Source organism: Podarcis filfolensis (assembly GCF_964270895.1).
Source record: "Podarcis filfolensis genome assembly, chromosome: 8".
NCBI classification, from domain to species: Eukaryota; Metazoa; Chordata; class Lepidosauria; order Squamata; family Lacertidae; genus Podarcis; species Podarcis filfolensis.
This window is the reverse complement of record NC_139611.1, coordinates 82,791,544-82,933,801: the sequence shown is the minus strand read 5'-3', so window position 1 is coordinate 82,933,801 and position 142,258 is coordinate 82,791,544. Positions and strand designations below refer to the sequence as shown.

The window sequence follows — 142,258 nt, the reverse complement described above, 5'->3', positions numbered from 1 at the left end:
CCATACAAGCAGAAATAGTATTCACGTCTCTCTCTTGAAGAACATTGGCTATTCTATAGTTCTCCACAAACAGGGATTTTTAACTCCGACAAATATGAAAGATTAGAAAAGAAAAAAGGCTTATTTGTGTGGATGAGATGAGAGTTTATCTGTCTCAAAACAGACCTAATATAAATGAGATTACCTGGCAAAAGCAATCTCACACCTCTCATATGTACCTAAGGTACATATATAAGAGGCTTGTTTATAATTATATTTTGGGAATGATTCATGTTCTGACATCCCTGCGTTATTTTATACTTTATGGGTGTCCCATGATCATATTATAAATTAGGTGTGTTCTAGGTTAAAAACCAAGCACTGCTAGTCGCTTCTTTTTGCTTTCCAGTGTATTTCTTATCAATCAAAAATTCAGTGTGGCAGAAGCAAATTTTTATTCTGAAAGTGTGGCAAAAAAGGAAAAAAGCTTGAGAACCACTGTCTTAGACTATTTAATCATCCAAGCTTGGTATAGTAAACTTTGGTCAATCACTGCATTTGGGGGGGCGGGGGGTGGGAATCATTCGTAATATACTCCTAGTAATTTTTGTGATATACAGTACAAATGACAAGAGAAGACTTGGTCTATTTATTTGTATCAAGTTATTATTCCTATGCTCCTTGTTTATAAAACCCAAGTTATTCAAAACTATATATACTCCTAGTACAAGGCAGCAAGAAGCCACTAGAGTTCACTGCCGTATGGTAGAGCTTTATTTTATCTACTGCTACACCGGACATACAATCTTACATGTCAGCAGCTGAAAGAGTTGGGATTCAGTTTGTGTTCTTTATTTTATTTTGTTGTGCACATGTTGTTTTTCTCCTTTCTACATTAAAACACATTAAAAAGCAATGACTTCTCAGGGTTTATGTGAAGGTGACTGCATTTTATACTCTGAGGTTATAAAGATTTTTGATTTCTGTTTTATGCTGCCTTTACGTTTCAGCTAGTGGGATACATAAAGCTCCTCTAAACGGTCACTGTTTCTGAGGAGGGGATTCAAGCACACACCAAAAAATGTAGGCTTGTGCAATCCAAGTGGGTTAAAGCGCTTTGTTGCTCCAGTGTAACAAATCCACTTTTAAAAACCCCACGTAAACTTGTCGTGGTTAAGAGGATGCTCCCCTGGAAAGTGTGAGGTGAACAATTGATTAATGGGAAGATGTATAAACATCCCACAAGCAAAGTGAAATGAGTGCTCATTGCCCCGCAAACGGATCAGAATGAATGTTCAATAAATTGTTCCTGTTGTTTATTTCCTGCCTTCTTCCCAGACTGGGACTCGAGGACAGCTTAAACAAATTAAAGGTAAAAGTCCAGAAATCTAAAAGAAACATATAAAAGATAATGGTTTAAACATCTCCAACTGTCAGACTTTTAGAAGACACCTGAAGGCAGCCCTCTATAGGGAAGGTTTTAATGTTTGATGTTTTATTATGTTTTTATATCTGTTGGAAGACGCCCAGAGTGGCTGGGGCAACCTAATCAGATGGGAAGGACTTAAAAACAGCAACAACATATAGACATAAACCTATTAAAGACCAGATATAATCTAACCTCTCTGTAAACCTTGTGCAAGCAAGTCAGGATTAATGCTCAATAAACAAGTTCCTTCCAGTAGCACCTTAGAGACCAACTAAGTTTGTCATTGGTCTCTAAGGCGCTACTGGAAGGAATTTTTTTAAATTTTGTTTCGACTGCGGCAGACCAACACGGCTACCTACCTGTAACTAGAAATATGGAAGGCTCAATAAACAGGTCATCTGTTATTCAAATAGATCCATTTGTGTATAAAATAATGAACTGCGCAGTTTTGTGAGGCCGGTCAGTCTTAAGAACGTAAGAAGACCCTGCAGAAGCAGGCCAGTGACCCATCTGGCCAAGCATCCTGTTTTCACAGTGGCGAACCAGATGCCCATGGAAAACTCACAAACAGGATCCGAGCGTGAGAGCCTTCTCCTCTCTGCCGCGGTTTCCAGCAACTGACATTCAAAAGCATCACTGCCTCCAAATGTGAAGGGAAAATATAGCCATCGTGGCTAGTAGCCATCAGTAGCCCTATGCTCCACGAATTTGTCTAATACTCTATTTAAAGCCACCCATCCCTGTCTCCTGTGGCAGGGAGTTCCATGGGCTGTGTGAAGAAGGGCTTCATTTTATCTGTCCCAAATCTTCCAGCAATCAGCTTTACTGAATGCCCATGAGCTCTAGTATTATGAAAGAGGGAGAAAAACTTTTCTCTGTCCACTTTTAATAATAATAATAATTTTAAAAATACACAGTATTCCAAATGTGGTTGCAGCACAGATTTGTATAATGGCGCGATTACATTGGCAGCTTATTAAATCTTGATCATTAAAATATAACCTAAAACTGTCATTTAAAACCTTAATCATTTGGTAGTACAGCTTGTTCCCTAAGATTTAATATATATTTTTAACTGCCGCTATATCTGAATTGTCTCTGTTATACCCAATTGCAATTCAATGTATTCCAGTTGTGTTTTATGATTTTCCTGATATTGTAAGTGTGCCGGAACTGGTCTGTGACCCTAATAATAAAATTAATTCATTCATTCGCATTGGCAGTTTGATTTTGGGTTCCTTTCCTAATGATCCCTGCATCTCGATTCCTTGATCTTTGTACTGACCAAAATGAAACAACACAAAAGTTCACAATCAAACACGGCCGTCGGGTTTGGGAAACAAATGGATCAGTATGTATCTTTATTGTGGGGTTGATTCACAGGTAAAACTCACTTGTGGTTCGCGATATCGGACGTTCTAAGGTGCATTCCACTGAGTTTCTCTCTCCCATGCAAACACAATTAATTTCAACAAAATTACAGGTCTACTGATCACACAGTTGTGCATATCACATGTTTATCGGCTTTATGGACATAAGACATGCTTGATGGATTTCATCCTCTCTCTCCCTCCCACCCCAATTCAAACTAGCGCACAGTTTGGAAATAATGTAGATAAGCAAGCAAAGCACCCTAAAAATTAGCCTCAGTCTGCACATTTGAGCTTTTCCATTAAAAATAGCCATGAAGAGGAAGATTTATTATGTCCTAAAACATTAATTGTATTCTCTTTTGAGCATATAATCTGTCGCTTCTCAGCCAAATCTTAAACAGACATGCACATGAAAGTAAAAATCAGAATAGCTGAATGATATAAATTGCTCTTGGCTCCCTCAGGGTGTGATGTTTCCAAACTAAAGTTCTTGCCGCACATTAAGAGTTTGTGTTTTCTCTGAATGAAGAGTCGTAAAACACACAAACACACATTAATAAAGGATAATTACACACACACTGTAGGAACTAATTAATAATAGTACTATTACAATCACTGCAAAAACTTTGGAATAAATATACTATAGAAATTGATTGTCTCTAAATTCACTTCCAAACCCACAGAGCCTAAAACCACAACCCTTAAATCAATGGGACTTGATTGTTTCGATCCCTTGTGTAAATGTGTTCAGGGCCGGGGTATCAATTATCAAGTGGCAATTAAAAGCACAATTAATTACTTAGAATTAAGTCCAGCAGAAATCTGGGGATACTGGAGCCCGATTCACAAAGCAATTTAATCCAGAAGGGAATTTGCACATTCTGACACACTCTTTTGTGCAAATCCTACTGAGCACATTTATAGCAGGATTTTCCGTCAAACGCTTAGAACTACAACCTTACTGCATTTTCTCCAGTACCTCAAATTCTAAGGATTGGATGTGCTGCTCAGAGAGAGCAAGCAAGCATCAAGCAATTACCCTCCATCTCTGTCAAAACGGCAGATTTTTAGCCTTTCCCAATTAAGCTGATTGGCAGGTTATGCATAAATTAAATGCTTCACATAATTAACTTTAGCAATTTGTTGACGCGAGCTGTGGTGATGGCCAGACAGTGAATTTGCTAGTTTTTTTGGGTTTTTAAAGTTACATTTACAAAGAATGCAAGTCTATGAATGTCCACCAGCCATTGATAATTATAAATTACATGTCCATGTTTAAAAGCAGTGTGCCACTGATTCCAAGATGCTATAGGAACAAATCCACAGAGGGTGCATATTGCCCTCGTACACTGGCGTGTGAGCTTTCTTTCCCGTTTCTGCTGGAGACACGACGATAGACTAGATGGGCCTTTGGGCCCGATTCATCAAGGCATTATTGCACTGGTAATCTCCCAAGTCCAGAAACATGGGGCACTTTGCCCTGTGATGATTCCAGTGCGTTGTGTGAACCACTGCAAGTTGTATATTCTACCTGTTGGCTCCCTGCACTGCCTGCAGAGGTGGAAGGGACGACGACATACCTGCCTTGCCCTGGGATTCTTCTTTCTTCCAGACCACGCGCTACAGCTGCAGATGAGAAGGCTTGACACTAAGCACAACCGAACTGTGTTATCTCCTCTATCTTCCATTCCCACCCTCTGCTATTAGCTTACTGCACTGATGAAATTTATAGTCTAAGCTCCTTGGGGGATAGGGATTTGGTGGTTCCACACACACACACCCCTCAGAAAATGCCATGCACGTTGATGCTGCTTATGAATTATCAATAAAAAAGCAACCCCCAAACCTGCCACACAAAGATGTCCGAGACCCATGGGCTCTTCAGCCTTAAATATATTTAGCACAACACAAGTCTTGCTGATTGCGACGGCTCCTAAACCAATGTGCCCTGTAGGATCACACAGCTCAAAGGCTGTAATCGCAGGAGAGGCTGAATGGCTGAATCACAGCAGCCCAGCTAAGTTAGAACTTTGCTGGGTGAAGGATCAGGCATGCCTTATTTCATGCTCTGCAAAGAAGGAGGCAGCTACCGCTGTTCATTTGTGCCTGTTCAAAAGTCCGTTCTATTATTCAGTACGTTGATCAAAGGCATTGGGAGGGTAGAAGTGGAGTCAAGGCAAGGGGAAATGTGCAGAATTTATGGGCATCAAAACCAAATGGCACCCGCTGGGGCAATTCTGTCTCGAGTGCCAGTCTTGAGGCCAAATGTCGTCAGCAAAGCAGAGCTCGGATCTACACGGGAAGCTTGCTGACTTTTCTTAGCCCTCAAAGATTTTCTCATAGTTCAGGTTAGTGTGAGGCATTCGAAGAAATTAGTTCACGTTGGTAAACGTTGATAGATGCCCTCGCTTTCACCAGAAAAGTGAAGGGTCAAAAGGAAACACGTGGGGTGAAAAGTCAACATTTCTCCAGAGTTTTTCATGGACCACGGGTGGAAAACCAATGCAGCGCATAGCACAACAGGAGGCTGACTGGGTTCAAATATTAGCAGGCAGGAATTAAAAATAATAATGTTTCTTTCAGGGAAGAAGAGGCTTGTGGGGTATACAGTCAAGGCAGGCTTGGATGAAAAAGAACGCCCTGATTCTGAAAAGCAAAGTAGCTTGGGAGCTCTGGAGAAAGCCGCCCGGGGAAAGCTGGAGGTCCTCTTCCGAGGAGATCTCTGGTGGCTTTGGACGGGAGCACAGCCTGAGGGCTCATTGGCAGGGTGTGATGTCTCTGAGAGAAGATGTAATTCGCCTGTCCGGCCAGGAAGTTGACAGAGCAGGAGTCCAGGCAGTCGGGTGAGGAGAGGCTGCAAGGGATGGCTGAAGCCAACATCGCTGTGGCGATCTGCTGGTGGTTGCTGTAGGAGGCATCTACTTCCACCTGTCTGTGCCCTGCTGGAGGAGAAATAGCCTGGTGGGAGAAAATGGAAGAGAAACCAGGGGGATGGCTCAGGTAGGCTGAGGAGGCACCATAAAGAGGAGGCAGAGGCCAGTAGAGAGACCCAGCCAGGGTCACCCCGGCCGAAGCCAGCCGAGCTCCTCTCCTGAAGGCCAGCTTGGTCCGGGAAGTGGACGGCCTCCTGCGCAGCTTTCCGGTGGCCCCTCCGATGAAGACGTCCTCGCTGGAAGGGTCCAGCATCCAGTAGTTGCCCTTGCCAGGGTCGTCGTAGTGCCGGGGCACCTTGACAAAGCATTTGTTGAGGCTGAGGTTGTGGCGGATGGAGTTCTGCCAGCCTTGTTTGTTCTCCTTGTAGTACGGGAAGCTGCCCATGATGAACTCGTAGATGCCATTGAGAGTGAGGCGCTTTTCTGGGCTCTGACGGATGGCCATCATGATCAGGGCGTTGTAGCTGAAAGGTGGCTTCTCATGTTTTCCTCTCCTTTCGCCAGAAATATCTTCTTTTCTCAACCTCTGCCGTTCCTCACCAGCGGCTGCTGATGCTGCTACGACGTTCTCGTCTTCCCTCAACAACGGTGATGACAGTGGTCCCTTGGGAGCGCCGCTTGAGGCCACATCTTGGAGTAGGTTAGTGATGCTGAATGGAGATTTCAGGACCCAGCTGTTTGTGTTTAACCCTTCCATCGCTCATCAGAGAAGGTGGACGTTGCTGGGGCCTTCCCAGGTCCGGCCAACAGCCCCAGCCAACCTGGCCAGCAAACCAACTGGATGTTTTGCTTAACGCCGGAGGCAAAGGAGCCACTCCCATCTCATCCCCTGCCATCGACACCACCAAATTCCCTCTTTTTTTGAGCCAGTCAAAGTGGCCTGGCCTCTTGCTCTCTAGCCAATCCCACCTTTGTGACGCTGATGGCCAAACCCTCTCCAAATCCTCATTCATTTGCGGGCGGCAGCGGAAACAAGATTGCAGTTCTCCGGCTTTGATTACCAAGGCAGCCACTGACACACACTCTGCTGAAATGTGCACTTTGTTAAGTTCATCAGGAAGAAAAGTACTGATTTGGTCCAGAGGCCAAGCGGAAATTAGCGTTTAATAGTCCATCACTGAAATCTCAAAATCATACTGCTGTCAACTGTCATCTCTAACACACTGTTGATTTAGCCGTGATGATGACATTTCCTTTCTCGCCTCCCAAAGAAGTGCAAGTATACTATGCTGCCCAGATTAACATAAATATGATGACGGCATTCACTGCTCCCCCATCTTTCCTTCAAGGAATCCAGAAGTGTACACACAGACACAGAGACACACCGAAATTCACTGCCTATGGAATGCACTGCTGCAGGACTATGGGTTTCAACGCCACGAGATGTTGTAATGGCCTCCAACCCTGGAAGGTTTTAAAAGGGGATTGGCAAATTCACAGATGAAAAGGCTGGCCGTGATGGGTGCTCCCTACCTCCCATATCGGAGACGACGGGTCTCTGGATGCCAGATGCTGGGAATCGCAGCTGGGGATAATGTTGTTGTCAGGTGTGCGTGCAGGAGCCAGGCCCTGTGACCAATAGGACTTTGCAGGACTGGGGCCTTCCTAAGTTTGTTCTGAAGAGGCAAGACGCGGCCCCACAGGTGAGGCCGATTGGTAACTCACAGCACCTGGTGGCAAGAGCCGAGAAGGGATATAAGGTCAGCATTTCCCTTCGGCTCTTTGCCACAGCAACGCACTCCCTGCCTTGTTGCATTTGGCTTCTTGCTTCCTGATCCTAGAACCTCGGCTTCCTTGCTTCTTGATCCTCAGACCCCTGACTTCGTGACTCCTTGCTTCTCGATCCTTGGACCCCTGACTCCTTGTTCTTGATCCTCGGACCCTTGACTTCATGGCTCTTTGCTTCTTGACCCTCGGACCCCTGACTTTGTGGCTCCTTGCTTCTTGATCCTTGGACCCCTGACTTTGTGACTCCTTGCTTCCTGACCCTCGGACTTTTGGCTTCTGGACCGCCATTCCTGCTCCCACCCCGCCATCTTGCCCCCGGTCCTGACGTCCCCTGCCGGGACTTCGATCGCCTGTGAGCCGGACCATGACAGTTGTTTTGCTCAGGATCTTCTTGCAAGCTTCTCATCAGGGCAGTTATTTGGCCACTGTGAGAACAGGATGTTGGTTAAGATGGGCCTTTGCCCTGATCTTATATCTATCCACAAAGTCATGGAGCTCACTGGGTGGCTTAGACCAGTCACTTTCTCTCAGCCTGACCTACCTCACAGGGTTGTTGTGATAATAAAATGGAGGGGGGACAGAATAGGCTGCCTTCAACTAAATTATACTTGGAGTAGACTCACTGAAGTTAGTAAATGCCCATTAATTTAAACAGAACTGCTCTAACTAATGTGGAGTACAACACTTGATTCACGGGTAGGCAAACTAAGGCCCGGGGGCCGGATCCGGCCCAATCGCCTTCTAAATCCGGCCAGCAGACAGTCCAGGAATCAGCATGTTTTTACATGAGTGGAATGTGTCCTTTTATTTAAAATGCATCTCCGGGTTACTTGTGGGGCTTGCCTGGTGTTATTACATGAGTAGAATGTGTGCTTTTATTTAAAATGCATCTCTGGGTTATTTGTGGGGCATAGGAATTCGTTCAGTTCCCCCCCTCAAAATATAGTCCGGCCCCCCACAAGGTCTGAGGGACAGCGGACCGGCCCCCTGCTGAAAAAGTTTGCTGACCCCTGACTTGATTCTATGAAATATCCATGATACTGTCATCTTTCCCAGACTGAATGTCTTGTATTTTAAAGAGCAATAGAAGCAGCAACTGATTATTGTTTGGCATACGTATTTGCTATTGTTAATTGCTTATTGATTGATCAAACAGCGATGTGGCAAATTCCTGCCCCATTTTCTACGTTGACATAGCACAGTTCCTTTGCCTGAATCTTAAATGCATTGCTTGATATAAAACCCAGCATACAGAACACTACTAGTGTTTTATAAGATACTTTGGGGAGGGGGGTGGGGAGACAGAATAATAATTTCCCCATTGTTAAAAAATATCTACAAACAAGACAGTGTCTGACAGTATTTGCTTTCCAGCTCCCAGGGGACAGATTGAGTCCATTTTGCAAAATAATCCCTCCCCGTCCTGGGCTTAAACCATAGTGAATAATTAATTGCCTGAAATTCGACGATTATACTTTCTCAAGAAATATGAACCTGTATATTTTAAATTATGCCTTTTGAAATACGATAATGTTGCATATCCGTGTATTTATTTTCACACTTTTAGTCTGCCTTTTCTGCCACATGAGACATAGCACCCGCCGTTCCACGAAGTGGTTGGTAACTATGAAAATAGATAAAAGAATATGTAGCTAAAACAGCACATCAAACAACATTGGAAGAACACATTTAGAGCTGCAGAGCCAACTAGAAAATTATTTGAAAATGCACAGGAGCGTCTGCAATAGTAATTGCCAATCATTCAGTGATGCAGGAATAATTGTACTCACTCTTTATCGAGCATTTGTTACAGTTTGTTTGTGGGGTGGTTATATGACAACAAGCATTTATCCTGCAATAACCTCTATTTGCTTTCAGGGGTTGCATGTCTTCTGTTAATAATTTGTTCATCCCACTTTCAATGCGTTTCTCTTTCAGTTTCCAGACCACAAAAAGTGCATATGTTACAGAGAGTCAACAGAGCATTTACTCCAGTTGCACAAGTCTGAATTCATGGAAAGCCCTTTAATCCCTCCCAAAAATAGTGACACTCAGAGGCACCCACTGTCCTCTGTTTTCCCGGGTCGTGTGAGATTTTCCATATTACATTATAATTAAACAAACAAAACCAGGTCTCTGTGCAGCTGTTTTGTTTTACACTGTTTTTAATGTTGTATTTTAATTTGTTGTAGTCCACCCTTATGTTGAAGGGTGGGTAAATAGCAACAAAAAAAATAGCTATAAATTATTTTTCCAAAGCATTTTAAAAAACAATAGTTATGATTAATTTCCCAAAGCATTCTGATTTTATATGCACTTTAGAATTAGAACATTTCTGTGAAAAGCCAACTATTTAATTGCATTCAGAGTTTTTTGTTTAAATGCTACTCAGTGGATTTTTAATGTGTTTTAAATAATTCCATCAAATATTTGGGATGAGAACATTTTCCTAAGGTGCTTTCTGATGGAGACTTAATTCTGTGAATGGGTCGTTGTGATATCACAAATGGACTGTTGGAAAGATTTATTTGTTGCAAAAGATTTATTTTAAAAAAAGGGTATATCCAGATATAATTTGGGGACTGATACTATGACAGGCTGATATCTTGATGACACCAATGTCGTATGGACACTGGAAAAAATTCCCCCTTTTAATATCTTAAAACAATGTATGAAAATGTGAATTACATGCAATCAAAATTCCACTGCACAGACAGTAAGCCATAATTCATTTCATTAAACCCTGTCCAATGAAAGAAACATTTATTTTATTTTATTTTATTTAAATCTAGATTTTTTTAAAAAATCTTGATAATTCACCCTACTTCAAAATAAATTTTGAACTTTTAAAAATCTTGATAATTTCCCCCCAAATTAATGAGCAACCCTCATGTTTTCCCATTTTTTGCCTGGTTTTTCTCCTGTTAACATTACGATGGTTTTCCTTTAACAGCTTTAACAACATCCTCAATCTTTAATGTCTCAAATAGTAATTTTTGCATCACTATGAACTCATAGTCACCATTCTTACTACAACAAATTATTAATTTATTTCATAATATTTATACACCACTCATTTGTAAATAAAACAAACAAAAAACACAAAAACCCTCAGAGCGGTTTACAAAAAGATAAGACAATAAAATCAAGAACAGACACAAAAATAAGGTGGCAGGCAATTTATTACGGACCAAAACTCCTACAAATAACCAGGCGAAAGGTCTTCAACGAATTCTGCTCCGATTATTTTTTACAGATAAAATCATTCCCAGTATCTCCACATACCTGGACACGATCAGCAGTTAAATAACTACCCTGTTCTGTTGGGCTAAAGGAGACGTCTGGATCCTGTGTCCTCCGAACCATGATCCTGCAAGCCGGATTGGTGAAACCCGTGAAAAATGTGTTTTAAAAGCAGTTTACAGCATGGGAGTTTGTTCAACATAAACATGTTAAAGGTTTGGGCTTGAATCACATCACTCTTCAGCTCCTAGTCATGCCATGTCATCCACTGTCAATCAAAGTGAACCAAAAGGTAGGGTTTGGACACAATCTAAGAGAACTGGAGGGGAGGGGAGCACTATGGAATTAACACCAAAACCTGCAAATAATTGCATAAATAGCTCTTGTAAAATCATTATTAAAAGGTTTGATCAGGGAACGAAACAGCAGGGATAACCAAATATCCAAATCCCGTAAAATTGTTTCCACATTGTTTTTAATAAAAGTAACCGTTTGAATATTTGCTTGAAACTTTTTTTTCCTTTTTAAATGACAGTTATTCTTCGAAGAGGACAAAAGTATATTATTTAAATTAAATAACGGTTTGCAATTAGCTCTTTCCTGTGTTGAAAAAGAAGAGGAAGGGATTGTAAGTGCTGGATGGAGCTGTGTCTCTTGAAAGGGAAACAAATAATTTTATTTAAACAAACAAATTTTGGCAAATGAATAAGGAAATAAAATAATAATAATAATAATAATAATAATAATAATAATAATAATAATAAATAATAATAATAATACCTTTATTGTCATTGTACAACCTGTGTACAATGAAATTAAAAAGCAGATCGTTCTGAATAAAGAATTGGAATGAATTTTGCATAGCTGGCCACATATACTATGGATCTAGCTTTAATACAATATTTACAACACTTTAAATTGTATTGCAGAGCACCGTTTGAATGGTCCCGAGAACAAAATTCTCAGCTGCTTCTTGTGAGATTCACAAGACAAGTCTTTATTGCGGTCTTTGTGAAACTAGTCAACTTGGGAACCTAAGAACAGAGAAATAAGAGATAAGAAACTTTTCTTTCCCCAAGGCAAGGGGTCTGTTCTGTTATTATCAACATTTTCACATCCCTAACAAGCACTTACAAAAAATTATCATTTCTATCTAGGGCAAGAAAAAAAGCTTGATGCTTTTGAAAGCAGCTTTGTTCCAGGACTTAATATGTTTCCTGTCCCCCTTCCCTAAAGATCTGTTTTTGAGTGTGTATCATTTTCTGTTGTCATGTGTATAACCAGGAGGTTATAACTGTCTCAGGCTTAGGGCATCTACCGTATTTTTCACTCTATAAGACGCACCAGACCACAAGACGCACCTAGTTTCTGGAGGAGGAAAACAAGAAAAAAAAATTTCTGAATTTCAGAAGCCAGGACAGCAAGAGGGATTGCTGCGCAATGAAAGCAGCAATCCCTCTTGCTGTTCTGGCTTCTGGGATAGCTGCGCAGCCTGCATTCGCTCCATAAGACACGCACACATTTCCCCTTACTTCTTAGGAGGGAAAAAGTGAGTCTTATAGAGCAAAAAATACGGTACTTTGTTTTTTTAGCAGCACCAAAAGATCTGCCAACTTGTGTCCAAACAGGAAAAAACCCAAAAACCCTTAGTGCAATTCCTGCTGACCAAACACTGGGCATTCATTATGATTTGATTGCAAGGAAATGATTGTTTAAATGAGCATTTACTCTGATTTGTTTGTGGGGAGGTTAGATGACATTGTGTCAAAGCAAGAGTTATCACACAGTTTGCATTCCACCGTCAGTTTGCTTCACTGCAAAAAGCAAATCTGAGCGAAGCAGCTTTGTTGCACTAGACAACTATAATTGTGTGATCTGAATTTGCCGGCATGTGATGGGATCTCTGCTGTATATAGCGATATACTCTGGACATGCCCTTAAGAGTGAACAAATCCTGTGTCCGGGCATTATTTCCAAATACCAGAACTGAACTGGAGTTTACAATCTTTCCACACAAAAACCAATTCCTGTATCTTCATTTCAACAGTATGGTTTTGCAGAGAAGGGAGTTGTTTTGTTATCGCTGTTGTTAAAAAAGCTGGGACCCGGAAATCCTCGCCAGTCGACTTCAGATCGATTCAGATCACTCTACCAAGTAGATCCCACCCCAATAGGAACCTCATCTATGTCTTGCTGTTTCATGTGAATGGCAAAACTTCCTTTACCTCCACTAATTTTCCATCGTCTTTATGACGCTCTGCTCCAAATCCCTCACACCTTCTCCTCCCACAATTCGGATTTTCTCATACCAGGGATGCTCCGAAAATGAGACACTGTGAGAAAATCTGGAGTGAGGGAAGTGTGGAAAGGCTGTGGGAAGACGGTTTCTTTGTTTTGTACTTGTCTTTCTTATTTTTTTCCTTGTGTGCTTTTATCTTGCATTTTTATATTTTGAACCACGGATGGAGGATGGTATACAAATAATAAATAATGTATATGTTATGTACTGAGTTGAATAGGATCCAAAATGAGCAGTCTGATTGGTCCTAGAACAATAGGATTCAGAATTCCGGAATTAGCCAATCACGTTGGGCCCATTGTGTAAATAATGTATTTAAAGCCGACATTCTGGGGGAACTCCCATTCCTCCTCACCACTATGAGTTGAATAAAGAGCATGAAATCCACTCTCGACTCCGGGTATATTTCAGTATAATAAATAATAAAATTTGGAAGGGAATGCCACATGGCCAGCAGAGAAATAATGGAGGCACAGGAAGTTCCCTGTCCACAACAAACAACAGTGTGGATGAATGCCTAGACTACGCAGAAGAGGATCCACAAACATGAATGTGCCTTAAATTCAACAACAACTCCACATGAATTGGTGTGAGCGGCAGCAGGCGCCATTTTGATTTGTCACCACCTCAGGCCCCCAAATGGCTTTCACAGGCCTTGAGTTGAACGACGTGCCATTCCAGCCCCTGAGTTTCTTCACTGGCCATCTTTCCCCCACTGTTGTTGTGGTTGTCACCATCAGATCCTTTCACGTCCATTAAAAGCGCCGCTTTGTCAAGTCCTGCCAGCCCATCGGCTTCTTTCAGCTCCTGTCAGGCCCCGGCCATCTTTCCGCACTTGGCGGCCCTCCTGCTCCCGTCTCTCAGCATCTGGGCAGCTGAGGAGGCATGGCCGGGCTCCCATCAGCCGGGATCAGATTCCTGTCAGAATTGGCGAAGGTTTCGGGCCTCTTCACCTGACGCCCGCCTCCCAAAGCCCTATATCTTCGCTACTACTGGCACAAAATGGAGGGCAGCGATTCCGCCACAGCGCCTAATGCTGTCTTATTGTGCGTCGAGTCTCTCTCTCACGTGTCGTGTGGGAGCCATTTGGCAAACAAGGCAGAACCCGCTGGGGCTACGATAGGGTTGCCATATTTCCAAAAGTGAAAATCCAGACACAAAAGTTGTTGAGCTAATAAAAATTCGATTCTGAGGTATTTTTGAGGAAATTCGCAAACAAACAAACCCTGATATGGGGCTTTCCCCCCCCAAAAAAAAATCGCCAAAAAATAATATATAGAGAGATTTTGAGTTATATTTTTAAGGAAATTTGCAAAAAAACAAAAAACCCCAACACTTTTGATATGTGCTACCATACACCCGGATTTTTCTGGACATTTTAACCGATTTCTGAAAATTCTGCCCGGATGTTATTTTTGGCGGACAAATCCCGGATACGTCCAGGAAATTAAGGATGTATGGCAGGCTTATCGTTCAAGTGCCATGTTAACGATGGCCCTTTTGTGGAGCAAATCATTTTTATTTCCAACTTATTCTAGGAGGCCTCAACAGGACATTCAGTAACTGGGTGTCAGCTCTTGGGCTTAAAGGCCTCATAAGTTATTCTTATTTTATTCTTATTTATTCAATCTGTATACTGCCCTATACCTGTAGATCTCAGGCCGGTTCATAAAAGCACACAGGGTTGTGTTTTTCCCTCTTTTTCTTTCCTTTTGCCTTGTTTCAGAGTAAAAGCATCTTGCCTGCACTTCAACATGGGGGACAAAAAACCCCAACAAACGTCCCCTAAGTCTGGCCAGGAACTACCATAATTTGACATCAGTTTCTCATGACACAACATGAAATATACTCAGAGTCGCAAAGTGATTTCGTGCTCTTTATTCAGCTCATATTGGTGAGGAGGAATGAATGAATGTCCCCTCAAAGTATCTGCTTTATATACATTATTTACACAATGGGCTGCACATGATTGGCTAATTCCGGAATTCTACTGTAAGCCAATCAGGCTGTGGATTCACTTCTATCTGGAGCATGATTGGGTGGTTCCTGCCAACCAATCATACTGCTGCATTGTTCTAGGACCAATCAGACTGCTGCATTCTGAATCCTATTGTTCTAGGACCAATCAGACTGCTGCCTTTTGGATCCTATTGTTCTAGGACCAATCAGACTGCTGCAGTTTGGATCCTATTCAACTCAGTACATAACACAACAGCTTCCATGTTTTGCCGCCTCAAGCAGCTTGTGCTGGCAGGTTTGCTTCTCCCCCCCCCCCCGTCACCCTAAACTCTTTTCTTTCACTTTGGTGCCTTGGGCCACAGAAAACGCCATACATTCAAAGCACAGTAGGTAAGGTAAAGGGACCCCTGACCATTAGGTCCAGTCGCGGACGACTCTGGGGTTGCGGCGCTCATCTCGCTTTACTGGCCGAGGGAGCCGGCGTACAGCTTCTGGGTCATGTGGCCAGCATGACTAAGCTGCTTCTGGCGAACCAGAGCAGCGCACGGAAACGCCGTTTACCTTCCCGCCGGAGTGGTACCTATTTATCTACTTGCACTAGTGTGCTTTCGAACTGCTAGGCTGGCAGAAGCAGGGACCGAGCAACAGGAGCTCACCCCATCGTGGGGATTTGAACCGCCGACCTTCTAATCGGCAAGTCCTAGGCTCTGTGGTTTAACCCACAGTGGTACCATTTTAAATCAGTGGTGGCTTCACCCAAATATTTATGGGAACTGTGGTTCTTCATGCTGACAGTTGATAGGACACACACACACACATATTCCCCTCACGGCGCTACAGTTCCCAGAATGGTTTAACACCCACAGGGAACTCTGGGAGTTGTAGCTCTGTGAGGGGAACATGGCTACTGAGCCTGGTAGCCACATATTGTGACTAATTCTTCAGTTATCTTCTGAGCCCTCTTAAGTTTCAGAGTCAATTTCTTTGCAAGAGCCAGATACCAGACTAATGTGGCACTCGAGTCCTTCCTATCTTTCTGGCGCATAGCACATTTTCAGTTTAATATAGACCGAGCTCTGGAAACGTCAGAGCTTTATTATTATTATTATTTTGCATCACCCACGGTTGAAACTCCACACAAAGGAATGAAATATGTGGAAGGATCAAAGGCAGCTGAGGAGGGCGGCATTTACGCCTCAAATGCCTGTCTCTATTCTTTTTTGAGAGATTGGCATCAGTGCAAGGGAATGATCATGCGGGAGGAATCGCCAATGTGGTGCCTTCGTCCGTGCAAGCGGCTCCTATGGCGCCCATCAAAGTTCTCAGTACATTTCCTCTGAAAAACAATGGTCGCCTCTTCCTCCTCGGTCCTCTGACAACACATCCCGTTGAACAGGTCCACGTTTCACCGAACACCAGGGTTGGAAACTGAATACCAGGGTCGTGGCGGCCATTTTGTGCAATGCCCGAGGCAGCCATTTTGTTGCTGGCGCCCACAACGCTTTCTCAAAACCCCACAGGGTTGGTGTACGCATGAGAACAGAGGCTTCCGAATGAGCAAGGGACCCTTTGCACTGCCATGCACAAATGCAAGCTACTTCTGGGAGTTCAGTGCGGCGCCAATGCTGCCATCCTAAACACATTTACCTGGAACAAAACCTTTTTTTCTGGTTCGAGGGCCGCATTGCCCTGTTGGGAACCTTCCGGGGGCCGCATGACAAATTAAGGCCTCGGACGTTCTCTGAATCAATCCCTAGAGCAGAGGTCAGCAAACGTTTTCAGCAGGGGTCCACTGTCCCTCGGAACTTCTGGGGGGCCGGACTAGATTTGGGGGGCGGGAAATGAACGGATTTCTATGCCCCACAAATAACCCAGAGATGCATTTTAAAAAGGGCACACATTCTACTCATGTCAAAACACCAGGCAGGCCCCACAAATCACCCAGAGGTGCATTTTAAATAAAAGGACACATTCTACTCATGTCAAAACACGCTGATTCCCGGACCGTCCACAGACCAGATTGAAAAGGCGATTGGGCTGGATCCGGACCCCGGGCCTTAGTTTGCCTACACATGCCGTAGAGCATCTCTAAGAAGTGCTGGGAAATATTGCTCTGCCTGAAACCCTGGAGAGGCACTGCCGGTCAGAGTTGGCAACACTGAACTAGATGGACTTAGTACGGCAGCTTCCTATGTTCTTAGGAACTTGGGGAGATTTATTTTGCCTCAACGTGTCGACCTGGCTCCACATTTCTCTAGCCATGTCTGTTATATCAAGGTTGCTGCACTACAACTCCCATCACCACTGATCGCTTGCTATGCTGCCTGCAGCTGATGGGACTTGGAGTCCAGCAACCGCAAGCTCCCCATCCTATTCCTGGGTGCTGCAGGAGGGGAAATGAAAGGCTGCGCCTTGGTTTCTGTTATGTACTGAGTTGAATAGGATCCAAACTGCAGCAGTCTGATTGGTCCTAGAACAATAGGATCCAAAAGGCAGCAGTCTGATTGGTACTAGAACAATAGGATTCAGAATGCAACAGTCTGATTGGTCCTAGAACAATGCAGCAGTATGATTGGTTGGCAGGAACCACCCAATCATGCTCCAGATAGAAGTGAATCCACAACCTGATTGGCTTACAGTAGAATTCCGGAATTAGCCAATCATGTGCAGCCCATTGTGTAAATAATGTATATAAAGCAGATACTTTGAGGGGACTTTCATTCATTCCTCCTCACCACTATGAGCTGAATAAAGAGCATGAAATCACTTTGTGACTCTGAGTATATTTCAGTTTCCCCTCCCCAAACTCCACTCTGGTAACAAAAGGCAGAGAGGAAGGTAACCCTATATCCCATTAGGAGAGAGGGGCAGCTGCCAGGCTTGGGGTTGGAGGAAGAAGCTAAGGTTTCTCTTCCTCCCGTCCCTGTATGAGGGTCTGGAGCCAACTGTGGGGTGGGGAAAGCCCACCAAGGATTTTGAGGCTCAGAGAAAAGGCTTGCAAATGGATTGAATTTTTTTTGGGGGGGGGAGATGTCCTGAGTACAATGGCAGTCACAGGGATGGGAAGGAATTGGGTTCAGTTAGCATTGAGAGATTAATCTGGCTAATTTGCACCTTCTGAAACGGCAGGGGAGCCGGAAATCTGCACCTCTCCAGATTTTGCAATGAAGTTATCCAGCTGAGTGCACAAAAAATCCCAGCAAAGTATGCACACAGATGTATATGTTAGTGAACATAATGTACAAAAATGGCGTCGCTTTGCAGTGCAGTCCCCCCCACAAAAATTGCGTGCCAAAATTTGCACACCATTAAAGAGCACATCGAATGCACATTGAATGTATCTGTGAGAACAGCATATGAAAATGCATTATACTGAGGGAAAAAATTGCTTGCAGAAAAGAGGCAAAAAAAAAAAGGAGTCATACAAATTCCACACAGAAGCACATTATTGTTTACCTCAACTCGCCTGTGGAAACAACTCAGAGGCCACGAAAGAAGGAAGGATAACAACAGGAAGATTTAAAGAAGGAACTATTGGAAACTCAAGGCAGTAGAAACATAAGATGATTAGAGTCCCACTGAACTTGAAGCATGGGAAGCCCCAACAAAAATTTATAATTTGGCAGAGTATTTGGACTATATGATATGTATTTTTATAATTTGGAATATTTAATGGGATTTGATTGGATTGTTAAAATGGAAAATTTAATAAAAATTATTTTAAAAAAGGACAGAGGCACATCCAGAAATATTGCAGACAGTACAGAAATTCATACTAAAATGCTGACAAATTTTCATGAGGACTTTTTTTAAAAGTTGCAAACTGAGTAGGGTGGACGGCAGTTGTGGTCCAAAACTCCTGAAGGGCATCTCTCCAACGTTGTCTCATCCAGAGGTAGAGCTCCTGTGGAACTCCACACCACTTGAGGAAACGCTGAGGGTAAGAAACCTCTTCTCTCCCACAGGTTCTCCATCTTTGTCACAGATCATGGAAAGGTGTATATATATATTTTTCTCACCGCCCCAATTGCCTCTCATCCCGCTACACCCCAAGGAGCAATTGTTTAGCCTTACACTCTCCTGCTTGCGTCTGCCTGCTGAATTCTGCTAAAGGGCTTTCTTTCAACAACCTCATTAGTCAAGTGATGAAGTTAAGAGGGGACTCGTCTGCCTCGCTGCCCTCTGGTGAGGACGGACGGGATTTATCCATCAGCAAGACATTCCCATAAAGCCGGCACTTCTATTGTGGCTTCCACAGATGAAGAAAAATGGAAAATGCAATGTAGCTGAGGGGCAGATTAAGACGATGGTTTCAGCACGGGATTAATTCTTCAAGGCGAGAGCTTGGGAGGGTTTCTCACCAGGACCATCCTCTGATCTTCTAGCAAAGTTTTGTATTTTTTGACAGACTAGCTTATTTTCACTTTAGAGATTTTACTTTCTTGGGCTCCATCACTGCAGATGGTGACAGCAGCCACGAAATTAAAAGATGCCTGCTTCTTGGGAGAAAAGCAATGACAAACCTAGACAGCATCTTAAAAAGTAGAGACATCACCTTGCCAACAAAGGTCTGTATAGTTAAAGCTATGGTTTTCCCAGTAGTGATGTATGGAAGTGAGAGCTGGACCATAAAGAAGGCTGATCACTGAAGAATTGATGCTTTTGAATTCTGGTGCTGGAGGAGACTCTTGAGAGTCCCATGGACTGCAAGAAGATCAAACCTCTCCATTCTGAAGGAAATCAGCCCTGAGTGCTCACTGGAAGGACAGATCCTGAAGCTGAGGCGCCAATACTTTGGCCACCTCATGAGAAGAGAAGACTCCCTGGAGAAGACCCTGATGTTGGGAAACATGGAGGGCACAAGGAGAAGGGGACGACAGAGGACGAGATGGTTGGACAGTGTTCTCGAAGCTACCAGCATGAGTTTGACCAAACTGCGGGAGGCAGTGGAAGACAGGAGTGCCTGGCGTGCTCTGGTCCAGGGGGTCAAGAAGAGTCGGACACGACTAAACGACTAAACAATAACAAAACTTATTTTCACAAGTTGATTGTGGGTCTGAGTTTTCGGCAGCAATCACAACTCAGGGATGGTGGTACCTGGTCAGATTCACACCTGTTTTGCTACAACAAGGTGCAACATTCGGCTGTTCACTGAGAGCGCTTACTCAGGATCACAACGTAGAGGAATTGTGCCTTAACACTTAAAATGAACAAACACAAACCCCTGTGTTGCAAAATGTAACAACCTATAAAAATGCGAACGCAACACGCTGGCTAATAACTGTTAGTGAATGTATATATATTCGGTTGTGATGTCATTCAGAATATACGAACAAGCCACTCCAAAATTATGTCTACAGTGGTACCTCGGGTTAAGAACTTAACTCGTTCTGGAGGTCTGTTCTTAACCTGAAACTGTTCTTAACCTGAAGCATCACTTTAGCTAATGGGGCTTCCTGCTACCGCTGCACCACAGCTGCGCGATTTCTGTTCTCATCCTGAAGCAAAGTTCTTAACCTGAGGTACTATTTCTGGGTTAGCGGAGTCTGTAACCTGAAGCGTCTGTAACCAGAAGCGTATGTAACCCAAGGTACCACTGTATATCATACAACACATCTCTCAAAATATACAAGGAAGACGTGTCTCCGAAGTCTCAAAAGGACAGTATATCCGGAATAGTTCAACTGTTTCGGAATACAGTAGTACCTTGGGTTACATACGCTTCAGGTTACAGACTCCGCTAACTCAAAAATGGTGCTTCAGGTTAAGAACTTTGCTTCAGGATGAGAACAGAAATTGTGCTCCGGCGGTGCAGCGGCAGCAGGAGGCCCCATTAGCTAAAGTGGTGCTTCAGGTTAAGAACAGTTTCAGGTTAAGTACGGACCTCCGGAACGAATTAAGTACTTAACCTGAGGTACTACTGTAAAGTCTTCATCAGCGAATAATTATCAATGAAAAATTCATACTAGTGGGGATCATGGTAGTGGATCAGTGCTCACTTCGGAGAGACTTTGGAGAGACTTCTTCCTTCGAGAGATGGCCTGGCGTTCCTCGCTATTCATTGATTTGTTTGATTCTTTGTTTGGCTCTGATACATATAACAACTTGTTGTTACTTGTATATTTTGTGAGATGTGTTGTATGATATATACATCATTTTGAGGTGGCTTGTTGGTATATTTTGAATGACATCACAACCGATTGTATATTCACTAACAGTTATTAGCCAGCGCATTGCCTTTGCATTTTTGTTAATAGCTAAAACGGCAAGGGAAGCCACAGGTCCGGGGTCCCACATCTAGCTGGGGTCCCTCCAACCAACGCTATCTGGACCCAGACTGGCCCGGTTTTGCACCCTTTTGAGTGTTTTCCCCCTGGCTGGCGTAGAACCCCGATAGTGTAATTTGTTTGTCTGGATGGGGGATAAAGGTAAAGGTAAAGGGACCCCTGACCATTAGGTCCAGTCGTGGCCGACTCCGGGGTTGCAGCGCTCATCTCGCTTTATTGGCCGAGGGACCTGGCGTACAGCTTCCGGGTCATGTGGCCAGCATGACTAAGCCGCTTCTGGCGAACCAGCAGCGCATGGAAATGCCGTTTACCTTCCCGCTGGAGTGGTACCTATTTATCTACTTGCACTTTGATGTGCTTTCAAACTGCTAGGTGGGCAGGAGCAGGGACCGAGCAACGGAAGCGCACCCCGTCGCGGGGATTCGAACCTCTGACCTTCTGATCGGCAAGCCCTAGGCTCTGTGGTTTAACCCACAGCGCCACCTGCGTCCCGGATGGGGGATAGAGAGGGGTTATTGGCATCCATCTGTCTTGGCCATAGAGAGGGGTTTGTGTGTAGAAGCCAGCCTACTTTGCAAAGGTACAATTTATAATCCTTGCTCCACTCACTTTCTCCTTTGGCTCTGCCCACCCCTGGGATGTGGCCCTCGACAGGTCTTCCTGAAGGGAATGTGGCCCCCGGGATGAAAAAGATTCCCCAGTCCTGGTCAGAGGTATCCACGTTTCAAGGGTAAAAAATCAGTCAACCCCTGGGATGAGAAGTATACTGCAGAAAATGACTGGCACGTGAAGGCATCCATGAAGGTAAGAACTGAGAATTATTTTGCTGGGTGACATTCAAAAATGTGTTAGAGAAGATTGTACCCGTGAATAATATTTATTTGTAGCTGCAATGATATGCCTTGGGGAAAAAATGAAAGCAACCCCCCCTACTTCTCCCTGTAACATCTCTGGAAAACGGCCGAGGGGGACTGGGCTAATAGATTAATTAGGTTTTAAAACAATATTTTAGCATTTTTTAAAAAAAAGACTCCAAACTTACAATAAGTCTCTGGTGATGATCATCTGCCAGCAGGCAAAAACATTTCAGTTTAGTCAGGTCTCTGGCCTTTAAGTTGATCTGTACATATGGTGCTGCTTATTATATAACCAGTGGTGGTTTAAAATATTTCTTTAACAAACAATGTTTAAAACAAGAGTACATTGTGCTTTCAGATTTGACGTAGGTGGTTAAAAATAATGTCCTTATAAAGCTTTTTTTTCTTCTCCACTGTAACAATAACTGGATGTATAAATTGGATGTTTACATGCCTTGTTGTGTTTTTTTTTACTTTGCATATTGTTGATGTTCTTAACTGAATTTCATTATACTGGGTTGTATTTGCAAAAGTTGCTCTTAGCTACCCCGAACGTTTGGTGAAAAGGCAACTTGAACAAATTAATATAATACACTGCTAAAATATATGACTGTAATACATATTCACATAAAATGTCCATCTGTTACGGTACTTAGTTTGGATGTATAAAGAAAATCAAGTAGAAAAGATTTTTACAAAAGGAACTTTTAGAGAAAGGGGACGTTTTATCAATTCTGTTTTTACAGAGGCAATCTCTGTGAGTCCACATTTCCATACAAACTGCTTCTCCTGCAATACTGTACTGGATAAATTTTCCCCAGTTTTCTATGGCTCAATAGTTTTGCCATCTTTCCCTAATTTTATCACGGCCATTAATCTGAATGTACTAAATGAGCATTGCAACATGATAACTGCGTGCCAGTTTTGATCTCACTGACATTTGTGGTTTTACAAAATCCCTCTTTCAGTTGTGTGCTAGAAACATTTATTGTTTCCTGCAAAGAGGTAATCATTCAAATGTTAAGAGGAATGTTAAATTCAGATACTTTAATGGCAGCCTTTTATTACATTATTCAAAAAACGGTGTGCAAGAACGTGATTGTGCAAATATTAACACACAGCTCAATAGAGAGTTGTGTGGATTAATGTGATCTGACAAAAGTTGCTGTGTTAGAGCAAAAGCTTATACTGTACCGGCTTCTTAAGAAAATATATTGAGAAGGACTGAAAAATATTATTTTGAAGATGGGAAAACACTGTGACTTAATCCCTGCTTGGTTCCGGGCAAAAATCAAATGTGTGGATGACAAAACTGCAGCCGCCTTTGTCAACATGACGGCCTGCAGATGTTTTTTGGGTTACAGCTTCCATCACCCACATCTGGAGGGCATCAGGTTAGCAAAGGCTGAACTTCAGTACTGGTACATTTCTTCCTGTTGTGGAAAAGGGAATCATTACAATGGAATTTCAGCTACACTGTTGGATCAGGTCCCTTTGCTCTGGTTTTAATAACCAATAAGGCAACCAACTGGCTTTCCCCAAGGAACCTTGATTGTGAGCCAACAGTGCCCTCTGGTGGACAATGGGAAAATGTTGTTTATTGGCAGTTCTTTCCCTTCTCTGAAATATATACAGTACTATATACATCAGAGGAAGATGTTTGCGCCGCTCCTTACTCAAAAGTGCTGCTCAAAAGTCTTTTATTGAGTATTCCAATAATTTCTGGATAAGGTACAAATTGGGGGGTGATCCTGGGTTACTGGAAGGATATTAATTTTTTAAGAAAAACGTGATTTAAAATGACCTCATCTAGAGATCATTTGGAGGCAATTAATAGGGGGAATTGAAGGGAGAAGCAATTTATTTGGTGCAGGAATTTGTGGGATAAAAGAACCAAAGAGGAGGAATTGCTTTGGGTGATCTGCAGCGGAGTCAGTGAATCATTTATTTGAGGGTTATTTGGATGGGAAATGAGCCTTCTGCGACACTTTAATTCTGAATTTGCATCTTATGTGTATAACCGGGCACATGAAAATCACATGCAAATTTCTGCCTGTGGCCCCGTGTTCCGAATCTTTTAAGTACTTTTGGTGGTATTCAACGAATTTTGCTCAGAGTGGACTTGCTGGAATTAATAGCCTGAAGCTAGCCACGCTCATTAATTTAAGTGGGTGCATTCGGATGGGAAACGTAGCAATGCCCCTGTCTGTATTCCAGAATGAAACATCTGCAGCGTCTGGACTCTGATGCTGTGGGGTTGGGAAAGTCATTTATATATCTGGAGCCATTAAAACACCCGGAATATCTCTTCCACAAACAATCCTTCACAACCTTTTCAGGCATCTTGTACATATATTTATTGATAAATTCTTATTTCAACTAGCACGCTCCTCTTTCATATAAATAAGCCCACAGGAGCTGGAAAGAGGGCAGGGAAGGTACCTGCCTATTATGAATAAATAGACAGGGAGTTCCAGTGTTTAGGCCCAGGGGTCAGCAAACTTTTACAGCGGGCGGCCAGTGCACTGTCCCTCAGACCTTGTGGAGGGCCGGATGATATTTTGAAGGGGAAAAAAATGAATGAATTCCTATGCCCCACAAATAACCCAGAGATGCATTTTAAATAAAAGGACACATTCTATTCATGTAAAAACACACTGATTCCCAGACCGTCCACGGGCCGGATTTTGAAGGCGATTGGGCCAGATCTGGCCCCCGGACCTTAGTTTGTCTACCCGCAGTTTAGGCCCTGCCGCACAAAAAACTCAAAAAGGACAAATACAGCTGCATTGCAGGGGGTTGGACAAGATCAGGCATGGCCAAACTTGGCCCTCCAGATTTTTTGGGACTACAATCCCCATCATCCCTGACCACTGGTCCTGTTAGCTAGGGATGATGGGAGTTGTAGTCCCAAAACATCTGGAGGGCCAAGTTTGGCCATGCCTGGACTAGATGATCCTCAGGGTCTTTTCCAACTCTACAATTCTATGATTTTAAACAAGACAAACATCCTGACGAGTGGACACATGTGGTAAAGAGCCATTTACAGCATTCATCTGGGAAGGCTACACCCTCGCTTAACTTCAGGCGTGTTTTTTAAGGGAGGGGGGCAGGAATTGATGGAGAAGAATGTATAGTGGTACCTCGGGTTAAGTACTTAATTCGTTTCGGAGGTCTGTTCTTAACCTGAAACTGTTCTTAACCTGAAGCACCACTTTAGCTAATGGGGCCTCCTGCTGCCGCCGTGCCACCGGAGCACGATTTCTGTTCTTATCCTGAAGCAAAGTTCTTAACCCGAGGTACTATTTCTGGGTTAGTGGAGTCTGTAACCTGAAGCGTATGTAACCTGAAGCGTATGTAACCTGAAGCGTATGTAACGCGAGGTACCACTGTATTTCGTGTTCTCACCTGGGTCTGTGGATTTATTCTGGGTGAAGCCAGTGGGGAAAGGGTTGATCTGGGATTTGGAGAGCCTGAATTCTGTCTGTCAAGGAACCATGCCTTGGGCAAGTCCCTTCCTCTCAGATTTAATTTACCCGTGCATTAAATAGAGGGGGTCTATTAAAACAAAACAAAACAAGTAGACCTCAATTAAGATTCCCCCCAAAGAAGCATGAAGTCTGCGCACACACAGAAACCTTTTATAGAGATTTTATCACCCTATTGTATTGTATTGTATTGTATTGTATTGTAAGCCACTTGGAGATCTTTGGCTGAAGAGGAGCAAATAAGTGCTTCAAATCAAGCAAATATATAAATGCATTAAAAATTACATCATAACATTGCATACTATGCATCCCTAGGGTGTAGAAACAGCACATTCCAGACGCTGGATATGCTTAAATGCAAAGAAAAGGCTGCTGGAGCTTTCTCTCACCACACGGGGGCGCATTTATACAACCGTTTTAACATCTCCAGGCAACTGTTTTAAAGGCTGCGATCCTAATATCTGGATCCACTATGTCTGGGTGTGGAGTCGCTGAATTGGAGGGGGCTTCGCGGGCCAAACCCGTTCAATTCCGGGCTCCATGCAGGGAGCCACACTGAATTCAATTGGGAGGGATTTCTGAGCAGACATATTTAGAAAGCGTTGCACCGCTTACATCGACTCGAAATGAGCCTGTAAACTGGATTTGAAAGCCAAAAAGCAAGGTGATCCGGTGAGAGATTTATTACATGGACACACGAGTGTAAACTCATCTCCATCACTGAATACCGAGCGGAGAGGGAACGAACGGCGTCGCGCTGCATTTTCTAAATCCGAATTGACTCCCAGAATCAGAGTCACTCCCTTTCCCACACAAGACCCTTGGAGGGGTTGGGGCGGGGGACTCGCACCATTCTTCTGCATTGAGCTGAAGGCTTGCTTCCGAATCAAAAGCCCCCCCCCCGAGCTTCAGTGGAGTCTACTACCAATTAAGCGTGCACACAGTCCTGCAGCTTTAATCCGGAGTCACTTCCCTTTGTGCCGAGCACACAGGTAGGACGCCCAGCTGATTTGCACGTCCCGGGTAAAGACGCTGCGATGGCCACCTTCGGAACGAATCCGGATCCGATGCACGGAACAGAAGCAGTGTGACTCTGGATTAACGCTAGCCCGGAGGAGCGCTCCGCCGGCCGGAGCACCCTGCGCGCTGCGATCCCTGCCCCTCCGCAGCCGCAGCGGAGCCCCCTCGCGCCTGCCAGCTGCCAACACAGAAAGTGGGGTGGGGGGGGGGTTGGGTAGGTGGGGAAGACCCCCCCCTTGGGTCTCGGACTGGCATCCCCGGCGCCCAATCGGCGCGCGCACCAGCAGCAGAAGGAGGCGTGCCAAAAGCGCCTTGGATCTGCAAGGCTGCGAGGGCGCGCGCGCGCGCGCCGGGCGTAGGGGGGGCACCTTGGGGTGGGAGGGGGAGCCAATGGCACGGATGGGGGAGGGGCGGTGGGTGTAGCCTGAAGGGGAGTGGGCTTCGAGGAGGGGGAGAAGGGGGGCGAGAGAGGCAAAGGAGCGCAGGCGGAGAGGCAGGAGGGGAGAGCGGAGCGCGCGGAGCAAGGCGAGGCGGCTGGACCCGGGCAGGAGGCGCAGGAAAGCCAGCCAGCCATGGAGAATGGATTGCAGTGTCCAAGGTAAAAGCAAGGAAAGGTGGGTGGGGGTGCACGAAGCCCCCCTCCCCAGATTTTTTTTTGGGGGGGGTGTTGCACCGCGATCCAACTCTTCCCGGGTGCGCGAGAAATCTGCAACCCAGTTCCCCGATTTGGAGAGGGGGTTGCGCAAACGCAGGGGGAGGCATGCGCCCCTGATCTATAGATACTTTGCAATGGTTTGCGCGCGCCACCCCTCTCCCCTTGGGCGATTTATCTATATGTGGGGCGGTGGGGGGGGGGAGAGGAAATCTGCGGACTCATCAGATTCCAAACTGGGGCTGTGTGTATTTTAAAACACACAACCTATGTGCGTGCCTGAGTTTTGGGGTTCCATGGAAAGGGCTGGTTGGAGCCCTCCATTCCTTTCCTTCCTCGCGCAGTCCTGAGAACGTCCCACTCCCTTCCCACCCCCCAAAAAAACTTCTAGATCTAGGTCTTCAGTAGTATGTTAAAGGATGCCATTCTTGTGGGCAGCTTTTTCTGGCGCCATGGGGTGTGTGTGTGTGTGTGGAGGGAGGGGATTGTGTGTGACCTTGTTATTCTCATTATTATTATTTTTTAATGAGTGAACCGGCCAGCTTGTTTTATTTTCATTTTATTTGCATCTTGCTGGTCAATGTCACCCGACGGCTGCAGGAGGACGACATGGGGAGCTTGAGATGTGCAGTAATCCTGCAGAGCTGGAAAGAGGGAAGGGGGGGTGTTCTCTTGGCCGCAAGGAGATCTAGTAGATTACAGTGGAGATATGTGCCAAATGTAAACCAGCAAGGAGGGAGCGCAGGGTTCTGTAGCCAACCACAAGTCTGGTCACCAACCCTAGCCAGCGAGCTGAATATCATGGAACAGGCCCAAGAAAGCGACAACACAGGCTGTGTGATGTCTCTCTCCTCCTGCTTGTGGATCTGCTGCTTAATCTCCCCGCATACCTTGTTTACAGTGCTGCAATCTTTTTATCATGGCCTCTCTCTCCCTCTCTCACTCTGCTGGCTGCCTTTAGACCCCAGTTGAGAAATGCAAGCATATGCCATCGGACGGTTTTTGCATATGGAACAGGGTGAGGAAAAGGGGTGTTGTTTTTTTTTGTTGCTTTCCTGACAAATATTCCGGGAAACTCCTCCACTTCTATTACTTTTGCACCATTCCCCGATTTTGATTACCCGTTTAAATGGACGCTTTTAAAAAACGAAGCAGGCGAAAGCTGCAAGGTGCATCTTCGCAAAGCTTTGCCTGTAAATCTGGCAGCCTTTGCCAGAAGTCAGTTGGCAGGAATCTTCGTACAGTAGCGGAGGAGAGCAGTCCCTGAAAGGGAACGTGCCTGGACCGTGAAATCCACACCCGGTCGCTTAATAATATTTGCCATTGTTGTTATTTACGATTATTCATAAGGACCTTTGTAACTCGGAAAACTTGGCTTTCAAAAACATGTCTTGGATTTGGGAGATTTTGGACGCTTTTGGTACTGTGGTGGAGAGAGGTTGTTCGCCTAGGCTGTTTAAATCGCCCACGAAGTTTTGAGGGGGAGAGAGAGAAAGGGGCAAGGGAAGGCGGCAGCTGTTGGTTGGCCAGGAAAATGCATGAAGTTTTGGTGTTCCAAAGGGGCATTTAAAATTAGGCAGTGGCTGCTGGATTGGTACAGGTATGCCAGCCAGCCAGCCACAGCGTCATTTCAGATGTAGGTCAATTCTGTGGAGATCATCTCAGAATTGGGTTAAGGCAAGAATGAACAGGGTGACAGAGAGAGAGGTGCATATATTATATGGGGGGGCACAGGTGTGTGACGTGTGCTTTTCAGCTTCGTGAAAAGTACTTCTTCGGAAGTTGGCAGCCAGCGCGGGTATCTGGGTCTGGATGTGGGCTCTGTTGGGCGAATTCGACCGGAGCGAGCAAGGGCGTGTGGCCATGGCAGCGCCAACGTGCCCGGGTGGGTGTGTCGTGACTGTCCGCTCCGCTTGGTTTCTGGGCTGCGCGACTAGCTTCGCTAGACGTCCCGTGGACGATCTTGGAGCCTGTTGCTGGGTAGGACACAAACTGGCACTGTGCCACCGAGGGCAGGAAGCCAACGGGGACTTAATTGTGTGTGTGTTTTTATCCTTTTAAAAAACCAAAAAACAAACAACCCCCCCTTTTTTTTTTGCCTCGCAGGCTGCAGGTCTCTCGTTAACTGTTGGTAAACCAGGGGTGGAGAGGGAGCTTGCCAGGGTGCAGATGTACCCCCCCCCCCAATTTCCCCCGAATGAGGTCCTGTCAAAGTAAGGGAGAAAATAAGATCTCTCCCTTGAATTTCTCCAGGACAGTTTCCTGGAATAGCCTTTTAAAAGAAGTCACTGGTCGCCACTCCTTTGGGAGAGCTGGACCGAGGGCCCTGGTCTGTCAAGCCCCAGCACTTAACCCCCCCCCAGCCCTATTAAAAGCCAGAGCGCACCTCTTTGCAATTCCCAGCTCCTGCTCAGTTGGTTTGTCTTTCCTGCCCACCAAGGCATTCCTGCCCCCTGCTGGCTGGGGTAGGGGCTGCCGCTGATGATTTTACTTTTTTAAAGACTTTCTCCTTTAAGGCAGAGGTCCTGCAAAGCTGGCGCTGCGGGCCCTGAACTTTTGATAAGGAAAATCCACCTGCGGAATCTGGTTTTGAGTGCTTATCTGTCCTGTATCTCTGTGCCGGGTTTGTGACACCAGCCCACCATGACCTTGCCTTTGGGAACATAGGAATCTGCCTGATACATTGGTCCGTTTCACCCAGTGTTGTCTATTTCAGCAACCGACAGCACTGGCTCTCCAGCGATTCAGGCAGGAGTCTCTCCCAGCCCTGCCGGCAATTGAACCCTTTGCGTTCCAAGAAGCTCTCTGCTGAATTGGATCTCCTTCCACCTCCATGTGATTCCCCTGGCACAGATCCGGCCTGATTTCCCCCCTGCCCTCCTCCGGCGCCCCCTTGTGGCATCCCCGGAACTCGCTCACTCTCTGCTTTTCCCTCCGGAGTTTGCAGGCGGAACGGACTGGCACCCGTCCCAACCCAGCCTCCTCCTCCTCCTCCTCCTCACACATGTCCTTCCTCTGCAGCCTCGGCTGCTGGCTGTTCTCCTCCGGGCAGGGAAAGCCGGTGGACCTCGTGTGCCGGACGGCGGGCGCATGACGGCTCTTGTGTACATCACGTGCTCCCGGCCCCGTGCCAGGCTGTGACGCGGGGGGCGGAGGTAGGGGGCAGTTCCTATTTGGGGATAGCAGTGCTCTCGGCTTGGGGCTGGCAGCGGCGCTCAGTGGGCGATGGGGGACGGCGGGGCAACAGGGCAGGAAGAGGGCCCTGGAGGCACGTCGCCCGCGGGCAGGGCTCCTTCGGAGGGTGAGTGTGGCACTGCCAGGGGCAAAAGGCAGCGGCAGCAGATGTGCGCCTGGCTTGGCTCCTCTCCCTGTTCTCTCTTCTCTCTTTTCACTTTTCCTTCGGGCTATCTCTTCCTGCTCCCCGTTCTGCGCCCCTTTCATCTTGACACAACCTCTCTCCTCTGTCCCTTGACTTTCTTGTGCCCTCCTTCCCCAGCCGTCCTCTTGTCTGTTCTGTTACTTTCCCATTCACGTGGATTTTTTTCTCCTCCTCCTCTCCTGTCCTTTGTGTTTTCTCATTCACACAGACCCCTTCTTTCCTTCTTTTGAGCTACTGAATTTTCTCCTTTCCTCCGTTTTCTCTGCCCTTTGGCGGGGGGGGGGGCATGTTCTTCTGTTTTTCCTGTTCGCATCCCAAATTTGCGGTTATCTCCTCAATTACAGTTCGACTCACTTTCTTTTTATTTTTGCGCATTTTGCCTTTCTCTTCTTCCCTCGAGTTCCCTGTCGGCCTCTCCTTTCCCCTTCTCTTCTCATCCACATGTCCTTTTTAAATAAAAAAAATCCAGTTCGCCTTCCTTGCGTTTTCGAAAATTCGGGAACCGTTCTGTTATTTTCCTTTCGATTTCCCTGTTGCGCCTTCTCCCAGTCCAGGCTGAAATGGCTCTTCTCCAATGAAGGGTTTACTTTTTGGGGGTGGGACGGGGGTGTCTATGGCCCCCTAGGCCTGCCTGACCCAGACTTTGTTGGGGTTCCCAAGCCAGTCTTGGCTTGGACGAGGACAATCAGCGGCGGGAGAAATCTGGCGCCGCAAAAATTGGCGGCGGAAAAAACGTCTTGGCGCTAAATCACAGAACTGCTTTGGCTGAGGTTCATGAATCTTGAACCTTGGGGTGAGACATTTTCTCACCTTACTTGTGACCTGCATTTTGATTAACGGAATCTGAATGATGTGGTTGTGGTGGGTTTTTGTTGTTGTTAAGTGGTGGCATATATATGGTTTATTTCTTCTGTTGATGGGGACGGAGGTTGATTGGCAAGAGAGATAATTTGATAAGAGTGGACTAGGAGTCAGGACTTAAGGGCTTGTTTTGCGTTTTTGTTCTTTCGCCATTTTGGAAGGGGCGGTAGCCGGAGCTTAGACTTGGAATATGTGACGCCCGGAATTTCTGAGGAAGGAGCCTTGGCATCTAGGACCCTGGAGTCCTCGTCACGAGTCTCACAGCGAGCTAGATCTCCACCATCAGCTTTGAGGACGTGCCTCAGTTTCCCCCTCTTGCAACCTAACTTCCCGACTGGGTGCCATTTTTATGCATCGCTTTGTGGGTTCCGGAGGGAACTGATGATGGGATGTCGGGGACTGTGACTCGGGAAGATGTGGCGACTGTGAATGGCCAGCAGGGGGTGCTGGAAAAGATGGAGGTATTTAGTCCTCCGGGACATACGAATTGTGTTGCTGTTTTCTCCTTTAACGCTTAAAGCCCTAAACGACTCGGGCCCCAAATACTTGAAAGACTGCCTCCTTCCCTGTAGACCCTCTCGGGTGCTAAGATCAGTGAAAGGGACCCCTTTTTGTTGTTCCACTAGTCTCAGAAGCTTGTGGGGCGGTGACTGGGAGAGAGCGCCCTCTGCTGCAGCCTCTGGCCTGTGAAACTCCCTCCCCCTTTTGATGTTTGAGATGCATACTTTTCAAGACCCGCCTTATTTTTGTGGTTGTAAGTTGTTTAAAGCTGTTTTTAATACTGTTGTCTCCTGTCCTGCACATTTTAGACTTCGGGGAGTCCTCATTGCAGGAATTCTTCCCCACCTGCACTGTGTTTCAGAGGTTGTGATCACCAGGCACCCAGTGATTACCGTATTTTTCACTCTGTAAGACGCACCAGACCACAAGACGCACGTAGTTTTTGGAGGAGGAAAACAAGAAAAAAAATATTCTGAATCTCAGAAGCCAGAACAGCAAGAGGGATCGCTGCGCAGCGAAAGCAGTGATCCCTCTTGCTGTTCTGGCTTCTGGGATAGCTGCGCATCCTGCATTCGCTCCATAAGATGCACACACATTTCCCCTTACTTTTTAGGAGGGAAAAAGTGAGTCTTATAGAGCAAAAAATACGGTATTTTCCTAAAATGAGCACCTGGGCTCCTGGTGGCCTAATTAGAGGGCCATGCCCTTCCGACCTGCAAGTTGCTGGCTGCGATTGCACCCTTGGCAGGTATATGTACTTTGTGCATGCTCAGAAGGCACTTTTTTTTTACTAGTTTGCATGTTTCAAGACCGGCTCTATGGCTGAGGGCTGCCTAAAATCTCGCCCCTCTGAGCACCAAAGCACAAAGCAGCATTCCATGAGGCAGAGGGTGAGATTGTATTCTGGGGTGATGGTGCAGGAATCTAACATGGGGAACACTTGTCCCTCTTACTTCTAGTTATTTATTATTTCACAAATGTGCAAACTGCTCTTCAAGGGAAAAAGAAAATCTTCCCAAAGTGGTTCACAAGTGATGCACAATACAATATAAAATTCAAAATCATTAAAAAAATAATTATTGCAAACATTGTTACATTGAAACGTTCAAAGCCACCGAAAAGCAGAATAGTCGTTTAGCTTCATGCAAAACTGCCAGAAGTCCTTAGATACGGTGCTTGTCTGATACCACGTGGGTTCAGATTCCACAGTTGTAGGGCCCTTGCCAAAAAGCCCTCGCCCTTGTGTGCCTGTCACCATAATTTACCTTACCAGGTGGATGCCTGAGCAGGGCTTCGGACGTACACCTGAAGGCTCAGGTGAGTTGATACAGATTCATGCAGTCTTTTGGGTAACATCCTGTTGATATGGATTCCCAGTCCCTAAAACGCAGAATTTTTTTTGATGAGCCTTACGGGACGGATGGGATGACTGCATGAAAGCCACTTTCTGCGTTGAGCATCCTTAATAATTTTCTTCTTTGAACATCTCTGCCCTGGCCCCTGTGCATAGACAAATTCCTTCCTTACACCCCATTGTAACCTCAGGCTACTGACTTTATATTCCAGCCTTCCTGCAAGGATCTCAGGATGGTATGCACAGGGTTACCTTGTTTTTAATCTACATAACAACCTTGTAAGGTAGGCTCGGCTGAGAGAGTCGTGACTTGGCCAAGGCTGCTCAACACGGCAGCTGCCAGCAGGGTTGGATATATATTGGGGGGACGGCCAGAGACTTTTGAGGATACGCACTTTGAGGATACTCCCATCTCCTCCGCTAGTGATTACATAGTGGTGGTAACATCCCTTGTGTCGGGAGTAATATTTGAAACAAACGTCCGGTGTCATTTTCATTAATAAAGTGAGAGGAACCAAGACCCTTTCCCCTAACCTCTGATGTGCTGAGGTTGGCTGTAATTGTGGAGCATTGAGAGAGAAGCATTTGTACGCTCTCAGAGGCACTGTTGTTGCTGTTTTAATTTTAAAAAAATCTCATTTCATTTTGCATGCCTTTGACTGAACAGGACCTGGGAGGGACCCCTCCTGTTGTTTTCTCTGCCCCCTCCCCATTGGGCTTTATGGCCGAAAGGGAATTTGAATGCAGTGACCCACGAGATCCAAACCTGCTCTCCCTTTGTTCAACAACCTGTTGCCCCGGGGCTGATGGGAGTTGTAGTCCGAACTTCTGGAGGGCGGCCTTTTCGTAAAGGCCGCTGTATGTACTAGACCACATTCCCTTGAGGAAATAGTCAGGGGCGATTTGAAGTTCCAGGTTCAGTGTGGCCAGGCTAGTACAGTGGTACCTCGGGTTATATACGCTTCAGGTTGCATACGCTTCAGGTTACAGACTCCGCTAACCCAGAAATATTACCTCAGGTTAAGAACTTTGCTTCAGGATGAGAACAGAAATCGTGCTGTGGCAGCGCAGCAGCAGGAGGCCCCATTAGCTAAAGTGGTGCTTCAGGTTAAGAACAGTTTCAGGTTAAGTACAGAACTCTGGAACGAATTAAGTACTTAACCTCAGGTACCTGAGTGGTACCTGAGGTACCACTGTATTTGCTATCAGCCCACGGATGTGACCCTGGGCGTTTATGGATAGCCTGTTTCTGCTCCAGCCACACTGGACGTCCCACTTTGTTGCCTCTTGCTTTTCTGGCAATTGTACCAGGTTGTGGTTGTGGGAACATAGGAATTGATTTGTGTGTTCAGCAGTCTGTGCAACGAAACCTGCACAGGTTGTTTATTCATAATTGCAAAAGAAAGTCAAGTCTGCAGAAGTCTTCACCTATATACTTCCAAAAGCTGGAGACAGGACTCAGTGACCTTGGGGTGGCGGGTGGCATTCAGGTCCAGATAATACATAGGAATTGTCTTTCCAGTAGTTTCTACCTGCAGATAGGGTGGTAAAAGTGTGTGTGTTTTTTTTAATGCATGCTTATGGGTGGAACAGAGATTCTAGTCCACATGACTGTAATTTTCTTTTAGTTCCGCCTCCAGTTTCAAGGCTACTAGTCTCTTGTAGCCTAATTGACCATGCAAATACATTTCAAACAAATAAAAATGCAGATGCTTTTTAATAATGAAGGTAACGTTCCTTGAGAGCGTGCAAAGTTTCTTCTTATTCTTGGTGCAGAAACACTGCCAACGCACACCTGAAATTAGGAAAAGGGGCTTGAGTGATTAGTGGATGAGGAACTTGCAGGTGGCAGCTGTTGTGAATTAATTCATCTGGAGTAGAAATTGTGTACCTGGTGCCTACCGTGTTCTCAAGCTCTAACCACTACGCTTGCCTTCCAGAACCAGAGATCCTGCCTTTCAACCCCCCCTCCCTGGAATGTGGGTAATAATTTAAAAAAAAAAACAGTGTTAGGAAATGAAATACTAGAACATGGGTAGGCAAACTAAGACCCGGGGGGGCGGATCTGGCCCAATCACCTTCTAAATCTGGCCTGCAGACTGTCCAGGAATCAGCGTGTTTTTACATGAGTAGAATGTGTCCTTTTATTTAAAATGCATCTCTGGGTTATTTGTGGGGCCTGCCTGGTGTTTTTACATGAGTAGAATGTGTCCTTTTATTTAAAATGCATCTCTGGGTTATTTGTGGGGCATAGGAATTCGTTCACCCCCCCCCCCAAATATAGTCCGGCCCCCCACAAGGTCTGAGGGACAGTGGACCGGCCCCCTGCTGAACATGTTTGCTGACCCCTGTATTAGAATCATGGCTTGCAGGTCCCTTAGCTGAAACTGATATGCCGTGTTTCGCTTCGGAAGACGAATTGCGCTTCTCTCGACACCCTCGTCCCATTATAGATCATTAAGCTTCCCTCCCCTTCCTTTAAAGGGGAACAGGCATTTGCATCTGGCCTAAGAAGTGCCTTGATTCGGGGGGGGGGAGTTTCAAGGGTATTTCAATTACTCAGCCGTGCTTTGATCACCACACATTGATTTTAATGGGCCCAATGGCACACCAGAAGATTTTTTGCCACGGATTCACTTCAGGTTAATGGACTGGGTCAGGGTGGTGCATGCATTTTTCTTGCTCCATGTGAAATGTGTCTGGAGTCTATTTTTGAGAATTTTCAGTGCTCAGAACTTCACTATTGCCCAAATAGTTGTTTTTCGCTTGCCGCCACCGCCTGAACATTTCATCGGTGTGATCGGGAGTCCGTTCAGATGGAACAGCAAGGAAAACGGGGGCTGCTTCCTCCCTTCGTGAGCTATGAGCCCCCACCCACCGTCCGATCCTGGCTTGAGACAAACCATAGCCTGTCCGGGAGTGCACCTGCCCTGCTAACCATGGTTGCACACCATGGTTTGTTCCTGGTTTTCAGCGCAAGCTGTATGGAACAGCGGCAAGCGAGGGTTTGCCTCAAAGCAGGAATGGAAGAAGAGGGGGTGTTTGGAGATACTGAGCCGAAGTTTCCCTCTGGCTTCTTGCCACAGTGGGAAACCATGGTTTGGGACTAAGTCTGAATCAGTCCCGTGTTTTTCGTAGGCTACGGCCTAGTCTAGGGAGCAGCAGCTGGCGATCGCATGGTGACGTTGTGCCTTCGCTCCCTTCCTCTCTTTTGTTCCAGAAGTGGAAAATAAACTTGTGGTTAAAATCGGGGGGACAGTTGTCTTTTCCAGAGAGTTGAATGTGGTTCAAGAGAGGCTTTGCTCTTCGCCATTGCCTGCGATCCAATGCATCTTTGTGACTGCATGAAAACCCAGGGCCGGCTCCACCGTTTGACGGATTGAGGTTGCTGCCTGGGGCGGCGGATGCTGAAATAGCCCCATGGGCGTTCCTTTCTTTGGAGGCCTGTCTTGTGCCCCACGTCTCGCTATCTCTTGAACCAGCTTTCCCTTCCTTGAAAACCAGAAGAAGTCTTCCTCCTCTCCCAAAATCCTTATTTCTGCTACGGCTAAGCCAAAATGCCACAGCCCCTATATCTTGCACAGATGCCCTCAAGGCAGGTTTCAGCGCACTTGGGCTTCCTGGAAAACGTTCATTCTGAACCCCCGTAACGATGCCTCGGAAATTTCGCAGTCGGTGTAAGCTGCTGGACCTGAACTTTTCACCCTGTGAGGGGAGAGTCCCCCGGCGGAGGGGTTTTGAAGCCGTTCAGATGGGAAAGTAGTTTTGGGTCACGGCCACGTCATACGTTTAAAGTCCCGCCATGGCTTCCCCCATTGAATTCTGGGAGTTGTAGTTTGCAAAGGGTGCGGAGAGTTGTTTGGAGACCTCCCTGTTCTCCTCAGAGAACTACAGTTCCCAGAGTGGTTTGTCAGGCCCTCTTCTTCGCAGGCAGCCCCGGGAATTGTAGTTCTGCGAGGAGAATAGAGGACCCCAAACAAACTTCAACTCCCAGAATGGTTTAGCTGCTTAAAGTGGTATCGTAGCGCTTTAAATCTGTGGTGCAGATGTGGCCTTGATACCTCAGTCCAAATAACACGATCTGGCAGGCCCTACTGAAAACGGTGGCTTCAGAGTCTTGCATTAAACCTGATTCTCACCAAAAGGGAAATAAATGCAAACACATGATTCTTGGTCAGTTGGTTTTCTCTCATTCAAAATGGAGGGGGGAAATTATTCTTGCACCTTCGTTGCCCTCCAAGACCCACCGGGTGCTTCCAATGTGTGATTTTACAAATGCCTGGTTAAGTTGTTGGGTTTGACCTGTGAAGGAGTGGAGCCTTGCACATTTTGGGGTCCCTGCCCTGTTTGGAGGAGGGTATGTGGGTGGTGAAGGGACGCGGGTGGCGCTGTGGGTTAAACCACAGAGCCTAGGGCTTGCCGATCAGAAGGTCGGCAGTTCGAATCCCCGCCACGGGGTGAGCTCCCGTTGCTCAGTCCCTGCTCCTGCCAACCTAGCAGTTTGAAAGCACGTCAAAGTGCAAGTAGATAAATAGGTACCGCTCTGGCGGGAAGGTAAACGGCGTTTCCGTGCACTGCTCTGGTTCGCCAGAAGCGGCTTAGTCATGCTGGCCACATGACCCGGAAGCTGTGCGCCGGCTCCCTTGGCCAATAGAGCGAGATGAGAGCCACAACCCCAGAGTCGGCCACAATGGTCAGGGGTCCCTTTACCTTTACCTTTATGAGCTCAATAGGGGAAAGATTCCCTCTCTCCCCTACAATCCTGGCTCCTGTCCAGCAATGGTTAGGGAGTCAGACTAGGACCTGGGAGACCAGGGTTCGAATCCTGCTCAGCCACATAGGACACTGGGCAACCTTGGGCCAGTTACTGCCTCTCAGCCTAATCTACCTCACAGGGTTGGTGTGAGGAGAACTCTGCACGCCACTTTGAGCTCCTCAGAGGAGCGGATGGGATGTAGATGAATTAAAATAAATAAAGTTATTAAATAAACAGGAAAGCAGTGAACACGTTTTTTAAAAGTCATCCGAAGGCAGCCCTGTTTGGGAACGTTTTTAGTGTGTCGTATCGTGTTTTTACTGTATTTGTTGGGAGCTGCCCAGAATGGCTGGGGACAACCCAGTCAGATGGGCGGCATATAAATAAGAAGTTATTTTTATTTTAAGTAAAATACCTGATACGAAACCTGAGGCAAAAATGCCGAATGGCCTGGCGAAATACCCCGAGCGCATACTCAAGAGGGCTTGGTAATTAACACAGGCTGTTTACCATGACATAGTTTACTGTGCTCAAATGTGTATTAAAGCATGATAAATGGGTACATTGCCCCAGTTCACCCCCTTGCATTATTATATGCTTACAGGCAAAAGGCGGGGAGGGGGGACAGCTTGGTGGTCAGGAGTGCAGAACCAAGGTGGTAGTTACCATAGGGTTACTCAGTGCAGATTACGCCAGCACAAACTTGTATATCTGTCAGGAATGATGAGAAGAGAATAATAAACATATATACCAGCGTGTCTCCAATACGAGCGTGCGTGTGCAAATAAGGTGTAAAAATGCCATTTTCCTTTAGTCCTTGGTACATCTATTTTATGTGAAGCCATTTTTGTTGTTGTTGTTTCATGTGCGTTAAAACAGGCCTTGGTCAATTTCCAAATTACTTTTGAAAGAGGATTGTGTGGGGGGGGGGAGATAATGTCTCTTTTATTATTTTAACCCTAAGTGCAGGAAACAGAATCTGCACCCTCGGTTCTGTTTCTAAAAACGCACAGGGCGCTCTGAGTTACTTTTGCTGACCGTGATCTGGCGTGGTATATATATATATTTTCACAGTTGCAAGCAGGATTCGAGGTGCCTGCGAAAGATCCATGCGAGGCTTTTGGGGAGGACTTTTTGAACATGCAGTCCCCTCTCCCCCATTGCACACGGTTGTTTTTCCCTCTTTGGGGCTCCTGTCCCCCCTCCATTTGCCCTGTGTCCAGCTCTCCCCTCTCCCCGAGACGAGAGCAGCCTGGCGGCCCTGCCAGCGCCAGCCCATCTGGCAAAGGGCCCGGGCTCTGCGTATTCAAGCCGGGCGCCCAATGGCAGCGCAGTGTTCCCAGCCGAAATTAGCAGGCAAACAGGAAAGGAGGCCGGGCGCTGGTTGGCTGCTCCTGGCCTAGCTGGGCCCCCGCCCGTCGCTCGGCTCACGTAGGCCTGGCCCGAGCGAGGGGCCTCTGGGCTGCTTTCCAAGCGGTGGAGGGGGGGGGCGAGGCTGGAGAGGCACCGAGAGAGAGCAGCTTGGCCTCGCCAAGGCCGCAGGCCCCAGAGGCCTCGGCGGAGCTCGCGTCAAGTCAAGGCCTGCTTGGTGCCCGGGGGACTGGGCCTGCCCTTGCCAGGGGGGATGGCAGCCGGGCACCCAGGCAGACCCCCTTCTCGGTTGTCAGCCTTGCTTGTGCACAGCAGCTGCCCGGCCGAGCTTTGCTAACTGAGCAAGGCTGCAAATAGCACTGTTTATCAGGCTCGGTGCAGCCTAATGGCTGCATTTTCTCCCTCTGTGTGTGTGTGTGTGTTTTATTTTTCGTTCTCTGTTTGGAAACAGCTCGCGGGCGCAGATTGATCCTCGTGCCCCTTTGTTTTCTCCTCTCCCTGCCGCTCCGGAGAGAGAGATGTTCAATGCCTGCTGCCTTAAATCCTAGAAACCTAGAACGGAAAAGCACCCTGAGGGTCATCTAGCCCAGGCATAGGCAAACTCCGGCCCCCCCCCAATGTTTTGGGACTACAATTCCCATCATCCCTGACCGCCGGTCCTGTTAGCTAGGGATCATGGGAGTTGTAGTCCCAAAACCTCTGGAGGGCCGAGTTTGCCTATGGCTGATCTAGCCCAATGCAGGGATATGCAGCTGCCCCATACGGGGATCGGACATGCAACCTTGGCGTTATCAGCGCCACACGCTAACTAACGGAGCTATCCAGGCTTTATGGAGCTTAGATTCTGGGTGTCTTGGATGGCTGCTATAGGACAACATCACACATGACTTGTTAACCTGCCCTTTAAGTGATCGATTTTGCTAATTCCTGGAAGCAGGCTTGCTACGGCAGAAACTATTTGCCCTTTTCTTTTTTTGGCGTGTGCCGCGAACTGATTTATGACACTTAAAACGGCGCTTTTGTGCTCTGGCGGCAAGAAAGGTTAGAAAGAGAGAGCTACGCGATATTGCATTAAGTTGCGCTGGAGATCAGGGGGTCTGGCAGAAGTTAATCCAGGTACAAACTCTCAGATTATGCTTATGGGCTGTGACTCCCTTTCTTTTGTAGAATCGTCAAGATGGAAGGGAGCCCCGAGGGTCATCTAGTCCAACCCCCTGCCATGCAGGAATAAAAAAAGATCTTTGATGGTTTGTCTTTTGCAATTGCTGTCTGCTGCATGTTGTTGTTTGCAGTTTGGCAAATTGCAATTTGTTTTTTACGGCCTTTGGTTAATGCAAATATACTCCATGAAAGATACATGCATGATATCTTGCGGGACATTGATAGCAGCAAAAGTTCTTTAATTGCATCTTTATCCCCACCTGGTCTCCTGTGTGAGGTCTCCCCATCCCAAAGTTATCTTCACAATAATCGTGCAAAGTGAGGTAGGTCATGAGGGAGAGGCATAAGGTCACCCGAGGAGTTCTTTGCTGAGCTGCAGGGGAAATAATACGAACTCGGCTCTCTTCAATCCTTGGCCAATAAATAAATAACTGCCCTGAATTAGCTGAAACTTGCTTTTATGTTCTGCAAAGAGATGGAACTGCCCTTGTTCAGGTACAAAATTTGGGGTTGCCGTTCAGCACAGAGCGGGGGGGAATCCCTGGGCATCTGGGTTATTTTCTCAGCTTCGGGGTGGCCTTGGAGCCTAGTGGCTAGAGTACTAAGTTTCGGCTAGGGGAGTTGAGGTTTGTGGTTCCTTTTCACTGGGAATCATCTGCGGCTTTTTGGGTTGAAGAGAGGAGGAGCAAGGAATCTGAGCCGCTGAACTCTGCGAGGGTAGTGGGGCATAGCAGTCGCAGCAGAGCGCCCGGACACCTGGGTTCTATTTTTGCACTTTGTAGGGCAGTAGGTGAATCTGCGAGGCCCGGTGTCCTAAGCCTTGGCTCCGTATCTGGCTTGGCTGAGAGCGGGTCCTGTTCCGGCCTCCTCTGTTTATTCACACGCTGTGTATGTTCTTGGCTTCCACCGCTGGCTCAGCCAGAGAACAGGCCGTGGAAGCAGGCCAAGGGAATTCGGCTGCCTTGCCGGCAGTTCGCAGAGCCTCTCCACCCCCCAGGAATGCCAGAGGGTCCCTGGCCTTTCCCGGCTTGTCTCAGGAGCTTGAGATTCTCTTGCACAGCCGGGGGAATGGCGCCTGGTGGTGGGTGAGAGGCCCCCTCGTGCCGTGGGAACCTGGGCGGGTAACCCAACAGGGTTGGCTTTCCCTGTTGCATCTCAGCCCGCAGGTGGAGAGGAAGGTGCTGGACAATGGCAGTACAGTGGTACCTCAGGTTAAGTACTTAATTCGTTCCGGAGGTCCGTTCTTAACCTGAAACTGTTCTTAACCTGAAGCACCACTTTAGCTCATGGGGCCTCCTGCTGCTGCCGGTCTGCCGGAGCACGATTTCTGTTCTCATCCTGAAGCAAAGTTCTTAACCCGAGGTACTGTTTCTGGGTTAGCGGAGTCTGTAACCTGAAGCACATGTAACCTGAGGTACCACTGTATAAATGGCTGCTCCTGTTTCAGAAGTAGCTGCATTTAGCTTTCAAGGAATTCCAGTGTGTGGGAAAACTTGTTCGTTTGTTTGTTTGTGTGTATCATTTATTCAGAGACTTTTTAAAAATCTGGCTCCCAAGTCCAAAAAAAAATAGCCGCTACCTTCAGGTTTATAATCTGAAAAGACACGACACAAAAGGGCAAACGGATTGGGAAGGAGGAGGAAATAAGCAAACTCAAGTCCAAGTTTTTAGTTACTTATGACCAGGATGGAAAAGTTCAGGGAGAGGAAGCAACAAACATTTGTGATCTCTCAGCTGCATTGCGGGATGCTGGTGCTGTTTTTAATGTTTATGAACAGTTAATTCTGTTGACTTTGTTTGTTTGTTTGTTTGTGTACCGCCCTTTATCCATGGATCTCAGGGTGGTCCACATGTTTCCATAATATGAATGATTACTATTACTATTGAAATGAGAATTTCTTTGTCAGAATAGTTGAAAAGGACTTTTTCTCTCATTTTCTTTAGGGGCAGTTGAACAGGAGACCCCCCCCCCCAAAAAAAACCACACACACCCCATTTACCATATTTTTTGCTCCATAAGACCCACGTGACCATAAGACACAACTAGTTTTTAGAGGAGGAAAACAAGAAAAAAAATATTCAGAACGAAACAGCAGATGTATGATTTTTGTGGTTCATGCTGTGGCCACAGACATGTGATTTGATGGTGAGTTTGGTGTAGCCCAATGCAAAAATCCTGAGAATCCATGTTGATCCATGCTTTGTAACCACGTTTTTGCACCATTGCATGATCTGCTTTTCGCCTCTGGGCAATTCAGCTCCAGGGACAATGCATTCATTCCATAAGACGCATAGACATTTCCCCTTACTTTTCAGGAAGAAAAAAGTGTGTCTTACGGAGCGAAAAATACGGTATCATCAGCTGATAATGGTGTGGAATCAGCCAGTCTGTGTGAACACACCATACATTTAAAGCACTTCCCCCCATCCCAAAGAATCCTGGGAACTGTAGTTTACCCACCATGGAACTCCAACTCCCAAGCGTCCTTTACAGACTACAGTTCCCAGAATTCTTTGGGGAGAAGCCACTTGTTTCAAACACAGCCCCTCTCACTTTCCCTCCTGCCTCATGGGTGGTGTTGGCGAATGGCAGGGCAGAGCACTCTTTGCCACTGGGTTCCTGGGTGTCGTCATCCCTTGGCCTGGCCCATCTGGCTGTGAAATAAATAAGCAAGGGGCGGCTAAATTTGCACAAAGCAGTTGTGAGTGCGAAAGGGGATAAGCTCTCGTGTGTGCGCATAGAGGCTTGGCTGAAGTCCCCGCAAGTTTTAGGATTAAATTCTAGCTTCTCCGTGGGCCCCGGACCATGTCCTTGCTCTGTTGGCCACGGTTCTTGACCTGCGAAATAGAAATAACAAGCGGCGGTTTTGCGGATGTCAATAGCCCTTTAATAAATGCAAAGGCTGGGAAATCCTAGCAGATGGGCTCTGAAAGCCGAGAGTGGCATGCTGTTCTCCTGCGAGCTCAGCCCTGCCCAGCCCTGCAGCCCTGTGTTAGTTCAGGTAAAAGGTAGCTCACCCCTCCCTTATGAACACAAACACTCCAGATGGAAAAGCTATGGGGTGGGGAGGCCTGGGCCTTGCCAAGAACATTGCGTTCCCACCCAACCCAGAGGGAAGAGGCCCTTGTGCGGGGGTGAGGAGCGGGGCGGGGGCTGGCTTTGCAGGCACTCCTGGTTCAGTTTTGGGGAGAAGGAAATGGCCTGACATAAAAGCCTTCTCTTATTTCTGCCCCCCTTTCTACCCCCTTCCCTGCAAACAGAATCAAATTCCTCTCCCATCCTGACTGTTGGTTAGTGTGCGGTGCTGATAACACCCAAGGTCGCAGGTTCGATCCCCGTATTCCTGCTTTGCAGGGGGTTGGCCTGTATGACCCTCATGGTGCCTTCGTACAATTCCAGGAGTTTGGTTGCTGGCTCAAGTGTTGCATTGTTCCTGTAGAGCAGGGGTAGGCAACCTAAGGCCCAGGGGCCAGATGCGGCCCAATTGCCTTCTGAATCCGGCCCGCAGACGGTCTGGGAATCAGCATGTTTTTACATGAGCAGAATGTGTGCTTTTATTTAAAATGCATCTCTGGGCTATTTGTGGGGCCTGCCTGATGTTTTTACATGAGTAGAATGTGTGCTTTTACAGTCATACCTCGGGTTGAATGTGCTTCAGGTTGAGCGCTTTCGGGTTGCGCTCCGCGGCAACCTGGAAGTAACGGAGCGTGTTACTTCCGGGTTTCGCCGCTTGTGCATACGCAGACGCTCAAAATGATGTCACGCGCATGCGCGGAAGCGGCAAAACACGACCCGCAGACGTTCTATTCAGGATGCAAATGGGGCTCCCGAGGTACCACTGTATTTAAAATGCATCTCTGGGTTATTTGTGGGGCGTAGGAATTCATCCCCCCCCAATAGTCCGGCCCACCACATGGTCTGAGGGACGATGGACCGGCCCACGGCTGAAAAAGGTTGCTAACCCCTGCTGTAGAGCTTTCCTTCTTCTAGATGGGCTCCCTTCACAGGTGGACGAACCCCACTTGCCCCTTCCTTCTCTGTAACCACCTTCTTGACCATTGGACCCCCTCTTGGTCTCATCTGCTCAGCCCACCAGAGCCTGCCTTTGCATGCAGGCAAAGTCCCCAGCCCAAAGGAGGGTTTGAGACCCCTTAGCCACCCTCACCTGGTTTAGCCGGCCAATCAAAGCCATTCTTGGCAGCTGTCGCCTACTGACAGCTTCTAGGAGCCCCAGGTGAGAGCTGAGTGCAGGATAGGGACCCAAGGTGGACAAACTACCCCAGAAGGAGCATGATGTGTCCCCCGCCAGAGGTACTGCCCTCCCCCCTAACACCCCATTCACCCTATTTTACATACACAGCTGTGCACCCCCTAATTTAAGGGGTGAAAGCTCCTCTGTTTTTAGCAGTGACGCTGATGATTTACGGGAAGCTAGCTGCACTGCTTGCAGATCTTTTCCTCTTCCTCCAGCAGCGTCATCTTTCCTCCCACCCACAACCTTTCCTCTCCTCCCCCCTCCTCTCAACCCCCCCCCCCCGCAGCCATGATGAGTACTTGGCATTGGTCCCCGTCTACAGTACACAAAGTCCCGGGCAGACGTGGACAGAACAGCTAAAGGCACTGCCAAGAGCACGTGCAACAGGATTCCTGCTTGGTGGAAGGAGGAGGGGGCGAGTTGTTGAAGAGAGTGCAGTGATTAAGGGGCTTGGATCCGTGCTGGGGGTGGGCGGGGAGAGGGGAGGGCCTGCCTGCCTGCAGCTGGCTATGCAAGGCTAAGTGGGAAGGGCCGTCGATCAGTGGTGGTGGGGCATCCGCTTGGCACGCAGAACTCCCCCAGCAGAGAGAGCCTTGCTGGGGCGGGGGGGGGGGGGAGCTGCTGCCGGTCCGTGTTGGCAGTACCAATCTAGATGGGCCAGCGGTCTGACTGGGAGTATAAGACGGCTTCCTACGGAGTCTGACCGGATAATTTTGCAGCAGTTGGGATTTGGGGAGATGTTTTAAAAGGAGGAGATTGGGAGCAAGCCAAGTGTACCAGCTGAAAAGTGGGGACGTGTCGTGGGGGTTGATTTGAGCTGTTGTTTCGTTGGGGGGGGTGTTTCCCCCAGTTCCATAACTTAGCCCTGGAATGCAGGAAGTCCTGGAGGGGACAGTGTTTTGTAGTGCCTTTCTCTTGCACATGTGGGGAGGGTCTGAAAGGGGTGGAGGATAATAGAGGGCAGGAAACAGAACAGAAGTGAGCCCTTGAACCTCTTACCTTGGAAATCCAAAGACTGCATGAGCCGTGCTTATTAAGCAGAATTGCAAGCATGGCTGGGACACACACACACATATAAATAGAACCGGGTACTGTAAAACAGGCTGGCCGTAGCTAGCCTTGGAAGGGGTCCAGAGGTCAATGAGTCTGACCTGCCTGCTGCTACGCTGTGCCAGTCGCAGGGTGCAGAAGCAAGGTGGAAGTGAGCCAATCTCTGTCTCTGCAGGGCAAAACAGCCCACCCATTAGGGCTGCAAGCCAACCTGATCTTTAAGGGAGGGTAGATTACGATCCAGAGTCCAGATGTGATGCCCTATCAGGCCATGTCTGGTCAAACCACTGGGTTATCCATTGGTGCTGGTCCATACCGTCTCCACTTAAGAACAGAAGAAGAGTTTGCTGGGTGAGTCTGGTGACTTGTCCAGCATCTCCACAGATGCCTGGGGGAAACCAGAATCTGAGCACAAAATCTCTGTCCCCTCTTGAGCTTTCCAGCAACTAGTCTTCAGAAACATTTCTGCCTCTGACTGCCATGGCTAGTAGCCATCGACAGCCCTCTCCTCTGTGGATTTGTCCTCAGACAAAGTTTTTGTGGGTGGGGAGAAGCTAACTTATTGAATGTACGAGCCTCTTCAGATGTTCAGTATCTCTGTCATTTGGTTTGCTTGTCTCCGGGCATCCATATGCATGGATTGGATCGATGGAAATACCAAATGACAGGTCTGCTGGAAATTCGTCAGAATCGATTTGGCTGTCCTGATTAAACGGGGTCGCTCCAGCACAGCTGAGCAGTGCCTTGGGGGAAGCTTATGGATGTTGGGGGTGCAGGGGGGGTTGTTTTTGCCTGCCCACCTCTGTCTCTCTCCCCCCCTCCCCCCAACTTTTCCAATTTTGCGTTAATAAGGAAGAAACGGTTTGTGTGCAAAGTAGCCGGCTGGCAACGCTCTGCATGTGCAGAGCTGAGATATTCTCAGTGGAGGAAGGAAGTTTGACGTCAGAGATGCTTGATCTGAGCAGAAGGCATCAGAGATGCATGCCAGCTTTGCGTAGGCAGCTGTTATCGAGCCGTGCCGTAGTGCAGCAGAATCAGCTCCTGCAGGGAGGGCGCTTGGGTCTGGCGCCCTCCAGGATGGTGTCTTGACAAACAGGGGCTCTGTTCCACATTTCACACAGCAAAGCATTTCTACAGCAGGTGGCTGTGCAGGGTATATTGATGCCCTCTCCCTCTGACCAACTTCTAACCTGCTTGCCGTGGTTTAGCAGACCTCTCTTTTCTTCTCCCCCCCCCCTTAAGTCACAAATAAATTTAAAAGTGGGGTGGGTGGCGAGACTCTGCGTACCCAAACAATTTTCCAAGGCTAATGCATTCCTGTATTGCGGAGGGTTGGACAATATGACCCTTCTAACTTTACAACTCTATGGTAATTTGGGGGGGAGGCTTCCAAAGCTGCCTTTTGCATCCTTGAGGACTAGGTGCTTGTAACTGTTTGCTGAGCAACATCTGGCGCCCATCTGGAGACTTGGAAGGCGCACATTATGGAGTGGAATGTGACCCCCTCCTTCTTCTTTCTATCTTGTTATTTATGTGAAGATTATTTGATCTTAGTTTTTGCCCTATTCCTTTCATTTCCATGATTATGTTTGAAGGAGGGTAAACACAGTTTGGTGTGGTTAAGGAAGCGGATATGGAAAGGGGGAAATACGAGAGGGTCTGTCGGATGAAAGGGACAAAGAGAAACATGGAAATCTAGAAGAAACTGCTAATTTAGAAAAGCAGGAAAGCAAGCGGAGGTTCTGTGCCTAAATCCAAGTTCTGTGGTGCTCTGACTACAGAACTAGTTTGCCCAATAAATCACCGTTAGCCATGATAGCTAATGCCAGCATCTCCCCGAGTGACAACTGCTGGAGGCAAATGCCTTCATCCTGTCTGCTTGTCAGCTTCCCAGATGGAGCATCTCGCTGAGCATTCTGGGAAATGGGGACCAGACCTTTGGTCCAAGTCAGCAGGACTGATTAAATCGGATCAGTTTTATCAATGGAGTGGAAAATCCTTCTTGGGGTGGGTCAAATTGGCAGCAGAGTTAGGTGAGCCAAAAATGGGCCAGAAACCAAGTCTCTTTAATATTTCTGGATCCCACCCTTTAAGACGTTTTGGAAAGTGAGTGGCCCAGCTTTGGAATCTCCGACAAAGAGTGCCTCTGTTCACGTGCAGACTTCCTTAACACTGGAGCACGCTGACATTCCATGCTGGGTCACATGCAAGAGAGCGAGTCACTTGGGAGGATTTAGAGCATGGGGAGAGTTTTAAGAATTGCCCCTTCCCTCTCAATCACCCTCTCCAAAGAGTCGTCTCTCCTTTGGCGAAATGCCATAGCTCAGTAGTGCAGCAAAGGGTCTTGGGTTCAATTCCTGGCATCTCCCAAGTCGAAGAGTTAAGGCCTGTGACCCAAGGGATCTGCTGCCAGATAGCATTTCTAAGCTCGATGGGATGGCAGCGTCCAATGTTCCTAAAAAGTTTTACAATTTAAAAAAAAGCGGCATGAGGCTTCAATACTGATGCCAGCTGCTAACCGGAGTATGTGTTTCACATATCCAGGAATAGCGAGAACCGCTTCCGAGGCAAAGCATATAATTTCCAAAAATGCACGAGGCTCGTCGTCCTCTTTCTAAAAATCAACCACTGCCTGATCTGAACTCTCCCTTGCGAATTCTGCCGGGGATTTCATATTCTGGCGCAACATCGCCCCCACAATGCATTTCTCTGGGTTGTTGATTTGGGGGGGGGGAGTTGTATTGCATTCGTCCCTCTCATTCGCCCGGCCGGTGTGTTCCTGCAGTGATCTTTCGCTGCGTTCACGCCCCCCTTGCCCATGCGCACCCATGCTTGTCTCAGGCACGTGGCTGCGCATGAGGATTCGCCGCTTCCCTCCTGCCTGCTGCCAGCCCTGTCTGGTGACCCGTTGGCCCACCTGGCCACTGGCCAGGCCCCCGGGGTGAACCCGCTTGCTGGAGAGTAAGCCGAGAGCAGCCACAGATAAGGCGCTCGTCTTCATCCCTCGCGGCAAAACGCAGCTTGCTCTGCGCAACCCGGGAGTGAGTGGCGCTGTGCCAGGGGACAGGAATGGAACAGCCTGTACCCTGGATGGGACCTGGGAGGGACGGGTGGCAAGAAGAGGAGGACTGGGGAGATCAAAGCCCGGCTTTATTCGACTCAGGGAGCTGAACGGAGAGCCAGTCACCCGGCGATGCGGCGCCGCCGGAAGAGGCTGAGGTTCAGGAGCTGGTACAGGTGAGGTTCCCATCCTGCTTTCGAGGTGGAAGAGTTTTGTGGTCTGCTGCTGGTGTGGTTCTTTCATGCTCCAAAGCGGCGTGGCTTTGTGGCTTCCCACAGATCCCTGGGGCTTGTTCTGCAGGATTCTTCAAAGATCTCCGGGCTCCCAGGTATTGTGTGGGGTCTCCTTCATGGGCCAGGGAGGGTCTTTCGGTGGGTTTCCACAGGGTCACACGGAGGTTTTCTGGGTCAGGGACTACAGTCTCCCACCTGCCTTTGCTGCTTGCATGTTTGTATTTTAAGAGGAAGGTGGGGACTTAATCGTAACAACAGACGAAATTAAAAATGTTTGCCTCGGGAATCTCTGAATGGCATGGTTTTCCCCCCTGGAGCTTACAAGGGCGTTTCTTTCTTCGATATCCTGAGGAACTGTAAGCTTCTTGATGGTGTGAGGGTTTTTTTGTGGGAGCCAGCCTGGGCAAATAAGTTTTATGCAGTTCCCTGTTTGGGGGCGTTTATGGTATTTGGGGAGAGGTGTGGATCCCGGGATACTTCCCATTGCCCAGAGCTTGGGGTGCCTGGGCTTTCGGACACTGACACCCGCATGCAAGCTCCGGGAATACGGTTCTGGATGTCTGTGGTGCTTGGAGATCATTCTAGATCTGTGAGACTTTGAGGTAGATGCTACAATGGAAGGGCGTATTTTGGGCGGGAAAGAACGTCCAATGAAACCCACCCAAATGGCTGGCTGGAACAAAATGGGGCTCTTTGTGGGGGTTTGTTAAGACAATAGGATTCCAGACACCGATAGGAACTGGACAGGAATTGGGTTTTTTTGGGGGGGTGCAATGCAATGAGGCCTAGATTGGTGTGTTTCCAGGCGAGCAACATTGAGACAAGTGGAATTCTGGGTCATATGAGAAACTGTGCGATTTGGAGGTGCATGTGGGCCCTAGGTCTCAATTGAGGCAGTGGGATATCGGGGCGAACACTTCTTTTTTTGAGGTGTTGATCAGAATCCAAGGAAGGTGTGTCGCTGTTTTTCAGCTTCTGAGAGAGGGGCCTTGCCACCCCTCTCGCCAGCCCGCCACACGCCCCAGAATCTGCACGCATCTTCCTTTGTGAGGAAATCCCACGAAAACAACAACATAGAACACAGACTTCCCATCTTAAGGGTGCTTCTGTTGTGGGATGGGTTGTGTAGGGGTTGTGGGTTTGAGGGAGGTTCAGGGGTTGTGCTTGGCCCTGTGTCGGCTTGGCTTGTGCGTTTGTGTGTACAGTTGTGCTTGGAGGAAGAAAATTGCCATAGACGTGCCATTAGCAGCAATTTTGGCGGGCACTGAGAAAATCTGAGGGTTTGTTATGTGTTTGTTTGGTTTGGACGGGGCAGTTGTTGTGGGCTCTCCTCAGAAGCCACAGCAAATAATTAGAAATCGTAAGAGCTTGATCGAAGCAAGCCTTCAAGTCTAATGGGGAAATCATACAATCGTAGAGTTGAGGGGCCCCTGAGAGCCATCTAGTCCAACCTCATGCAATGCAGGGATTCGCAGCTATCCCATTTGGGAATCGAACCTGCAACCTTTGCGTTCTCAGCACCACACGCTATCCAGGCTATCTCAGCTTGAGCTCCCTGCCTCTTCAGTCGGCCTAGAGTATGATGTAATGGACTGTGGGAAACCTGAGCCAGGAAGCTTGCCTTGAGCAACGTCACTCATGGCATAGCCTACCTTGCAAGGTTGTCGGGAGGATAAAAATCGGCTTAGTGAACTCCTCAGAGAAGAATGGGTGATAAATGGGGTTGCGAATGTTGGGTGTGTTGTTCCATGTAATCTGTGGCTTTGCTGTTGTGGAACATGGTGTGCCTGCGTGGGTTGGTGCCATAAACATACCCTGACGTGGGTGACAAATCACAGGGTTGCATTGCTTTATCTTGTGTTTGAAGATCGTGTGAGCCTGTTGTCGAACCTTTACCCTTGAGGTGCTAGATATCCACAAGCAGGGAGAGATCTAACTTTTCAGACTCCGCCTCCCCCTTAGCCATATTCTGACCCATGTTCCCAGGAGAACTATCCCTTCTTGTTTCTTCCAAATGAGTGCATCTGTCTTTAATGGTCATCAAATCTTTATCTTCTTCTTTTCTTCTGCCTTGAGTTCCTACATTGGAGCGGGTTGGACTAGATGACCCCCGCAGGTCCCTTCCAACTCTTCAATTCTATGATTCTGTAAGTTGCAGGAGTCATGTGTTTTGGAGGGAGAGTTACCCCCTCCTTTGGTAGATTATCCTGGGAATAAATGCCCAGGTTGCAGAGCTGATCTCCTCTGTTTATTGGGCCTGGGTAGGTTTGGCGCACTCCCCAAATATTGTCAGCTTGGCCACCCATTATTTGACTGTGGGGGACGCGGGTGGCGCTGTGGGTTAAACCACAGAGCCTAGGACTTGCCGATCAGAAGGTCGGCAGTTCGAATCCCCGCGACGGGGTGAGCTCCCGTTGCTTGGTCCCTGCTCCTGCCAACCTAGCAGTTCGAAAGCACGTCAAAGTGCAAGTAGAGAAATAGGTACCGCTCTGGCGGGAAGGTAAACGGCGTTTCCGTGCGCTGCTCTGGTTCGCCAGAAGCGGCTTAGTCATGCTGGCCACGTGACCCGGAAGCTGTACGCCGGCTCCCTCGGCCAATAAAGCGAGATGAGCGCCACAACCCCAGAGTCGGCCACGACTGGACCTAATGGTCAGGGGTCCCCTTACCTTTACCTTTTACAGATATTTCAAGAAGTCCACTTGGTAGATGGCAACTTTTTTCCCTTCCCTGATTTTACTTTTAGAATTCCTTAGAGCGTTATTTTGTAAGCAAGGGGCAAGAGTGAGGTCCGCCTTCCTCCCTAAAGCCGCAGCAAATCTCAGTAAAGCTTTCCCTGGTATATGTGAACTCACCTCCAAGTTCAGATCGAAGACCCTTCTAGCGTAGCATCCTCTTCTCACAGTGGCTGGTCCCTAAATCTCAGCCTAACCTACCTCACAGGGTTGTTGTGAAGGTGGAACGGACAACATAGGGCTCCCTGTGCAAAGAAATAAAATCAGATGTGCTTTTTAAGAAGCTAATGGCTATCTTGTGAAACAAGGATCTCTGGTCCCCGTCCCCCCTTCGTTTTGTCAGTGGCTTGTCAGTTGTTGTTGTTTAGTCGTTTAGTCGTGTCCGACTCTTCGTGACCCCCTGGACCAGAGCACGCCAGGCACTTCTGTCCTCCACTGCCTCCCACAGTTTGGTCAAACTCATGCTGGTATCTTCGAGAACACCATCCAACCATCTCATCCTCTGTCGTCCCCTTCTCCTTGTGCCCTCCATCTTTCCCAACATCAGGGTCTTTTCCAGGGAAAAGTCTTGGAGCCTCAGCTTCAGGATCTGTCCTTCCAGTGAGCACTCAGGGCTGATTTCCTTAAGAATGGAGAGGTTTGATCTTCTTGCAGTCCATGGGACTCTCAAGAGTCTCCTCCAGCACCAGAATTCAAAAGCATCCATTCTTCGGCGATCCGCCTTCTTTATGGTCCAGCTCTCACTTCCGTACATCACTACTGGGAAAACCATAGCTTTTACTATACGGACTGGTCAGACTTGTTGACTATTGTCTTCTGCTCTTCTCATAACATAAATCCATAACAAAAATGTTACTTGACCGGTCACATCCTCATCCCTTGACCTGGGAATAGAACTCAGAACAACAGCTTCTGTAAATGGGAGTCCTGAGACAATTTTCTTATTTGTTTTCTATATTCCATTGATATCTTGCTTTTCCTCCAAGAAGCTCAGCTTAGCATGCGTCGTTCCTTTCCCCAATTCTTACAACAACCCTGAGAGGTAGGCTAGGCTGACAGGCCTAAAGTCACCTAGGGAGCTCCATTGCGGTCGAGCGAAGATTTGAACTCGTGTCTCCTCAGTCCTCCTTGTCTAACATGAACAACATGACACAAGCAGATATCCCATAATAGCCCTGCCTGGAGGCCTACTTCAAAAGTCCTGCCAACCCTCATGTTTCAGTGCTTTTTCTGGAAAAAAAGGTGTGTGTGTGTGTTTGTTTGTTTGTTTGTTGTGGGCCCAGTTGAAGTCCCCCGCCCCCCAGCCCCTGGGCAGCGGCTAAATGCAAGATGTGATTAATAAACTCAAGCAAACAAAGATCTGGATTCGAAATCGCTACGATTTTATGGGTTACAGATAGAGGTGGATTTTTGGCTCACCCTGACAAAAAAAAAAGTACTGTATTTTTCCGTGTATAAGACTAGGTTTTTCCCCCTTAAAAAATAATGTCAAAAATTAGGGGGCATCTTATACACGCCTACGCCTCCACCCATTTTCTCAAATCTGAGTCCCCCAAAATAGGGGGCGTCTTATAGACGGAAAAATTCGGCAATTTTTTTAATTTAAAAAAGGTAAGGGAGCTCAGTTCTCTTGCTCAAAAAAGCACACACAAACAAAGCCCTGACCTTACTTCCTTTGCCTGCAGGTCCACCACAGAAATCCGGAAGGAGAAATCGAGGGACGCGGCGCGATGCCGCCGCAGCAAGGAGACGGAGGTTTTCTACCAGCTGGCGCACACCCTGCCCTTCGCCCGGGGGGTCAGTGCCCACCTGGACAAGGCCTCCATCATGCGGCTGACCATCAGTTACCTGCGGATGCACAAGCTACTGAATTCAGGTGAGGGCTGCCACGTTCTCTCAGGGTTCCCCTCTTCCTTGCACCACCCCCCACCCCCCATGCCCCAATCCTGCTCTGCTGGCAGTCCTGAGCCCCCCGGCTCCTCGAGGGGGTTCTGGATCACGCTACGTGCCGTCTCAGTGCGCTGTGTTCTGCCTGGCAGACGCCTCAATGCTGGGACTCGACATCTGAGCCGCAGCCGAGCAAATGCTAGCTAGAACCCCAAACATGTGGGGGAAAGTGGTAGGCGGGAGATCAAAAGCGTTGCCACCTGCCCCTTAGAGCCTCCTCCACATTTATGTTATCGCCCCCCATGGACCCCGTTGCTAAGCGAGTTCTAGAATCTCCTCCTCCTTTCCGCTCCCACTGGTAGACCCGTGTAACGGCTGCCGCAGAGGGATGCTCAGTTGACAGGCATTGTCCGATGGGGAGGAGCACTTGCCCGCCGATGCCCGACAAAAGGACGGCTGTTGGACCAAACCGGCAGCAGCCTTGAAGCCGAGACTCCCCGCCTTCCTTTGAAGCTCAAAAAAAGCAAGTTTCTAGTCCTGTTTGTGGCAACTTGGAAATGCGACGGGCAATTCTGATCTCGGGACTTGGGTGTCACTGAGGCAGAAGCCTGGGCTAGCTCTGGTGGTGGTTTTGAAATTGGGGAGTGGGGCAAGGTTGCCTAGTGGTCTGGCCGTCTGAAAGCAGTGAGGCCCAGCTCCGAGGGCCTTCTGGTGGTCCCCTTAATGCAAGAAGCGATGTTACAGGGAACCAGGCTTGAGGGCCTTCTTGGTAGTGGCGCCATCCCATCAGATATCAAGGAAATAAATAATTATTTGACCTTCTGTAGACATCGACCCTATATCAGGAAGCTATTAATGTGTGATGTTCTGTTGTGTTTTTGTATATTCTGTTGGAAGCTGCCCGGAGTGGCGAGGGCAACCTAGTCAGATGGGCAGGGTGCAAAAATATATTATTATGATTATTAAAATTTGTGTACCACTCTTCATTCATAGATCTCAGGGTGATTCGCAAAATTAAAATACAAGATAAAAGAATACAAAGTACATAATAAAAACAAGGGCAAAACGAAACAATAACCTCCCCGCCGCTTCCTACAAACACATTTAAAAGGTTTAGGATATTAATCAGCCAAAGGCTTGGTTGAAGATGAATGTTTTCACTTGGCGCCTAAAGGTGTATAACGAAGGTGCCAGGCGAGCCTTCCTGGGGAGAGCATGCCACAAAGAGGGAGCCACCACCAAAAAGGCCCTGTTCTCATGTTGCTACCCTCCGGACCTCTAGTGGGGGAGGGACATAAGTAAGGACCTTCAATAATGATCTCAGGGTCTCAGGTAGGTTCATATGGAAAGAGGTCTTTGACGTATTGCGCTCCTAAGTCATTTAAGGCTTTATAGGCCAAAACCAGCACATTGAATTGGGCCCGGAAACTAATTGGCAGCTGGTGCAGTCAGGCCAGGATCGGTGTAATATGCTCAAACTGCCTTGCCCCCGTGAGCAACCTGCACCAGCTCAATTTTCCGAACCGTCTTCATAGGCAGCCCTACGTTCATAGCAGTAATCTAACCTAGAGGTTACCTGAGGCTTTCCCTGTCCAAGCCAGGCTTTCCCTGTCCAAAAGCATCCAAGTGGCTGGGCTGCGTGGAGCTGGGATTCTCCATTTGTGTTATCTACTAAATTCCACGGTTCCTAAGCCTGCCTTTCAAAAGTTTTGTTGGGTTGCAAGCTGACCCCCTGCCCTTTGCTGCTTGAAGGGCTTTTTGCCAGCTTCCTGATAGTAAGGGAGCTACAGGTATTTCCTGGAGGCAAACGTACATCTGTCCAGGTGTTTATAACTTCAGGGCTGAATTATTACAGTGAGTTCTGGGTGGACTGCTGAGACGGCTTCCCTTGGCTGCCAGTGTGCCCGTGGCCCAACAATTTTGGTACTTGTATACAAGGTGCTAAACAACACAGGGATTGTGTTACTTGAAAGATCTTCTTGTTCCCTAGATACCTGTTCAGGTTGTGTACTCATTGGCAGGTGGTGTGATAGTTGCTGAAGATACCCGATTCCTGCCCTGTGACATCCTAGCATTGCATCCCCTTTTTCATGGAGTCCTCTCCCAGTACAAATTAGACAGGCGCCAACTGTACTGGCCTTTCAGCATCCATAGATTGACAACTCTTCCCTGACTGGAGATCTCAGCTGTGGCTTTCGTCAATTTCTGGGTGTTAAAATATGTACTGTGCCTACTGTGTCATGTTTCCTGAAGGATTTTGCTTTAAAAGTTTTGGATGTAAAGCAATATCGGCCCCATTCAAACCATACATTTAAAGCGTTTTGATTCCACTTTAAACAGTCATCGCTTCCCCCAAAGAATCCTGGGAGCTGTAGTTTATTAAGGGCACTCAGAGTTGTTTGAAGACCTCACTGTTGCCATCTTAGAGCTACAATTCCCTGAGAAGAGGGATTGATTGTTATGCTGTTCTTGCTCCGGGAGTGCAGTGTGTGTATGTGTATTTCTATTAATGTAAAATCAAAAAACCATGATCAAATGTACAAAACAAAGAAGCAGTACATAGACTGTATTTTCCCAAAAAAAAATAAAAATCGCTTATTAAATTGATGTACCTCCTTTCATCACAGGATATCAGGGTGGTTCACAGAATAAATAAATAGGGAGCAGATAATGTTGAAAAATGAAAGCATCCAAACACATAGAGGAACCAAATTTCACATTCGGATGAGGGAAGAAAGTTCTGCATATCGAAATTTGACATGTAAGAAATGTTCTGGGTTTTGTGAGTTATTTTCTCTGCAGTAGCCAAAGCCCACATAATGTTGTACCACAGCCAGAGGTTTAAAGTTCGTAGCATCTTCCATTTCTGGGCCCAAGGAGTTCTCAATGAAGCCTAGGATCATTGTAAGACATTCCTTAGGTCAGAAAGCTGCAGTTTGATCACCCCACAAGTTCCAAAGAGTGAGTGGCAAGGAGGCTTGAAAGGGGTATTCTCTCTCTCTTTTTTTTTTAAGATATTTATTGGAGTTTTACAAAAACATAAATTTAAAACAAAAATTTTTTTTTCCTTCCAGTAGCACCTTAAAGACCAACTAAGTTAGACCAACTAAATTTAAAAGATCATATAAAAAGAAAGAAATACAATAAAAGAAACATAGAAAAATACATAAAATAAGAAAAAGAAGAATAAAAACAAATCCATTTTTGTAACCCTAACTCATTATCTTACTTCCTTGGCCTCCTCACACCTCCCCTTTTTGTATACCCATTTAAATAATCAAATCAGCAAATCCTTACCCTCTTTCGTTTATCTTAACTCTATATCTTAACATATTATAACTCTATATTTTCATCCATTTTCAGTTCAATTTTGCATACTCTTGTTAACTTTGTTGCTAATGCCACTTATTTTCAATCCAACATCATTTTAACATTCGTTAATTTTACAGTGTTTCTGCAGATAGTCTTTAAATTTCTTCCAGTCTTCTTCCACCAACTCTTCTCCCAGGTCTCGGATTCTGCCAGTCATTTCCGCCAATTCCATATAGTCCGTCACCTTCATCTGCCACACTTCCAGGGTGGGTAAATCTTGTGTCTTCTTGAAAGGGGTATTCTCAGCAGGAGCCTTGAACTTCCAGATTGGTTGTTTCCAACAAGATGTCTTGTGTATGTGCCATCTAGGCTGCCCCAGAGTTGCGGGTCCTGTCTCTGTGCCATGGCACGTACCTGAGCGAGCTTTACCCTGAAGCATCTCTTTTTCTGCTTCCTTTAAAACCAGGAGAATGGAGAGATGAGGTGGAGGCAGAGGAGCAGGTAGACGCGTATTACCTGAAGGCCCTGGATGGCTTCCTCATGGTCCTGACCGAGGAAGGGGACATGATCTACCTCTCCGAGAACGTCAACAAGCACCTGGGCCTCAGTCAGGTGAGGCGCTGCCACCTGGCCAGAACCAGAGGGCACCTGTGCAGGTTGATGAGGTGGGGGACCTACAGAAGTCAGCGGGGTGCTGTTCTGCAGTTCCACAAAACTGGCAGGAGGTATTTTGCCTGGACAGGTTAACCAGGGCGGGGAACCTTTCTCAGCTTGAAGGCCAGATTCCCTTCCAGGGACCACATGCCAAAAATGTGCGAGGCCAGGTGGGAAAGAGGGCAGGGCGATGGGCGTGACTCCTACCTTTGTGCACTTGGTTATGTTCCCAGTTGCATCTTTCTGTCCAGGCCTCTTTTGGTGGTGGGAGATGAACCTGCTCTGATTCTCCCGCAGCCAAGAAGTTCCTTGAGGCTAATTTTATTTCGGGCGCTGTGGAGGGGAAGGGACGTCTTACGTGGCTCTGAGGGCAGCTGAACTAAAACCACACACAAACACATTCATTTGCCACAAGCGGGTTCCCAGCAACTCTCTGCAGATAGAGAGACCGGTGGTTGGTTCGCATCCATCTGTCTTGGGAGACAAAGGAAGAGTGCGGTTTGGGGGGAGAAGCCCAAACTATTGGAGAATCACAGCGCCTGCTGTGGCCGTAAAGACCGATGCAGGAGAGACATGTTTTGTTGCAGCTGGGGCAGAGGAAGGCGTCCGGTTATGCTGCTGCAGATGCACCATGGCATCCACCATATTTTTCGCTCTGTAAGACGCACCCAACCATAAGACGCACCTAGTTTTTAGAGGAGGAAAAGAAGAAGAAAAATATTCTGAATCAAATGTTGTTGAAGGGGAAGGAGGGAGGATCAGGCTAAGGCATCACAGCAAGAGGCGCTGCACAGCTCTCCCTCTTGCTGTGCTGGGTTCAGCAGAGCAGCGCAGCGCAAAGCCTCTTCAGCAAAGCAGGAAGAGGAATGCTCCCGTGTCATGGAAGAGGCTTTGCGCAGCTATCCCTGAAGCCGGCAGCAATCCCTCTTGCTGTGCAATCCCTTGCGCAGCAATCCCTCTTGCTTTGCTGGCTTCAGGCGTAGCTGCGCAAAGCCTCTTCAGTGAAGCAGGAGGAACAGAGCAGCGCGGATCCTCACCCCCAAAGAGCAGCTCAGGAGTGCAGGGCATCTGCGCGCAGCATGCCCGCTGCTCCCAAACCTTCCCGGGGCTGCAGGGGGAACCAGAGGCTGCCGGTAGAGCAGTGCAGCACCACACCGCCACCAAAGAGCTGCTCAGGAGCGTGCCGCACTCCGGCAATTTGGCTCCAGGGACCACACATTCGCTCCATAAGACGCACAGACATTTCCCCTTGCTTTGTAAGAGGAAAAAAGTGTGTCTCATGTGTGGGACGTGAAACACAAGAGCAGTCAAGTACAACATTCCTAGAGTGAACATGTTTACACATGGGGAGGGATGTTTGTCCAGCCAGCAGGTAAACTTCCTGTTTCCTTCTGGGCTGGGACAGACTTCCTCTGCATGTGACTAGAGGTGGGTGTGGCCTCACCTGTGCAGGTAATGACAAAAGCACAGGGCAGGGCAGCCATCTCTCTCTCTTTCACCACATGCATCGAAGACACAACATCTACTGAGCCAAAGATGCCCTCTTGGCTTCCAGCCAAGAGAGGACAAAGGGACTGTCTTCTTATAAGATAGATTCCAAGTGTATGCTACTTCATTAAGATAAGTCTGCCTCCTAGGATCTGATTGTGAACAGAATGTGAGTAAACTCTTTTTATACTTTTGTAAAAGACTGTGTCGTCTCTTCTATTTTATGAGGGAATAAGGGGAAAATACCAGAACAGTTATTATAGAGGCTTTAGTGAGTCTGAGCAAACGCAGCTGTTGCAAACTTAAAATAAAGGGGAATGTGTTGCTCTGCTGAAATTGGGGAACTTGTTAACACAAGTTGGATAAGGATATAATCAGACAATATATCCTCTCCTGCAAATCTGAACATTCCCACATTATGAAGTGAAAAATATGGTATTCTCTCTGCGCTCCTCCCAGTGGTTATTCCCCCTCTGGTCACTCTGGATGTACGACCTGACTTGTCTCCAGGCCTTTCGCATCATGTTTGCCGACATAACACAGATTTGGTCTGCCAAACGGCCTGGTGCCTGAAGCTCCCCAAAGATCACGCCCTCTCTAATGGGGGACTTGGCAAATTGTTTTTACTCTGGACATTTCTGCCGTGGGCAGCATAGGAACTTAAGATGGGCCTTGCTGGATTCAGCCAAAGTCCAGCATCCTCTTCTTCCAGTGGCCAGCCAGTGGGAAAATCACCAGGAGGACATGAGCACAACAGCGCTCTTCCTTGCTTGTGATTCCTGGCAGCTGGCATACAGAGGTTTCCTGCTTCTGGCAGCCACGATCTGTAATAGGAAGATGCCAAACTCCCCTGTTACTTTCAGGGTGAGGAGGTCATCCCAAGATTTTGCTTCCAGGCAGCTTCTTCCTAACCAAGACCCTGAGGGCAAAGGGTTATGGGTGGGCCTGACCAGGAAGACAGCAGCCCAGAATATTAACAGGGCAGCCCGATGAAGATCAGTGTTTGGGGCGAGAGCCTGTGACCTTTTGAAAGAGAGTGTTCATTGTGGAAGTGGTTGCTATGCACTTTGAAATTACTTGTGCAACTTGGCAGTCCGGAAACAAAGGCTTTATATTGTCTTTATTTTGTGTGCACTGGAAAATTAAGGACAACGCTTTTCTTTCATGCTTGCTGAATCGCAGTCAGTGTTGGCATTCCTCTGGGTATTTTCTAAGGCGGAAAAAAAATCCCCTGTGGCAGATTGATTGCTGAATGGATTGTTTTATTTTACTGGAGTAGTTTCGGCATGATGATGCCTTTGACGTTTCACTCAGCCCTGTGATTTTGGGAGTGGAGATCTTGCCCTCAGGAAAGGGTTGCTAGAAAATAGCATTTTCCAGTTTCCACTTCCAAAATCTTGCTTTTCTTCTTAATCCAGAGAGAGAATTATTACATTTGCTCCAAAATATATTTTCAAATCATGCTGGGGTTTTTCCCCCTCTTTAACTTTCCTCTTTTTGGAAACGGAATGCACTCAAGTTGCTGAAAACCAAGTTGAACCAATGCGTTTCTTTATCCCCAAGCAACCAGAATTCTTGACATGGGCAAAATTCGCTTTCCCCCCTGACAGTGCTGGTTGTACTGAGGCCAGTGGTTTTCTCCTGCTAAGCGCCTGCTCTGAAATGGCTGCAGAAGTTTTTGCTCGAGACTCGAAAGCAACCTAAAAGCAAAACAGAGGTGTTTGGGAAAATGTGCCCTTTGCGATATGTGATGCGGCTTTATTGAATTTCTGGCGTACGTGGAAGAGTGAAAGGGAACACAGGAAGGAGGTGGGATTTCTGATTGGCTGGCTCAGAGAGCCCAGACCAACTGGCTGCTTTCTAGCAGATCTCGGCTCCTTTGCATGCGCTTCTAGCATATGGTGTCCCGCTAGGCTTAGCGGAGGCAGTGTGCTGGCTCCAACCTCCCCCCACCCCGTGCGTTGCTTTCTGATGTCCCCAATTCTCTTTCCTTCCGCTAGCTGGAGCTCATTGGTCACAGCGTCTTTGACTTCATTCATCCCTGTGATCAAGAAGAACTGCAAGATGTATTGAGCCCAAGGCAGGGTGAGTGCCTCTCCCCCATCCTCTCCCATGCATGCCCGTTGGGCCTTGAGCAATGTTCCTCCCCATGACCCACACACAAACAGAGCGTCTTCATCTCACAGACTCCTCGTGGTGTGCTAATAGCAGACGTGGACCCCCCATCTGCACTGTGCGTTTTGAAGCAGGAACATTGCCGCTTTAAGCAATCATGGCTTCCCCCAAAGGATTCTGGGAAGTGTGGTTTGTTAAGGGGAGCTGTTAGGGGGCTCCTTCCAGAGTTACAGTTCCCAGAGTGGCTTAACAGTCAACCCCTCTTCCCAGGGAACTATGGGAACTGTAGTTCCCGGAGGAGAATTAAGAGTCTCCTAATGACTCTCAGCACCCAAAACAAACTACAACTCCCAGGGTTCTTGGGGAGAAGCCATGTCTGTTTAAAGTGGTAGCATAGGACTTTAAAAATGTATGTTGTAGAGGTGGCCTTATTCTCCCACTGTCATGAAAACAACCAGGGAGGTGTCGGCAGACTCGCAGGAGTAACAGAAGTACAGTCATACCTCGGGTTAGATATGCTTCAGGTTGAGCGTTTTCAGGTTACACTCCGCGGCGACCCGGAAGTAATGGAACGCTTTACTTCCAGGTTTCGCCGCATGCGCAGAAGCTCGAAATGACGTCATGCGCGGAAGCAGCGAAACGTGACCCGCAGTCACGTGTTACGTTCTGCTCAGGATGCGAACAGGGCTCCGGAACGGATCCTGTTCGCATCCAGAGGTACCACTGTACAAAACGCTTTTTAAAGAAATGGGTGGAGGGTGAACTTTCATAGAGTTGGGGAGGCCTGAAAAACTACTTGGTGTGCATGCTCGCAGTAGGCATGGAATGTGTGGCTTTTGGTGGGGAGAAACAGCAAAAAATGGGGTGGAATGCAGTGGAACGGAATATCCTCACAAGGGCCTTGTGAGGGTCAGGTTGAGAGATTGCGACTTGCCCGAGGTCACCCACCAGCTTGGGTAAGTGTATGCTGCTCTCTCCCTCCCTATTCTATCCTAAAAACAGCCCTGTGAGGTAGGCTAGGCTGAGAGACAATGACCAGACAGAGGCCACCCATTGAGCTTCATGGCTGAGGGGTGGGATTTGAACCCGCTTCTCCCAGGTCTAGTGTGGCACATGGCACTGCCCTCCCTACATTTTCTTACGTTTATATGTGCGGAACTAGATTTCCCCTTCTCTGCTTCCTGCCACAGAAGTAGCACATTCTCCTCCCTCCCCAGACTCCCAACTCTCGCTCCCTCACTGCAGCAGCCTTCGGACTAGTGCCCCCCAGATCTTGACAGGCTTTTCCATCTCTAATCCACCCCCCCAGGTTTCTCAAAGAAGAAGGAGGTGAAGACGGAACGCAGCTTCTCCTTGCGCATGAAGAGCACCCTCACAACCAGGGGGCGCACTGTCAACCTCAAGTCCGCCACCTGGAAAGTGAGCGAATGTGTCTTAAGAGGGTGTGCATGGAACCAAATGGGTTTTCTGTTGGGAGTATGTGGGAAAGAGGGCTCTTTTCCCAAAGTGGGGCAATACCGCCCCACTGGGGGGGCGCTGGAACAATCCAGAGGGGTGGTAGTAGCCTCAGTTGCAAGGCCGGGGGGGGGCGGGGGGCAGGGAAGAAGGGTTGAATAAAAATAATGGGGGCGGTAAAGAAACATACATGCATAAAAGAAAACAAATTTGTCCCTGCATCTTTCTGTTTGTTTTCTTAAAGAAGGTAACTTTCCAGGGGGGCATGGAGTAATTGGTTGCTGTTGTTTTCCTGGAAAGGGGGCAGTAGTTCAAATAAAGAGGAACGTGGGTGGCGCTGTGGGTTAAGCCACAGAGCCTAGGGCTTGCCGATCAGAAGGTTGGCGGTTCGAATACCCACGACGGGGTGAGCTCCCGTTGCTCAGTCCCTGCTCCTGCCAACCTAGCAGTTCGAAAGCACGTCAAAGTTCAAGTAGATAAATAGGTACCGCTCTGGCGGGAAGGTAAACGGCATTTCCGTTTGCTGCTCTGGTTCGCCAGAAGCGGCGAAGTCATGCTGGCCACATGACCCGGAAGCTGTACGCCGGCTCCCTCGGCCAGTAAAGCGAGATGAGCGACTGGACCTAACGGTCAGGGGTGCCTTTACCCTTTACCTTTAGATCAAGTAAGTTTGGGAATCTGCTCTAGAGCAAAGTGCCACTCTGGAAAAAGGAGGGCCTCACTGTGGCAACGGCACCGAGGGCATTGTTATAGAAACGAGGGGGCTGAAAACCATGGCTTGGACCAGCACTAAGGCGGCACAAAATGATGATGATGATGATAATACCTATATTTATATTTTTTGGTGGGATTGCACATATGACAGCTATCTTTCTCAAGTGTGTGTCTGTGTATAGATACAGTAGTACCTTGGTAGTCGAACAGCTTGGCTCCCGAACGACACAAACCCAGAAGTGAGTGTTCCAGTTTGCGAACATTTTTCGGAAGCCAAATGTCTTCCGCGGCTTCCGATTGAGGGCAGGAAGCTCCTGCAGCCAATCGGAAGCCGCACCTTGGTTTTCAAACCATTCCGGGAATCAAACGGACTCCCGGAACAGATTAAATTCGAGAACCAAGGTACCACTGTATATTCCTTTCCCCATCACCGTTAAGGTGGGATAGACACATCGTACAGACGCGCGACGGGTGGTTTTGTATTTGCAACTCGTTATTTGAAAATTAGGGACGTGGGTAGCGCTGTGGGATAAACCACAGAGCCTAGGACTTGCCACTCGGAAGGTGGGCGGTTCGAATCCCCACGACGGGGTGAGCTCCTGTTGCTCGGTCCCTGCTCCTGCCAACCTTGCAGTTCGAAAGCACTTCAAATGCAAGTAGATAAGTAGGTACCACTCCGGCGGGAAGGTAAACGGTGTTTCCATGCGCTGCTCTGGTTCGCCAGAAGCGGCTTAGTCATGCTGGCCACATGACCCGGAAGCTCTCTGCGGACAAACACCGACTCCCTCGGCCAATAAAGCGAGATGAGCGCCGCAACCCCGGAGTCGGCCACGACTGGACCCTTTACCTTTACATCTGAAAATTAAAGTCTTAAAAACCCAAGCAGCATGAATGAAAATGTAAGGATGTTTCTGAGAGGCAGCGCTATCTTAGAACACCTTCTGGAGGGGGGGTCTGTGAATGAATTGGTGGGTTGGAACTGCCCCAGTTCTTCTTCTCTCGCAGGTGCTCCATTGCTCCGGCCATATGCGGTCCTATGCGCCCGCCAAGCCAGCAGGGGGGAAGGAGACAGAAGGAGGCTTCGTGGAGCCCCCTTTGCGGTGTTTGGTGCTGATCTGCGAGGCCATCCCGCACCCCGCTAACATCGAGACCCCGCTGGACAGCGGCACCTTCCTCAGCCGCCACACCATGGACATGAAGTTTACCTATTGCGACGACAGGTGAGCATGAGGCATGGGGGCTGATGGGAGTTGCCATCCAAAATGGCCGTGCTGGCTGGCGCTCGCGGGGCTAGAAACTGGGGTAAAGCATATGGACCAGAGAGAAAGGAAACTTCTAATACTTCACCCAATGGCAAACGGAACAAGAACACTATATAACTTGAGGAGGATTGTATTTACAGGCCATGTTGGGGGCCGGGAGACATGTTCAGCCACGCTTTCTGAGGTAAACTTCCTTCAGAAGGGCTTTTCCCTCCCAACTCCTCCAACGGTCAAATCTGAATGGTCTTCCTCACTGGCAGTGAATTTCCAGCTGACTCCAGACAGTCAGTCTGCAGTCAGCTGGACAAATAGCAGAATTGCCGTATTTTTCGCTCTATAGGACGCACCCGACCATAGGACGCACCTTGTTTTAGAGGGGGAGAACAAGAAAAAAAATTTCTCCCCCTCTCTGCTCGGCGCCCCTTCAGCGAAGCGGCAGGAGAAACGGAGCCCCTTCCATTTCTCCTCCTGCTTCGCTGAAGGGGCGCCGCACAGCTCTCCCTCTCTGCTGAAGCCAGGAGAGTCTTGCTCTCCCGGCTTCAGCAAAAGGAACCTGAAGCCTGGAGAGTGAGAGGGGTCGGTGCGCACTGACCCCCCTCGCTCTCCAGGCTTCAGCGAAAGCAACGTGAAGCCTCCGGAGCACGGAGGGAGCGCTCCCTCTGCGCTTTGGAGGCTTCGCATTGCTATCGCTGAAGCCAAGGAGCCTGCATTTGCTCCATAGGACGCACACACATTTCCCCTCAATTTTTGGAGGGGGAAAAGTGCGTCTTATAGAGTGAAAAATACGGTAACTCAGGGTCTTCCGGCGCTTTCCAGGGACGGGAAATGCAGCGCCCGCCTCCTAATACTTCACCCAATGGCAAACGGAACAAGAACACTATATAACTTGAGGAGGATTGTATTTACAGGCCATGTTGAGGGCCGGGGGACATGTTCAGCCACGCTTTCTGAGGTAAACTTCCTTCAGAAGGGCTTTTCCCTCCCAACTCCTCCAACGGTCAAATCTGAACAGTCTTCCTCACTGACAGTGAATTTCCAGCTGACTCCAGACAGTCAGTCTGCAGTCAGCTGGACAAACACAGTGGTATCTCTGGTTGCGAACGGGATCCGTTCTGGAGGACCGTTCGCAACACGAAAGGAACGCAAACTGCAGCGGTGCGTCTACGCACGCGCGGGTTGCGATTGGCAGCTTCTGTGCATGTGCGTGGTGCCATTATGTGCATCTGCGCATGCGCGAGCGGCGAAACCTGGAAGTAATCCTTTCTGGTACTTCCGGGTTGCCGCGGGACGCAACCTGAAAAAACGTAACGCGAAGCAAGCGTAACATGAAGTATGACTGTAGCAGAATTAACTCAGGGTCCTCAACGTTGAACTGATGGGAGTTGTTGTCCATAGCATTTGGAAGAAAACCAGGCTGACAAAGACCAGGATCAGGCCATGAGCTGAGGCGGTCCGTTGGAGGCAGTTGGTGGGGAGCCTGGGGATCCCACGTTCCGGCACTTTCCGGGAACAGGCAATGCAGCACCCACCTCCTGCTTGAGAATTAGGAGCTCTTTCGTGGCTCCGCTGGGTGTCTCTCCCACCCTACTTTGCCCTGGCAGTTTTTGAGGACCCGCCCCCCAAAGTTACAGGAGGAAGTGATGGACAAGATGGAGATATTGGCAGTGACAGAACTTCTCTGACATCAGGGGGGATTTTTCTGCCATCTTGCCTCGAGGGCAGTGAAGAAAGAAGCATGAGGGACATCCAGAGCCCATAGTGGTTCCTGTAGTCATGATCTTACGCAAAAACCGCTTTGCAAAGTCTGTCTGAAAAGTGATATATAAATACTGGAAATAAATAAAATAAAATAAGGGAGTTGTTTTTTGGTATCTGAGCCCCTAGGCCATTGATGTGGTGGTTTTGTAAAGGTACATGTGAACTGGAACAGTTGCCTCCACCCTTGGGTAGAGATCTTCCATTCTGCCTCTCTCACATGACATCTCCCCGGGCAGGATTGCAGAGGTGGCTGGTTACACGCCTGAAGACTTGCTGGGCTGCTCCATTTACGAGTATATCCACGCCCTGGATTCTGATTCTGTCAGCAAGAGCATCAACACCCGTAAGTTACACCTTCCCTGAGTGTCACACACACATGGAGCGGGATCCTGATCTGGGGAAAACCATTCCCTGCAGCAAAAATGGAAAAGAGAAGAACTTTGACTGCATTCGCGTGCCATACTTTAAAGAGTCATGGCTTCTCCCAGAGAATTCTGGGAGATGAGAGTTGCTAGGAGGCCCCTCTGATCCCAGAGCTACAGTTCCCTGAGTGATTTAACAATCCATCCTTCTGCCCACAGAATTATGGGAACTGTAGTTCCGGGAGAGCAATGGGGTGTCCTAACAACTGTCGGCATTTTTAAGCAACCGCAGCTCCCAGAATCCTTTGGGGGAAACCATGGCTGTTTAAAGTGGTATCATTGCACTTTAAATGTGTGCAGATGTGGCCTTCCTCCAGTTTGCTTTATTGTGGCCTTGGCACAGGGTACAGAACGTAGTATCAGGAATCAAAGCTTACCACCTTGCTCGCCATGGCTCTCACTTCTCCTAAACTAAGTTTCTAGTCCTTAAACTTGAAGAGGTGTTGGGTAGAACCTCAGAATACAGAGATGGCTGGGGACTGCTTGCACTGCCTTATTCTTTGCCTGTTTGTCTGTGGCTGGTGGAAGCAGGGTAAACGAAAGGCCACATGATCAGATAAATGCTAACTTCATTTGCATGATTCATGCAGGCTGGTGGATTCAGCTTTTTTTTTTTTTTTTTGGTGCAGAATGTAGGTATATTTTTTACACACATTTGAGCACACACAATATGGAACCAAACAGGACAACTGCTGTGTCCTGGGCCAGTTCCTTCTGTTAATCAGGCATCGTAATACAGAGAAGCCAATTTCTTTGCAGCGTTGCCTGTCTCTATTTTAAAAAGCAAGTTCCTAGTCCTCATTATTTTAAAGGCAAAAACTGGGAAACTGAAATCAACAGAGTTGGCTGATGCCTTCCTCGCAGCTCCCAGTTTTTCTTGCTTCCCTGCATGCTCTGTCATTCAACGTCCCTGTTGCTGTATATTTCCCCCCAAAATTCCCCACAAATTCCTCAGTTTCCTTTCTTTCCCTTGTTGCTGGCACTGAACGTAGAGTGGATTCTGAGGTAATTGAGCCAACATGAAATGATGTTTCTGGCAGAGTGGACCATTCCTGTGCAACACTTCAACAAGCCACAGACAACGCGGGGCGAGAACGCCTGTGAGGTCCCTTCGAAAGGGGGTGACAGTGAGGGAACAGTGGACACAGTCTCTCCAATTTCTGCTGCAGATAAGAGCAGGTCTTTGCCAACCTGGCGTTTCCCCAGTTTTTTTGGAGTACAGCTCCCATGAGCTCCAGAAAACATGTTCCTGCTAGCTGGGGCTCATCTGAGTTGTCGCCCGACATGGCCAAGCTGGCTGAAGCTCATGGGAGTTGTAGTCCAAGACAGCCCCGCTGGCTGGAGCTGGTCAGAATTGTAGCCCACATTCATACTAAGCAGTCCTGGCTTGCCGTAAGGAATTTTGGGACCTGCAGTTTGTTAAGTGTGCTGAGAATTGTTTTGAGACCCCAGTATACCTCCCAGAGCTGCAGTTCTCAGCATCAAGAGGGGTTGATTGCTAAACCACCCTAGGAACTGTAGTTCTGTGAGGGGAATAGTAAAGGTAAAGGGAGCCCTGACCATTAGGTCCAGTCGTGGCCGACTCTGGGGTTGCGGCGCTCATCTCACTTTATTGGCCGAGGGAGCCGGCGTACAGCTTCTGGGTCATGTGGCCAGCATGACTAAGCCGCTTCTGGCAAACCAGAGCAGCGCACGGAAACGCCGTTTACCTTCCCACCGAAGCGGTACCTATTTCTCTACTTGCACTTTGACGTGCTTTCGAACTGCTAGGTTGGCAGGATCTGGGACCAAGCAACGAGAGCTCACCCCGTTGCGGGGATTCGAACCGCCGACCTTCTGATCGGCAAGTCCTAGGCTCTGTGGTTTAACCCAGAGCACCACCCGCGTCCCTGAGGGGAATAGGCCTCCCCTAAACTCTCTAAACACCCTAAACGCGGGTGGTGCTATGGTCTAAACCACAGAGCCTAGGGCTTGCCAATCAGAAGGTCGGCAGTTCGAATCTCTGTTATGGGGTGAGCTCCCGTTGCTCGGTCCCTGTTCCTGCCCACCTAGCAGTTCGAAAGCACGTCCAAGTGCAAGTAGATAAATAGGTACCGCTCTTGCAGGAAGGTAAACGGCGTTTCCGTGCACTGCTCTGGTTCGCCAGAAGCGGCTTAGTCATGCTGGCCACATGACCCGGAAGCTGTACGCCGGCTCCTTCAGCCAGTAAAGCGAGATGAGCGCCGCAACCCCAGAGTCATTTGCTACTGGACCTAACACTCTCATCACACTTAACAACTAAATACAGCTCCCAGAATTCTTTTGGGGAAGCCAGGACTGTGTCAAGTTGTAATGCCTTAAATGTGGATGCAGCCTTAGCCCAACGCATCAGGAGGGCACCAGCGCAGCGCAAAGGGCCTTGCAGGCATTTAAAGATGAGTGGGACGCTCTGCGTCAAGAGGGAGAAAATCTGCCTTGGTGGGGGATTTCCAGTTCCGTAAGCGACTAGCTTGTAAACAAGAGCGGCTGCCGCCTGTTCTGCCTTCCTGTCTCGCCGCCTCCACCTCCCAGCTTCTCCGTTTGTCTGTCTGTTCTAGACTGTCTGTGTTTCACTTCCTTCTGGTAGTGCTGAGCAAGGGGCAGGCGGTTACCGGGCAGTACCGTTTCCTGGCCAGGAACGGCGGCTACCTGTGGACGCAGACTCAAGCCACGGTCATCTCCAGCAGCAAAAACTCCCAGCCCGAGAGCATCGTCTGCGTACACTTCATCTTGAGGTCAGAGTCGGGGAAGGGGTGGTGTGTCTCTTGTGTGTCGTCCCTCCCCCCCAGATAAATGAACAATCCTGGACTGGGAGGCTTGTAGGAACGGTGAATGTTATATAGAGATGCCCTAGAGGTTTTTTGTTTAGTTTGTTCGCGTGGTGGTGAAAAGAGCGACTTAAATTTTCTTGCAATCAAATGACTACGGTCTCATCATTACGTTCTCTAAATTGACAACATTCCCACTGTGGAGTCCTTTACCACTTACATTCCCTTTCCCGCAGAGTGTTTTTTAATTAATTTTAAGTGTAGAGAAATGCAGAAGGAAAACAAAGGAACCAAAAATGTAAATTGACACAGTCTTGGGAGGACAGAAATATAATACAGCTCAGAAGGAACAACGAACTGTCATCTAGCACTCTCGGGCTTTCCTCAGAGATTTAGCATATAGAGCAGGCATAGGTAAACTCCAGCCCTCCAGATGTTTGGGACTACAATTCCCATCATCCCTGACCGTTGGTCCTGTTAGCTAGGGATGATGGGAATTGTAGTCCCAAACATCTGGAGGGTCGGAGTTTGCCTATGCCTGATATAAAGCATATGAACAAAGGAAAGCACGCAACCCCGTGCGACTTTCAGATTTTTACCATTTTTGGAACTGATCTTGTGGCAAAGCTTCCGAAAAACGTGAAACCTCAGGTTTGGGGGATTGTGCTGTTTTTAAGTTACTCAGTGGCAAGTGTTATGTTTCTTCGGAGGAAAGAAAGCCAGGGGCTTATCATTAGCTACCAGCCACAAGGAATCCCCCTTGTTCCTAATTTGGTTTTGGGGAAGTAGCCTGGAGATCTTGTCAACAACTCTAGACAGGGAAATTTTGTATTTTCAGTTTGAACAGTAGTGTTGGGCAACACTGAGTTGAGTTTTTAAGTACAGTCGTACCTCGGAAGTCGGACGTAATCCGTCCCGGAAGTCCATTCAGCTTCCAAAACGTTCGAAAACCAAATCACGGCTTCTGATTGGACATTCAGGTTCCAAAAGAACGTTTGCAGAACTGGAACAATCACTTCCGGGTTTTCTGCGTTTGGGAGCTTGTGCACATTCTGTCTCTGGCCACTTTAGGAAACAGGGAGAGTGGACTAGGTGAATCCAAAAGCGCTCATCTTGTGTTCAGATGTCAAAGAGAAAAACAACTACCATACTTTCAGAAGACCTCTGAAGGCAGTCCTGTTTAGGGAAGCTTTTAATGTTTAATGGATTATTGTATTTTAATATTCTGTTGAAAGCCGTCCAGAGTGGCTGGGGAAAGCCAGACAGATGGGTGGGGTATAAATAATAAATTATTATTATTATTATTATTATTATTATTATTATTATGTAACTGCATCTGGCCAGTTAATACAGGCAACTCCCCATTTACGCACATTCAAGGCACATGTGAACGTGTATGCGTGCATTCCCGCAAACCCAGAAGTGGCACGAAAAGGGGCAAGAATGACCCTAAAACAGAAAAAAGTGAGAAAACAATCCCACAGGCCTTTGCAAGTGCAGTCCCAAGACCCCTTGCACTGACTTTTGAGACCTGTGGAGAGTTGGAGTTTGAGTGAGGAAGTTCGGAGGGAGCAATTGCGCTGAAGTTCAGTGGATTTTAGCTATTTTTGAAAGGGTTTTCCAAGAGTTTCCAGAGGTGTAGCTTGCTGACTTTTTCTGTGTCGTTCCCAGTGTGCGCGATTTCACTTAAATGCGCGGTGCTTCGGAACGTAAACCCCACGTAGGTGGGGAGTTACCTGTAGTTTAACACGACAGCCTCAAAACTGCTAATCAAAGCTCCCCAAAACACGTCATAGCTGTGTCCTCATCGCCGGATAGCTCTGGGAGCTCTTGTTCAGCAAAAGCAGAGGTTTGGAGCTTTCTCAGTCGTTGATTTGATGCCGACTGCGTTCCCTTTTTTTATTCTTCCGCCCGGGAGTAGAATTAATCTGCACCCGCTGCCAATTTATGCATCAGAGGTCTTCTCAAGGCAAGGAGACAAAGAGATAGGCACCCACCTTGCTTGGTAGCAAGCCTTGCCTCTGCCTTATTTTATTTTATTCTAAATGAATATGAATATTGTGTGTGTAATAATAATAATAATAATAATAAATTTTATTTATACCCGCCCTCTCTGGCCAGAGCCGGGCTCAGGCCGGCTAACACCAGAAAAATTACAGTAAAAACATAATGGGGGGGGGACCAATTTAAAATACCAAGGTTAAAATGCAATTTAAAATGCAGCCTCATTTTAAAAGTAGCCAATAGATCAAAATCATAAGGGGAGGGAAACATAAGGGTCAGACTGAGTCCAAACCAAAGGCCAGGCGGAACAGCTCTGTCTTGCAGGCCCTGCGGAAAGATGTCAAGTCCCGCAGGGCCCTAGTCTCTTGTGGCAGAGCTTTCCACCAATTCGGGGCCAGTACTGAAAAGGCCCAGGCCCTAGTTGAGACCAGTCTAAACACCTTGCAACTTGGGACCTCCAAAACGTTGTCATTTGTGGACCTTAAGGTCCTCCGCAGGGCATACCAGGAGAGGCGGTCCCATAGGTACGTGAGTCTGTAGATATGTGGGTACACAGAGAGAGAGAGAGAAGAAAAAAAAGAGATGTAAAATATTGGCAACCACCCCCTCCCTGGCCACTCAGGTATCTGTGGTTGCCCATTGCATTGACCCTGCCGTGCTCGGTTAACATAAGGTGACCAGATTTTTTTCAATGGATCCAGGGACACTTTTCAACTTCAATGGATTTTGTACGGGGACTGATTTGGAAATCTGGGGACGTCTGGTATCCTTAGGTTCACAACCTCTTTGCCTCGACGCCCTTTTTACAGCCAGGTGGAAGAGATGGGCCTGGTACTCTCCTTGGAGCAGACCGAGCGGCAGGGGGAGCACCGCCGGCTGCCCCCGCCCTCCCTCGAGGGGCTGGACTCCGACGGGGCCCTTGACGACCTGGACGCCAACGGGGGAGACACCATCATCAACCTCAGCTTTGGTATGGAGTGGCAGGAGTCATGGGCGGGAGGTTTTCTGCGGGACAGGGAGGTCGGGAACCAAGCCGGACCCTCGCCTGTGATGCCGCCGCTCCCTCTTTCCTCTCCCCAGAGCTGCGCGGCCCCAAGGTCCTGGCCTTCCTGCGCCCCGCCAACATCAGCGAAGAGGAGCTGCAGCTGGACCCCAAGCGCTTCTGCAGCCCCGACCTCCAGAAGCTGCTGGGCCCCATCTTCGACCCCCCCGGGGCCCAGAGCCAAGCGCCAGGGACCCTGCGGGCAAGGCCTCCGGCCACACCGCTCAAGCCGGCTCCGGTTGCCAAGAACACTTCTGGAGGCAGGAGCCCAGTGAACCCGGTAAGGAGGTTGTGGACTTTGGGAAGGGAGTCCTTCTCCATGGGGGATGAGTTTAGGGTGCAGGCGGATGGCCTGCCCCGGGGATTTGGTGCCTCTGAGGCTGTGTTGCAGAGACAGGGTCACCTGCACGGAGGGGGAGAAGAGGAAGGTTATTTGGTGAAGGAATGGGAATGTAAAGGTAAAGGGACCCCTGACCATTAGGTCCAGTCGCGGACGACTCTGGGGTTGCGGCGCTCATCTCGCTTTACTGGCCGAGAGAGCTGTACAGCTTCCGGGTCATGTGGCCAGCATGCCTAAGCTGCTTCTGGCGAACCAGAGCAGCACACGGAAACACCGTTTACCTTCCCGCTGGAGCGGTACCTATTTATCTACTTGCACTTTGACATGCTTTCGAACTGCTAGGTTGGCAGAAGCAGGGACCGAGCAACGGGAGCTCACCCCGTCGTGGGGATTCGAACCGCCAACCTTCTGATCGGCAAGCCCTAGGCTCTGTGGTTTAACCCACAGCACCACCTGCGTCCCTAATGGGGATGTATCACTGCGCAAATGACAAGGGTGACCAGGCCTGTGCATTTAAGAATGTCGGAATGGCCCTGGACCTGTCAGGCTTCAGGGAATCGGATCACCCTCCCTCACAACATGCTGCCAGTAATGGAAAGACGAGAAGGTCTTACCAGTGCCTTTTATTCCATATTCACAGAGAGAGGCGTAGAAATGCTGCCTCTTGGAGTAATGGCGTTGCTCCAAATAATCTCCGCCTTTCCCATCTCAGTCGTCAACAGCTCCACCCCGCTTACGGTGGCTCCTTAGGGTCAATTGTCTCTTCGGTCTCTGCTCTCCTACTTTCACTGCTCACCGGTTTCTGGGAGAAGCGGGGTCTGGGATGCTCTCTAGTGGTCAGCCAGCTGTTGCTGCTCTGCTCCTCCTGTTATTTCCCAGCTTTGCCCCTCTTCCCTCTCTGAGCTGTGACTCTCTGCAAACCACCGTTGTAAATCTATACTGTCCTCCTCTTCTTGGGAAGGTACAGGAGAAGAGGGAGGCGGTCGCCACCATTCATCCTCCATCCGGTCCCTGACAGGATCAGACCAAAAGCCCTTTTAGACCAGCATCTTGTTCTTGCAGTGGCCAACCAGGTCCCTGTAAACAGAGCGCCCGCAGTGCGTTCCTAACCTTGTGATCAGGTTTCCAGAGTCCCTAAGATGGTTGGAGGGCGCCTTGTATGCCTCCTTCCGGAAACTCCTGTAGTCGAGCTGGCGCCAAATGCCTTGCTCCACATTCCTTTGGACCAACCCAGTGAGGCCGAAAGGAGAGTCTTGTCTGTGCAGGATGAGGGACAAAGCATGTTGGAAATGTAAAGATGGAGATGGAGATTTCTACCATATGTGATGGACTTGTGATAAAGTAAAAATATTTTGGGAATTGATCTACAGTGAACTAAAGAAGATACTTAGATATACTTTCCCCAAAAAGCCGGAAGCATTTTTGCTCGGCTTGATGGGAAATGAGATTATGAAGACAGATCAAAGATTATTCATGTATGCAGCGAGGACTTTGTTGGCCCAAAAATGGAAATCACAAGAAACTCCTACTATTGCAGAATGGCAGGCGAAGATGGTGGATTTTGCTGAGTTGGCCAAACTGACTTGCAGAATCCGAGACCAGGACGATCAGAAATTTCAGAAAAAATGGAGTAAATTTATTGTATATTTAAATGAAAATTGTAAAAATTTGAAGACACTAGCAGGATTGAAGTAAATCCTACCACGTAGATAAATTGTAAAGAGTCAGAATGCGCGATTGGATGTGATATGGGATACCAGTTGAAGGTAAGGAGGGAAGTCGTAGGCTCGGCGGAGCAAAAAAGGTTTATATGTTGATCAATGTGTTGTTTGAAAAAGTGTGTAAGGAAAAACAATAAAAATTTATTGAGATGAGAGGAGGGTCCTGTCATCTGGGCAGTCCAGGATCTCCAGACAGCCTGCCCAGGTTTCCCAGGGAGGTCACTTTAACCCTGTGCTTTGACTTCATCTCCCGAGGCACACTGCGTTGTATGTCTCAAGACAGATGGGATGACAACAGATCAGGTTTCCCTATAAGAAATGAGACTCTACTCTGTTTGAGATCCGCGCTTGGAACTGTCGGGGGCTTGATCCTAGAAACATTGGCAAAGCGAGAGCATCATGTTTTTGCTTTTGTTTCCCCCTCCAGGTCGAGCTGCCAGAAGAGTTGCTTTTTGACATGGAGAACGTGCAGAAGCTCTTCGCTTCCAGCAAGGAGACTCAGTCAATGGAGACGGCCCTGCAGGTATCATTGGGCAGGGAAGGCTCTCTGCCAGTGAGAGCCAGTGTGGTGTAGTGCTTAAGAGCGGTAGTCTCGTAATCTGGTGAACCGGGTTCGCGTCTCCACTCCTCCCCATGCAGCTGCTGGGTGACCTTGGGCCAGTCACACTTCTCTGAAGTCTCTCAGCCCCACTCACCTCACAGAGTGTTTGTTGTGGGGGAGGAAGGGAAAGGAGAATGTGAGCCGCTTTGAGACTCCTTCGGGTAGTGATAAAGCGGGATATCAAATCCAAACTACTCCTCTGCTTTGGTGGCTCCCAGCCTCGGACGGAGAGGGCTCAGGTCCATTGTGTGGCGAGTTCCCACCCCCCACTGCCCCGTGGAAATAATGACACATGACACAATTATTAAGGTTAATGGGCTGAAAAAGGCCACAACTTTATTGGTTACAGGTGATGAGTGGTATTGGCTTAGGCATTGGTCCTAACCGACTACATCTGACTTCAGCCCGTCCGCTTGAAGTCTGGGAAGGGTTAACCACCAGTAGGGGGAGTCCTGCTGATGCACATCAACTAGGAACTCCCCCGGGGTCACCGATAGGGGGCGTGCCTTAGGCCCTCACCTCCCCAGGCTTTGGACAGGGCCACGCCCCTTGGAATACTTTACCGGACTACCCTTCTATATGTGGGACAGGTGATGGCGCTACCTCCCCTCTTCCGTCTACAGAACAATACCAATGCCTAACCGCCAATACCAAGAAAGTTGTGACAATTTGCTACGAGGTAGGCGAAAACCAAGTGGCTGGTGCCAATTTGCCAAGTGGAAAAATTCCTACCAGGCCCCTCAATGGCGACCAACCAAGTACTCAGGTCCATTCCCATGTGTGTTCATTCAGTTTGGTGCTGAACTCACTGACCTTCAAATGCCAGCGTTCATTTTGTTTTTACAAGCCAAGGTTCTAGCTCTTAAAGTTATTGAAATGTCACAAGCCAGAGTGGGGAGCCTTAAGTCATCAGGGAGGGAGCAGGCTTTCAGAAGCCAACACAATAAAGCAGTTGCTGCGAAGCAACGAGAAGAAAAAGCCACATGTACACAGGTAGCGGAAGTCACATTCAAGGTACGCAGGGTCCCGAGTGCCACACGCTTCAAGTATTTCAGCATTGGTTCAGTGCCAACAGCATGTGCACGGAACATAGAAATGGCTTCCTTTATGCTTAAAGGTAAAGGGACCCCTGACCATTAGGTCCAGTCGTGGCCGACTCTGGTGTTGCGGCGCTCATCTCGCTTTATTGGCCGAGGGAGCTGGCGTACAGCTTCCGGGTCATGTGGCCAGCATGACTACGCCGCTTCTGGCGAACCAGAGCAGCGCACGGAAACGCCATTTACCTTCCCGCCAGAGCGGTGCCTATTTATCTACTTGCACTTTGATGTGCTTTCGAACTGCTAGGTTGCCAGGAGCTGGGACTGAGCAACGGAAGCTCACCCCGTCGCGGGGATTCGAGCCGCCGACCTTCTGATCGGCAAGTCCTAGGCTCTGTGGTTTAACCCACAGCGCCACCCACGTCCCTTATGCTTAGGTGACTTAAAACATGACTTAGATGGGTGCCGGGGATGTTGGGCCGCAGCTCCCATCACTCCTGACTGCTCCCCATGCTGGTGGGATCTGGAGTCTTGAACTTGTTCTGTGCCCCTTCCCTCTCCTTCCTTCGCGAGCGAGAGAAGGGTTGTGAAAGCTTCCGGTTCCACTTCTGACGAAAACCACAGCTTTCTGCTATGTATGAACTCGGTGAACTGTGATTTAGTGGGAGGAAACAAACCCAAGCTATCGGCTTACGGTTTGATTATCCTGGTTTGTTTTCACTAACTCGAATTAGCATGAATTTCAGTTCCCCAAGTTTGCACTTGAAAGGGAAACTCTCCTCCTCTCGAGGAGACAGACGGAGAAGAGGTGCGGGTCATTCACTGTCATTGAAGCCATGCTTTAGGTCAGCTGAGGGCTGATGGGAGTTGTGGTCCAAAACAACTGGAGGGCATCAGGATGGTGAAGGCTGGCATAGAGCTTTACCGCCTCAACCAGTTGGCCTTTAATGGTGTCACAGGATTTACTTAAAAAAATAAAATAAATAGCTCATATATTTATATCCCTCTTAACAATTACAAAGTCTCTAAGTGGCTTACAAAAAACGAATGCAATATAGCAAATATAAAATCTGTACAATTTTTATGTACAGTGGTACCTTTAATTACGGACTCAATCCGTTCCAGGGTGCCCTTCGCACCCCAAAAATCTAACTAGAATGCAGCTTCTGGGCACACGTGTGGCGCGATAGAGCACTTCTGTGCATGTGTGAAGCGCACAGAACGTTTATCGCACGTATGTGCGGCAAAACCTGGAAGTGTATATACTTCCAGGTTTGCCACGTTTGCAAGCCAAAAAGATGCAACATGAACCCAGTGCAACACGAGGTATGACTGTACTGTAGAAAATACCTTTTTCTGGCAAAATTATCCCTAAACAATTATTTAAAAAACTCAAATGTGGTTTATTTATTTTTAGAGTATTTATTCTCCCTGCTCCCCTAAATTCTATGGTACCTGTCAATTTAGGAATGTTGTGTTTTCTTTTAAAAAATGGAATCTGTGAGGCCGGCACCATCATTTGGCATCCTTGACAAGCTGATGGTCACTGGTCCCCACTGATGCATGTCCTGAGTTTACTATTGCTATTATTTTATTATTACCTGGTGTCGGGAGCAGCAATGGACAGCCGTGGTGTAGCCGCCATTAAACTCCCCGCAGTGCCCTTGGCATATCTGCGTTTGCCTGTCGCCAAGTAAGCCTGACATTGTCTGCCGGCGAAGCAGGGAGCTCATCAAAGGACATTTTGCCTCTTGAGAATGTGAATTTCCCGAGCTTGTTCCCAACCCGTCCCCCGCAAACGTTCCCGTTGCCGCTGACAGCTCTCTGCCGCCCCCTGCAGGACTACGAAGGCCTGGACCTGGAGATGCTGGCCCCCTACATCTCGATGGACGACGATTTCCAGCTCAGCAGCACCGACCACCCGCCCTGGCTGGCCGAGAAACGGGGCGGCGTCCTGGGGCCGGGGACCCGGCCAACCTCGCCGCCCCCGCGGCCTCGCTCGAGAAGCTTCCACGGAGTCTCCCCCCGCCCGCCCGAGCAGGCCACTCTCCCCCGCTGGGGCAGCGACACCAGCCTCAGCCAACCCCGCCCTGCCCAGCCCCCAGGGAGCCCCTCATGTGGGGCAGAGCAAGTGGTGGAGATGGTGGCGTCCGTCAAGATCCAGGCCGTGCAGGACGGGAGCAGTCAAAATGGCCAGGCGGCCTCCGTAGGTGGGAGGAAGAGGTAAGGCAGGGGTCAGCAAACTTTTTCAGCAGGGGGCTGGTCCACTGTCCCTCAGACCTTGTGGGGGGGGGCGGACTATATTTTTTTTGGGGGGGATGAACAAATTCCTATGCCCCACAAATAACCCAGAGATGTATTTTAAATAAAAGCACACATTCTACTCATGTAAAAACATCAGGCAGGCCCCACAACTGACCCAGAGATGCATTTTAAATAAAAGCACACATTCTACTCATGTAAAAACATCAGGCAGGCCCCACAAATAACCCAGAGATGCATTTTAAATAAAGACACATTCTACTCATGTAAAAACACGCTGATTCCTGGACCGTCCGTGGGCCAGATTTAGAAGACGAATGGGCCAGATCCGGCCCCTGAGCCTTAGTTTGCCTACCCATGAGGTAAGGGGAGGGTTGGCTTTTATATAGCAATTTTTAAATAAAAAGTGGTATTCTTGCCCCTGCCCCCCCCAGGGTGGTTTGCAAGTGAAATGGTAAGTTGGGAGCAGAAATAATAAAACCAACACCCTTACTCCACTCTCAGAACTAGAGTTCACTGTGAACAAGGGTTGATCATTAAACCACTTTGACAACTTTCCGCACTCACCCCTTTTTTAAAAAAACAACATCTTTTTTATTTTATTTTAATATTTTATTAAGAGAACTTCATTTATGAGAAGATCGAGGGGGGAAAGACAGAAAAAGTGAGAATGAAAGAAAAAAGACATTACCATGCGTGAATATACAGATGTGTATATTCGTATCATTCCAATACACACATAATTGTCAGTAACCTAATGTTTTCTGCGTAAACTCAATCCAAATAGGAGTTCCTGCATCCTTAACAAACTACAGCTCCCAGAATTCTTTGGGGGAAAGCGATGCCTGTTTAGGAGTAGTGTCATCGTGCTTTAAATGTAGCCTCAGTTTCTGGCAGTGTTTTAGCATTAATACTTAACTGACCTCCTCGTTTTTACATAATTAAAAAATTAAGTAAAAAAGGGGGGGAGGATGTTGGATTGTAGTTTTAAAGTCCTGTTCTTTGTGCCTGCGTTACATCCTATTTTTATCTGTGAACCGCCTTGAGTTCCGCCAGGGAAAAAGGTGGGGTAAAGGTAAAGGGACCCCTGACCACTAGGTCCAGTCGTGGCCGACTCTGGGGTTGCAGCGCTCATCTCGTTTTATTGACTGAGGGAGCCGGCGTACAGCTTTCGGGTCATGTGGCCAGCATGACTAAGCCGCTTCTGGCGAACCAGAGCAGTGCACGGAAACGCCGTTTACCTTCCCTCCGGAGCGGTACCTATTTATCTACTTGCAGTTTGACGTGCTTTTGAACTGCTAGGTTGGCAGGAGCAGGGACCGAGCAACGGGAGCTCACCCCGTCGCAGGATTTCGAACCGCCGACCTTCTGATCGGCAAGTCCTAGGCTCTGTGGTTTAACCCACAGCGCCACCCACGTCCCATAAAAAAAGGTGGGATATGAATGAATAAATAAATACATAGGTAACATTGTCTGGGCATAATCTCATATCATCTTCTTTCTCCCACCTCCTTCCGCCATTCACCCAACAGGGCCCGGGAACTGAGCGTGGAGGAAGAGAGAGATGTCTTCCTGGAGGCAGGGCTCCCGAAGCGCACCCGTGGCCTGGAGCCCGATGGCTTCCTGATGCCCTCTCTTAGCCTGGTAGGTGCTGAAATTACACATCCATAGCAGGAAGGGAAGCCTCTTCCAACCCATTTCTGCCAAAGCTCCCTCTCCAGGTGGGGCTGGGAGAGATCCACTGCCTGAAACCCTGGAAGATTCACTTTTGACGTTGTCCATTAGGTGTTAAAAGAGAAAGGTGAAGGGACCCCTGACCATTAGGTCCAGTCGTGGCCGACTCTGGGGTTGTGGCGCTCATCTCGCTTTACTGGCCGAGGGAGCCAGCGTACAGCTTCTGGCTCATGTGGCCAGCATGACTAAGCCGCTTCTGGCGAACCAGAGCAGCACACGGGAACGCTGTTTACCTTCCCGCCAGAGCGGTACCTATTTATCTACTTGCACTTGGACGTGCTTTCGAACTGCTAGGTTGGCAGGAACAGGGACCGAGCAACGGGAGCTCAGCCCCGTCGCAAGGATTTGAACCGCTGACCTTCTGATCGGCAAGTCCTAGGCTCTGTGGTTTAACCCATAGCGCCACCCATGTCCCTTATGCTTAGGTGACTTAAAACATGACTTAGATGGGTGCCGGGGATGTTGGGCCGCAGCTCCCATCACTCCTGACTGCTCCCCATGCTGGTGGGATCTGGAGTCTTGAACTTGTTCTGTGCCCCTTCCCTCTCCTTCCTTCGCGAGCGAGAGAAGGGTTGTGAAAGCTTCCGGTTCCACTTCTGACGAAAACCACAGCTTTCTGCTACATATGAACCCGGGGAACTGTGATTTATTGGGAGGAAACAAACCCAAGCTATCGGCTTACGGTTTGATTATCCTGGTTTGTTTTCACTAACTCGAATTAGCATGAATTTCAGTTCCCCAAGTTTGCACTTGAAAGGGAAACTCTCCTCCTCTCGAGGAGACAGATGGAGAAGAGGTGCGGGTCATTCACTGTCATTGAAGCCATGCTTTATGTCAGCTGAGGGATGATGGGAGTTGTAGTCCAAAACAACTGGAGGGCATCAGGATGGCGAAGGCTGGCATAGAGCTTTGCCGCCTCAACCAGTTGGCCTTTAATGGTGTCACAGGATTTACTTAAAAAAATAAACAGCTTTCGAACTGCTAGGTTGGCAGGAGCAGGGACCGAGCAACGGGAGCTCACCCCGTCATGGGGATTCGAACCACCGACCTTCTGATCAGCAAGTCCTATGCTCTGTGGTTTAACCCACAGCACCACCTGCGTCCTCTCCATTAGATGTTATGGCAGGGTTAAGTCCTGTGTTGGCTGTGGTTCTCTGGTCCCAGCAGTGAACAGCAGCGCGCAATCAGACCGAGCAGGATTTGACCCTCGTTTATCAGCTGCATAGGATCCCCTGTTAAGTAGAAGGGGTTGGGAACATGCTCTTCCTTTGTGCATGCAATTCTGAGACACACTCCTCTCAAAATCAGGGGTGCATCAGAACCTCCAGCTGAAACAAGAGGATTTTTACACCACTGTTTCAGCAAGGGGATCCATGGACCCCTCTGCGAAAGTTGAGGGAGGAACCATTCCTTTCCAAGGTGCTTTGAAGACCCAACTCTGGGATTTCAAAGCACTTTTTACACGATGCCACCGTAACACCATGTGGTCGGCAGGCGGACCGCCCGCCCGCCCGCCCGCCCACCAGATGGACCAGTGGCCTGGCTTGACCTAAGCTTCCTGTGCCCCCCTCCCCCAGGGTTTCCTGCTGAGTGTGGAAGAATGTTTGGATGCCAGGTCCGAGCGGGGTTTCGGGGGCACCGTGTCCCTGGGCAAGAAGCTTCTGTCGCTGGAGGAGCCGATGGGTGAGTATTGTGCAGTTCTGATGGGGTGAAGCAATAAAATATTTGAGGGGGGGCCAGGCTCTCCCAAAGTTGACGGGCACTGCCATTCAAATGATGGGCGCATGCCACGTCCTGCAGTTGATTACGTGGGTGGCGCTTACTTGGGCCCCCCAATAGGTATGTCCCACAGAGGAACTTACGGTCTTCAAACAAAAACATCCTGAAGGTCCCAGGCCACAGAGAGGTTAGGCTGGCCTCAACTAGAGCCAGGGCTTTTTTGGTTGTGGCCCCGATCTGGTGGAACGCTCTGTCACAAGAGACTAGGGCCCTGCGGGACTTGACATCTTTCCGCAGGGCCTGCAAGACAGAGCTTTTCCACCAGGCCTTTGGCCAGGGCACAGCCTGACTCCCTCCTTTGGCAATCTTCACAGAACTTTAGCCTAACGGTTGCCATCAATTTGAGTTGAATTAATTTTATAATGAAATGATTTTAGAATGTTGTACTATTTTATTGTTGTTAGCCGCCCTGAGCCTGGCTTCGGCTAGGGAGGGCGGGATATAAATAAAATTTATTATTATTATTATTATTTCATTCAAGTCAGCACCCCAATACCTTCTGAAGACCCCATCTTTTTTAAAAAAACAGTAATGGGTTGTATCATTGCTAGGATTTCTGCTCGCACAGCGTGACTTTATCTCGTCTCCTCCCCCCTCATGCCCCCCTAAATCTATTCTTGGGTTTCCTCCAACCCTCCAGAGCAGATTTGGGAAGGGGAGGAGGGAGGAGAGTTTGGTGAGTGGATACCCTTGCGCTGAGGGGGGCGCGTGGACCCGGGTGTCTCCCAGACGGACAAAAACCGCCCTCCTCTCTCCTGACTCCTGGCCTTTTCTCTCTCCCTGTCTGGGTCTCCCTCCTTTCTCTCCAGGCCTCCTGGGGGACATGCTGCCATTTGTGGTGGACGGACCAGCCCTCTCTCAGCTGGCCCTGTTTGACGGCGAGGACGAGGCCTCCGTGCAGAGCGGGCAGCATTTCCAGCTGGGGGAGGAGCTCCTGGTGGAACTGGACCAGGCCACCTGAGGTGGTGGCCCCCCCCTGCCGCCACCGCCGCCGCAAAACCTTCACGCCACACTCCTTCTCCGCAGATGGGACAAAAACAGAACCAAACCCCACCCGAAATCACCCATGAGAGGCAGAGGAGGGGAGGGGGGGCCCTCCTTTCCCTCCCCTCCTCCTCTTCCAACCGTCCCCCCCACCCAAATGCCCTGCTCTCTCTCTTTGCCTCCCCCCACCCCCAAATCTCCGCCGGCGTCCTTTGAACTCTTCCTACCTCAGTCCTGTCCTCATCGGGCAGCCTCTCCCTTCCGGAGACGGCGAGGGAGGAAGGCTTAGCCGAATTTAGGAGCCTGCGTTCATAGGGACTGCCCCCCCACTCCAAACCAGCTCCTCCCCCCCCCAAATATATTGGTGCTTATATATCCTTTTTTCCTGAGATGGGAAGCAGAAGTGGGGTGGAAGGAAAGGAGTTGGGGGCCCATATTCACGCGGGAAGACACCGTTCTGTCAAATCCCCAAAATTGAGAGGAGAGTCGGGGCGACGGGATGGTCAGGGGTTGGAGACGGGGGTACCGCTCTCCCCTGAGAAAAGAGGGAGGCAGGGCGGCGCCTGAATGTGAAGGAAGCCGTCCCCCCGCTGTGACCCTCCTGCTGGCTACCATCACACGTTCACCCATTCCAGAAGGAACTGGGACCACCCAGGAGGCAAACTTTAGGGTCGGGCGGCACTGGGCTTGCTCTTGCACCGCCAAGACTTAGGGAGGGAGCATCTGAATCACTGCTCTTGCCTCTCTGACGTCCCAGAATCCTTCAGGGGAGCCTCTTTGGCGACAGCGCCGTACTCATTTACCTCCCCATAGCTCTTGCCTCGTGAAAGAGATCCGGGAGCACTTCTGGGGAAGAAAGTTTTGGGTGTTATTCAAGCACCCCTGGCCCCCTTGTTCCCGATCGTCCGGACTGATTTTTCCCCCCGGAAGTGGCCCAAAACTTAAAAGAGATGGAAATGGATTTCTCCCAGAGGAGAGGAAGGTAACCATGGTGCTCTGGCCGAATTTTTCGACCCACTTTTAAGGTCTGTTTACGCTTATAAAAAGAGGCCGAAATGTTTCTGGTGGTCGAGCGACCACAAGTTTTAAAAGGTCTAAAAACTTGAACGTATTGTACAGGGAGCAGAGAAATATTTTCTTCTTAAAAAAACAACAACAAAAAACCCTATTATTTTTTTTTTCAAAAAAGAGATGGGATTCTATATCTTGCTCCTGCCTCACCAGATATATTTCTAATTTTTAAGAAGTCCTTCCTCCCCCGCCCCCTCTGCACTTTGTCACTACTTAGGGGTGGTTGGGTTGCTTTTTTGGGTGGGGGGAAATTTGTTGAATCCTAAAAATGGGTGAGATCGGTGCAGGCCACTCCCCTCCCCACCCCCCACCCCACTCTCACAAACCTTGGCACCGAAAAAGGTAGGTTTCTAACCTGACGATAGCCACAGGTAGCTGGGCAGTGGATGGTGATTTTGAAATTCTAAAAGGAAAGTTTAAGGAGCCTAGATGTTGCTTTCACAATCTTGAAACTTTTAAAGACAATCTTTAGAAAGTTCCTGAATTTGAAGTGGGGTGGGGAAGCTGACCTATTTTTTAAAAAAATTAGGATTGGGAACTCGCCACAAAGATCACATTGGTTCTTAAACAAAGTAAATTTGAACTGCAGTCAGCCTAAATATAGGTTGCCAGGAAATGGCATTTTTGCCAATAAGTTCTACTTAAAACAGGGTGGAAAAGGACATTTGAAAGAGGAAACCTCCCTCTTTCTCTTGTTTTTGTTTTTGCCCCCTGATCCTGAACGCGTTTACACGTTAAGACTTAACTTCTGAGTAGCTGTGTACAGGATTGAGATTCCACCCTTCACTCTTGCTTTTTTTAAAAAAACAGCCTGATCTTGCACGTTTACTCAGAAGTAAGCCCCCATGGTGCTCACTGGGCTTACTTTGCTTCTGGGTTAGCATGCCTGGGATTCCAGCTTAGTTGCATCATGCGCTGTCAGCATGGAAAGGTCGGTCATTCTTGGCTGCTGCGAAAAATAAAAAAAAAGGCAGAAGTTTTGCGGTAAGACTCGCAAAACCCCGCGACTTGAAGCGACGCAAACGCTCGCATCTGCCACCAATTTTTTCTGTTTTCGCGCTTAAAAATGAGCTACTTTTCCATTCTGCCCAAAGAGGAAGAGTTCTGCGTAACTCATAATTCTCATAAAACTGCATAATTCCTGCACTAGCAAACGTCGCCTAAGATTGAATTGCCTTACCTCTTTTATACCCTTTTGGTATAAAAGGCCACCGTAGTGTTAGCTGGCGCTCATAGTAGGGTTGCTAAACATTTTAGGAGGGATGGGGCGTCCTCTGCCTCTTTAATTATTACCCAGAAAAGAGAATATTGGCAGGTGCAGCTTCTTCAACCCTTAACCGGTTGGGGAAGCCTCACTAGCTAGGATTCCCCCCATCGACACCATTCTTAAAATCACTGGAACCCTTTTCCCACAGGAATGCTGGCGGCCGCCTAGTTGAAAGCCCGTGTGGTGGGAAAATTTTCCCAGTAGTCTCCAATTTAAAAACAAAAAACCTCTTTTCTCTTTTCCTTCTTTCTTTCTTTTAAAAAACCCCCCGACAATTCAGTTGCTTAGTCCTTGACGCCGTTACTTTAACCACAACTTTTAGGAGTTTCGTGTCTGTTTTTTTATTTTTAATTGGGTTTTAGACCCAGTCCCAAGCCAGGCTTAATCACTGCACCCCGTCCATGCAGTCCAGAGCCCTCAGATGTGAAAACAGGAGCGTAGGAGACCGTGCAAGTCAGTGTTTCGCACGGCCGTCTGTGTCTGTACGTGTGTGTTTGTGTATGCCAGCCTGGCTCACAGCCTGACTCAGCTGAGGGCGTAGCAGTTTTCCAGGGAGAGAGCCACTCTCTCAACACCCCCCCCCCAAAAAAAAGCTTTCCCTTCTCTTTCTGCTGCATGCCTCATTCCCTCAAGATCCCAGAGCAAATCCTGGGAGCCCACTCAGAGGTAGGAGTGGGCCGGAGGCCCTATAGCAGGGGTCGGCAACCTAAGGCCCGAGGGCCACAAGCAGCCCACGGGGGTCGTTTAACCGGCCCACGAATCGAGCCGCCCGCTCGGCGAGTCCCTGCGTGCTGCGCTAAACCAGCGCGCCACGGAGACTTGCTTTCGCGGCGCCGAAAATCGTGTCCGCGCAGGCCCAGACGCCGAAAACCGCGTCCATGCAGATGCGGAAAATTGTGGGCGCAATCCGGCCCATGGAGGGATCTCCGCTGGAGTAAACCGGACCAGGCAAGGTACACCTTGCCGACCCCTGCCCTACAGAGAGGAATAGGAGATTTGGGACATTGCGGGTGCCCCGGGGTCAGCCTCTGCATGCAGATCTTTCACTGACCCACCCCAGGAAGAGGCGGAGGGGTAGCGGTTAATTCAGAAAGTTTGATTTAGACAGAGAATCTGGCAAGTATTTGGCGGGGACCCCTGCTGGGGTGATGCCAGTTTTGCAAGAATGCCTGCGATGCCAGGATCAGGACCCTTGTCACCGAGGCGGGTGGGGAGTCAAAAGAGTGCTCTCTCTCTCTCTCTCTCTTTCTTTCTTTCTTTTTCTCTCTTTTCTTGACGAGCCGCATTGAGAATTGCAGTCTGAGCGGGACGAATAGCTGCCCTTGAAACCACTTTTGCCTCGTCCGCCATTCACCTGTGCCTTCTCGTTACACCAGCACCAAAAAAGAGAGCGAGCGTCCTATACGTAGATAAACACACACATCATACGGGGGTGGGGAGAGGGAAGAAACAAAACACCCAACCCTCTCCGATATCTTCCGCGTTGGTGAGGGCAACCGTGAGTGGCACGGGGAGAATGGGGGGGTGGGGGGAAACGGGCTGCCGTTCCCCCCGGGTCTGCCCCCCACCCCTGCCCCCCGAGCAAGGGGAAAGAGGCGGTTGGGGAGGAAACCGCAACTGCCTCTCTATTCCCAAACACCCCTTCCTCTCCCCGCGTACAAACCTCCCGCCAACTTCCAAGCAGGGAGGTTGGCGTGGCAGCGGCGGGGAGTGGAGAGGTGGGTAGGAGTTGCAGAAGACGTAAGGCACCGAGATCTAACAACGCAGACTGTTCAATTTCATTGCGAGCAAAACGCACACACAGAAACACACACGCACACGTATATACATAGATATCGCATATACACACACACGTGTAGAGAGACACAAAACGCACCGATACCTGCACACAAGCATGCGCAATCTCACAACGACGGGCCGTGTTCGGCCCAGGCAGCTCTTTTCTCCGAAAGCCGCAGTTGACCACACGCACAGAACAATAGAATTCCCAAGCCGGGTGAAGAACACAGGATGTTGCGTCTATCTTTTCTCCTTTTAATTATTGCGATGGTTCTAATTGTTGTTCTTCTGATTCCTGACCCGTCGTCGTTTTCCCCTCCCTCCCTTAACCTGTTTCCGTTGTGTTCCTTTTTTCCAAGAGACTTTGGTGAAACGACTATGGCACCACCCTTTTTATTATGATTAATGTTGTCGTTCTGGTAGGGTTGTAGCTGTTTTTTTTTTAATTTCCTCGTCCGCCCCAAAGCCTGGCGCTGTGCCCTCTGCCGCCGCTGCCCCCTCCTTCGATTTTTAACAAGTCCTGCTACTTTTGTAGAGGGAAGGGGGGGGAAAGAAAAGGAGGGCAAGAGGGGTTGTGTCTCTTTCTTTCCTGTGACCAGCACTCGTTCCACAAAACCTCAATCCCCAATCCGCTGTCGTTTTCCTACAGGGCGGCTTCTCTCGCCCGCTCAGTGGCATTCCTGGCGCGGCAGACCCGGGCCACGCCCTTCTTCCCCCGGGGACGTGCCATGCGGACCACGCATGAGGTGCTAAGCTATACACGCAAAAGCTGTGACGTTCCGTCCCCGGCGGTGGTTCTTTTAAGGCCACGCTGTGGCCATGGTGCTCTCTTCACGCCTCCCTTCCACCTGCGATGGCTGCAAGCCCGGCTCCTCTACCTTCACTCAGCTCTCTGACCTCGTATTGGCAACGGGTAGCCATACCCAAGTGCCGTGGTGCTCAGCTCACTTCCTTGTCCCTCCGTCTGTGTCTCACGCACGCACACTCAAGGGGGTTTCGCCAGGCAGCAGCCAACCAAAGAGCCGGCGAGGCTTTCATGTCTGCACGGAAGGCAGAATTTCGGCAGGTCGCCAGGGACGGGCCTGCAGCATGGGGAAACTGCATGCAGGAGGAAGCTGCCAGCCAGTGTTGGTAACGCTAGGGCAGCTTCATATGAGGCCCTGTAACTCAACTGCAATCGCAGGGCCGGGACAGGAAGAGGCGGCTCATGCTTGAATTCTGCCTTCTGTGTAACTCAACGCCACGAGCGCCTTTTCAGGGTCCAGGCCTGGCCACCCGGGAAGGGTGTGCCCTTGCCAAATCGTGCCGCCGTGCAGCCTGATGAAGGCGACCCCGTACCCAAAGACCGCCACGCCCTGTCTCCAGCGGCAGCTGCAGAACCGCTGGAGAGGCCCCGGTGCTCCACCCCTCCGGTTCGCGGAAGGGGCGGCTGGGCCGCTCAGAGGCTGTGGCCCCCTTCCCTCCCTGTAACTGTTGCGCTGGTTACCGGGCCGCACAACGGCGCCCTCCCCGTGGCCAGTCGTGGTGTGCGTGGGCCCAGCCATCTTGCCGGGAAACCCTCGAAGGAGAACCCGCCGCGTTTTGCCGCGGCGCACAATGCACACTTCTGCAAGAGACACAACCGCCTCCCCTCCCCATGCCTACACACGCACATTGCTCCCTGCCCCAGCGTTTGTCATGGCCGGCCAGCACGGAATGGAAAATTCAGTGGCGTTCAAACTGTCTCCTGAGGAACCGCCTTCTGAAAGGCCCCTCAAGAGAGAACGATAATAAGAGGACAATTAGTCCTGAAAGGTAACCTGCCTGCCAGTACTGACCGCCCTCCTGCACCAGGAGCGCATAGCGGGCCTCTTCTAAGGCATACTTGGTTCAGCTTCGGCGATAACGAGGCCCACAAGTTCTGATCAGGGCCGTGCGTGGCATCGATTGCGTGCCTTGGGACGTAGAACCAGAATCATGGGTGTCGTGGAGAGGGTTCCCTGAAGGAAGAGAGCTTTCGGGTGGTGGTGAGGGGAATTGCAGAACTGAAATCTTTGAGAAGGTCAGGGCCTTGCAGACTTGAAAACAGGCCCACGGTGCTTAAAACTCCTTTACGTGGGATTGCATCCGTTGTTAACCGTACACGGGCCTGTCCATTTAGTAGAACTTAAGCCAGCTCCTCCAGGGTTGAGAATGCCAGCAAGCTTTGACTTTACGCCAAAACCGAGGCGGCGTTTCCTGGGGCCGGATGAGAACTGAGCGGTGCCACCCCCAATGAGTCCCTGCTGCTCTTGGGCGGGAAGCGGTCGGTCTGGCATTTTTCGAGGCACGGTGATAACCCAGCAGGAACCCGCAGCTGACTGGCAGGTCAGTCTGCGTGGGCCATGAAATCGGTACTCAAGCCTCTTGCCAGAAGTGCTGACTGGCTATGACAAGGGGGTGTAGGAAGAGGTCTTTCAGAGGGGAGCACATCGTAGCAGGCTTCAGCGTCTGTAAAGGCTTTGGGGATTTGTTTATATATAATTTTTTTTTAAGAAAAGAAGAAATCTATATATTGTTCCCTCTACCCTTGTGTGTGGTTAATTTTTTTCCTCTCTGTGGCGGGATCAGATTTGCCCCCTGCCTCGTCTGTATCTATCGCTGTTGTGAAACATAAAATACGTCTGGTAACATACAGGACAGTCTCTGTGTGTCTTTTTCCCTCCCCACAAAAAAAATGGTTTACCGAATGATAAGGGACGAGTGCCAGTTGAGCAAGCCACTTCAAGGGGGAGGGGGGCAGGTTGAGAGTGATGGGTCTGGGTCACGACCCATTAAAGAATTGGCCCATAAAATCCCAAAACTTCGCAACCAACCACACGGGAAAATTAAGATTAGTCATTTTAGACGTGCGCTAAACAGCTTCTCATATTTACACTTCAGACACTTCTTTCATAATTATGACGACCCCTTTAAATTATTTCCTGGGGGGGGTCTCTATTTCGGGGGGGGGGGGACAACAGCCAAGAATGTAGCTGTACTTTAAAAGACTTCTTCGTTACGGTATGAGCTTTTGTAAACTACGGTACATCAGTGTTATCCTGGCCTGCTGGCATACACATTGTTTTTTGGGCAGGTGTGGATTGGGAATGGCGAGGGAGTGAAATGAAATGCAGAAAGTACATTTAGATAGTGATCATTTGCAGAATCTTTGATAACACAGCCATCTTTGGCTTGCCAATTAAGCCATGGGCGTGTGATAAGAATCTGTTATCCTGGTTCAATCTGCAATTGATAGCGTTTACCCTTAGTTTTCATGAATTACAATTGAGCAGTTCACATTCGTGATTTCAAGTTGTTGCCGGCTAAGGACGCTCTGTCTCGTGGCTAAATTCAGCATTTCTGAACAGGTACATGTGCTGTGAAAACAAACGATCAGAGTGTCAGTCTTGCAGTTTTTAATAGCTTGGAAGAAGACCCATCGTAAATAGTATATGATATGAATCATAAAACAACAACAACAACAATCTTTATTACGGTCCAGAGACCCAACAAATCGTTACAAAGCAATACACAATTCATACAGCCTACCTCCAGGTTAAACAAGCATTTTGTTCAGAATATAGGGATCATTGGTTCTTGCAACCACCGATAAAAACTTTGCCACTGCTAATGTTCTAGCATTTGTCCGGTCTTCCAATAGGAACCTGACATAGTGAGCCTCTGATTTTCCCGGGAAAGGTACCAGCAAGGGTAGTATCAGTTCAGCCCTGGCTTGCTCATATTTTGCACAGTGCAACAAAATATGTTTTATGGAATCAATGTCTTGAGCACACGAGCAAAGTCTGTCCTGGTAGGGAACTCCTCTCAACCTGCCATCCAACACTGCAGAAGGAAAGACGTTTAGTCTGGCTTTGTTGAAAAGCCTTCGATAATTTGGTACTGTCAGGTTTTTAATGTAAGATCAAAAAAAAAATTTTTCCTTCCAGTAGCACCTTAAAGACCAACTAAGTTAGTTCTTGGTATGAGCTTTCGTGTGCATGCACACTTCTTCAGATACACTGAAACAGAAGTTGCCAGATCCTTCCATATAGTGAGAAGGTGGGGAGGGGTATTACTCAGAAGGGTGGTGGGAATGAGTGATTGGCAGATAGCTGTGATGAGCCTGTTGACGACTCTTAACGACTGCAATAGGTCTTAGGAAAAAGACCTGCTTTTTCCTGTAAGAATACCCCTGAGTAATACCCCTCCCCACCTTCTCACTATATAGAAGGATCTGGCAACTTCTGTTTCAGTGTATCTGAAGAAGTGTGCATGCACACGAAAGCTCATACCAAGAACTAACTTAGTTGGTCTTCAAGGTGCTACTGGAAGGAATTTTTTTTTTTGTTTTGACTATGGCAGACCAACACGGCTACCTATCTGTAACTTAATGTGAGATGTTAACTTAAAGACGTGCCCATATTGTACTCCTACTGCCAGTGGACTACAGATTGCGTGTGATCGAGATCGCAAGTCACTGTGTGCATTGAATTATAAAAAGTGAAAGAAGAATAAAATCGTTTTAACTTTTTCAACATTTTAACAGCGTAAAACTAAAGAATTCATTTGCTTGCCTTTTCTCAAATTCTGCACTAATAGCAAGCAAGATACGAGTTGATTGTTTAGTACTGCATATAATCTGTTGCACGCACCTTAGAGATCGTTTGATCGAAAGGCCGGATCGTAGAAATGGAGGTTCACCAACCCTTGGGTACATTTTGAGAGTTCTGGGGGTGCCAGTCACAAAATTGCTGCAATGGGGATGAGGCATAACACTGTGGCTGCTGGTTCCGTATGTGGGCATAACACAAAATTAAGAGAGAACCATCCCTGGCAACCTTACGCTTACTGCGAGAAGTCAACTGTGCCCTCCTGATCCTGACTGTGTGGAACCTGGGATCACACAATATTGGTTTTATGTGCACACATTAAAGGTGTTGCCGTCTAGTAGCGACAGGAAACATTCCTTGGCACAGAAAGAGTACCAAGAATACACTTGCAGTTCACTGAAATCGCTTAAAAGCTGCCGGCACATTTTGCTCCATAACTTTCTAGGAGGACTGGATACATACGTGTGTGTGTGTGTGTGTGTGTGTGTGTGTGTGTGTGGATAGAGAGATAGATAGCTTTCACTTGGGCACCAGTGAAAGCATTTTACAGGAGCCAGTTTGCCAACCTCTGATTTAAATTCACAAAATAGATAAGCATTAACATGGATAGCTATAATAATAATAATTATTATTATTATTATTTATGCCCCACCCATCTGGCTGGGTTTCCCCAGCCACTCTGGGCGGCTTCCAACTAATTATTAAAAACAATACAGCATCTGACATTAAAAACTTCCCTAAACAGGGCCACCTTCAGTTGTCTTTTAAAAGTAAAATACAGTGGTACCTTGGGTTAAGTACTTAATGCATTCCAGAGGCCCATTCTTAACCCGAAACTGTTCTTAACCTGAAGACCACTTTAGCTAATGGGGCCTCCTGCTGCTTCCGCACCGCCGAAGCATGATTTCTGTTCTCATCGTGAAGCAAAGTTCTTAACCCAAGGTACTATTTCTGGGTTAGCAGAGTCTGTAACCTGAAGCGTATGTAACCCAAGGTACCACTGTAGATGTTTACTGCCTTGACATCTGGTGGGAGGGCATTCCACAGGGCAGGCACCACTACCGAGAAGGCCCTCTGCCTGGTTCCCTGTAACCTCACTTCTCACAATGAGGGAACAGCCAGAAGGCCCTTGGCACTGGACCTCAGTGTCCGGGCAGAACAATGGGGGTGGAGACGCTCCTTCAGGTATACAGGACCGAGGCCGTTGAGGGCTTTAGAGGTCAGCACCAACACTTTGAATTGTGCTCAGAAACGTACTGGGAGCCAATGAAGGTCTTTAAGGACCGGTGTTATGTGGTCCCAGCGGTCACTCCCAGTCACCAGTCTAGCTGCTGCATTCTGGATTAATTGCAGTTTCCGGGTCACCTTCAAAGGTAGCCCCACATAGAGCGCATTGCAGTAGACCAAGCAGGAGATAACTAGAGCACGCACCACTCTGGTGAGACAGTCTGTGGGCAGGGAGGGTCTCAGGCTGCATACCACAGGGTGGGGCAGGGGTAGGATTTGTGGTTAAACACATGGCATTCTCACCGTCTATCCCATATTCCATGATGCATAATTTTCCAAGTATGACGTTACCATAAACAGATGCAGAAGCCGTCGCCAGCTCTTTGAGGCGGGGCTGGTGTGCGGGACTCTGTGGAAGCCTGCTTTGACATTCTGTAACTGCACGGCTCGTGTCTGGCTCAGATCTAAATCCTGCTCTCAGAAGGCAGCGCAAGGGAAATGAGTCACTGGGTCATTGGAAACGGAGCCAGAGCAACTGTCGTTGAATGCAGTGGGGGTTGGGGATTTGATCCTGACCTTGAGAGCATCTGGCTGCAGCATGCAACCCAGGCAGTACTCTTTTGAAACAGGTTCTTCTAAGGAACCATAGAATTGTAGAGTTGGGACCCCTGGGGTCATCTAGTCCAACCCCCTGCAGTGCAGGAATCTCAGCTAAAGCATCCATGACAGATGGCCAACCAACCTCTGATCAAAAACCTCCAAGGAAGGAGAGTCCACAAGCTTCCCGAGGGAGACTTTTCCACTGTCAAACAGCTCTTACTGTCAGAATGTTCTTCCTGAGGTTTAGTCAGAATCTCCTTTCTTGTAACTTGAAGCCATGGGTTCGAATCCTACCCTCCAGAGGAGGAGGAGACAAGCTCGTTCCCTCTTCTGTGTGACAGCTATGCAGTGGTACCTTGGTTCTCAAACTTAATCTGTTCCAGAAGTCCAAAACCAAGGCGCACTTTCCCATAGAAAGTAACGCAAAACGAATTAATCCGTTCCAGACTTTTATAAACAACCCCTAAAACAGCCATATTTAACATGAATTTTACTATCTAACGAGACCATTGATCCATAAAATGAAAGCAATAAACAATGTAATAATAATAATAATAATAATAATAATAATAATAATAATAATTTATTATTTATACCCCACCCATCTGGCTGGGTTTCCCCAGCCACTCTGGGCAGCTTCCAACAGAACACTAAAATACAATAACCTGTTAAACATTAAAAACTTCCCTAAACAGGGCTGTCTTCTAAAAGTTTGGTAGTTGTTTTTCTCTTTGACATCTGGTGGGAGGGCGTTCCACAGGGCGGGTGCCACTACTGAGAAGGCCCTCTGCCTGGTTCCCTGTAACTTGGCTTCTCACAGAGAGGGAACTGCCAGAAGGCCCTCGGAGCTGGACCTCAGTGTCCGGGCAGAACGATGTACTGCAGTCACACAGTCAATCAGTAGCTGAACTGGGTTCTACACAGCCACAAAAACAAAACAAAAAGAGCCGCAAAAACAAAAACGCAAAATAAATAGCGAAAACAGACAGACCTCAGCGTAACACTCAAAACGGAAGTGTGGCTCTCAAATCAGAAGCGTAACACTCAAAACGGAGCATGTTCAGCTTCCCAAAAAAGCTTGCAAACTGGAACACTTCCGGGTTTGCAGCGTTTGGGTTCCAAGTTGTTTGAGCACCAAGGCGTTTGAGAACCAAGGTGTGCTGGGCCTGGGGATAACCCATGAAACGTGGTCCAGGACCGGCCCAGAATCCGAAAGTTCTGCTGGAAGACAGTCCAACAGGGCCAAGGCAGGACACGAGGCAGGAAACCAGGCAAGGACAGGTACAGGATCTCAGGCAGGATCTGGCATACAGCAATGTTGCTCCCACAACCTGGGGTGGGGTTTGACAACCTTTTATCTTTGTCAGGGTGACGGCCGGTCCTGATCCCCCAATGACTCACCTCCCTGTTTCGCCCGGAGGCAAGCACTCCTGCGAGTACTCAGGTCTCTCCTTCTCTCAGACCTTAGTCTCTGCAGCTCGGGAGACGTTGGTGGGTTACTAGACCCAGAGGCTGCCTCAGCCTCCCCTGACCCAACCGGTAGTGGAGCAGCTGTAAGTGATGGCCCAGCTGAAGGCAACGAAGTAATACCCGCATCTGGAGCCAGGGCAGGCTCAGGCCCCTGACTCGGCCCAGCTGGTGTTTGTTGCAAGGGAACCTGTGCAGACTGGGACTCTTCAGGATCAGGCCCCAGACTTGGTTCAGGTGATGCCTGAGGCAAAGGATCCGGTGCAGACTGAGACTCCTCTGGTTCCAAGTCCGAGCCCGAGTCCCAGGCCATCACACAAGGTAACACTGTATGTCATCTATCATAGTACGTTTCCGAGCACAATTCAAAGTGTTGGTGCTGACCTTTAAAGCCCTAAACGGCCTCGGTCCAGTATACCTGAAGGAGCGTCTCCACCCCCATCATTCTGCCCGGACGCTGAGGTCCAGCGCCGAGGGCCTTCTGGCGGTTCCCTCATTGCGAGAAGCAAAGCTACAGGGAACCAGGCAGAGGGCCTTCTCGGTAGTGGCGCCCGCCCTGTGGAACGCCCTTCCAGCAGATGTCAAAGCGATAAACAACTACCTGACATTCAGAAGACATCTTAAGGCAGCCCTGTTCAGGGAAATTTTTAACGTGTGATATTTTACTGTATTTTTGGTTTCTATGGAAGCCACCCAGAGTGGCCGGGGAGGCCCAGCCAGATGAGCGGGGTATAAATAATAAATTATTATTATTATTATTATATGAGGGACTCTGCCCTTGCTCCCTCTCTGCTCACCAACCCCACCTACTCCCTTTTGCCAAACCCCCACCCACCTTCCTAATTCCCCACCCTCCACAACTCCAGCCACTTCCACAACTCCTTCCACTCCCTCTGGGAAGGTTTAACAGGGCAATGAGGGGGACCCTTCTTGCAGCAGCTTGGCAACCTGAGCATCTTGCAGAGCCAGGGTCTCCTCACCCTTCCATTAAACTTCACTGTGGGTGCATTTCAGCTGCCCCCCTTCCTTTAAACAACTAGCCTGGGCTGGCTTACATTTCTCACAATACAGTTGGCTTAGCTGTCCCGACTGCAGAGTGTGGTGACATTTCACATTCTTGTGCGTGAGTTGGGGGTGCCAGGTCCCCCTCAATTCCTGGTGTTAGAATTTAAGCATTAAGAAAGTGGGAACGCCCCGCCCTGAGCTCTGAGTTGGGCGGAGACAGAAGCGTTTGGAGTTTTTAGGATGTCGGTCAGCTGTGGCATGTTCCAGGAGAAAAGGTTGGCAGCCTGTTCAACGCAGCAAGCTGAAGCAGAGAGACAGAGGGGCCATGACTGATTTCTGCCAGCATCCAAAACTCTGGCTATGGGAGAAGCAAGAGCCTCTTGGAGTGTAATGCTTTGAGCCCCTCCATCATAGGCTGAGGTTGTATATATGTGTAAATAAACCATATGACCACCAGGAGGAACACAGAAAGAAGTTACGCCGTGATACACCTACATCAGCACAACCAGATCCCTTTATCTGCCCCAGCTGCAACAAAACATGTCTCTCCTGCATTGGTTTTTGTAGCTAGAGCAGGTGCTGTAACTCTCTGGTGGTTTGACTTCACCCCCTCCTCCAGTGCACACTGTTTCATTGTCTCCCAGCAGATGGATGCCAACTTAAACCATATATAATAAAGACACCACAATCTCCGCTTTGCCTCATTTCCAAAGGAAACATGAACCCCAGGTAAGCACCAAGACCCATGAAATCTCGCACCGCTTGGAAAGTGGGATGGCATGAAACAGTACATATAAAAAACAGACTGCTTCCACAGGTTCCCTGCTGTTATGCTGAGCCAAAAGGCTTTCCTTTGCCCTTACCCATTTGATTTCCTTTCCCTTACCCATTTTTTTATGCTTTAACAAGGTAAAGGGACCCCTGACCATTAGGTCCAGTCATGGACGACTCTGGGGTTGCGGCGCTCATCTCGCTTTATTGGCCGAGGGAGCCGGTGTACAGCTTCCAGGTCATGTGGCCAGCATGACTAAGCCGCTTCTGGTGAACCAGAGCAGCACACGGAAACGCCATTTACCTTCCTGCTGGAGCGGTACCTATTTATCTACTTGCACTGGTGTGCTTTCAAACTGCTAGGTTGGCAGGAGCAGAGACCCAGCAACGGGAGCTCACCCCGTCATGGGTTTTGAACTGCCGACCTTCTGATCAGCAAGCCCTAGGCTCTGTGGTTTAACCCACAGCGCCACCCGTGTCCCTTTTTTTACGCTTTGCCCAGTACAGTGCTTTGAACTGGGCTGGCAGCTAGTGCCGGTGACAGAGCACCCATATAACATGGTTCTGTCACCCAGTCCCAGTAGGTTATCTTGCTGCATTTTGGACCAACTGAAGCTTCCAGATCATTTTCAAAGGCAGGCTCACATCTAACATTCACAACAGTTAACTGTATTGGCACAGATGGTTCATAACTTACTGTATGTAGTGTTTATGTTCCGGGGATTGTGTGTAAAGCCAAAATTGTGTATAGTCAAAACAACCCCAGAACCACCCCTGCACAACCATCCGTACATTTCTGAAGCTGGCGCGCTGAGCTAGCCTTCCCCGCCCCCCTCCACGCAGGGCAGAGATCTTTTTTAAGCTCTGGGAGGATCCCATGCAGAAAGAGCTTTTAAGCTCTCTGCCTCGTGTGTGTTTAATTTGTGAGATTGCAGCCGGCAAGCATGTAAAGCTGTGATTGTGCAAATTAAAGTTGCAAGTTGACCATATGTGCAATTTGCAAGGGAAGGAAAATGGATGTTATATGGTACGGACTAACAGGAATACAGCCAAGCTTTATGTTGTACAAAATGGGAACCCGTCATTCTCCCCCCCCCCCAAATAATTTTTACTTATTTTCCAAATTATTACAAATTAAACAAAATTGTTGTTGTTGTTGTTTAGTCGTGTCCGAATCTTCATGACCCCATGGACCAGAACATGCCTTCCACTGCCTCCCGCAGTTTGGTCAGACTCATGTTGGTAGCTTTGAGAACACTGTCCAACCATCTCGTCCTCTGTTGTCCACTTCTCCTTGTGCCCTCCATCTTTCCCAACATCAGGGTCTTTTCCAGGGAGTCTTCTCTTCTCATGAGGTGGCCAAAGTCTTGGAGCCTCAGCTTCAGGATCTGTCCTTCCAGTGAGCACTCAGGGCTGATTTCCTTCAGAATGGAGAGGTTTGATCTTCTTGCAGTCCATGGGACTCTCAAGAGTCTCCTCCAGCACCATAATTCAAAAGCATCAATTCTTTGGCGATCAGCCTTCTTTATGGTCCAGCTCTCACTTCCATACATCACTACTGGGAAAACCATAGCTTTAACTTTACGGACCTTTGTTGGCAAGGTGATGTCTCTGCTTTTTAAGATGCTCTCTAGGTTTGTCATTGCTTTTCTCCCAGGAAGCAGGCGTCTTTTAATTTTGTGACTGCTGTCACCATCTGCAGTGATCATGGAGCCCAAGAAAGTAAAATCTCTCACTGCCTCCATTTCTTCCCCTTCTATTTGCCAGGAGGTGACGGGACCAGTGGCCATGATCTTCGTTTTTTTGATGCTGAGCTTCAGACCATATTTTGCGCTCTCCTCTTTCACCCTCATTAAAAGGTTCTTTAATTCCTCCTCACTTTCTGCCATCAAGGTTGTGTCATCTGCATATCTGAGGTTGTTGATATTTCTTCCGGCAATCTTAATTCCTGTTTGGGATTACTTTAATACAATTTCTTAAAATCAGGTTTCCCGCTTCTGTTGCAAACATGTCAATCATTTCCTACCATAGCCGCATCATCTCTTACTGAATGTCCAGTTGATTCTTCCCTTGTCGTTAGTCCATTCTTGCAGCTGACCACATCCCTCTGCCCTTACAAACAGCAGAACCGGTCATTCTCCATCCTGGGCAAGGCTGCCTACACTATCGTTTGTTAATGGAGCTGGGAATTGTAGTTTCCAGGATTCTTTGGGGGAGGCCATGTGCTTTATATATTTGGGGTGTACGCAGCCTTAGGTGGAGCTTAATACTTGGCAGAACTTAATTAGTTTGCAATTTTCACCTTGAGTCCTGGAGGCTACAAGATCTGCCCTACTTTTATGTATTTTTACCGTTCGGTTTCCCCCCTCGCATGATTTAACAGCTGTGGCGAACTCAGAAAGGTGCCTTGCTGTTTTGCCCCTTTGCAACCTTAAGAAGGGTCAGAAGGTGGAGACACAGAAACGTGAGCAGGAAATAAATGTATGTGTCACACAGCACGTAGTTCAACAACGGAACGAACTCGTGACGGCCACCAACTTGGACAATCAGTGGAGGTGCTGTTGTTCCTACATTTTAATCACATTGTGTTGCTTTACTGTTATTATAGCGATATACTTAATATATATTAGATATCTATTGTTGTTGTTTAGTCGTTTAGTCATGTCCGACTCCTCGTGACCCCCCTGGACCGGAGCACTCCAGGCACTCCTGTCTTCCACTGCCTCCCGCAGTTTGGTCAAACTCATGTTCGTAGCTTCGAGAACACTGTCCCACCATCTCGTCCTCTGTCATCCCCTTCTCCTTGTGCCCTCCATCTTTCCCAACATCAGGGTCTTTTCCAGGGAGTCTTCTCTTCTCATGAGGTGGCCAAAGTATTGGAGCCTCAGCTTCAGGATCTGTCCTTCCAGTGAGCACTCAGGGCTGATTTCCTTCAGAATGGAGAGGTTTGATCTTCTTGCAGTCCATGGGACTCTCAAGAGTCTCCTCCAGCACCATAATTCAAAAGCATCAATTCTTCGGCAATCAGCCTTCTTTATGGTCCAGCTCTCACTTCCATACATCACTACTGAGGAAAAATATCTATATATTATATAGATATCTATATCTTTATAGTATACAGATATTGATATCGAATATATTAATAGATATATAGAAGAAGAAGAAGAAGAAGAGTTTGGATTTGATATCCTGCCTTTCACTCCCTTTAAGGAGTCTCAAAGCGGCTCACAATCTCCTTTTCCCTTCCTCCCCCACAACAAACACTCTGTGAGGTGAGTGAGGCTGAGAGACTTCAGAGAAGTGTGACTGGCCCAAGGTCACCCAGCAGCTGCATGTGGAGGAGCGGAGACGCGAACCCGGTTCCCCAGATTACGAGACTACTGCTCTTAACCACTACACCACACTGGCTCTCATATATGCCTAATAGATATTAATATATAGTATTAAAAATGATCTGAATATATTGCTATAACAATAAAGCAACACAATACACATTTTGTACGCTGCTGTGGAATCCTTTAGGACGAAGGTTTTCTCCAATAAAAAAACAACGTCCGATTTATGATTTAGATTCCCCCGCATGCATTTGCGTCGTTCCGCAGGATCTCCCTCTTTCCACTGATCCTCCCCCTCCGCTGTGTTCCAACGCAAGTGACGCGCTCAGAGGACGACAGGCCGTCCCCTGCCAGCTGCAAATAGGCACGGGCCAATGACATTCCACCTCGCTCTCGAAGCCGGTCTATCCTAACAAAGCAACCAATCGTGGCTCTCCGGGCACCGCCGCAACCAATCGCGTAACGCCTCCTTCTTAGGCTGCCGGCCTATCACGGCGCTGGCTCCGCCTCCATTCGCCCTGGAGGACGCTCTAGGCCGGTGTCTGAGGCAGGAATCCCCTTCGCTTCCCTCTCTGTGGTTAGGAGCGTCGCTCAGGCCCCGCCTCCTCGGCGCGAGAGAAGGGAAACCACCAGGATTCCTCCCAGCTTCGGTTCTGCGCATGGGCGCCAAGCCTTTTCCTCCGCACGTCAGTCAAGTGACGTCCCCCCGCCGGCTCCGCCCCCCGCTCCGCGCTCTTTTCCCGCTAGGTGCCTGTTTGCGACCGCCGCGCTTGACGGCTGGTGGGCTCTCTCTCCCCCTCCTCCCTTTGCTCGCTGGTTGTCAGGGCGGCTCGCTTTACGGCCCGGCGGCGATGGCGGAGGGAGAGCGGGCGGAGAACGGCGGCGGCGGCGGGAGCTCCGGGCGGCCGCCTCAGGAGGGCGAGCCGGGGGCGCTGGAGCGGGCCGAGGCCCTCAAGACGCAGGCCAACGACTTCTTCAAAGGTAGCGGCCGGCAGGGAGGAGGAGCCGTGAGGGGAAGGGGGCGGGGCACCTAGGGGGAGCAGGGGGGGAGTCGGGAAAGGGGCGGAGCCGGGAGGGGAGGAGTCATAGGAAAGGGGCGGGGTTTGCCAGAGGGGAGGAGCTAATGGGGGCATCTGAGTGAAGAGGTGGCCAGTGGGAGGGCTGGGCTGCTTGTGGGGAGGGGGCTTTTTGATTAGAGTTTGGAGGGGGGGTCCCAATGTGGGGGAAGAGATAAGGGGGAGTGAGGGAGGGGCCTCCTGTGCCACCCATGGGGGGTGGTTGTGTGAGAGAGGACTAATGAGGGGGAGCATAAAAATTATTTTTTATTGCATTAATTTCCTGCCTTCTCCAAAGAGCTCGAAGTAATCTGCATGGCTCCTCCCCTTCACCCTCCCACACTTTCCGTTGAACCCCCACAACAACTCTGTGAGGTAGGTTAGGCTGACAGGCTGCCGCTGGCCCCCAAGGTCATACCCAGTGAGCTTCCTGACGGAATGGGAATTTGAACCCTGGTCCTAGTCCAGGGACGCGGGTGGCGCTGTGGGTTAAACCACAGCGCCTAGGACTTGCCAATCAGAAGGTTGGCGGTTCGAATCCCCGCGACGGGGTGAGCTCCCGTTGCTCGGCCCCTGCTCCTGCCAACCTAGCAGTTCAAAAGCACGTCAAAGTGCAAGTAGATAAATAGGTACAGCTCCAGCGGGAAGGTAAACGGCGTTTCCATGCGCTACTCTGGTTTGCCAGAAGCGGCTTGGTCATGCTGGCCACATGACCCAGAAGGTGTACGCCAGCTCCCTCGGCCAATAAAGCGAGATGAGCGCCACAACCCCAGAGTCGATCACGACTGGACCTAATGGTCAGGGGTCCCTTTACCTTTACTAGTCCAGAGCTCATAATCCGAGTGCTTCCGTTCTGAAGGAGCATCTCCACCCCCATTGTCCAGACACTGAGGTCCAGCGCCAAGGGCCTACTGGCGGTTCCCTCCCTGCGAGAAGCCAAGTTACAGGGTACCAGGCAGAGGGCCTTCTCGGTAGTGGCACCCGCCCTGTTGAACGCCCTCCCATCAGATGTCAAAGAGAACAAGTACCAGACTTTTAGAAGACATCTGAAGGCAGCCCCCTTTAGGGAAGTTTTTAATCTTTGATGGATTACAGTATTTTAATATATTGTTGGAAGCTGCCCAGAGTGGTTGCGGAAGCCCAGCCAGATGGGCGGGGTATAAATAATAAATTATTATTATTATTATTATTAAATGTTGAAGATAAAAAAGGACACATTTGCCAACTTCCGCTTTTAACCATGGAACGCTATGATGACTCTTATTTTACACACCTGTGAAAAAGAAGACGTGTCCTGGAAAAGGAGGACATATGGCAACCCTACCACTGGCTCCATTTGATTGCGGAGGAGGTTTCGAGGAAGATGGTCCCTTGGGATGTGTGTGGCGAGGGGGCCCCAGTCAGTGAGGGAGGAAGTACGAAACGGGTCCTGGGCTCGTCCACCAGAGGGGGCTCATTGGGTAAAGGGCATAGAATCATAGTATTGGGAAGGTTCCCAAAGGTCATCCAGCTCAACCCCTTTGGCTGAGCGGCGAATTCGGCTGCAACAGCATCCCCCTGATAGGAGGCCAGACAACTCCTGCCTTATCACCTTCTGAAGTACATTATTCTGCTGTGGAATAAGCTCCTGCTGTCAAAAGGCTCTTTCCAGTCTTCAATTGGAGTCAACCATGTTTGTAATTGGGACCCATTGGATTTTGCAGCAAAGCGAAGGACTTAATATTGGCTTGGAAGGAAGAAGAGTCCTCTTGGGGCAGAGTGACTTATGGGAACACAGGTCTACCTACAGTGGCTTCCTTGGAAGGTTTTTTTTAGGATGTTGGTGGGTTATCTGTGGTTCCATGGGGGAGAAGAAGGGTTGTTAAAGGGACCATGTCATATTGGAGAAACATGTGCAGAAGCATGTGCTTCACATGGGGAGTTAAAGGTGAGATGTGTTGGGCAGCCGGGCAGCCACCACTTCCCTTGCTTCCCGCACGGGAACAAATAACTTTCTGTGAATTGAACATGTGAAGTTAGCCATACTTGGGTTCTTGATGTCCCCTAGGTAGGAAAAACGCCGGGCAAATTACAGGTTAATGGTCTTCCTCCCTCCCTGTTAATTGCAAGCAAGTAGACTTTCTACTTTCCATCCCATGACACACCGTCTGTCCACTAGAATGATCTATTCAGGGCTGGGAAGCATTGTGGTCAATTTGCAGGATTAGCATTCAAAGGGATCCTAATCTCTGGAGGTGGCAGCAGATTTGCAGAGTTTTGCAGGCATTGCTGGACAGCAGGCTGGATCCACAGCACCCAGTGAGGAAGTAGATGACCTTGTTGAAGAGGTTTTCTCCCCAATAACTTTCTTAGGAGGGTTGAATCTTAAGATGAATGGGGAAATTCTGGCTGAGTAAGTGGTGGAGGTGTGTTGTTTAGGAGAGTGTAAAGGAGTGACCCAGATTATTAGAGCAAGTGTGACAGCTCAGGCGTAGAACATCTGCTTGGCATGCAGAAGGTGCCAGGTTAAATCCAGGTGAGGCTGTGCATGTCTTCTGCCTGGAATCCTGGATTGCCACTGCCAATCAAGACTGGGCTATATAGACCAATGATCTGACTTGGTCCATCTTCCCATTTTGGGATATGGCAGAATGGGGTTTCCTTCAAGTAGGCCTCTATCAGCTCTTGTTCTTAAGCCTCCACCACCTTCCTTGACACCAGGCTCTTAAAGATGGATTTGGGAGGCTTTTCTGCCTTCCTGCAGCCATGATGCTTAACCTTTCGTTGTGCCCTCGGGTCACATGATGACCAACTCTGTAATTAAACAATCCAGGCCTCTTGGACTCTGTTGCATTCAGTAGAACCTCTGCCAACTTTCAGAATGTGGTTCTCCTTTAATCCCCTGTGATGTTGGCTCATGCCCTGAAACAAGATGTTTTTATAGCCTCGTAATTCTGGCGTCTGCGGATCCATGGAGACAAGTGAGGGCAGCTTCACATATATGGAAATGTGCACATTTCTCTCTATTTTCTGGAGTAATTCTGTCTCTTTATATTTTGTCAAGTAAGCTGCGGGAACTTGCCCCACATTCACATGTTTGGTTATTTCAGTTCAGCAGAGCCGTAATGTACTCTTGGTTTCTGTCCTCACTGGCACTGCATACATAAAACGCATATCTTGTAATTTGTTGGTGGAAATTTGATTGTGTCGTCACTCTAGCGTTATTTCTACCCAAGTTCTAACTTTAAATCCTTAAGGCAAATCAGAATCTTTGCTTCTTGCTAAAATATCTGTTAAAGGTTTACAGGAACCTTTCCATTTTGTCACTCTTTATCACCCTGATTCTGGGTACAGAAAGTTGTTTAATGGCACAGTCCTGTCTACTCAGAAGTAAGCCCCATTGGCAGTGTTAGAAATTAGCTGGGCTCTAGGTTCATTTTGTGGCTTGCATGGGTCTATTTGGGACCACATGGAGATTTCTGGACGGCATCTTGGCTACTGATATCTCCATCTGGCTGGTCTCTCCAGCATTCTTAAGCAAGTAAGCAGAAGAGCTTATTTAAAGAGGAGTATTATTGTCAATGAGAATGTCCTCTCCTAGCTGCCCCATGAGACAGGAGTCATTTCCTTCCATAATTTTATTGGGCCTCCAAGGTCTGTTTAACAGCTCCTTCCTATGCATGCACCCCGTGGGACTTGCTCCTAGGTATGCGTGTGCATGGTTAAAAAAGATTTTAAAGGAAAAATAAGCTCTGGGGACAGGATTGGGTCCTGGTTGCCTTTGCGATGGAGAGAGCAATAGAAAAGGCTCTCCCACCCTACGTTGAGACCTGTTTGAGGAAGGGGAACCAGCGCCCCTCTGTATGGAGTGCCCGGCTGAAGACCTTTCCAGGCTGTAAGCGGAAAAGCAAAGCAAGGAGATGCTTTTAACTAGCTCGTTTTGGGCACAGGAAGTTGGTACGCTGCTTGCTGTGCTGTCCAAAGCTCTGCATCCGTTGGCATTTTACAGCTCACCAGGTTTGTGGCTTAGAGATGGTGGATCAGTCTCATCAGCTTTTCTGTCTGGAGGGGGCCTGAGGACGGTTGTTCAGCCTTAGAGGGCGCTGATGACCCGGATCCGTTGCAGTCTGGCTTCAGGCCCAGTTATGAGACAGACGAAGGCTTACTTTGCCAGTGGATGACTTTACACCTGAGAGTGGGCCAGGAGGATGGAGTGAGGAGTGCTGCTCTGTTAGTTTTCCTGAACCTCAGCTCCTTTTGATACCACTGCCGTTGGTATCTGCCTGGATTGTCTGTTGGGGCTAGACTTTGGAGGCTCTTTGGTGGTTTTGCTCCTTCCTGGACGGGCATGCCCAGATGATGGTGAGGGAGAGCTCTTGCTCTTTGCCCCTTAGCTTACGGGGTTCCAGGGGGGTCTGTATTGTCCCCCGCGCTCTAACATCTACATGGAACCACAAGAGGGGAGTCATCCAAAGGTTTGGGCTTCCATTTCACCAGCGTGCCGATAACATGCAGCTATGCCTTTCTTGTCCATCTCTGATCGGGTTGTGGGAACCCTAAAACCATGTCTGGGGGCTGCTTTGAGATGGGCAAGGCCAAAGAAACTGAGGTTATATTCATGCAAGAGGGAGGGGCTGAAGCTGTGGAGGTTTATAGTGAAGCTGAATGGGGGAATGCACCCCCAAAAGACCCGCCCACCTCTGCACTTTGGGAGTAGCCAACAGTCCATCTTACCAGCATCGCAGTGTGGGGAGGGAAAGTCTGTGGGGTGGACATAATGGGAACAGCGGAAACACATGATGAATGGAGCACCTGTGGATCTGCATTTGTGTTTCTGATTCTTAGGCAATAAGGAACAGGGTGGTGGTTGTTGTTCACAGGTGCCTCGGGGCTTGTGTAGGAAAGGAAGCGGCTGCACAGACATGTGTCTGCTTACCATACAGCTATCACCTTGGTCTTGACCAGCTTCCACCAACCTGATACTCCCATCTGGAGGCCAGCAGCTTGGGGGAAGCTGGTCTAAGCTATTAACGTATCATCTAGAGGTGACCTTGGGTCATGTTCAGGCTGAGGTCAATGTCTTTTGCTGGCCAAGAAGGTAACACCAGAAGGGAGCTAAAATGTGGATTCTTCTTTATAGAAGAATCATAGAATTGGAAGGAACTGTCTAGTCTAGTCTAACCCCCTGCGATGCAAAAATCTTTTGCCCAGTGTGGGGCTCAAACCCACAGCCCTGAGAGTCTCAGGCTCTACCGACTGAGCTATATGCACTGTGTGCCTTTCTGCTTGAACATTTAGGTGAATTGCACCAGAGTTAGGTCCCCCTTCCCAGGGTGCCTCTTCCTGTCATGGAGGAATGTTGCTTCCTCTTGACAGAAGAGAGGAGAACTTTTGGGATATCACGACCTGCTTTTCCCCAGTCTCTTTGTCCTCTTCATGCCAACTCTGATGACTTTAAAAGCAGTTTAGACATACTCATGCAAAGCAAAGCGGGTTGAGATCCCTGCATTGGAGGGGGCTGGACTAGTTGACCCTCAAGGTCCCTTTCAGCTCTCTGATTTTGTGCATAGCCCACTCCTGCGTGTAAACGGCACAGGTGAGCCTTCCACGGATTAGCTTCTCACACCTCGCCTTCCATCTCTTCCTTGTGTGAATAACAGCTTTTGTTTGTTGCTTTGTTGTGCATTTTTGTGCTTTTATATTTTAAACCGCCCTGTCATGGCAGTATTGGAAATTTAATGAAATAATAAAAGCTTGGCATCTGTTTAGTTGCACCTCCAGGCTCCGTAGCCAAAGGGGTGCTTCTGGCAGCATGCAATGGCTCCCTAATAACAGCTGTTTCCTGCCTTTCCTTCCCTCTTCTCCCAGCAAAGGACTATGAGAACGCCGTGAAGTATTACACCCAGGCCATTGAACTGAACCCTACCAACGCCATCTACTATGGCAACCGGAGCCTGGCCTACTTGCGGACGGAATGCTACGGCTACGCCCTGGCCGATGCCACCAAGTCCATCGAGCTGGACAAGAAGTACATCAAAGGCTATTATAGGCGGGCCACCAGCAACATGGCCCTGGGCAAGTTCAAGGCAGCCTTGCGGGACTATGAGACGGTAAGCAGGGTGGCGGCTTTCTCCTCTTGAGCATCTAGGGTTGGTGCAATGGTGGGGGGGGTGTTGCTTCACACTGGGCTAAGATTGCGAAGCCAGTGTCAGCTTTGAATAATTCCTCAGAAGTCCACAAATCTTGGCTCGGCTTTCTAGCCAGCCATTATTTGTGGACAATGCCAGACCACCACCACCACGACCCTCTTCCTCTCCCCAGTCCCGCTACTCAGACAGAAGACTTGTGGGAGGAGTGTGGCCTTCTCTCATTCACACGAGAGTGTGGCAAAGTAACAAAGGAACCTCTTTTGAGCAATGTAGCAGATTCCTGATGTTCCATGTTCTCCAAGCTCCAGGACAGAGTTAGAGAAGACACATGTCCAAAGACACACACACACACACACCTTCATTTCGGATGGCATTATTGTTCTGGGCAAGATGGGGAAGGGTGATTGCAATTGGCCACCCAGAAATTGGCTTTGTGGAGCTCTGACAATAAAAGGTAAAAGGCCCCTGGACAGTTAAGTTCAGTCAAAGACGACTATGTGGTTGCGGCACTCATCTCACTTTCAGGCCGAGGGAGCCAGCATTTGTCCACAAATAGCTTTCTGGGTCATGTGGCCAGCAGGACTAAACCGCTTCTGGTGCAACGGAACACCGTGATGGTAAACGCTGTTTACCTTCCCGCTGCAGCAGTACCTATTTATCTACTTGCATTGGCATGCTTTCAAACTGCTAGGTTGGCAAGAGCTGGGAGCAATGGGAGCTCATCCCATTGCGGGGATTCAAACCACCGACCTTCTGATCGGCAAGCCCAAGAGGCTCAGTGGTTTAGACCACAGCGCCAGCCTTGGCAGTGGTCAGAGACGAAAGGAATATCAGGTTAAGGACAGAATATGCAGGGGTTTTGGGGTGGGGAATGCTCTGTCAATTTATCCCCTCAGAGGTGCTAAGAGTGGGGAGGGGCAAAACCCCGAGGTAAATGTAGATGGCTTCCAGTTTCAGCAGAGTGATATAAGCCCACCCTATCCAGTAGCTCGGGGGACGCGGACTTGCCGATCAGAGGGTCGGCGGTTCAAATCCCCGTGACAGGGTGAGCTCCCATTGCTCGGTTCCTGCTCCTGCCAACCTAGCAGTTCGAAAGCACGTCAAAGTGCAAGTAGATAAATAGGTATCGCTCCGGCGGGAAGGTAAATGGCGTTTCCGTGCACTGCTCTGGTTCGCCAGAAGCGGCTTAATCATGCTGACCACATGATCCGGAAGCTGTATGCAGGCTCCCTCGGCCAATAAAGCGAGATGAGCGCCGCAACCCCAGAGTTGGCCACGACTGGACCTAATGGTCAGGGGTCCCTTTACCTTTACCTTTATCCAGTAGCTCAGTGGCTCAGGAATGTTCATAAGCATTCTATTTGCTCAGAAGTTTTTAAGAGTGTGTGGCAGACAAGGCCTGTGGACAAGGGGAGCTGCGTGTTGTTGGTTGGAAAGGTTTTGGCAAGAAATGGAGCAGATGCGGCAAAAAATGGATACAGCTCCATGTGCCAACATAGTGTGTGTGAGGACATTGTAGGTTTTTTGTGATGGAGAGCAAAAAGAGGAGAGAAACATGTCAAAGTAGCTTGTTTATTACCTGACTTCATAGGCCACGTTTCAGGACGGTTTACAATATCTTGTAAATACACAGTAATAATTGTAATGCAGCATAATAAATTTGTTATCCATTTAAAACCGCATTTTGAGAAATTGGTGTTGCACACAAAGGCTCAGGCCTGAATTTACGAGATTCCCAACTTGTAGATGATGAATATATATAAATACCCTCCTCTGCCCACAGGTTGTCAAGGTGAAGCCGAACGACAAGGATGCTAAGATGAAGTATCAGGAGTGCAATAAGATTGTGAAGCAGAAGGCTTTTGAGCGGGCCATCGCCAGTGATGAGCACAAGCGGTCTGTGGTGGACTCCCTGGACATAGAGAACATGAGTGAGTTCATAGAGGATGTGGCAGGGGGAAGCTGTTACAGTGGATACTGGGGGGGGTTGACTGCAACCTGACTGGGGCAAGGTGCTCAAAGTGCAGCTGAAACCCAGAGGGGAACTTCCAAGCTTCCTGCTAATCCACATGAGACATAGAATCATAGAATCATAGAGTTGGAAGAGACCACAAGGGCCATCGAGTCCAACCCCCTGCCAAGCAGGAAACACCATCAGAGCACTCCTGACATATGGTTGTCAAGCCTCTGCTTAAAGACCTCCAAAGAAGGAGACTCCACCACACTCCTTGGCAGCAAATTCCACTGTCGAACAGCTCTTACTGTCAGGAAGTTCTTCCTAATGTTTAGGTGGAATCTTCTTTCTTCTAGTTTGGAACCATTGCTCCGTGTCCGCTTCTCTGGAGCAGCAGAAAACAACCTTTCTCCCTCCTCTATGTGACATCCTTTTATATATTTGAACATGGCTATCATATCACCCCTTAACCTCCTCTTGTCCAGGCTAAACATGCCCAGCTCCCTTAGCCGTTCCTCATAAGGCATCGTTTCCAGGCCTTTGACCATTTTGGTTGCCCTCCTCTGGACACGTTCCAGTTTGTCAGTGTCCTTCTTGAACTGTGGTGCCCAGAACTGGACACAGTACTCCAGGTGAGGTCTGACCAGAGCAGAATACAGTGGCACTATTACTTCCCTTGATCTAGATGCTATACTCCTATTGATGCAGCCCAGAATTGCATTGGCTTTTTTAGCTGCCACACTGTTGGCTCATGTCAAGTTTGTGGTCAACCAAGACTCCTAGATCCTTTTCACATGTACTGCTCTCAAGCCAGGTGTCACCCATCTTGTATTTGTGCCTCTCATTTTTTTTGCCCAAGTGCAATACTTTACATTTCTCCCTGTTAAAATTCATCTTGTTTGTTTTGGCCCAGTTCTCTAATCTGTCAAGGTCGTTTTGAAGTGTGATCCTGTCCTCTGGGGTGTTAGCCACCCCTCCCAGTTTGGTGTCATCTGCAAATTTGATCAGGATGCCCTTGAGTCCATCATCCAAGTCATTGATAAAGATGTTGAATAAGACCGGGCCCAAGACAGAACCCTGTGGCACCCCACTAGTCACTCTTCTCCAGGATGAAGAGGAACCATTGATGAGCACCCTTTGGGTTCGGTCAGTCAGCCAGTTACAAATCCACTGAGTGGTAGCATAGTCAAGACCGCATTTTACCAGCTTCTTTACAAGAATATCATGGGGCACCTTGTCAAATGCCTTGCTGGAATCAAGGTAGGCTACATCCACTGCGTTCCCTTCATCTACCAGGGTTGTAATTCTGTCAAAAAACGAGATCAGGTTAGTCTGACACGACTTATTTTTCAGAAATCCATGCTGACTATTGGTGATCACAGCATTCCTTTCTAGGTGCTCACAGACTGTTTGCTTAATGATCTGCTCCAGAATCTTCCCTGGTATTGATGATTGATGAGACATCTTCAGCGAGGCTCTAATCAGTACCCCATTGCTAAAGTTTCAGGCATCAGCCATTCTGACAGGTGTTTTAACATGCTCTGTGCGGAGACCAAACCCTCATAGTAATGATCACAGGTAAAGAGAGGGCTGGAAGAGGCAGGAACAAGCCCTCTGATGGCCTGAAAGATGTGCCACAGGGCCTAATTACCCAGCATGCTTTGTGGTGTCTGATTTGGGGCACGGCTCATGATCGTATGCATCGTCTCCTGTGCTCCCTGTTCTTAATTGCTTGTCTCCAGTTTCTTCCCAAGGCTGTGTGCTAGAGTAGATCTTTTAACTGCTGGACTCGAGCCCAGTGGTTCTCAAACTTCCTGTGCTCGGGAGTCTCTGCATATCTGCTGTGGAACTCTTGCATACTGCAGAGGATTCTGGGACATACTTCAAGGTGCTCACACAGGACTCTAGCATTGCCGTGCGTCAGGGCTGGAGTCAGATGAAGGTCAGCAGGAAGATGCAGAATCGGTTGTCAGTGAACTCAACTCTTTATTCAAGGAAATGGTGTACAAGTCAACAACACTTCCCAGCAGGTCTTGCCCCCATAGAGCAGTTGCCAGGACTGAAGGTTCCTGCCTTCCACCCGCTCTAAGGCTCCTCCTCTCCCGGACATTTCCCAAGCAGTCTCAAACTGTGTCTGCGCACCTCTGATCTCTCTTCTGCCCTCTTCATTATTCTGTGCATTCTTGTCGCAGCAGGAGGGGGAGACTCCCTGAATTCTCCAGCAGCCTCTTCACCCCCTCTCCTCTGCTTCAGCCTCAGAGTCTGAACTGCTCCCTGTCACGGGTTCCTCCTGCTCACTAAACCCTGTTGTTTCTTCAGTATCCCAAGGCTCTGAGCCATTCTCCTCTGGGATTTCCCTTGGGGGTTTTCTGGCCGGTGCCTCCAACCGCTCCTCCTCGTCCACTCAGTCCCTGACACCTCGAGTGAATAGTGGATGTGCTCGAGAAGAGGCCCATAATAATTTATTATTTATACCCCGCCCATCTGGCTGGATTTCCCCAGCCACTCTGGGCGGCTTCCAACAGAACACTAAAATACAATAACCTATTAAACATTAAAAGCTTCCCTAAACAGGGCTGCCTTCAGATGTCTTCTAAAAGTTTGGTAGTTATTTTTCTCTTTGACATCTGGTGGGAGGGCGTTCCATAGGGAGGGTGCCACTACCGAGAAGGCCCTCTGCCTGGTTCCCTGTAACTTGACCTTTTGTAGCGAGGGAACTGCCAGAAGGCCCTCAGTGCTGGACCTCAGTGTCCGGGCAGAACGATGGAGGTGGAGACGCACCTTCAGGTATACCGGACCGAGACCATTTAGGGCTTTAAAGGTCAGCACAAACAATTTGAATTGTGCTTGGAAACGTACTGGCCAAAGTATCTGCCATTACTGATCTTTTCACTCGGAAATCCTGGGGATTCTCTAGAACACTGTCTGAAAGAGGTTTCAAGAGAGGCTTGAGATAAGGACCAGAAGGAAAGAGATCAGGCTTCTTAGAAGTCAAAAAGCAAAGGCAACGAGGAGGTCTCTGACTTGGCGCAAGGCTAAGGTTGCTGCTTGCAGCCACTTCAAGCTTCTGTTGGATGGAACCCCTTTTTAGCTAGTTTGGACCCCTGCTTGTTGGGGTCTGGATTGGGGGCCGCTGCCATCGCCGGGCAGCACCACCTCCTCATCCCAGCATCCCTCCTTTCCAAGGGAGCCCTGCCATCCTCATGCTGGTGACTAATGCCATTTCGCACGGGAGGCTGCGCCAAGGTTTTTCTGACAGCGCCCGAAATAGATCAAGATCTCTGATCATAAATAGATCCCTGGCGTGGAGAGGCTTAATCAGGAAAAATAAATAGACTGGTCTTCTCCTCTGCGGGCCAGCTGCTGGCACGAGCTGCGTCCCTTAATCTCACTGTCTGGACTAAGCCACTGCACGCTTTCATCCTGGACGGATTCTGCATTCAAAGCTTATTTCTGCAAGCAGGGGCCTTCCTCGCGCCTCCTGGCATTCGGAGGAGCCGGAGGGAAATTTGCTGTCCTTCGAGTTTGGCAGTTCAGCCCAATTAGCGGAAAGGCAGCGGCAGGCTTTTCAATTACAGGAAGGGAACCCTGGCAAGGCACTTTGGTTTTGCAGAAACGGTACTGTTCTGAGGTGAACATGCAGACACTTGCCCGCCTCCATCTCAGGCATCTCAGGGTCATGGGTTTGAGCCCCACTTAGGACAAAAGATTCGGTATTGCATGGAATTGGACTAGATGATATTCACAGTCCCCTCCAATTCTAGGTTTCTGTGATTGTTTCTGGGGATCAGGTGTCGTGCCCACACTCTGGAAAACTGGTAAAGCAATGCGGGAGGGCGATGAGGTGCCCAGCTTTGTCTGCTTGGAACTTTTAAAATCTCTTCTGCCAGAAGGAAAAAGGCTCCCGGGGCAGCTTGGGATGGAGCCGTTAGTGAAAGGCAAGGGGGAGGTATTGAACCCAAAGTTGCTTACCTGTAACGCAGTGGGTGTTACCTGGGTGGTCGCTTGGGGTGCCAAGGGGCAGGCGGACTCCCCCCCCCCCCCCGAGTCATAGCTGTCAACTTACAGATTTGAAAATAAGGGACCAGCAGCCTCGAAAATAGGGGATCAGCAGCCAAAATAAGGGATCAACAATTACTTTGATAAAATACAGATTTTGTTGCGTGTAAATGGCTTTAGATACCTATTAGGTCCATAAATTACCATATAGCATATATTCAACACAAAAAAAACAGCAACAATTTGTTGTTGGCAAAGGACAGCTGGACATAGAAAGGGCCCCATTACCTTCAGTAGCTTATTTAAGGGACGTCATCAATAAGGGACAGCAGCGGGACGTGGCGCTGGGATAAGGGACTGTCCCACCAAATGAGGGACGCTTGACAGCTATGTCCCCCGTCCCCGTGTGATGCTAGGCTGACCTTGTGTTTGCGTTCTGCCCCTCCACTCACTTCCATCTTCCTGCTTCCCCAGCCATTGAGGATGAGTACAGTGGCCCGAAGCTGGACAACGGGAAAGTGACGCTTGCGTTCATGAAGGAATTAATGCAGTGGTACAAGGATCAAAAGAAGCTCCACAGGAAATGTGCCTATCAGGTAACTCCTCCTCCTCTTCTTCCTCCCTTGAGAGCCGCCCCCCAGGGCTGCAGAAACGCTGGGTTCTCTATGTTATGATATGGAGCTGCAAGAGGTTTAAAGGGTTGCTGTAAGGCAGGGATGTCCAACCAGTAGATTGCGATCTACCGGTAGATCCCCAGCTGATCCTGGTAGATCTCTTGGGAGCTGGACATGCCTGCTCTAAGGGGATCATTGCAACCTGCCTGTAATTGAAGGCATATCTCATGCACAGTACATACCGCAGCAGGCCATTGGCACTTGTGGACCACAGTCACGTGACGTTTTCGCCAAGTACGTGTTTATTTAAATTCCTCCCCTGCTCTTCCAAAGGAGGCCAGGATGGCAGGCAGCAGAACAGGCTTTTCAAATCATTAAGGACATTTAAAAACAGTCGCACATATACTCCCAGCTAATAATTTCAGGGTTAGAAATGGTATCTTTCAGCCCACAAATGCCCGAGTGAACAGGAATGTTTTTCGATTCCTCCTGGATGACATTAATGAGGGAGACAGGCGCACCTTACTAGGGAGGGCATCCTACCAAAGGGGAACAGCTACTGAGAAGGCCCTGTCCTAGGTCAGCTCTCAGCAGTCCTGGCCGGGGATGATAGGAGTTGTAGTCGAAAACCTCTGGAGGGCAAGAGAATGGCAAAGGTTGATCTAAGCTAATTCAAGCCCATTGGAAGCCTCGACTCTTCTTCCCCATCCCGTCCCCCCTTGGTGTAGTGGTTAGAATAGTGGTTCTCAAAGGGTGTGGAAGGTGAGGATGGCGGGAAGATTCAAGGACAATCTAAAGAAACATTTAAACATTTCAGTGTAGTATAGGATAGTGTAATTTTTTAATTTTTTTGCAGAATACGGATAGAGATATTTTTAGAACTGAGCACTGCTAGGAGTTGTTTCTTCTTGTTCTCCAATGTATTTCTTATCAATTAAAAATTTTATAATAAAACATTTATTTATACTCTGCCCTCCCCGCCCAGAGCCGGGCTCAGGGCGGCTAACACCAGTAAAATTACAGTAAAAACATAATAGGGAAAAAACCCCAATTTAAAATACAGGTTAAAATGCAATTTAAAATGCAGCCTCATTTTAATAGTAGCCCAGAGATCAAAACCATAAGGGGAGGGAAACATAAGGGTCAGACTGAGTCCAAACCAAAGGCCAGGCGGAACAGCTCTGTCTTGCAGGCCCTGCGGAAAGATATCAAGTCCCGCAGGGCCCTAGTCTCTTGTGACAGAGCGTTCCACCAAGTCGGGGCCAGTACTGAAAAGGCCCTGCCCCTAGTTGAGACCAATCTAACCACCTTGCGACTTGGGACCTCCAAGGTGTTGTCATTTGTGGACCTTAAGGTCCTCCGCGGGGCATACCAGGAGAGGCGGTCCTGTAGGTACGTGGGTCCTAGGCCGCAAGCAAGTGTGGCGCAAGCAAACTTTTATTATGTAGTAGTTGTAGTAGTAGTAGTAGTAGTAGTAGTAGTAGTACCTTGCCCATCTGGCTGGGTTGCCCCAGCCACTCTGGCCCAGACGAAAAACATTTGAGAACCACTGGGTTAGATTGCTTGTGAGACCAGGGTTCAGATCCCCACTGGTCCTGAAGCTGCCTGGGTGACTCTGGGTCAGTCGCTGCCTCTCAGCCTAGCCACCCTCACAGGGCTGTCGTTTGAATAAAACGTGGAGAGGGAGAATCATGTACGCCACATGCTTGAGCTCCTTGGAAGAAAGGTGGTACCATATTTTTCGCTAGTTTTTAGGGGGGGAAATAAAGGGGGGGAAATCCCCCCCCCGCTACCCCAAAAAGAAAAGAAGCCAAGACAGCGAGCGGGATCCATCCTGCTGGCTGTCTTGGCTTCCTCTTTAGCCGCGCGCAACTTCTCCAGCCGGGAGAGGCTGCGCGTGCCTTTGGCAGAAGCTCGCTGTCTTGGCTTCGTTTTTAGCCGCGGGGCTGGGGTGGGGGAAGCAGGTCCAGGGGCAGTGGCAAGATTGCGCACAACCTCGCTGCCGCTCCCGGAGCTTGCGGGGCTGGGGGCGGGGGAAACCTGAGCTTCCCCCGACCCCAGCCCCCAGAACAGGGGAACTCCCACCGCGCTCAGAAGGCTTGCGGATAGCTGCCTGAAGCCTGGAGAGCGAGAGCGCACTGACCCCTCTTGCTCTCCAGGCTTCAGCGAAAGCCTGCATTCGCTCCATAGGACGCACACACATTTCCCCTTCATTTTTGGAGGGGGAAAAGTGCGTCCTATAGAGCGAAAAATACAGTATGTAAATGTAATAATGATTTGCATTCATCTTTCTTCTCTGCCACCGTGCCTATATGTGCTCTCTTGCTCTCTCTCTCTCTCTCTCTCTGACTGACTTCTCTCTTCCTTCTTGCAGATCTTGGTGCAAGTGAAAGAGGTGCTATCAAAACTCCCCACCCTAGTAGAAACGACGTTAAAAGAGGTGCGTGTCTCTCTGTGCGCCCACAACGCTTAAATTGAAAGCTGCAGGTCTGTTGCCTCCCTCCTTGACAATTTTTTTCTTCTCAGAACTCCCCATTTGGGGGACAATTTATGTTATTGATTGATTTTTAAATAACATAAAAAATTCAAACCAGAAGGAAAAAGGAAACATACAAAGAATAATACAGTCATACCTTGGGTTACAGACGCTTCAGGTTGCACTTTTTCAGGTTGCGCACTGCGCTGAACCTGGAAGTACCAGAATAAGTTACTTCCAGGTTTCAGCACATGCGCAGAAGCACTAAATCACGCTTTGCACATGAGCAGAAGCGCCAAATTGCAACCCACGCGTGTGCAGACGCAGCGCTGCAGGTTGAGAATGAGCGGGTTGCGAACGTGCCTTCCGCACGGATCACGTTTGCAACCCGAGCATCCACTGTATCTCCAAAGAAGTTCCTCAGCATCCCTGGATTACAAAAAGACAGGGAGCTGTCAAAAAAAACTCCACTCCCGAATACTGCTCTGTAGATGCGCAGGGCAGTAACCATGCCTTCTTAAGTCATTACAAACGACATAAAATCAGTCAAAATAAGCTGAAAATCACCTGCAGTCTTACTATTTTTCCTTCCGGCCTGCGGTTCATGAGTTACATTTTTCCATCAAGGCCTGGGAGATCCATTCTGCAAATAGATCTCCAGGTTTTCAGAACTCCTTGAACAGTCGTTCTTTCAAAAGTGTCTGTGCTGCATCCCATGCTTAAGAACTTTTAACGTTCCATTAGCTTGAGATTTTGGTGAATCCCTGGCCATATGATGCCCAGATTCCCAGATCACGGCTCCCCAAGTGATCTCTCTCTCTCTCTTGCTCCACACACACAGAGAGATTGCAGCCATGCCTTGCTTCGTGACTGCTGTCCCCATGAGCCGCCACGGCAGCACAAAAGTTTATCCACATTACAGGCTCAGACCGCTTATTGCTATCACCTCTGCTGTTCCTTCCGAGGACATACTGGGAATAATCATGAGAGCCTAGGGCTCTTTTTGGGGTTTGCCAGCAGATTTGCAGCGCTGTCATTCTGCAAAGGAGGCCAGAACCGTTAAAGGAGTCTGGGTTGGCGTACACCGCCTGCAAATTCTGCGGGCAACCCATCCCTTTAAAACAGGGGCAGGGAGTCTCCTGGGCTTTCCAAGCACGGTTGGATTCCCAGCTCTCTTCAGCCCTGGCCAGCATAGCCAATGGTCGGAGTCCAGCAACCTCTGGAGCAGGGCACCTCTGCGCAGGTTCACCACGCCAGCCCTATAGTGCCCTGCGTAGATTCCTTCTTGCGGGATAGACCGTGATGTCTTGTGTGGGGAAATCCAAAGAGTGGGAGGAGGAGAAGCATCCCAAAATAGTTGGTTATAAATAAGCATTATCTGGCTGAGCTTCACGCCTCTTCCCTCTGTTGTCTTATTCTGCCTTCCCCGCCCCCGTCCCCCGCTTATTTTTTGTTCCAGACAGAGAAAATAACTGTTTGCGGAGACACCCACGGACAGTATTACGACCTCCTGAATATATTTGAATTGAACGGGCTGCCGTCGGAAACGAATCCATATGTATCCTTTCTTGCCACTCCTCTAGGGTCACCGTAGGGCTTGTTCACCTGTTTCTCCCCCTCCTTGGGTGGAAAGGGAACTGTGCTGGTGGGTTCCTGCCAGGGGACAGATGGACGGACTTTGGAAAGGGAGAAATGGCAGGGAGCAATGACTTCCCGCAATTCCCCCTTCTCCGCACACCCAGATGTGAGGGAACCGGCCTGCTGGGGGGGCAAGCGTTTCCTTCCACCCGGGAAAATTGTAGGCCAATTTGTAGAACTTCTGTGCGCACCTGAATTTATCTGGGAGAGAGATCTTGGAGGCTGCCACCTTCCCTGCAGACCTTGTCTCGGGTGCTAAGATCAGCAGAGGGAGCCATCTTGGTAACTTTCAGAAACCCCCAAAATTTCAAGGGGTGTGTGTGTGTGTGTGTGTGTGTGTGTGTGGTGGCACAGGTGAGGGCCTTCTCTGTGGCAGCCCCTAAGTTGTGTGACTTCCACCCACACCCACACCCTGGAAGCGCGTCTGGCATCTTCACTATACAGCTTTTGGCAGATGCTGAAGACACACCTCTTTGACGCCTATGTTTTTTCAGGGCCAGGCCGATTCCAGTGGCTGTTACTTGCTTTAAGCCACTTTTAGTAAAGGTAAAGGTAAAGGTAAAGGAACCCCTGACCATTAGGTCCAGTCGTGGCCGACTCTGGGGTTGCGGTGCTCAACTCGCTTTATTGGCCGAGGGAGCCAGCGTACAGCTTCCGGGTCATGTGGCTAGCATGACTAAGCGGCTTCTGGCGAACCAGAGCAGCGCACGGAAACGCCGTTTACCTTCCCGCCGGAGCGGTACCTATTTATCTACTTGCACTTCGACGTGCTTTCGAACTGCTAGGTTGGCAGGAGCAGGGACCGAGCAACAGGAGCTCACCCCGTCGTGGGGATTCGAGCCGCCGACCTTCTGATCGGCAAGCCCTAGGCTCTGTGGTTTAACCCACAGCGCCACCCGCGTCCCATCAGGGGACTTACTTCTGTGTAAAGATGCCTAGGGTCAGGCTTTTGGAGCTTGTTTTCAGAACCTCCCTAGAACCACAGGAGCTGGAATGTTCTGGAGCTTCTTCCAGGTGAACCTCTCTCCTCCCTGCCTCTCATTTGGTCTTTTTGCTCTGAGGGCAGGATCCTTGCATAGCAACATTTACCTGCTTCTGTCATTGCTCCCTGAGCTCTTCTGAAGCCACGTTGGGCGCCTGCTCTCATTGTCACCCTCTGCCCCATCACGGCAATCTATCCTTGAGTTTGTGTTTACCTGTCTTGCTTGCCCTCCCAAGAGCTCTAGACAAGGCATGACATTTCTTGGGGAAGAGATGTATCAGATGAGGAGAAGGAAGCTGGGGCGGGCAGGTGTGGAATCCACATGGACCTGCCATGGAAAGGCTGCATTTTACGGTTTTTTCCCTTGAGCACAGCTGATTCCCCACCACAGATATTCAACGGGGACTTTGTTGATCGTGGCTCCTTCTCCGTGGAGGTGATCCTGACGCTCTTCGGTTTTAAGCTGCTATATCCAGATCATTTCCACCTACTTCGAGGTAAGAGCATCAAAAGAGCCCTGCCGGATCAGGCCATTGGCCCATCTAGTCCAACATCTGCCCAGCCAGATACCTGTCGGATGGCCGCAAGCAGGATTTGAGCCAGTGTGATGTAGTAGTTAAGAGCGGTAGACTCGTAATCTGGTGAACCGGGTTCGCTTCCCTGCTCCTCCACACGCAGCTGCTGGGTGACCTTGGGCTAGTCACACTTCTTTGAAGTCTCTCAGCCCCACTCGCCTCACAGAGTGTTTGTTATGGGGGAGGAAGGGAAAGGAGAATGTTAGCCGCTTTGAGACTCCTTCAGGTAGTGATAAAGCAGGATATCAAATCCAAACTCCTCCTTCTCCCCTGCTGTGGTTTCCAGCATCTGGTATTCAGAAGTCAGAATCTCGTTTCTTGCGATTTGAATCCTGCCTTTATCAAATGCTTTTAGAAACCTCTTGCCACTCACCCTGCCCCACGTATATGACTTTAAAAGCCTGGCACTCCTCCCATACCACCCTATGGCTTTCCATGACGAGCTTTTAGTGTAACGAGCCCGCATTCCTGAGCTGTTTGCTGAGTGCATCCCTGATGCTTTCCTCTTGAGATTGTGTGTCTCTCAAGGGCAAGGGGGTGGCTCTAGCTTCCGAGCTTTGTTTCATTCTTGGGGGATCTTGGTGGCTGTCCTCCCTCTTCTCTCTTGAAGGCAGCGTGCCCCTGAATGCCATCTGCGGGGAAACACAGGTAGGGTGGAGAGGGCAATGGCCCTCATTCAACCTCCTTGCAAGCTTCCCACATGTTTCGGGTGGGCCACTGCGAAAGCAGAATGTGAGAGCAGGTGGGTCTTCGGTTTGTTGCAGCATACTGCAGTACACATTCCCAAAAAGCACTGGGCTCCATCTTCAGGGAATGTTAGTTCTGGGAGGGGAATCGGTGAGGGGGTCTCCAAACTGTTAGGATATAGTTCCCTTCCACCTTAAAAGGGAACAGGCATGACTGTTGTGTGTCACATGCCTGTTTACTTCCAGCACGGTCTGCTGGGAACTTCCATTTTGTATATTGCTTTTGCTAGTATTGCTGTTTGCTAGACACGAAGGGAAGCAGACATGTTTTCCCCTTGGTTCCTGAACTATGCTGAATAAATGCTGTAAATACGCTTACACATTTCCCTGTCTGCCACTTCCGTTGTGAGATGATTCATTCACTCTGCTGATAGAGCGTGCCGAGTCTCTAAACATATCTGAGGCTCGTGTCGCTGTTTGATGCTGTTCCAAGGGAGACTGGTGATCGCCTGGCTGCTGGCCGGTGGCTGGAGCCAGCTGGGGGCTTGCCTGATGCCCATGTCTCCCCGGCAGTATCCCAACACAAACAACTCTCACATCCTTAATTTTTTTCCCTAATATTGTTGGAAGCTACTCAGAGTAGCTGGTGCAACCCCATCAGATGAGTGGCATGATGATGATGATACAATCATACCTTGGTTTTCGAACAGCTTAGTTCTCGAACGTTTTGGCTCCGAACGTGCAAACCCGGAAGTGACTGTTCTGGTTTGCAAACTAATTTTGGAAGCCAAACGTCCGACGGGGCTTCCGCGGCTGCCGATTGGCTGCAGGAGCTTCCTGTATCCAGTCAGAAGCCACGCTTCGGTTTCCGAACGTTTTGGAATTCAAACAGACTTCCCGAACGGATTCCGTTCGACTTCCGAGGTATGACTGTAATATCATCAGCCCTGGAAGTTTAGGGATGGGAGGGTGGGTGAAGCCCTTTCCTGCAAACTCGAACCAAAATCCCCCTTCATTTTGGCCTTTTAACTCCTCCTCCTCTCTAGGGAACCACGAAACGGACAATATGAACCAGATCTATGGGTTTGAGGGAGAGGTCAAAGCCAAATACACAGCCCAGATGTTTGAGCTCTTCAGCGAGGTCTTTGAGTGGCTACCTCTGGCGCAGTGCATCAATGGCAAAGTCTTGGTGAGCAGCCGGCCGCTTGGGTGGGGGGCTGCAGCTCAGCTGAGCACTCTTGGTGACCCTTGCTATTCCTTCTCTTCTCTCCCCCTGGGTAGATAATGCACGGTGGCCTCTTCAGTGAAGATGGCATAACGTTAGACGATATCAGGAAGATCGAGAGGAATCGGCAACCTCCAGATTCGGGTGAGCGGTGGTGGGGTCAAAGAACTGGGGTGGAATGATTTGTCTGGTGGGGATTGGGTAGCCTTGTGTACCCATAGGAGCAAAGCAAGTTGCCTTACAATGAGCCAGACGATCGGTCCATCTAGCTCCATATTGCTTGCACTGACTGGCAGCAGCTGTTCTCCTACCTGGAGATGCTGAACCTGGGACCTTCCTCGTGCGAGGAAGGTTCTCTGCCCCAGAGCTACTGCGGTGGAGAGTAAGGCTATCAATGCTACGAGCAAGGGAATAGGCACGAAATGAAATATTTGTTTTGTTTTTTTTAAGAAATATTTATTAAGATTTTACAAAGACAAATATACAAAAACACATAATAAAAAAAATAAAATAAGTAAACATACAGAAAAAACAAGAAAAATTAAAAACAATTATTTTTCATAACTTAAAACTCATTTGCTTGTTTCTTTGACTTCCTCACACCTCCCCTTCTTGTATTCCCATTTAAATAATCAAATCAGCAAATCCTTACCCTCTTTCATTTATCTTATCTCTATAACTTAACATTTTATAACTCAGTGTTTTCATCCATTATCAGTTCATTTTTGCATATTCTTATTAACTTTGTTGCTAATACCACTTATTTCCAATCCAACACCATTTTAGTTATTTTTTTACCTATTTATACCCTTCTTCCACGAAATGAAATATTTGTTGATTCATTGCATCAGGTTTTGGTCGACCAAGCCAGGGTTTCCCAAACTTGAGTCTCCAGCTGTTTCGGGACTACAACTCCCATCATCCCTAGCTAGCAGGACCAGTGGTCAGGGGTGATGGGAACTGTAGTTCGAAAACAGCCAGAGACCCACGTTTAGGAAACTCTGGCCTAAGCGATTTAAACAGGCATAAATTTGCACAAGAGGGGGGAAACAGTTCTGAGCCGCAACAAAAGCAGCTCTCTCTTTTTTGAGGATGCACCATCTGAGAAGAGACATCCCCTTCTCTTCCAAAAGCACTTCTTTTAAGATGGCACTTGCCGCTTGCACTTAATTTGTGGCTAATTATTGGGAGGGAACGAGGATGGCTTTTCCTGCCGTGGAGAAGGGGATCTTGGATGGGTTGTCTCTCCCACAAACTCCACTAGGACGCTTTCTGAAAATTAGGACACGCTTACCGCCCCATGTGGGAGGACAGCCCTACCCCCCCTTCACTTCCTTCCTGCCTAGCAGGTTGTGCTTGCCCTTCTTATTTTTTTTTTTTTTTTTTTTTTAAAATAATTTTTATTACGTTTCTCTTCATAATTTCGACAACTCAACACAACACAGAAAAACCCAAATACAAGAAACAATTCCTGATTTTTTCAACAAAAAAGAAAACCATTGGACTTCCCCACACCTTCCAGATCTGCGTTCTTTGTAGTAGCAATATCAGCAATTTGTTACCTTATTTCAAACCTTGTTGGAACTTTCCATTATTATGTACCCATATTCAGTATATTGTATCTTAACTTTGTTACCTTTTAAAATAAACATAAAATGTTTGATTCACATTGACTTCTTTTCTCATTTGTCATTAATTTTACCATTTGCTTAATCATATTTGCTAAAGCGTAACCTTTCCAAAAACATGCACTGTCTTAAAGTTCATACAGCTTATAGTATTTTTGCAAATAGTCTTTAAATTTTTTCCAATCCGCCTCGACTGATTCTTCATCCAAATCTCGGATTCTGCCGGTCATTTCAGCTAGTTCCATATAGTCCATCAACTGCGTCTGCCATTCCTCCAACGTGGGTAAATCTTGTGTCTTCCAATTCTTTGCGATGAGTATTCTTGCTGCTGTGGTAGCATACATAAACAAAGTTCTATCTTTCTTTGACACTTTCTGGTCTACCATGCCCAGCAGGAAGGCCTCTGGTTTCTTGGGAAAGGTATACTTAAATACCTTTTTCAGTTCATTGTAAATCATTTCCCAGAAGGCCTTCACTTTTGGGCAGGTCCACCAGAGATGAAAAAATGTCCCTTCTGCCTCCTTACATTTCCAACATTTGTTATCAGACAGGTGATATATCTTAGCTAGCTTGACTGGGGTCATGTACCACCGGTATAACATTTTCATAATATTTTCTTTCAGGGCACTACATGCCGTGAATTTTATCCCGTTGTTCCATAACCTTTCCCAGTCTTCAAACATAATGTTATGTCCGACATCCTGTGCCCATTTTATCATGGCAGATTTAACTGTCTCATCCTGTGTATTCCACTTAAGCAGCAAGTTGTACATTCTCGATAATACCTTAGTTTTTGGTTCTAACAATTCTGTCTCCAATTTCGATTTTTCCACTTGGAAACCAACTTTTTTATCCAATTTAAAAACCTCTTGAATTTGAGCATAGTGTAACCAATCTCGCACCTTATTTTTTAGTTTATCCTTACTCTGCAGTTTCCAGTTGTCTCCAATTTTTTCGATTATTTCCCAATATTTCGGCCAATAGGCCTCCATATTGGGTCTTTTTCGAGCCTTGGCCTCCACTGGTGATAGCCACCTCGGGGTTTTACTCTCTAATAAGTCCTTATATTTCATCCAGACTGCAAAAATTGATTTTCTGACAATATGATTTTTGAACAGTTTATGAACCTTAACCTTGTCGTACCATAGATATGCATGCCAACCAAAAGCATTATCAAACCCTTCCAGATCCAGGACATCAGTGTTTTCTAACAAAAACCAATCTTTCAACCAGCAGAAGGCTGCAGATTCATAATATAACCTCAAGTCCGGCAGGGCAAACCCTCCTCTTTCTTTCGAGTCAGTTAGTATTTTAAACTTTATTCGAGGCTTTTTGCCCTGCCAGACAAACCCAGATATATCCTTCTGCCATTTTCCAAAACATTCCACTCTGTCCACGATCTGTAGGGTCTGAAACAAAAATAACATTTTCGGCAATACATTCATCTTTATAGCTGCTATTCGACCCAACAAGGAAAGTTTCAATCTTGACCAAATTTCTAAGTCCTTCTTAATTTCCGACCAACATTTTTCATAATTGTCTTTAAATAAGTTCAAATTTTTGGAAGACAAATAGATCCCTAGGTATTTCACCTTTTTAACCACATTTAATTCTGTTTCTCTCTGAAACCCCTCTGTTTCTGTAGATGTCAAGTTTTTGGCCAAAACCTTAGTCTTTTGTTTGTTCAACTTAAATCCTGCAACCCGACCAAACTCATGAATAAGTTCTAAAACTCTTTTTGTACTGGGTTCTGGCTCCTGTAATGTCAAAACTAAGTCATCTGCAAAAGCTTTCAGTTTATATTGTTTCACTCCGACCTCTATCCCTTGTACCAACCGGTCCTCCCTAATCATGTTCAATAGCACCTCCAGGACTGAAATGAATAAAAGAGGGGATAGAGGGCACCCTTGTCGTGTCCCTTTTTCAATTTTAAATTCCTCCGTCACCACATTGTTCACTATTAATTTAGCTTTCTGTTCTGAATAGATTGCTTCTATTCCATTTTCAAACCCCCGTCCCACTCCCATCCCTTCCAAATTTTTCTTCATAAACTTCCAAGATATATTATCAAATGCTTTCTCCGCATCAATGAAGATTAAAACCGCCCTTGTGTTCCTATTGGTTTGCAATAGTTCCAAAATGTCAATGATGTTTCTGGTATTTCCATATAAATGTCTACCAGGGAGAAAGCCAGCTTGGTCCTTGTGAATTACTTCATTTAAGACCTTTTTAAGTCTGCTTGCTAAAATGTCTGCAAATATTTTGTAATCCACATTCAGGAGTGAGATGGGACGGTAGTTCTTAAGCTGGGTCTTTTCAGATTCTAGCTTGGGTATCAATGTGATGAATGCTTCTTTCCACGTTTCCGGTGCCCTCTTCCCCTCCATGATCTGGTTGCATACCTCCATCAAAGGCTGTGTCAAGTAGTCCTTCAAAGTCTTGTAGTATTTGGAGGTAAGCCCATCCGGGCCTGGAGATTTGCCAAGTTGCATATTCTGAATGGCACCTTCAATTTCCTGTTGAGTTATTTTACAATTCAAGATTGATCTTTTATCTTGGGTTATTTTTGGTAGTCCATTTATCCTTAAAAATTGATCTATCTCCAACTCTTTCTGAGGCCCTTGTGCATAAAGTTCTTTGAAGTATCTGTGGAAGCACTTCCTGATTTCTTCTGGTTTCTGAACCATTCTTCCTTCAATCTCTAGATTTGTCACTGTATTTAACTTTTGTCTTTTTTTCAGCTGCCAAGCTAGCAGCTTTCCACATTTGTTTGCTGATTCAAACGATCTTTGCTTCATCTGTTTGATTTTCCATTCGATCTCTTGATTTATCAGTTTAGAGTATTGTGCTTGATGGAATTTGATTTCTCTCAGCACTTCCTTTGACTTGGGATTGGTTCTCAGTTTCTTCTCACCTTGATATATTTTCTCCAATATTTTATCCTTCTTTCCATTCCAGAGCTTTTTCTTGATTGTATTTTGTTGTATCAGAAACCCTCTCATAACGGCTTTACTTGCGTCCCAGATCATTCTTTTTTCAACTGTAGTGTTCAGGTTGATTTCAAAATAGTCCTTTAACGTTTTTTGGGCCTTTTTCACAATCTCTTGATCTCTTAATAAGGTGTCATTCATTCTCCATCTGAAGGAACCGGTTTGGGTAAGTCTAAGTTCTAGTTTCAAAGCATTGTGGTCGGAGCATGTTTTTGGGCAGATTTCCACCTTTCTAGTCTTGGGTGCCAGCCCTCTAGATGTCCAGATTTGGTCGATCCTTGTCCATGACAGGTGGGCCTCAGAGAAGAAAGTTCCTTCTTTACCTAGGGGGTCTTTTGTCCTCCATATATCAATCAGATCCAAATTATCAATCAGTTCAAAGAAAGTTTTAGGCAGTCTGCCATCTGATGTTAAGTTTTGATTTTGAGACTTATCCATATGTGTAGATACCACTCCATTCATGTCTCCCATCATTATGATGTTGTTGTAGTCCATATAGTCCAGCATGGTCTCATGCAGCTTCTTAAAAAATTCTGATTTCCCGTCATTTGGCGCATATATTCCTAATATCAAAATTTTTTCTCCTTGTGTCTGGATTTCAATCGCCAAGATTCTTCCTTGCTCATCTTTAAATACAAATTTTGGTGCCAGGCTCTCCTTGGCATATATCACCACGCCTCTTTTCTTAACCTTGTCTGATGAAATAAATTCTTGGCCTAGTCTTTTGTTAACTAAGACTTTTCTGTGAAGCCTGGTCACATGGGTTTCTTGTAAACAAATAATGTCCAATTGTTCTTTCTTCAATATGTGAAATATTTTCCTTCTTTTTTCCGGAGAATTTCCGCCATTTATATTCCAACTAAGTAGCTGCAGAGACATCCTGTACTGTTTTGTTACACCTAGAGTGGTGTATCTTCTGGTCCCGAGGGTGTAGGGCCTGCTCCGCCTCCAGGCGGAATCCCAACTTGTGGTAGAGGACAAAGTGCTGCTGCTTCTTTTTGGAGATCTTCACCGTGATCGTGCAGGAACTTTTGTAAATCCTCTGGTGTTTTTATCTTTACCTTCTTCTGCTTGTAAGTAAATGATAACCCTTGTGGAAACTCCCACCTATAACGAATTGTGTTGATTCTCAGCAGTCTTGCCAGTTCTGAATAAGTGGTTCTCAAGTCCAATAACTGTTTTGGGATGTCTCGGTAAATTTCCACCCTTTTATCTTGTATCACCAATGTATTTGCGAAATGTAGGCCTAATATTTTGTCTCTCTCTTCCCTTGATCTCAAAATTATCAAACAATCTCTGGGTCTGTCCTTCCTTACCAATCTTCCCAGCCGAAAAGCTGACACTATTTTAAAGTCAGTTTCTTCCTTAATGCCCCAGAATTTTGAAAATTCTGTTGTCAAAAATCCAATTAAATCTTCTTGTTCAATTTCTGGGATTGCTCTTAATCTGAGGTTATTCTCACGATTTTTCAATTCCACCATCGAGAGGTAGGCTTGTTGTTCACCAATTTGTTTATGCAAAGGTTTAACTTCACCTCTAACTTCCTCGACCTCTTTTCTAGCTGCCGTTGCAATTTGAACAGCTTCCCCAGCCAAATTACGGTTTTCTTGTGTAGCTCCTTGCAATTTTTCAATTGCTTGTGTATGCTGGGAAACCTGATCTGTCAATTTCTGGATCGAAGATGTAGCTTGGTCAATTTTTGATGATTGGTTGTCAACCTTTTGATTTAAAGCTGCCAACTGCTCCAAGATTTGTTTCAGAACTCCCTCAGATGCTCCTGCTGCCATATCTTCCTCTGCTGGAATTTTAGACTTTTCGGCTTCTGCCTTTTGTACGCCCAGCACAGCTGGAACTGATGATCTGCGTCCCTGAGTCAAAGTTGTTTGTACAAGCTGTGCCTGCTTTTTTTCCTTTTCCTTCTCCTTAGCTTCCTTGGCTTTGGCTGCTCTTGTCTTTCCTGTACCACTCATCAGTCAATGTTCAAGGTCAAATTGTTATTGTCCCATGGGAAAGACAGATCCAATTTAAAAACAATCCAGTGAGAGAGAGTAAACATAAAAAGCTGTTCCCAGGCCTTATATTCCCAAAATCCTCTAGGGGGAGTACCACCAAAGTTTCAAAAAGAAGAAGGCAACTTTTCCGCCATTAAAGTCCCCTGTATGTTAAAAAACAGAAATGCAATAGTCCCAAATGGTAATAAACAAGTCCTGCAGAGTACTTTAAACTTTTAACAAAGTTTCAAAAAGGTGCCTACAATTTGTATCCAGTCCAGCTTGTTAAAGCTCAAAAGCTCAAGGGTATCCATACGTCTGTAAAAGTTTGTAACAATTTGTAACAGTTCCGCAGTTAAACAGTTTCCCCTCCAGCAGCCCGACGATTTGGAATTTAGCTTTGAATGATCTTACTGGGGAGGATCGCTCCAATTTTCCTTTTAAAAAATTGCTCACAAATAAGTCTATCTTTTCTCGTTAACAGTCACTTCTGAAAGTGCATGAAAGTCCCTCTTTAAAACATCCCTTTTCAGCCGCTTTTCGCTTCTCTGATCCCTTGCTTTGATCTTGTAAGCAGCTCCGGGAGGCGGACTTCCTTTTTAACGTCTCCCGGTTACAGCCAAAATTTTTTTCAAGAATTTACTGCCGAATTTAACGTCCTTACTCACGGGTTTGTTGTTTCAGTCGAATCTTTAAAGGAAGAAAGGTCGGCGCTCATCTGCAACAGCTGCGCGGCTTCACTCCCGCAGAAAGAGCGATGAACTCACAGCACCGCTACCCCTCTTTCACTCCGGAGCCCCTTACGGGGTTCCTTTCGCGATTTCGGGGTCGCTCCAGGTGCCCGCCGAGTCCCACGGCCACGAGCTCACTCTGCTCGTGGTTTTTCTTGATGGGTCGTCGCTGTGCCGCAGCGAAACGACCCTTTCCTGCGGAGCCCCTCTTCAGACTAGAAGAGGACCGCCATTACAGTTTCGCGCCGCCTCCGGAAGTCCCGTGCTTGCCCTTCTTAAAGGGGGGAAACACAAATTTCCTGCCTGAATTCACTAGGAGCACCTTTTTGTTAGCTTGAACCTTTGGGGATTGACTGGCGAATCTGACCGATGTAGTCATCTAAAAGTTTTAGGCGTAGCTGTCTCTCTGTTTTCTCTACCCACCTACTACTACTACTACTACTACTAATAAATTTTTATTTATACCCCGCCCTTCCCGGTTCAAAAACCAGGCTCAGGGCAGCTAACAACAAATTTAAAATGCTTAAATTATACAACCAGCATAAAATACAGTATAAAAACATGAATAACAATAAAATTCAAAAATAAAAAATCAATTTAGGGGAAATAAGCGTTAGATAATCCCCCAGAGCTAGCTGGCTGAATTGGTCCTACTTGGGCCAGCGAAGAGGCCAGGGGAGAATTAGCTGTGGGGTCTCAGAGCGGGTGATCTTCATAAAAGCAGAGGGGGAGGGAAGGGAAGGGAAATAAAAGATCAGGCTGAATTCAAATTAAAGGCCAGGCAGAACAGCTCTGTCTTACAGGCCTGACGGAAGGAATTTAAATCCTGCAGGGCCCTGGTCTCATGGGACAGAACATTCCACCAGGTCGGAGCCATCACTGAAAAGGCCCTGGCCCTGGTGGAGGATAGTCTGACTTCCTTAGGGCCCGGGACCTCTGAACTATGGTTATTCATGTATTTACTACTGTCTTGCTGTTGCTTCCCCTGTTTTTGAGGAGCAGAAATTTGGCAGGTGACGCTTCCCTGGCACAGAGACAAAAGTGATGGGGAAGACTGCAGCCAGTCAGCTGCTGTTAAGAAAGAGAAGCCATGCTTGGAGGAGAAGAAGGAAAAAAAGAGGTGTAAACCCTAGATCTGAGCAGATTAGGGGTAGGGCAGGAGGCCTCAGAGTTGACTCATAGAATTGTTGGAGTTGGAAGGTACCCCAAAGGTCCTCTAGTCCAACCCCCTGCCATGCAGGAATCTCAACTAAAGCATCCATGGAGGACGGACACCCAACCTGTACTTAAAAACCTTCAATAAAGGAGAGTCCAGTCCAACATTGCTAGAGGGCACCAGGTCGGTTGGCAAAGGCAGGGTTAATTCTGTGATTAATGGACTGATTGAATTTATATCCTGCCCTCAACTCCCCAAAGAGCCCTGGATAGCAAGCGGAAGCACCATTTAAAACAAAAGCAAAGCAGACATTTGAAAACCGGTGAAAGCCTTCTCAAAACGACTGCAATTAAAAACAGCTAAAAGCAGTTACAATTAAGAGCCGTTCTTCCGCCCAGTGACCTTAGGGTTGCCCAGAACAGTAGTCTTCAGCCACCACGTGCCTGGGTGCAAACAGGAATGGTTTCAAATTCCTCCTGAAAGTTAACGGTGATGGAGGGTCTGGCACACCGCACTAGGGAGGGCGTTCCACAACCGGGGGCCGCCACAGGAAAGGCCCTGTTTCGACTCAGCACCAGCCAGGCATCCCCCAGTGGTGGCACCACCAGCAAGGCCTCACCTGGCAATCGCAGAGTCCGAGGTGGTTGATCGGCAGTCAGCTGGCAGCCATCACTGGTGCCCACCAGCCACAGGCCTCACTTTCTGTGTCTGCGTTCCTCCTCGCTCATTTATTGAACTCGCCTCCTTCTCATTTGCAGGTCCCATGTGCGACTTGCTCTGGTCAGACCCTCAACCCCAGGTAGGTCTTGCTTTGGTGAGACTCGTGAGCTGCGTGCCTGTTGCTCCATGACTACAACGTCTCCTCTTTTGGATGCTTCCTTGATTTCATTCTTCATCTCGAGATCTCCCTGGGCCTTTTGACTGGGTGGGGAGAGACAGTAGCATTTCTCCGGGACTAAATTAAATTTAAAAGGAGAAGAGCTCTTGATATAAACTCTGCAGCAGAATTCCCCAAACTTGGGTCCAGCTGCTTTTGGACTACAGTTCCCATCATCCCTGACCACCCTGTTAGCTAGGGATGATGGGATTTGTAGTTCAACAACAGCAGGAGACCCAAGCTTGGGGAATTCTGCTGTAGAGTTTATATCAAGAGCTCTTCTCCTTTTTGCCCGGTTCTGTCTCCCGAGACAGATGGATGCCAGTGGATTTCTTGGTGTCGCCTGCATCCTGGGCACCCGAACCCCTCACCATCTCATGTTTATAAGACTGCCGTTGCACCCAAGGGTGTCTTTCTCTCCTCCACCCAGAACGGCCGGTCCATCAGCAAGCGTGGCGTGAGCTGCCAGTTCGGGCCCGACGTCACCAAAAGCTTCCTTGAGCGCAACCACCTAGATTACATCATCCGCAGCCACGAAGTCAAACCCGAAGGGTATGAGATGGCTCACGATGGCAAGTGTGTCACTGTCTTCTCTGCCCCCAACTACTGGTGAGTGATCGAGGGGGCACGCTGCCGTGGTGGTGCTCTACTTCCTATTTTTTATATAAACAATTTTTTATTAGTTTTCAGTTACAAAAATCCAAAATAGTAAAGGTAAAGGGACCCCTGACCATTAGGTCCAGTTGTGGCCGACTCTGGGGTTGCGGAGCTTATCTCGCTTTATTGACCGAGGGAGCTGGCATACAGCTTCCGGGTCATGTGGCCAGCATGACTAAGCCGCTTCTGGCAAACCACAGCAGCGCATGGAAAGACCGTTTACCTTCCCGCTGGAATGGTACCTATTTATCTACTTGCACTTTGACGTGCTTTCAAACTGCTAGGTGGGCAGGAGCAGGGACCGAGCAACGGGAGCTCACCCTGTGGCGGGGATTCGAAGCGCCGACCTTCTGATCGGCAAGTCCTAGGCTCTGTGGTTTAACCCACAGCGCCACCCGCGTCCGTAAAAATCCAAAATACACCTTGTTATATCCATATCAAATCACAATACCAAATCAAATACAGTGGTACCTCTGGTTGCAAACGGGATCCGTTCCGGAGCCCTGTTCGCAACCTGAGCAGAACGCACCCCGCATCTGCGCGTGTGCGGGTCGCAATACGCCGCTTCTGCGCATGCGTGTGATGTCATTTTGAGCGCATGCACGAGCGGTGAAACCCGGAAGTAACCCTTTCCGGTACTTCCGGGTGACCGCGGGACGCAACTTTTAAAGATTTAACCCCGAAGCATCTTTAACCCAAGGTATGACTGTATCAATTAATCAAATATCCAATTGTATAATTTTGGTGGCACCCCACATGCTAGAATTACAGGTTTAATATTTTTTTTAAAAATTCTGCTTCCAAATTCTTACTTAATCTAGTTGTATTCCAATCATAATAACAGTCCCTTATTCAACAGCTGCAATATTTATGAGTTCTATTTATATTAACGCATCCAACAATTTATTAGTCCACAAATGAAAATCTACAGTCATACCTCATGTTACGTTTGCTTCATGTTACATTCTTTCAGGTTACATCCTGTGGCGACCCGGAAGTACCGGAAAGGGTTACTTCCGGGTTTCGCCGCTCGTGCATGCGCAGAAGTGTAAAATGACGTCATGCGCAGAAGTGACAAATCACAACCCACGTGTGCGCAGATGCGCCGCTGCGGGTTGCACTCTTTTCATGTTGCAAACGGGCTTCCGGAACGGATCCTGTTCGCAACCAGAGGTACCACTGTATATCCTTCCTGCTACGTGTAATAATTATTTGTCCATATTTTTTTCTTCTTTCTTTACCAAATATTAATCCATTATTCCAAAAAGTCCCATATCGCTCCAGCCGTTCTCTCTCCTCTCAGTTGTAGTTGCAATATAAACACATCAGCCTAGGGAAAGAGTTAACAGGCAAGTGGTGCTCTAATTCCCGCTCGGACAGCTGGGGCAGGAGGAGAGCCTGGCGGCTGGGTCCAGTCTGGCCTGCCTAGTCCAGGATCCTGTTCTCACAGCGGCCGACCAGAAGATGGGAAGACCGCAAGCATAGCCTGAGCACAAAAGCCAATCTCTGCTGCGGTTTCTGGCAACCAGCATTCAGAAACATTTGCTGCCTCCGACAGTGGAGGTGGAACTTAGCCAACAGAGGGTGATGGCAGCCATTGACCGGAAAGCAGAGGGTGCTGCTCCGAGGGCAGACTGGTTGAAGAGGAATGGGGGCAGGAACCAGCTGGGGAACCCCCAAGAAAAGAAGGGTCCGAGCCTGGGGAGCGGTGGTGGGACGACGTCGAGGGATCACAAGGGAGAAGGCTGGGAGGAGAAAGTGTTGGCAGCTAGAGGGTTAACAGAAGCTGAAGCAGGAGGCCAAGAGGCAGAGAGGAGTCAGAATGGCAAAGGGGCCAGGGGGTCTTTCTCCCTCCTGCTGTGACAAACTCTCCTCCCCCACCCTTGTCTCCCAGGACCAGGAGAGGCATGAAGAGAGCGGCGGAGAAGTTAGCTTCACACAGGTGTAGTCTCAGATCGGTTGGGAAGGCCCTGGAGAGGAAAGGACTTAGGCAGCTGTGGGGTGGCAGGGACCTTCAGGCTCAGCAACTGCTTCGTGGGGGCAAGAACTGACAGAGATGTAGGCCTGACCCTCCTGTGCAGGTCAAATCTGTGTCCAGGGAAGCTGTTTACCAGCTCCACCTGGTACGCAGCCTGAGACCCTACCTGCCTGGGACTGTCTCGCCAGAGTGGTGCATGCTCTGGTTATCTCTCGCTTGGACTACTGCAATGCGCTCTACATGGGGCTACCTTTGAAGGTGACCTGGAAACTGCAATTAATCCAGAATGCGGCAGCTAGACTGGTGACTGGGAGCGGCCGCTGACAACACCGGTCTTGAAAGACCTACACTGGCTCCCAGTACGTTTCCGAGCACAATTCAGTGTTGGTGCTGACCTTTAAAGCCCTAAACGGCCTCGGTCCTGTATACCTGAAGGAGCATCTCCACCCCCATCGTTCAACCTGGACACTGAGGTCCAGCGCCAAGGGCCTTCTGGCGGTTCCCTCACTGCGAGAAGCCAAGTTACAGGGAACCAGGCAGAGGGCCTTCTCGGTAGTGGCACCCACCCTGTGGAACGCCCTCCCTTCAGATGTCAAAGAGAAAAATAACTACCAAACTTTTAGAAGACATCTGAAGGCAGCCCTATTTAGGGAAGCTTTTAATGTTTAATAGGTGATTGTATTTTAGTGTTTTGTTGGAAGCCGCCCAGAGTGGCTGGGGAAACCCAGAGTGGGCGGGGTATAAATAATAAATAATAAATTATTATTATTATTATTATTATTATTATTATTATTATTATTATTCTGTTCGTGCTGATAAAAAGTTAACTCCAGCTTGTGGTTTTCTGCTGGCTCGCTCCTGTCAGGCAGAGAGAGGTTGGGCGCTCTTCTTTAACAGGCCGCCTTCCTCAGAGAGGGACCCTGAAAGCCGCATTAGGTCGGTGGGACACTTAGCCAGCTGCTGGCCTTAACTTGAGAGCCTTTAAATCAAAGATAGAGAACCCTTCTCAGCCAAAGGGCCATGTTCCTTTCTGGGCAACCTTTCAGGGACCACATGCCTTAACCCTAACCATACTTTTAAGCTTGGCAGTGCCCCAAATTTTGATCCACCGTTCCTCTGGTTTGGGTCTTCCTGTCGTCTCTTTTGTCGGCCTGTTAGCCCCCATAATGTGCAAAAACTGTTCATGCCCTCCCTTGATGGCGCTCCACGCCTTTTCTGGGGGGGGGGGCGGAATCCTGAAAACCCTGAGAAAATGCTGCCCTAACCCTCTTCTATCCCCCCCCCCACTTCTCTTTCCCAGTGACCAGATGGGCAATAAGGGTTCCTACATCCACTTGCAAGGCTCAGACTTGCGGCCGGAATTCCACCAGTTCACAGCAGTGGTGAGTCCTTCCCCCACTGGAACGATGCGCTTAGCGGTCGCACACAGCTCTCAAGTGGTCCTGCACCGATGCCCCAACTCCCTGCCGGCCCCCTTCCTGGGATCTTGCCACGCAAACGGGCCTTTAATCTCAGGGCTGTGGGTTCGAGTCTTGCATTGGGCAAAAGATTCCTGCACTGCAGAAAGTTTGAATGGATAACCCTGGATGTTGCATTTGGCCAAGTCTGTTTGTATTCACAATCCTGAGTTGGCATAAGTCACAAGGTAGCCAATTATTGGCAAGAGCTGTTGATTTTCCTATGAATTACTGTATTCTTTGCTCCATAAGGCGCACCGGACCATAAAGTGCACCTAGTTTTTAGAGGGGGAAATCAAGAAAAAAATATATTATTTCCCCCCCCAGCCTCAAAGAGAGCTTCTTGGGGCTGCCATCCCGCTCGCTGTCTTGGCTTCTTTAGCCTTACGCAGCCTCTCTGGCAATTCCCCCACCTCCTGCAAAAGCCCACAGGAGCCGCGCACCCTTTAAGGAGGGAGAAGGGACTGACTGGCCGCGTCAGTCCCTTCTCCCTCCTGGGGAAAAGCCCGCAAGAGCCGCGCAGAGCTTGTGTGCGGCTCTTGGGGGCTTTTCCTGCCTGTCTCTCCCCTGCATTCGCTTCATAAGATGCACACACATTTCCCCTTACTTTTTAGGAGGGAAAAAGTGCGTCTTACGGAGCGAAAAATACGGTACTTACTGAACACCTGTGGTAGGTGAAGACGTGTGTGCATGTTCAGGAAGCCGTCATGTAAAAACATTTTATGCTGTCCATTTCCTTTACCCTTCTTTTTCTAAGAAGGCGTAAAAATATTTTTCACGCAGGTGTCACTGGATCAAGTGCGTCGGTTTTGCTGAATCAGTTAAACCCAAAAGCTTTAATTGGACTTGGGACAATTTGCTACAATTCTGAGTGGTGCTTTTGAGGGGGCAGGGGGCACCGGGGAGGAGTTTATGGAACCAAGGGGACAAGTACCTGATTTGGGGACCCCTGCTCTAGAAGGGGAGGTGCACCTTTGCTAACCAAACTTCTCTTCCTCCTTCCCCAGCCTCATCCGAACGTCAAGCCAATGATGTATGCCAATTCGCTGCTGCAAATGGGGATGATGTAAGCTGCCCTCCAGCTCTGCCAGCTTGCCCCCCCCACCTTCTTGCCAGGAGACCCCTGCGCTAGGCAAACAACAAATCCCCCTTCCTTCCTTCCTTCCTTCCTTCCTTCCTTTTTTTTTGGTTACATTTCTTTCCAACATCAGCCTTCACCACAAAGCAAGGGATATTTTGGCAGGTGGGTTGGTGGTTAAGCTTGAGCATCTCCTGCAGGGTGTGTGTGTGCTGAGGACTGCGTCTGTAATACCCCCCACCCACCCCCAGAAGGCAGATACTGTCCCAGGGCGACCCTCGCCTTTGCTAGCGTTGTGTAATGCGCACAGGCAACATGAGAAAACTGCAGCCAGAACGTTAGATAACATTTTTTTTATATATATATTGGAAGACTGTATTTATTCCTTACTTACTCTGATTTTTTTTCCCCTGCCCGCCCCCCTGGCTTTCCTTCATCTTTTCCCAGCTTGAAAGCACTCATGATTCTGCAACCCAGCAGCCTAGAGGAGTGGGGCGGAGGTTAAGGGCTGCCTTTGCCAGCCTCTCCCCTCTTCCGCTCCTCCAGCTGATGGCTGTTGTCCCGGAAGATCAGCGCGTGATTCCGTTAGGCGTGTTCAAACACACCCAACCCCTTCCAGCTTTCCGGTGGGTTCTGCGTCGCCGCAGAGAAACTGTTCGGTTTGCCCAAGCGCTCAAAGCTCAAGGGGAAGAGCTGTTCCATTACCTCTGCCTCTTTCTTGCGCCGCCTTGTCATAGCGAAAAGGGGTTTTCCGTCTCTAGGCGAGGATGGCTTCTCAGCCTAGCTGCCCGCCAGCTCTAATCTCTTCCTGGGTACTTTGTTGGTCCTATCATCATGTTCCCAGCTAGCCTAAGCCGAAAACCCCAGGAGAGCGTGTAGCCTGTTTGCATGTTTGTGTGCGTGAATTTTTCCATCCTGATGCTAGCTGTGAATTAGCCTCAGCTGGTCTATTACTGGCCACCATCCCCAGCTCAGTACGGAGCAGGGGAGGGGGCTTCTGGTAATTTTGGGGTGGAGACAGGAAGGGGATTGGGGAAGGGGATTCGGGAATTGTGTAGGGCTGACCCTTGGCTTTCGGGCCCCCTTCATTCCAGCCTCGCAGGGATTGCTACGCGTTCCGGGGAGGGGAAAATTCATCAGGGCATTTTGGCGACTCTCCCATCTTGAGATCTGCAGGCTTCGGGGATCCGTTTGTCCAGGGGGTGGGGAGACCTAACACCGCTTCTGGGGCTTTGATCCTCTCGAGATCTTTCTCGACCTTTTCCCTGTGACTGATTTGGAGGGATCACTCTTATAGTCCAGGATACGCTGCTGGTGGGATCTCGGGAAGGTCTGGGTCCTCTCCCTAGGTGGGACCTTCCAATTCGGATATTGCACAAGCTTGAGAGAGAGAGACAAAGACCTCAATCTCAGCAGAGATGAGCAGAATCTGCCTTGTGCTTCCTGGATGGTTTTATTTCCTTCCCCTAGCTTGAGGGTTATAAGTTTTTGTCGCCAGAGGATAAAACTGCCTGGGGGTGGGGGAATCAGGCCTGAGGGGACCAGCTTTGCCAAAGGGCTGAAGAACTGGGAAATGGAAAAATTTGGTGGTTGGTTTGTTTTTTGTTGATCCTACTCCCCGCCCCCTCCCCAAACACTCACACCTTCTTGGGACCTCCCCTTCCTGCTCCCGCTCTGGCAAGGCATCGTCATTTCGGCTTTTCCAAACTGAAACGAGGCTGCTTTCTTCCCCTCTCGTGGCCGAAAAGAGAAACCAGCGAATATTCCAGAAGCACTTTGGATGTTCTTATTTCCATGCTGACCATGGAGGGTTTTTATACATCCAGGATTTCCTCTCCACTCGCCCTCCTACCTATTTGAGCTATTTTACTGTCTGTAATTAAACAAAAGATGTTAAAATAAAGTAACTATTGAAAGACCTGCCAGGTTGGGTACAGCCTCAGTTTTTTCCTTCCCAAAACTTTCATTCTTAAAACCCCAATCAACTTGGGCCCCAAATATCTGGAAGATGGCCTCCTTCCCCACAGGTGTGCTCTGGTGTGTTAAGATCAGCAGAGGAGGGTTCCGCCTCCCTCTGAAGCTCAGTGGGGCAGGTTGGGAGAGGGCCTAAATCAGGGATTCTCAAATTTTGGTCCCCAGCTGTTGTTGGACTACAACTCCCATCATCCCTAGCAAGCAGGACCAGCGGTCAGGGGTGATGGGAGTTGTAGTCAAACAAGAACTGGGGACCCATAGCTGTTGCTGTTGTTTTTAAACATTTATTTACATACAAACAAACAAAAACACACAGACGCTACATACCAAGAAAAAAAAATAGAAACATTGAGCAACCTACTTAAACATACAAAAAATTAAAATTACCTACACCCATGTGACTTCCCTCCACCAGTGCTCCTCTTCCCTTAGCCTGTAATTTTGTTATTCACATTGCAATTTTTATCTCTGATCCTTAAACCTCTTGTTTTACTATTTTTTTTTCTAAATCAACTTTACAAACTTAATCTAAACAGATCAACGTGTTGTTTTTGGAGCAGTGTTTGCTCATATAGTGTTCAAACCATTTCCATTGTTGCCTTAAATTCTGGTTTGTTTGATATCTTATTGCTGCGGTTAGTTTTGCCATTTCGACTAATTCTGTTAATTTGTTTAGCCAATCTTCTTTTGTGAGGATGTGATTTCCTTTCCAGTAGGAGCCTTGCTGCGGCAGTAGCGTATAAAAATAGTGTTTTCCTGTCTTGTGGTATATCCTTGCCCAGTATACTCAATAAATAAGCCTCTGGTTTTTTTCCTATAGAGATTTTGAGCATCTTTTAAAATTCCTCATGAATGCAACCCCCCCCCCCATTTTTAACTCTTCCGCAGCCCCACCATGAGTGCGTCACAGTACCCTCCAACTCCTTACATTTCCAACAAAGATTGGATTTTGACTTCTATATTTTGGCAAGCTTTGTGAAATTTATTTCACAATTCCAAGGGGACGTTACAACAATATAAAAATGCAACCTTGAAATAAGTTAGGACAATTTACAGTTGGAAGAATAGGGCGGGCCTTAAAACAGGTAGCATCTGGTTCCTCCAGCGTGTCAGGAGAGGGATGTTCACCTGCAAAGAGGGACACCTGCTATGGAGACCTCTTGAAGATAGAGGGCCTCTGGCTCTGGCTGCCCTGCTAGCAGTGAGGGCATAAAGGAGCCATGGCCTCGGTCCAGTATATCTGAAGGAGCGTCTCCACCCCCATCGTTCTGCCTGGACACTGAGATCCAGCTCCGAAGGCCTTCTGGTGGCTCCCTCACTGCAAGAAGCCAAGTTACAGGGAACCAGGCAGAGGGCCTTCTCGGTAGTGGCGCCCGCCCTGTGGAACGCCCTCCCACCAGATGTCAAAGAGAACCACAACTACCAAACTTTTAGAAGATATCTGAAGGCAGCCCTGCTTACTGTACAGTGGTGCCCCGCAAGACAAATGCCTCGCAAGATGAAAAACCCGCTAGACAAAAGGGTTTTCCGTTTTTCGATGCGCTTCGCAAGACGAATTTCCCTATGGGCTTGCTTCGCAAGACGAAAACGTCTTGCGAGTCTTGCGATTGTTTTCGCTTTTTTCCCCCTTTTTCTAAGCCGCTAAGCCGCTAATAGCCTTTTAGCCGCTAAGCTGCTAAGCCTTTAGTAGCCGCTAATAGCGCTAATCCGCTAAGCCGCTAATAGGGTTGCGTGGAACGGATTATTTTCATCTTGCGAGGCACCACTGTATTTTAATATTTTCTTGGAAGCCACCCAGAGTGGCTGGGGAAGGCCAGCCAGATGGGTGGGGTATAAATAATCAATTATTATTATTATTATTATTATTATTATTATTATTATTAGGGATTGCCGGGGTGGAAGGCAAAATGCTTCGGTTCCCCCAGTAGGCACAGAAAGCCTTGGAACTGGGGTGGTTGTTTTGCTTCCCTTTCAAAAGAATGGGACTTCTTGCTGAGATAGCCCTTACTGTCCTTTCGCATCCAGGGGGGAAAGGATTTAAAAGGGGGTGGAATGGGGGACTCTGAGCAAATGGACATTTCCGCCAATGCACCAATGAAGGCCGAGGAAGAAAAACCAGTGGAGTTCTGCCCCCAAATGCCCCCAAATCTATGAGGGAATCGGTGGAGTTGGAGAAAGCACACAGTGTCCGGATACTGAGTCTATGCAGCTAACTGAAGATGGATCCAAAACTCCTGCCCAGTTCACCATCTCCCATGGACCAGGTGAGTGCAATGGTGGGAAAACGGCCTTGTGGGCCAAAGTTAAGCAGACCGCTGGGGAGGTTTACTTTGACCCACAAATTGGAGGACCCCCTTTTGGTTGCCTGGGATTTGCAGCCGTTGGTGCCACAACGCCTGGGTTCCGGTGTCCCTGGAGACACCAGAGAATTCAAATGTGATGCTTCAGAAGCAAAGCAGTTATGGCAGTTGAGACAAAGCGGGTTCAGTTGAAGCAGCTTCAGCCAAAGCAGGTTCAGGAGAACTAGGATGATGGTAAGGTAAAGGGACCCCTGACCATTAGGTCCAGTCGCGAACGACTCTGGGGTTGCAGCACTCATCTCGCTTTATTGGTCGAGGGAGCTGGCGTACAGCTTCCAGGTCATGTGGCCAGCATGACTAAGCCGCTTCTGGCGAACCAGAGCAGCGCACGGAAACGCCATTTACCTTCCTGCCGGAGCGGTACCTATTTATCTACTTGCACTGGTGTGCTTTCGAACTGCAAGGTTGGCAGGAGCAGGGACCGAGCAACGGGAGCTCACCCCGTCATGGGGATTCGAACCGCCGACCTTCTGATTGGCAAGTCCTAAGCTCTGTGGTTTAACCCACAGCGCCACCCGCATCCCTAGGACGATGGTATGCCTCATAAATACATCACCCCAGAATTAGCATTTGAGGAAGGGCTGGCCCATCTCTCCCTGCCTTTATCTCATTATCTCCTGATCCTTCTCCTCAGGTCCCTTATGAGCCTTCATCTCCATGAGCTCACAAACCTGGTAGCACATAGCATCTTTAGGCATTCCTCTGTGGCCACTATGGTGCCTCCAGGCCACCAGCTCCGACAGACACAGTTTTTTTTTAGCCAACCAGCATCTCTTCTTTTGTCTTCTTCCAGTTTGAGACCATCCAGGGGGCAGAGCCCCCAAGAAAAGGAGTCGCCTTGTGGGGAGGCCTTGGGCTGCAGGTGAGTTGATCCTGAGTGGTACAGGGAGGGGAGAGAAAGGTTACTGGTTTCCATAGAAACGCATCACCTGTAGTTTCCCTAGAAAAATGATGTTCCTAAGAGATTTGCCCTGTACAACAAACCAGGTGCTTGGGGTTTATTGACACCTGTGGCGTTTGCCCGTTCATTTAGAAAATGTTTGAACAGGGGGGAGAGATAGGGTTAAAAATATAGACCAATAGGAAAGCCGGAGGCGGAGCCTACCTGTGTATAAAAGGGCTTAGCCCGAGGTTTGTTTGAGTTGTTGGTGGGTAGTTGGTTGGTTTTAGTGGGTTGGCTGGTTGGGAAAGGCAGTTGGAGAAGCGGTTGGTAATTGAGAGACAGTTAGGGCAGTGGGTTCTTGAGTGAGGGGAGGTAGAAGAGATAGAGAGGGGAAAATAAGACTAAGAAAGTAAAGAGTAACAACGTTTGGAATGCCGGAAAAGTTTGTTTGTGTCTGAAATAAAATACACTCTTCTTTATTAATTGGGAACCTGACTGAGGCTGAAGTGATTTTACCGGGGAGGACCTAGTTGGTGGCAGCAGATTAGTGGCGTACGGGTCAATAGTCCGCAGGCCACAGAGAGGGATGTCTGAAGAAGTGAGGATCCTCTGTGGAGAGGCAGCAGGAGGTTCTGCTGCTCTTCCTACCCCACCAGCAGCCAAGGCAGAAAGGAGGCTGGGGAATAATAATAATAATAATAATAATAATAATAAT

At 48.4% G+C, this 142,258-nt stretch overlaps 3 protein-coding genes across 5 annotated transcripts; 2 read left to right on the top strand and 1 right to left on the bottom strand.

Annotated features, from left to right (window-relative positions):
• Positions 1–5,391: 5,391 nt before the first annotated feature.
• Positions 5,392–7,441, bottom strand: LOC310768108 (forkhead box protein G1-like; the record flags this gene model as incomplete). Its single annotated transcript, XM_083625818.1, has 1 exon — positions 5,392–7,441. Exon 1 carries the CDS (start codon positions 6,409–6,411, stop codon positions 5,392–5,394), a length of 1,020 nt encoding a protein of 339 aa, XP_083481944.1. The 5' UTR covers positions 6,412–7,441.
• A 19,584-nt stretch (positions 7,442–27,025) lies between these two features.
• Positions 27,026–90,089, top strand: HIF3A (hypoxia inducible factor 3 subunit alpha). Of its 3 annotated transcripts, none has more exons than XM_083627074.1 (15): positions 27,026–27,193; positions 53,648–53,838; positions 57,628–57,773; positions 61,304–61,388; positions 62,728–62,837; positions 64,593–64,807; positions 66,844–66,950; positions 69,635–69,782; positions 72,629–72,789; positions 72,900–73,141; positions 75,350–75,445; positions 78,401–78,783; positions 80,355–80,466; positions 82,134–82,239; positions 83,145–90,089. In XM_083627074.1, exons 1-15 carry the CDS (start codon positions 27,168–27,170, stop codon positions 83,294–83,296), a joined length of 2,280 nt encoding a protein of 759 aa, XP_083483200.1. In that variant the 5' UTR covers positions 27,026–27,167; the 3' UTR covers positions 83,297–90,089. The 3 variants fall into 3 exon arrangements, with proteins under 3 accessions (XP_083483200.1, XP_083483201.1, XP_083483199.1); XM_083627075.1 differs by lacking the exon at positions 27,026–27,193 and adding an exon at positions 30,260–30,402; XM_083627073.1 differs by lacking the exon at positions 27,026–27,193 and adding an exon at positions 48,892–49,173.
• An 11,182-nt stretch (positions 90,090–101,271) lies between these two features.
• Positions 101,272–138,249, top strand: PPP5C (protein phosphatase 5 catalytic subunit). Its single transcript, XM_083627389.1, has 13 exons — positions 101,272–101,432; positions 107,354–107,595; positions 109,418–109,565; positions 114,062–114,183; positions 116,576–116,641; positions 118,137–118,235; positions 119,689–119,794; positions 121,605–121,747; positions 121,840–121,927; positions 131,038–131,078; positions 131,587–131,765; positions 135,092–135,173; positions 136,256–138,249. Exons 1-13 carry the CDS (start codon positions 101,303–101,305, stop codon positions 136,316–136,318), a joined length of 1,509 nt encoding a protein of 502 aa, XP_083483515.1. The 5' UTR covers positions 101,272–101,302; the 3' UTR covers positions 136,319–138,249.
• Positions 138,250–142,258: the final 4,009 nt, after the last annotated feature.

What these genes read in the sequence shown, in the direction of transcription:
- HIF3A (XM_083627073.1), top strand. Translation starts at nt 49,130, where the DNA reads ATGCGGCGCCGCCGGAAGAGGCTGAGGTTCAGGAGCTGGTACAG. An exon ending in AGGTTCAGGAGCTGGTACAG is followed by an intron (nt 49,174 to 53,647) that starts GTGAGGTTCCCA and finishes CTTTGCCTGCAG; the next exon opens with GTCCACCACAGAAATCCGGA. An exon ending in TGATGCCCTCTCTTAGCCTG is followed by an intron (nt 80,467 to 82,133) that starts GTAGGTGCTGAA and finishes CCCCTCCCCCAG; the next exon opens with GGTTTCCTGCTGAGTGTGGA.
- PPP5C (XM_083627389.1), top strand. Translation starts at nt 101,303, where the DNA reads ATGGCGGAGGGAGAGCGGGCGGAGAACGGCGGCGGCGGCGGGAGCTCC. An exon ending in GGCCAACGACTTCTTCAAAG is followed by an intron (nt 101,433 to 107,353) that starts GTAGCGGCCGGC and finishes CTCTTCTCCCAG; the next exon opens with CAAAGGACTATGAGAACGCC. An exon ending in CCTTGCGGGACTATGAGACG is followed by an intron (nt 107,596 to 109,417) that starts GTAAGCAGGGTG and finishes CTCTGCCCACAG; the next exon opens with GTTGTCAAGGTGAAGCCGAA.